The sequence below is a fragment of the Nipponia nippon genome, unplaced genomic scaffold, assembly GCF_047370975.1.
Source record: "Nipponia nippon isolate SJK-2023a ecotype South Korea unplaced genomic scaffold, ASM4737097v1 scaffold_7, whole genome shotgun sequence".
NCBI classification, from domain to species: Eukaryota; Metazoa; Chordata; class Aves; order Pelecaniformes; family Threskiornithidae; genus Nipponia; species Nipponia nippon.
This window is the reverse complement of record NW_028262391.1, coordinates 46920919-47065097: the sequence shown is the minus strand read 5'-3', so window position 1 is coordinate 47065097 and position 144179 is coordinate 46920919. Positions and strand designations below refer to the sequence as shown.

The window sequence follows — 144179 nt, the reverse complement described above, 5'->3', positions numbered from 1 at the left end:
TTAATCTTGATATTTTTCTCATTGCTTTAGCTAGCTTAGACCAATTGCTCAGCTAAATGTATAAGATGATAATTAGTTTAACAGCATGTTAGATTTACAGAGCAGTTCAACAGTAACTCATTATTGGCTACAGTAATCACGTAGCGCACACTAACATAAAGTAATTACTGGAGTAAATATGAAATATAATGTTTATCAATTAAGTGCTTGCCATAGCATTACCTGACCCACGAATCAAAAATAAAGTTAATTTGATATGGGCTTTCTCATAGGAGGGAAATCCAGGGTCTCTGTCAGAGGACAGGATAGTTCTGGCAGGAACAGCCCTTGCCCTCCTCGCTCTCCCAGCTGCCATCCTTGTTATCTGGCACCCAGATCCTTCAGCCTGGTCGGTCCCCGTGCTGCTCCCACACATGCACACTCCGCTGCTGCATGCGGGATGGAGCTATACATTTGTTATAATTCATCACACACCCCAGATCTGACTCTTGGGAAAGAAAGATAACCTAGTGGCTGCGGTACTGGGTCCGGAAGATTTCATTTTCTTTTCCTTGCTCAACAATGCTTTATTTCAATCCTTAGTTTCTTAATGCTTCAGCTTCCCCATTGTAAAATGGGGATACTAATCTCCCCTTTGTCTATCTAGACTCTAAACGTTTTGGAACAGACCCTTTGTTTTACCATATACACAAGAAGGCCCTGAGCATAGGTTGTGCTAATATTTTAAGTTAGAATAAGTAATTCTGATTACGTATAGGGAAAATTTAAACAAATCAGTCATCTTTTCAAAAGGGCTAGTTCTGCAGCTGCAGGGCACTTCTGGTTAAAGCTGATTCTGCCCTAAGAAAACAGCTTGCTTTTTTAACCCTTACCTCTTTTCTTTCTCAAGACTTCCACAACTCCTCTTTCTCCTCCTTCTCATACTCTTTTTGTACAGCATTCCTCCAAAAGCAGACGGCAGGACTAGCAGGGGTACATTTTCCTACCAACATGTTTAATGCATGGTAAATCTCTTTTTTGTCTAGACAGAAACTGTGACCAAAACCACATTTCAACTGATTTTCTAGATGTCTTGAACAACATCTCACAGAAGAGCAGTACCCCTGATATTGCACGCTAACCCCAGCTCAAGAAAACACTGGCAAAAGTGACCCCAAAAACTTAACTTAAAGAAAATGTCCTAAAATCCTACATATTTCAAAGAGTGAGGAACTGTCTTTGCCAGCAGGTGCCGCGCAGGAGGTGCAGCCCTCCCGCAGGAGCAGAGGCTGGAGGGTACAGACTCCAGAGGGAGTCTGGAGGTAGGCGTAGCAGCCATGCTCCCAGCCGGGGCTGGGGACGGAGCTCCACCGAGTCTCGGCCGCGCAGCCGGAGGGAGCGGTCCCCGCTTCGCGGCCCCCTGGGACAGGCAGAGGGGACGGGGCGCTCCCCCGCCGCCCCCCTCCTCCGCCGTGCCCGGCGCTGGGCGGGCGGAGCGGCGCTCCTCGCCTCCGCGGGCAGCTTCAGCACCGGGGCGGCGGACAGCGCCCCGCGCAGCGCCGCCCCAGCGCCGCCTCGCCCGGGGCCGCGGGGCCGGGCCGCTGCCTGGGAGCCCCAGCGCTTCGGCGTGGCCGCGTCCTGATCGCTGCTGGCCTCGGGGGACAAAAACATCATCTCAAAAAAAACCCCAACAAACCCCAAAACCCAAGCCCAGCGAGTAGCGGGCCGGCCATTGCGGAGCTCTGCGTTTCCCGGACCGCCCCGGGATACGGCTCGGTGCTCCGGGAGCCGCCGTCGGGTGGGCGGTGAGTGCTGTCTGCGTGCCCGGGGGAAGCGCGAAAGCAGCGTGGAAACAGCTCCTCCAGCACGCAGCAGCAGCTTCCCCCGAAAATCCCCTTGCTCTCGCCCACCAACAGCTCCTTCTGGGTCCTAGCAGAGCAGGCAGGAGAGCCGCTCTCACAGTGGAGATTTCTGAGCAGGGACCGTCGAGGGACAGGGGTGATGTAACAGATGGCATCGGTATTTAGGGCAGCCAGCACTCACGGGCACTGCTATGCTGGAAGACGAAATCCTTTGCAGCTGAGATACCCCCTTAGCCCACTGAGGATTCACACCTTTATTGGGCTGGGAAATCATAGGAAAAATATCGGGGTTTTCTCTGCTCCTCTCCTTCTTGAGCTGATGTCTGCATTTACTAGTTTAAACATCTCCAGAAATGAAACCAGGGTGATAGCCAGTAAAAATAGAAGAGGAATGTCAAGTTCCTGTTTTGACCCAAAGTTTGTTGAAGTAAATTGAAAAACAGTCCTTTTCCTTCAATAGTTTGCAGATCAGGCCTTTGCACCCTGAATGGACTGAAAGATTTCACTAGTGAGTACATCTTCAAAGCAAACACCACTAAGATCTAGTTCTGCTTCTGTGTTTCCTCCACTGGGAAGGAAAAAATCACTGCTATTGAAGGAGGAATGAGTCTTTTCATTTACAGTTGAATTTTCTGAAAAAGCAGAAGGACCTGGCAACACCATCTTTTGATCAGCCATCTTCTGCAGGAGCCCATGAGAATGCTTGCCTTAAAGCAGACTGTACTTCAACATTTGTGTACTAAGGGTTTGGGATAATCTGGTTGAAACCCCCTTGATTTCAACAGGAGTTTTTCCATTCAGTTTAAAGAACTTTAGGTCATGCCCTAATAATGCAACATTCGGAGGTTTCTGCTCCATTTTCCCTAAGAATGTACATTTTATTTTTACAAAATGATTAGCGTTACATGGGCAAATAATGTAGTACTTTAGTAGAATAAAGAGAAATGCCACTGTGCTCCTAAGGAGGTTGAGTATCCCTGGAAAAGCTATTTTTCGTTATATTTGTTTAAAGAGAGCAAGACTTTAATTTCAAAGGGTTTATTAATTACTAGCAGCTCTCATAGCTGTGATACAGTACAGAGGAAAGACAGCTCATTTAAAAGCACATCATTTACTTTAACAACTAAGCCATCTTCAGAGTCTTGTCCCTGCTGCACTGCTGCTTTTCTTTTTAACTACACCTATATTCATCTTTGGCTATCCTCACAGAAGGGATCTATGTGTGTGGAATTTTCCACATTGCTTCTGCATAAGCATAAAAGAATAAATCGTGGTGCTTTAGTACATGTATCATGTTACCAAGTTTTTGGTCTGAATATATCTATCTTATAGGCAGCCTGTCTAATTAAATGTGCCATCGGCAGGCGCTCAGCCATACTTAATTCACTACCCAAAAAAGTTTTTAAACTTCTTTTCTACTTAGTTGACTGCAAGTATGAGCCAAAGTAATACTCTGAATGTCACAGGGTGATTTTCTCAAGAAAAACCTCAAGTGTTACAAGTTTAGTCAAACTAGATTATTTACATTCAAACCCCTGTACTATAAATTCTCGTTCCTTTCCGCACAGGCAATGCAAAGAAGCAACGCTCTGTGTGCACCCCAGCCTCTGGGCTATTCCTCCCTACAAGTGAGAGTTTGGCCATCTGTACCCTCATCTCGGGTGCTGCTGAAGGAGGAGAAGAGGCCATCTGGCAGAGTGCAATACTGAGCCTATAGACAGCTGCAACCTGAGATCGCAAAGATATCTTTAATGTGCTCTCAAGCCATCCCCTCCTGTCTAAAACTTGGCTGAGGGGAGGAATGTTGTATCAAGACCATCACTCCAGGGAAGTTATCTTTTGTTTAGACAACACTAAGTGAGATTGGTGTTAGTTATATTTATCAGTGCAATAAGCTGTTTCTAAGGTACCCATCATTTAGTTTCCAAGATCTAGTACTGCTTTTATCCTTCTCTAAAGTGATCCACAAGATGGAATTTAACAAGAAAAGAGAAGCTATGGAGGCTTTGTAGGAGAAAGTCTATAAAAAAACTCCTATATAGTAAATAGGAAATCAATAAAGAAGGAAATATTTCCAAACTTTGAGGAGTAATTGCAGGCCACAGAGGGGAAGAAATAAACAGAAAAAGAAGTAGAGTTCCTTTCAAGAACAAAGTATGCATAGTTCAGCCTTACTTTTTTTTTTTTTTTTTCCAGAAAATAGTGCCAGAACTGTTAGAGGTTTAGCTAAGCCTACATGGGCCAAATTCTGCCTCAATTTGTAAGCAGTCATCCAGCTGTTAGGACAAATACAAACAATCTAAGACTGTGCATCACTTTTTTATTTTAAAATGTGATCTTCGATAGCCTATCTGCAAGTGACTCAGTCACCAGTAAGGCTAGCCTGATTCATGGCAGATATTCCTTTTTGATGTGTTGATAGTGATCAGCAAGAGGATTTGTGCCTCCTTGAAGCAGATTGTTTGCCTCTTTCCAAAGGTGGAGGGACAAGGCTTGTACTAATGAGAAAATTCTCATGCAGTTCAAATGAGGCACAGCAAAACCCCTTAGTACTTTTGTTTTGCATAGCACGTTTCTCCTCAGAGAGGTTGCAAGGCAGGAAGCTACATGCCTGTGATGCCAGTAAACAGGCATTTTGTATACAGGTGGTGGCTGTGCATGTAACCCCCATCTGTCTCCTGTGCTCAGTAGCCTCCTGGTCCCAGTGGGCTAATCCAGCTCCTACTGAAGGCTTTGAGCTCTCCTAGGTACACATATGCCTGGTCTGCTGAGCACAGAAAGGTGCTTCCAGCTGGGATGCAGAAATTTTGTCTGGGATTACATCCCCCAACCTGCTGTCTTGGAGTCTGGTACAAGAGGACTTTCTCCTTTTATAAACACCCCTTACAGCGGAAGGAACACAGCTTTCCCAATAACACACATCTGTGTGGTCTATAGAGCTGGCTTAATCCCAGAAGAAGGCTTAAATTGGAGATTAAGACCAAGAAAGCTGAAATTTGAAACCATTTCCCAATATTTTAATGAATTTCCAGTTTCAGTTAGTAAACGTTTGACTATTTTCTATTTAGAGCTTCTGCTGCTGAAATCCACAGCCCACATTAATCCATCAGACAACCAGTGCCTCAAGCACAGCTGAGAACTTTTCACTGCAACCCAAGCATTCAAGTGGGGGTAGGTGCTTGATGTATGCTAACAAGCCTGGGCTGAGCTTAAATATGAGCAGAGCTTCCAGCTGAGGTTCTTTGCCCCTACAGAGGAATCCCCCTCGCTTGTTGCTATTCAAAGGTAAGGCTCTCTGAGGTTGTTTCATGTTGTTCACGGATAAAATTTCTGTCCTTCAGGAATTACTCAGATTTAGGTAGCTGCAGTGTGTGATTCAGACAAATTGTATGCCCCTGTAACATAGCAACAGGTGACTTCATAACTGGTCTGAGCTTAGTGTGACATCAGTGCCTCAGAAACACTGAGTACTCCACAAGGTACTAGGAAGTTGCTGCTGGATGCAAGGAGTTTAACAAGGTTGAATTTTGCACTGGTACTAGGGTGAGTACTCAAGAATAGATCTTTAAAGTCTTTTAAAGTATAGACCTGGCTACAGAATCAAACTTTTGTGCTCCTAGAAAATTTTCCTTCCCAGCATGTTAATGTGTATGTATGAAGACTATGGAAAAGAACATATGGAGAAAAATAAATGGAAGGAGTAAAAGTCAAGAGAGAAAGGTGAAAATACAGTAAATAAAAGTACTGTGCTTACATTCTTGTGTGTAAGGCCAGCTCTGGGCTTGGCTTTGAATTGTAACTTCCTTCCACTCCAAACTGCTCTACTTTGAGCTTTATACTTCCCACTAAGCTCTCTAATGAAAGTCAGGGGCAAATCAGCAACCCTGGGGCTCTGTTGTGCAATTTGAAAAGCTTGGGAGATGCTCCTGAGCACCTCTCAGCTAATATCAGAACTTTCCCTTCAGGAGCAGATCAAGGAGGGTAACTGTGCAGTACAGCTAAGCTCTCAGCTGGACATTGGTGCTGGCAGTCTTCCACGTCAGGCTCTCCCCTTGCTGCAGGCAGTGTCAGCAAGCTCACTAGGATGAAGATCAGCCTGGTTTAACATACACAGGCAGGGCTGAGGTGGTCAAAAAGAGAAAGGAAGGAATGAAGCTGAGTTCTTGAAAATCCTGTGAGTTATAGCACAACTGAAGCCAGGCCAAACGATATTGGGCGTATATCGTGTAATGAACAGGATGAAAGGGTTTCTTCTGACAACCTCTTGTAACTACCAGCTCTTATGCTAGAAACAAATTACTGTTAAAACATGTAGCAAGGCAGAAGCAGAGAGATGTGAACACTGCAAGGGACAACCTCTTGCTCTAATAAGAGATGAGTTGCCTAGGGATGGAGCAGAGAATGGTGACCTAACCCTGTGCCACCGTATGTGGTGACTTGGCTGTGAACATCTTCTGTTATCGAGTCATAAAAGCTGGGGAGGGAACTCTCTCACTTGGGTGCCCACAGCCAGCTTTGCATTCCTTTAGGGCGGGAAGGTGGAAGAATGAATCCTTCCCTGGGGTGAGACAAAGGAGGAGGGAAATCCATGGACACATCAGGTGCAAGGTAGGAGGACAAATATAAGTGTGAAATAAGTGGGGAGAAAAATCACACATTATTTAACCTGTTGTGATGCTGCAATGCAAGGAATAGTTTTAGGGTTTTTTATGTTGTCGTATCACATATTCAGGGCACCACTCCTGAGGTTTTTATCACAATGACTGCTTGGTCTGTTAGGATGGAGTCCATGAAACAGTTTGAGTGAAAAAAAAAAGTCCTTTTTTTTTTTTCTGCCTAAAATGAAAATTTGCTGATATTTGTCATAAAAAAAATAAAAAGAATGTAGGTTTAGCAGCTGAATGTTAAGCACTTTTGAAAATTAGTATAAAGTCTTTAAAAAAAAAACTGTTTTCTATTTTCTTGCAAAGATGATTGAACATGTTACGTTGGTCCTTTTTCCTTTAGCAAGCAACTAGAAGCAGTATTTGTTACAGTAATTGCGTTTAAGTGGCTCTTCACTTTGTAAACTCTGCATTCTCCTGTTATACCACTAGGTGTGAGTGTTGGAGCTTTTTCTGTTGTTGGTTTTGCAGTAATGTGTAGAAAAGTTGCTATCGTGTGTCCTGTTGAATTCCCCGTCACCCAAGGAATTCCCAACTGAATCGTGATGACTATCCAGTGTGCAAATGGGAAATCACTAAGTGACCGCCCACTCCATGATACAGCACCCATCTGCAGAGCAGAATACCCTAGTTGCACGCAAAACTCTGGCTCTTTCATCCCTTTTGCCAGCTGTACATGCACGTACTGGGGAGCAGGGGTCCCTGGTGCACGATTTTGTGTGACTTTTGCAGAGATGAAGAACCCAGAGTTGGAATTTGAAGGGAAAACGTCACTGGGAGACCTCAGAAGATTTCAGAAACTAATTGCAGGAGACTGGTGTAGAGAAGGGAGCCTCATCTGCTTGAATGGAAAAGATGGGCAATACCATGTGTTTATCAGGAGAGAGGAAAGGTAGGGAGCAAAGGTCTGGGGACACGAACTGGTGCAGCAGTGGGTCAAAGCAGGCCCACCAGGCAGCAAATACTTATCTTCACTCTGAGCTCGCTTCTCACAGGCACATTTGGTCACTGAGAGGAAAGATAGAGGCAGTTAATTTGACAGGACAAAGTTTGTCTCCCTGCTGTGTTTCTACTTCATTTTCTGTCTTCCTCCCATTGCAGACATTTCTGGGGGAGTCTTTTATCCTCCCACCATCTCCTCTCCAACCCTAGCCACTTGAGTTTTTCCTCCATCACTTTTCCTGTTTACTTTATGCCCCTTTGTTATTTCTTAACTAAGCATTCTGCTGGGAATCTTCAAACTGATTACTGATTTCTGTATGGTGGCTTTTGCCTTTGTGAAGTAAATCACTACTAAACAAAGTTATTTGTGTCTCTGGTATCTGTATCCACCAATAATATCTATGAATGTTTTCAATTCCTGCGTACAGCTTTAGAAGCTTGGCTGAAATAGATTGAATAGGACATAAATTCATAAACTCCTCAAAAGTAAACACGTTCTGGAATTTGTGGTGAATTTTCAATTTGACTGTAGCTGTAGGGATATGCTGAGATACTGACCTATTTCAGACAAGCCAGAGGTAAAGAAGCCATACAAAATTGCTGCAGACTTTTAATCATGTTTAAATGTAGGTAAAAGGAATATTGATCTCAACCTTAGCAAAGGTTGGTAGATTTTGAAAGAAAATTGGAGATATTTGGGGACTTTTTGCTCCTTTATTTTAACTCAGGAGCTAAGTGAGAGAATTCAGAATCAGGACTATTTTACAAATACATTAAATGTTGGAAAATGAAATTAATTACAACACATTACAGTGGTGCGTTGAACAGTTGCATCTCATACAGCACTTAGGCAAGCAGGGATCCAGATTTTGTCCTGTGGCATGTAGGTGCACTAGTAAAAAAAAAAAAGTACAGTATAATGTGCCCAAAGACAGTACCCCTTTTGAATCATCAAGAAAAGTCCTAGGTAAGAATGGCCTTCACATGGATGCATAAGCCATCAAAAATACTACTACAATTAAATACCAGTAATTGCAAATTTATTGCATAATGTAAGAAAATTTTGCACAACTAAAAGATAAAAAGTAGGAATTAGCTTCCAAGCAGCAATATATTTAAATATTTAAATGAAATTCCTTTACGCAAGAGAGAAACTGCTATTTATAACATGAAGGAAAGTCTCTATTGTGAGGTTAAAAACAGCAAAAAAATAACCAGCGCATTTTACTTCATTTTCAAATGTCAGGTGTTAAATTGGGAAAATTTGCATGTGGCCAAATGAGCCGTGGTTTGGCCCCAGTCTTTTGTGCCAATCAGGTGTGCTGCCTGCCACGTGGAGAGAGGTGAATGAGTGGTGATGGCGTGCCCAGAAAGGGGATCCTTCCTCTCTACTTGTGCTTTCAGGCAGTGTTACTGTCTGAATTACAAAGCCTCTTTCTGATCCTGCAGGAGAGAAGGCTTTTGCACATCTTAAGTCATTACATAGTAGAGGTATGATCTAATCCCAGGTTGGTTTCTTCTATGGGAATGTTCCAAATGACATCTAATATTTAACTATAATTGAGACATTTAGAAGCAAACATGTTTAGATTAACTGATGTTTTAGAACAGCTACCTCCCCCATTTTCTAGCAGTGTATCACTTTTAACTCCCTGTAGTTTAAAAATTAACATCAGATTTTTCTGTTTCATTTGGCTTTCTTAACCCATAGGTAAAACTCTTGGTCACAGATCCATCCTGTTAAACTCTACAAGGATGATGGCCATTTTTCATAGGAGCTCACATAATCTGAAAGTCCCTCTTAAGCACTGGAACGGAAAGGATCCCTACACCTTATATTGGCACATGTCACCATGCAGAAATCTTTTGCAAACTTTCAATAAATTCACTAGAGTTCTGAGTTCAAGTAAATACTATCCTACTATGGAGATACAAAGTACAGAAATAAGAGGTGAATTCCAGCAACCCGAACATCAGGCTGAAACAATATGCCAAAATATGATACAATGTAGGTCAAAACATAATATGTATTCCTGTACATAATGAGAGCACTCACTAAACATAACATTTTTAGCATCTGAATAGAAAATAAATTAATAGAGAAACTTCTGTTTGAGGAAAGAGTGAGTACAATGCAGGAGATGGATATTTTTAACTCACCACTGTCTAAGTGGGAGGGGTTACTAACAAGCAAAACTGCATGTTAAGAACCCAAAACATGGTCATGGTCATTTGTATATGTAATTATGGGATCAGAAATTCACAAATATATCTTTTGGCAGTACGGCAGACTTCATTGACCCACTTGCCTTGTGATGACTGAGAAAAAAAGACACAGTTTTCACGCTTCCCCCCGTTTGGTTGGGCACGATCCCAATTGAAGTACTGTAGAGCCATGCCATTGACATCAACAAATTTCCCTTCATTTATCATGTCATTGACACCCAGCCAAAACTCAGACACTCTAGGCATACTTTTCTTGCCATAATCTCGAAGAGTGTTTGTTTCATCGTTATTCCTTGGGATAGCCAGTGTCCCCCCCTTGGCTATGCAGTCTTCGTTGGCTTCGTGAAAATGTTTGGTGCCTTCTGATATGAGGTAGCACTTCTTATGGGCCTTTGTCCCACGAAGACAGACTGTGAATAGATATTGGTTTGCATGTTCAGTAAAAGCGTGGGCTACAGCTTTGAATAACATTTCCTAAAATGATCATTTTCTAAAGGTATGTTGGGAATTAAGCAGACAAGTCCCTCAGCAAGCGAAAGGCTCTTGCCTCCACAGAGTGGGCCTGAAAGTAGTAGTAAGATCGGACTTTCCTGCTATTCCTCCTCTTCATGTAGGACCTTGTACGCAGCCAGCATGTTAGTGTGCCTTTGGGAACTCTGAACAGACTGCTCACAGGCACCCTCCAAAGCACTTTGGACTACAAGGGATGGCCAAAAGCAGAGCATGGTCTTATAGCTGCTCCAGAGAAGAGGCACTTAAGAGGAAGGACAGACATAGCTGTGAACTTAACACCATAAAGTGCTTTGGAGAATCTTTCCTGTGTTTATGTTGATAAACCTCAGGCATGATCTTGAGCCCCAGATTCCCTGCAGCAATGTAATTCTCTCAAGGATTTTCTTATTTTGCTGTTTCAGAATGCTAAAATATAACCCACACCTGTTGTCAGTGTATCCTATGTCTTCTTTTAGTAAATAGTCCTGCTTTCACACATTTTTACCTTATTTCATCAGTCTTAAAACTGATGGAATGGATGAGGTATGGATGTTTGTATTGTTAGCAGATGCGAGTTGGTCATCAGGAAGTCTATACTTGGCTTTATAGTAAACAGACAGATCTAAAGGTCTTTTCATATTTAAGATATTTAAGTGCTAAAGAAAAGTAAAGTTTTATGCATTAACTAAGCCTAGTTCCTAGCAAACAAAGGCAGGACAAAGTGCTATTTTAAATGTGTCCTGCCCACCAGAAAAATACTGATTTGAAATTCATAATGCAAATCTCTGTCTGGATGATTGATAAAAGTATATTTCCACCTGCAGAAGAATACACATTTGCCTCTTTAGTTCTTAATTTCTGATCTTTCCAGCAAAGTCTATCCCTTCAAACTCTAAATTCAAATGAGGTGAAGTGACTTAAATCTATAAACACTTTTAGAAAGTGTACGCTTATTACTGAGCTTGCATGACAATCTGAACCAAATAATCTAAACATTAGCATTTATAAATCTGGTTGCTTTCAGTTCTACTGGAACATATGAGGGAAGTCTTGATGTAAAGTCCAAATGTACTAGAACATTAATTTGGCATATGCTTTGTAACTGGAATTGCCTTGCAGAACTGCTGTCAAAGTTCTTCCAGCCCAAGGTCTGTGTGGGCAGGCTTGCAGGAGTGAATCCTTAAACTGTGCTTTCCAGCTCTCCTAATGCAGATATGTGAAAAACTGATTGTCCCAAGAAAAATACTTACAAGAAGAGACCCCTCCTCGAAGGAGTGTTTCTTCTGAGCTGAGGAAGGTAGCAAAGGGCTTGAATAAACTCCTGTAACAATTATTTTTAGAATCCTGCATGTGACTACTTCCAGATTATTTCATTTATTCCTTAAACTCATCTTGTACTTATATTAGAAATATGTCATGAAACAACACGAACATCTTCTGTCCTGATGTTTTCTATAATCTGTTTCTAATCCCTGTCATCTGTTCTCGTAAAAAAGTAATTATGTATCTGATCAACAGGATATGGAAATCCACTTTGGACCATATCCTATATGTCTTAGTTTTTTAGTATTTCCAGTTGTAGTACTCATTGCATTCCTTAACTGCATTTTCAGGGTCATCATTTTATATTAGGGCTTATCCTTCAAATTTTATCCTTTCCAACTGCTAATGGCCAAAAAAAAGTAATGAACATATTTGCTAAATGTTGAGTTCTTTAACAAATTTATGTTCATGGGAAAGATCAGAGAGACCTTATATACTTCAGCAATGCTGCAGTAATGATGGAGACTGGCCCTCTTCATGGAGAAAGTATGTGCTGCTAAATGGTATGTGGCAACATTTCGCAGTATGTAGAAAGGAGACCTAGGAAATTCAAGCAAAAGAAGAAATAAGATTGTAATGTGTCTTGGAAATGTCCATAAACTAAAAAAGCAGCTCCTCTTTCAAGTATCATAAGGCCATTAATAAATGCAGTCAGAGCTAGAGGGGTAATAGATATCTTTTTGCCAAATTTGGAATCCAGTTGAACAGTGTGGGTTCTGAATTTAGAATATAGCTCAAAATAATTTTTGAGGATAGAAAATCTCCTGGCTCTGGTTTCATTTCTAAGCCACTGCATGCTTACTCTCAAGCTCCTTCTGGAAGCAATACAAGAATTACTTTTAAACAAGAGTTACTTGTCTAGCACAGGCTCCCTCTTTTTAAGAAAATTCTAAAGTCGTCTTATAAGAAATTCAACATAAAAATATTTTGTAAAGCTCAAAAAGCTCTATGTAACCCAAGATGTAAAACAGGACAACCCAGATATTACCATCCCTAAGGAAAATATGTTCTGTTTCAATATGAATGATGTCATTTCCTCTGTAGTGTCCTCTTGTACGTGTTTAAATGCCAAGTTCTGTGTCAACAGCTGTGAAAAAGCACAACTGTCTAGTAGGTGCATGTGTATTTACCCTTCTTATTTTGTTTGGAAATTTCCATCTGGCTATTTAAATGCTTAAAGGACTCAGCACATTGATACAGGATATTTCTGAACTCACAGTGGTATTACTTTGAAGTTTTATGGCAACATTCCCATTTGAATGTCACAAACTGCACACTTTAAAAAGGCTCAGTCCTTTTAGCTTCCTTTTTAGGGGTGTTTTCAGCCTTTTCTGTGTATATTTTTGACTTGATAGTTAGCCCATGTTCATATCAAAGCTGGGGACCTTACTCATTGACCACCTAAACTCTCAAACCCAGCAACCCTCATTGTGTTGCCTTTACCTGATTATACCTAAAATCACAGCTTGGGGTTGTGCATAGCAAAGACAAAAGTAGTTCTTGCTCCTAGTGAAGAATCGCCTCTTGTACACCATTAGTTCAGACTTGATTTTACTTGAATGCTTCCTTCAATGTTTGTCTCACCATTACAGCTATGGCATACCATGTTTTTAAGGAGTGGTATTTCTCAGTCACAAGTCCCCATTAAAGAGAAGGATGGGAGTAAAGGAGAGAGGAAAGGCAGTGATAACTTTTGGAAGCCATTGACTAGTGCGAGCTGCTTTACCTGTCTGAAGTGCTTGCATTTCTTTCAGAGCATTTACTTCCCGCCACAATTTGTCAATCTGGGTCTTTAGGTCATCTTTTTCTTAAATAAAAGAAATACGGATAAATGAACAGATACGCAAGCAAAAAGAATATTTAAAAAATTAAATGTTAAAAGCTGTTTCAAAATATTATGGGTTTCTGCATTGCTGAGATATGTTTTGATTTCTTTTAAAGATTTTTCCTTAATGAAAGGATTCCCGTATGGTTTCTATAAAAAACAGGAGGAACCTACCTTTACCTTTCACCATCATAGTTTTCAGTTGGACTGTATCCTAGTAACTGTTTGAAAACCATGGATTGTTGCAGCTAATAGTTATTTTGCATGCCGGTATCTAGTTTACAGCAAAATTTGCCTATTTACTTTTGAACCTGTACACCATGGTGTATATATATGACATAGAAATAATAGCAGGACACAAGTTGTGTTTATTCAAAGAAATGTTATTTCTGTGAACATGAAAGTTTCACACAACTCTTGTTTTAACACAGTGAGGAACAACTGAAATAATCCAACTTCACAGTCTGAATGTATGCAGACAAGCTTGCTGAGCTGCAATTTCCCCTCCCCAGGAGGAGCCTTCCTCTCTCCGTCAGTACAGAGAGGACCTGGTGACTTGAGTCACATAAATTCAGTATGAATCACCCTTTTGTAGCGCTTACAAAAGCACCAAGAAGATGGTGGGACAAGAAAAGAATTTAATTTGCACATAACTCCATTTTCATGTCCTCTTTTCCATTCTTTTTTCTTAATTATTATAATATTCCACCACCATCACACAACTAGCAGGCGTTTCCATCGCACAAGATGACAATTTGATTGCGGCAGTAACCAGACCTTCCAGAAGCCACAGTAATGAACATGAGGAATAAATAAGCTCTTTCACACATAGCAGAGCTAACAAAACCACAGTTCCTACAGATGGGTGTTACATCACTAATCCTCCAGCTGCACCCCAGAAAGCTCATCTCTTCTCCATATTCTCTGCTGCCTGTGGGGATAACCCCAGCTGTCCTTCGTGACTCCCTGGTTCCCCAAGGCAGGACTCCCAGTTCCTCAATCCATGTCCTCCCTGTGATTCCCAGTTCACAGTAGCCTCTCCATGTCCCCCGGCTACTTCAAAAGAGGCAAAAAGCAGAACAAGCTGAGCTCCTGGTGCAACCTTTTCATAGTGGGACACTAATGCAGATCTCTCCTTCCCCCCCCCAGTTTCATAAAATATTGGGAAATTTATCCTCAGGAGTGCCATTCTTCTGGCAAATTGTTTCAAGTTCAAAAGCAGTGGAAGGCTGACAGACAAATGTGCTGGTGAAACAAATGTATAAGCAGCCTGTCCTTAGGACACCAAGCTAAAAACTATAGAGATTCAAAAGGAGAAGCACATATAACTGTATAGCTCCAGAGCAGTGTAATCATGTTGTACAATGGCTTTATCAGAGCTGCGTTTTTTTTCATTGACTAGGAGTTTAAATATTTGCCATTAACCTCCATAATACCCTCTTCTATTAGAAATAAGTCTTTAAATTAAATACACAGACATTTCCAAACAACATTCAGTGTTTTTTTATTTGCTCTGTAAGCTTTGCTCTGGGAATTTATGCTTTATCTTTTTCTGCTAATTCTTTTTCATTAGTTTGACTTGCTATTTCACAGTACTTGTCACACAGGTAAAGTAATATTTCCCAAATATTAGACAGACATTCCGTTAAAATTAGGAAAAGGTTCAAAAATCTGAACAACCTTGGAGACTGAATGTTTTATTCTGCTCTTTTCCACCATATGTACATGAATTTCCATTCTTCTGGTCTTAGTCAATGTAACTATGTAACTAAGAATGATTGGCGAGACTCCTCTCTCAGCTGTACCTCCAAGGCCTAAATAATGCCAACAGAGATGAATAGGCATAACAGAGCAATATATTTGCAACTGTTATACAGCTCTATTTCCATAACTCATTCTGCCACCTTATTTTTAGCTTTGCTAACTCACATAAAAATATTTTAAAGACACATATAATATAGACTCAACTGTGCTTTGTTAATAAGCATTTGTATAATGTTAGTTTCTGGTTCATGCAATGTTATTTAAGTACATAGTAAACTTGCATAGTCTGTAAGTTTCTATCCCTCCTCCCAGTTAAAACCCAGTACCTTTCACTCTACGTTTGCTGTGCTTCCTGGCTTTGAATTTGGAAGCCTGGCTGATGGTCTGATCCAGCACTAGTATGCTTATGAGTAGAAAAATCATAAGTCCAGTTTGTGCCATGTCTGTTCTAAAGAACTTAGCAAGAAGCTTCAAGATATTCTCTTCACCAGCTCTGAGAGTGAGTCACATAGACAGATCTAGTAGGGACTGACCGAGGTCAGTTTTATAAAAGTGTAGTGATAGGGTTGGCTGTACTCCTTGCTTACGAAATGTGTTTAATACTTAAGCTGGCTGTAGCATAAGGCATCCCCTTGTTCTCACATCTCATCTGAAATTCCTATTTCCTTTTTGAGTTCAGCTGGGACAGGTTGCTTTTACAGAGGCTGTACCAAGCACTGAACAGTGCACTGATTGCCACTAATGAGCGCTGTATCTCCTCTTTTAACTTTGAAGCCAGAATGTATGGAAAAGCAGACAGATGCTCAAAAACACCTTTTGCAATGCCAGCCTCAAGAAGGGGTAGCCAAAAGATTTCTACAGATATAACAGGCTCACCCAGCACAGCTCTGGCCCAAGCTGGCTAAGTCATGACAACGGTCATGATCTTATTTACATTGAAACAAAAAAAAGAGTTTACTCACTCCTGAGTAAATGCAAACATTGCAGCTACACTCACACACATGCTATATATATATACACTAAGATCACATCATGTGAGGCATGCATTTGTTAATTTATGAAGAGTTAATAAATACCTAATAGATATGACTGCATTTCTGATTAAGAACAGTATGTGCTATCAGCAGGGTCTAGTCAGGGGAACAAAAGAGAGCGATACACTTCCAAAGGTTTCCAAGTCCTGACTATATGGTCAGAGGAAGAGATGCTGCTCTCAGTGCAACACAAGATGCTCAAAGCAGGACAGTCTCTCTCTGGACTCCGGAGACCTCTCTGCATGTGGATCTCTTTCATTTGCCCTTGGGCTCTGAGTTCTGTGGGGCTGCCTTTTAAGTGGGATTGCTCTAAGTAGTAGATCCTCTCCCTGATTTTGGTGAACAAATGAAATTGTCACAACAATGTGCCCATCCATCATACTCTTTTCTTTTTTTTTTTTTTCCCTTCCCCCCCACCCCCCGCAGGAAGAGAGGGTTTGTCTAAGATGTTGACACTGAAGTCATCACTGGGTGATAGGGTGCTGGCAGGCGCAGTTTGTGCCCCTCAGAGCTGTTGTTCCAGATACTTCTCTGCCATCTCTGCCTTGGTTACATCCTGCTCACATTGCCAGATTTTTTCAGAACTGTAACAGCAAGAGACTTATTACTTTATTAAATGAAAGCTGAGATTTAGGGATGTGCTGTTATACTACATGAATGCATACTGGCTTTTTCCAACCACCACGTACTGTCTAAAAGCACTTCAGTACTTACAATGTAAAACACACCTACACCATCTGTTCTGGATACCTTTAAACAACTAGCTGTATTCTAATAATCTATAACTAGTAAGCATCTATTAATCATTAGTTAATAAACTTTTCATAAATGCATCCTGATATGATAAAACTTAGTTTCAGTGGTCCTGCTTCAAAATATTGAAGTATGTTACATTGTGTAGGGAAACCTCTGGATTGAAAATGCTAAGTCCTCAGTGCTATTATGGAGCATAGCACACCAGAGATGGTTATCACAGGGTCCCACCCACCCAGGACTGTCTAACAAATCACTCAGCTGCACATTTCAGTACGCAGTTATATGTGGAAAAGGCTGTCATTCCAACTAGCACACCAGAAACTGAAATGTGAGCTGTCAGAGAGGAAAACAAGGAGCTTTGCAAGGGTCTAGTTCAAGATTTAATCTGTCATTTAGAGCTAACCCTAAGTTCAGGGTTGATCCATATTTTATCCCAGTAATATTGGGGCATCAATATAAGTTAATTAAGGGCAGACAGCTGAATCAATAACTGCCTCCAGTTAGTTTTTCACTTGGTCCCTTCTCAGAGGTTGTGGAATTGCACATGAAGCTGATCCTGACCCATTGCAGCTTGTAGCCTGACATATTAAACTAGTGCTAATTTGGGGTTACCTCAGTAAGGGAGCTGTAAACCCCTGGAGCTGTTTCATGTGGAGCTTAGCTGTCCCACAGGCTCTGAGAGAGGCAAGGACCAGCAGCTGGGGTCAGCAACTATTTTAGTGTGCATGTTTTAGGACTCAGTACCAGAATGTATTTGTTCCTGCTCCTAGGAACTTGAGTTTTCTAACACAGGCTTTCTTTTCTTTCTGTGAAATGAGTCTGACAGAAAAAGATTTGTACTCTACTGAGACAAGTACACAACTCGCTAGAAATGGAGGTACAAAGAAAACACAGATTTGGTATTCTGAGAGTTCTTGGCCAAGAGCCTGAGTAAAAACCTGTGCTTTTTGGAGTATGCCATGTTATGTTCTTTTAAGAACAGACTGAAACTCTGTTTTGAAAGCTTCATCCCCCTCTTTTAGTAGTCTCTTTGAACGTTTTACCAGTCTGCAAGTAGCTTAGCTGGACTTCACTCCTAAAACCTGAATCACAAAGCTGTCCTTGCAGCTGCTGTGAGAGACCACAAGGGTATAGGGGCTTGTTTGTCTAGAATTTGTCTAGAGTACCTGAGAAATAGGTTTCACACTTATGACTAATCTATAGCAACTGAGGAAGCAAGTTTAACTTCTTGTATACAGCGTGTGGGCAGGAGAGTCAGAGAAAAGTCAAAATACGTTGTTGAGAAGATGTAAACTCCCAGTGCTACTGTGAGGAAGCAGGAAATGGAACCACATAGGAGGCCCAGAGCCTCGCTGAAGTGAGTACCTGGTCTGTGTATGGTCTTGAAACCAGCATTACAATGTCATTTAGAGTTGTAATTTTTCTTTTACTAGCATAGTTATAATAATATAATACAGCCCAGAGAGTGATAATACAGCCCTACACCCCTATGTCTAGATGTAATTTTTCCTGAGACAAATTATTTCTCTTTCTATATCAGAATGGTGCTATACAGGAATAAATAGCCTCATACCTTTATAGCTGCATCCAGATTAAGATGGGATTGCACTTTTTTATTGACACCAGTATAACAGAACTTCTGCGTACAGACAAAATCGTAGTTTCTCTTGAAGTGCTTAGTTCACTTCAAAGCACTCTTGAAGTGCTTTGTTTGATAAGAAACATCTTGCAAAAGCCATAGCTGCTGTACTGTGCAGGCACCTGGTTTTATGGCTCCCGTCTCCCCACGTCATTCTGTTTGCTTTCAGACAACTGAACCATTCAGAGCATAAGCATCCTTTGGTAAAAGGTTTATTTCAGTTTCTCCACAGAGGCTCTTCAAGGTAAAAAGTCTATTCCCCTCAGAGACAGTTCTACCTTTGTACGTTCCTGTAAACTGACTCAGAAGAACTCTTCATACAGTTGTTTTTTCCTCTCCATTCTCAGCCATCACTGGGTTTGTGGAATGAACATGCAGTTGGGCACAGAGTATGAGAAGTCAGTGTGAGATGAGGACTGGATGCTGGGCTGAGATCCTGAAATAGGTCTGGCTGCAGAAGCCATCTCCTGTTGTGTGGAGTAAGATCCTATGCAGGGAAATCATGTCCTTTACTTCTCTCCTGAGGTAGCAGAGCTACAAATAAAACACTACATGTAAAAAATATCTTTAAAGAAAATTAATGCATCAGTCTCTTGAAAAGCGAACTGCTCACATATTGCTAGTAGACTGGCTATGTTTTACTGAGATCTACAGTCCCCTCCATGCTTCAGAGCTAATTGTGTTATGGCATGTTTGACCCAGTGGAAAACTGATGGGCTGTATTTGCTACTGAAGTCATAGCAAACTTTTTTTTCAGCATTTCAGTTGTGGAAAATTCAGCCTAGCATAGGATTTGGAAAAAAAGCTTGTATGTGGGTAACTTTGCCCCTTCTCCTCAGAGCATAAAGAGGAAATGAAAACTACCCAGAGCTGTTGCCAGGCTAAAGGAATTTCAAGTGGGGCAATCCGAAGAGCCAGTATAGGCAATGAAAGCAGATAACACAAAGGTTAGTAAAAGGTTTATCGCCTCCCATGCATCAGTTTTTATTACTGTCTTGGGTGGTAAATGGGATCCACTGGTTGATTTTCATTTGTTTCAATTAAATGTAACAAATTTTGCAAATTCTGCTAGTCACGGATTATGTCGTGCTTGGAAAATTACTGCATGCTTGGTTTCTTTGGCCTTGAAAAGTCTTGCAAAGACTTTCTTAAGGATTTGATCTCAGTCCAACCAGGTATGAGGCAGGATTATGGCTGACATCCCAACACCAAAGTTATTTTGGGGAAATTTGTACAAACAAACTGTGTGTTTAGAAAAAGAAAGGGCAACCTTATGGTATGTGAGGTTCTGTGAAACTTATTAATGATATTTGGTGGTTTTGTGATCAGTTCAAGTTTTTTCCTGTCATGCTAATCTGCTCTTTTGAAAGGAAATTTTCTGGCTACAAGTGATCTGTTTTGTCTATTAGAATTAAAGGAGGTTCCAGGTTTATTGCAAAACCAGGCTGCCCACCAGTGACCTGCACTGAAGGTCACTGAGTGTTGAAATGAGGGCATTCATGTCTTCTTTAGATATGTGATGCTGCTATCCCAAATGCATGCCTCACCTTGGCACTGTGGCACTGATAATGGGACTGATCAATATATGGGCCTCTCGAGGTGGTATTTTTCAGTTCGAAACCTAGCTGTTATTTCCTACAGGTCTGGTGCTTCTCACTTCCCATGATCTAAATACAAGCTTCAAAAACTGAAGAAATTTGAGATATAAATAATGTATGTGTGCTGAAAAGATGAATCAGGGCAGTGTTTTGAGCTTCCAGAATGAGTGCTTTTTGTATCTCTTATTTGGGGTCTTTGTCACAAAAGCATCTCACAGCTGGGTCTTAGCAAGCAGAGAGGAGGATAAACAATTTGCAAGAGGCAGCAGAAAGATTTGTCTTACATCTATCACACATATTTAAGGCAAATATCATTTTCTTATCTATGTGACCAAACTCTCTCACCTGTACTCCTTTCATTCTCTTGTAATGGCAGTGAATATAGATTATAGGTTGTAAAGCCGAGAAAATACTGGTTATCAAAGTTAGAAGAGATTCAGAATTCAGAAAATTCACCAAATCTACATGAAGCAATGTTAGCAAAGCCATGGCACTCTTTTTTTGGTTACCTATCCAATGCCATTCTGTACTGATAAAGTTGCCATCTTACAGGGTTCAGACGTCTCAAAGGAATGGCACAGCTACCAAATCCTTTTTACTTCAGACCTTTAGCTGCAAAAATAAGTAGGTGCTGAGTATTTTGCTGACTGTCATTGCCTGTTTCTTTAGGCAGGGAGGACCCCGAAGGAATAGCTATTTATTTAGAGATAAATGTTTTGATGGCTATGTGAAATGTGCAAAGAGAGCAAACCGTAATCCCCCTCAAAACAGAGACTTTTTTACAGATCAGCTGACTACATCGTCTCTAAAGATAAGGGACTTTAGGAGAAAAGTTAAAGCAGTTTTTTTGCAGTCTAGGTGCAAATAGAAGAGTTGAATGGGGTCTATTTAAAATGCTACTCCTGCAGACTTGGCAAAGTTTCCATGTTGGGAATTACTGGCAGTAGCTCAGCTTGTTTAGCCCTCGGGATGTGTGTGAGAATGTCTCTCTCCTTTGTAAACACAAATTACCTGTTGTGCTAATTTTTCTCCTGTAATGTGTACTGCCCTTTTTCCTTCCTGGAAATGATCTGAAAACATCCTGAGCATTTAATTTCTCCCTTTAAATATTTTATTTTTGATCATCACAGTCTCCCTAATATGAGGTTTTCCAGCTTCACGTTAACGTGATCTTAATAGGTTCTGCTCATCCTTACATGTGCCAGACAAAACGATTTGGACAAAGCCTTGATTTAGGCACTGTGAAGCTCTCCAGACAGTCTGAATTGCACATTCACAGGTTCATAGCAGGTTACCAACACTGCAGCTTTGCGTACTGCCAGTAGGGCCGGCCAGAGTGAGGATTACGTTTTGGCTTGTGTAGATGTTTGTTGGATTTTCCTATACCAGATGGAAAATGAGACCTTCTCAGGAGTGTGATCATGTTGCCCTTTGGTGGCTGCACTTCACTGAGGACTTGAAGGTTCTGCTCAAGGGCTGAGGCCTTCTGCTTTGCCAACCCAGAGACTTGAGTTCCCAACTCATGTATGGCTGTAGGACCTTTGAGGTCGGTAACTCCTGCGCCATGGCCCTTCTACAGAGGTGCTCTCAGAGACACTCCCAGTGCTGCTGCTCCCACCCAGCCGATGTGGCTGCCCACTGACAAGGAGATGCTTCAGTTGGGGGCTGCCCGCCTGGCTCGGGGCAAGAAGCCAAACCATGGGTCTGCGGTTCAAGGCTGTCACAGGACCTGTAAACAGCTGACCCTGCTTTACTGTGTCTTAGAAGCAGCACTGCCCCCATGCCCAGGCATAATCAGCTCATGCACCAGGCCCCAGGGTTGGAAAACATGTGATGTGGTCCAAGTAAAACACTGTTCTTTAAAATTTAAAGGAAGTTTTTAGCTGCCTGGTCAGGAAGGAAAAATAGCACCTAAATGTAAATGCTGGGGAGATGTCTGCTTGTCTCTGAAAGCAAACTCAAGCAGTGAGAAGTGGAAGGTGACCTTGCCTTGCTGGAGGCTGGGAGAGGGGCAGTGCCTAGCTCCTACCTAGCAAGCCCTACCACCACACAGCATGCGCATCCCTGACCCCATGATGGGATAAAAGTGCAAATCACACATCACCTACTGGATGCAGAGGGTAGAAAAGGAAAAAATAACCTGTATCAGTGCAATTTTCTTTAACAACCCAATATGTCTTTTGAGAAATTACATTCATTTCTGGGAATGCTGCCCTTTTGTGAAAGGTCAACAGTGTAACATTCCCTCCCATCTTCAGCTCTCCTACCCTTAAGGTTGTGTTTTGATGATATGCAGATGAGTTATATGCTGTTACTGTATTAGATGTCGTTTCAATCACTGTCCCTAAAATTTTCCTGATTACAACACAGAAATCTGTGAGGGCTTTTTCGAAGTCTTTGTTACTTTTCCCTGCTGAATTCTAGCTTGGGCAGAAAGAACCACGATGAGGTAGCACAGCATCTGCCTTTCCTGTTAGCTGCTGTCTTTAAGGATTTGAAATCTTAGTACATGTCTTGGGTGGGTATCGTAGCCAGATTAGCATGGCCTCCAGTGCAAACGAGCAAAACACATATTTACTTATCTTTTCTGATATGTTCTGTATGTATCTAGTATAAAGCCAGCTTGTTAATGTCTATAAAACACACTCACTGCACCGTCTACACTGTCTATGCAGATAGACCCTGGTTGAGATACTGGCAATATTTCATGAGGAGAACTAGTCTGTTTCAGAAACTGTGGGATGTTCCAGCTCCTGCACTACATGTTTGGGAGAACCGCAGAGCTTTTAAGGAAAAGCTGAAGGGATCAGCAAGAAGGTAGCTGCAGTTATACCTGAGAGGGTGCACTCATCTGCAGTTTAGGGAGATTTCAGAAGCAGGGGTTATGTGTCTGGACACGGCATTCTTTGGGATTCAGAACTGAAGGAATTCACGTTATAATATTATAACTAGCTAAATGTGGCTGTTGGTCATGAAAAGGGGGATACAAATCCCCACTTCTCCTCATCTTCTTTTCTTCCTGAAAAATGAGATTCCTTTGGTAGAGTTGGGGGGGGGGGGGGGGATGCTGTAAGACACGTATCTCTCTGTGCACTGCTTGGGCCATGTGTGAACTTCATGTCACATTCCTGGATTACTGTCCATCTCCCATGGATTTCCAGCCCTGCGCCATGACCCCACAAGCCGGCTGCTGCCAGAGAACCTGAGCTGTGGGTTCATGGTGTGGGATTAAGCAGCTGAGGATGTGCAAGTGGCAGGGCCACACACCCTGACAAAATATACAATGTTCTGGTAAGCTCTTTAAAGAGGACTTGGAGTCACATTGTTATTTGCAAGCAAGACATTTGTAAGTAAAGGGGGAAAGAGAGTTTTGTGTGATCCCCTGTATCCAACTACGAAGGCAGCTGATGTTCACATCCATCCAAAGCCTGAAACCTGGCCTGTACTTTAGTGTCAGAGCTTCTTCCCAGCACATGTTGCTACATATTGTGCATATATGTCTGTTGCGTGACCTTACACGTCAGGGAAGAAGGGAGTTCAAAGACTGCATTCAGACTTGAAGTTTTTTGAGACTGAAATTTGATTCCTCCATGGCAACTAGAACAGCAGGAATAAACAGCCTATTTATTCAAATATTTTCAAATAGTACTTTCAAATGGAAAATATTCTGGCATTAATCAAGTAACTTGGACACTGTGTAAATGTAAACTTCACAGAATTTTTCATTATTTCATTATTCATTCTGTCATGTACATTCTTACTGCAGTTTATTCTCATTTCCAGCAGATGTCTTAAGTACCCTAGGAATGATTAGGAGAGCTCTGATTTTACATTGCTTATCCACCAAAGTAAAAGTGAAAAGACCAGGCTCTCCTCTGTCTGCTTAATATTCAGTGTAAATCCATTTTGTTGTATGGCCTTACACCAGTGTTACCCAGTAGAGGATCAGGCTCAGTCTGATTATACAGTTTCTAGATGCTTCATTACTGTAGGAAGAGCAGTTGCAGACAGACCAAACATGTTTGTAGAGTTGGGGTTTCAGAAGAAATGGGAGATTGTTTGGACTGGTTTTGTCAGTATTGTTTCCTAAAACAATGCTGTGAGCTCTGCCGAGATTAAATCAGCTTCTTATAAAAAGGTGACATGATTTCACGAGTTACATGGATATCTGATTAAGTTGGATGATTAATCTTCTAAAGATCTTTGACTCTCAGGATCATATGTGTTTGACACCACTTCATTGCAGTGGGAGAACAACCAGGTTAGGTGTGCCTGGATTTGACATTCACCGCCCAGGTTCATTCTCGGTGCCTCTCCAGACACAGGACAAATCTTTGCAGTTCTCATACTCTTCCTCCCTGCAGGGCCAGGTTCCCGGCTGACATGGAGGCCTGCAGCTGACACGGACCTGCCAAGTCTTATGCTTTACCTTGCTCATTGCCCTGTGCTTCTCCTCTTGCAGCACTGGCAGCTGTACACAGCTCCAGCGCAGTGCTGGCAAGCGCAGGCTCAGGTTGCAGCCACATGCCATGGTTCCTCCCTTCTCACATGCACTAGGCAATCAAATACTGGAGAGAGCTGCTATTTTATAGCTTTATCAAGCCCTGTGCTTTCCCTTGCTCAACAGACTTGCACGTTACTGGAAGGCGCTCAGCCCACAGAAATGGGGAAGGGGAAGTTCCCGTGAGTTAAATTCTCACTAGAGGCAACAGAGTCTTGCCTGCAAGAGGCCACCGGCCTTTGCTCCTTCTCTGATAATTAATGGCAAAACAGTCAGGGACCATCTTCCCATGCAGAGGAAAAGTGGTGCCAGGTCACCAAAGCTGGACATGTACAAGTGAGACCATAATATTTGTGCAGCACTAGATCTGAGCTGGTCCAGCCTGCTGAGATGGCAAGACTGCTTCCAGATATGAGCTGGCAGGTTTGCGCAGAGCTACATGCTGCTATGTAGACTTAACAGCTTGGGTCTCCATTAGTTTCAGGAACTTGGCACTGCACACTGCTGCTTGATGTAGATGCTCCCCAGGTTACAAGCAATGAATGGTCTCTGTCAAGGCAGTCCCTTTGCAAGGGATCCAATGTGACCAGGAAACAAAACAGCTGTTCTAAAGAAAGGCTAGCAAATTCATCTCTCAATGCAGGACCTGCCAGACAAGTGCTCGCTTTATATCTCCAGGCTTCTTAAATAACCTGGCACTTGATGCAGGAGCTTGGCCGGCCTTTGCACGCTGCCTTTGGTAGAGCGGAGGGCCGTGAGTCCCCTGCAGTGTCAGAAGCAGCACAGCTGCAAATGCAGAGGAGCAGCTGCATTCTCTGTGGAAGGATTTTCCATTTTGTACTTTACTTACTTGCTCCAGTGGCTCCATAAAACCAGTATAAACCCATACTGCATCCTCAAGAAAGATAACTGAGTTTGGCAATGCATATAGTGTATTTTAATATGGAGAACTGAGTAAGGATTTAAAAAAAAGAATCCTTCCCCACTCAAAAAAAAAAAAGTTATGACATGGAAATAAATATTACTCCTTGAATTTTTAATACTGCAGCTATGACTAGGTTCATTTAGAGGACCAATCAGCTTGATGCTGTCCCTGTCAAAGCCAGTGGTAAAACTCCTGTGAGATTCCAGTTTGGGTTGAATTTACCATCTTAATGGGAATAAGGAAGGAAGCTTGCAACAATTATCCTTTTATTATCCTGTTTTGCTTGATGATTAGCAAACAGAACACTGTGTAATAACTTTATACATCACTGACATGTTGAACAAAATGCAGATCAAAAACCTCATATGAATCATATTATGTATGCTTTATTAAATTAACCTACAATGCCAGGGAATGTGCTGCAAGAAAGAAAATATTGAAATGAGACTAACATTTAATATGTGAGAACTGGTTAGAGTAAGTGTCACGCAGCACAGCCAATGGCATCTAATACGTTTAGGTGAGCAGTTGCAGATTGATTGTTCAGGTGAGACTTTAAAGACAATTCCTTCTGTAAATCTCCTGTCGCATGCCTATGCTGGGTCTCTAAGCACAGAGCTCAGCTCTCTCTAGCAACACGCTGCATAAACACGCCACTGATGTCTGGGTCCAACATCACTTGGCAATCAGACTTCATTATGGCACTCATTTTTACAGGCCGGTATGCAACACCATTTCCCATCTGACTCTCAGATGGAGCAAGCCAGTTCCACCCATCAGGTGAGGATGAGCCAGACTGGCGGGATCTGCAGTATCACCTGAATCCAGCCACTGCTTGTTGGAAGAGGCTGGGTTCGGGGATTTGGGTTGCTCCTTTCCCTGTGATGCCCTACCAGAGACAATTACTTAGATATACATGGAGAGGATGATCAAGAAAATAGTAGAAAATGTTTATGATGGCCACATTCAGTGTTGGTTCAGGGTCTGAGCTATTGTATTTGATAAGAAAGCAAGGAAAAATTAGACTATTGTCTCTCAGCTGCATATATTTCTATAGGGCCTTTCTCACCTGAGGGTATTCAGCATAAGGTTTTGTGCATCTCCTTTGCTTTGGAGCAGGTATGATTAGAGACACAGCTTTCAGCCACAGAGGCAAAACTTCCAGCTCAGCTGATAAGTTTAATCAGGATTCCTTCAGTAAATGGAGAATTAAATGCCAGAGAACCATAAGTCCTTAAACCAAATGGCAATAATATGGCATTGGGCAAGTCGCTTAATTTCATTTTTCCTGTCTGCAATAGAAATGGTCCAGGAACTCAAAGGGATGCTTTTATAGGACCAATGAGATACTTGGCAAGTCACAGGAGACTTGGTTTGATTTTTGTTTGGGTTTTTTTTTTTTTTTTTACAGTGGGAAAATATTCCTAATATAAAATGCAGGCACTAGAAGGAAAAAACAGCAGCAGAGAAACAGAAAAATAATCTGCCAAAGCAAACTGACTTAGAAAAGAAAAACACTTATCATCTCTCTTCTGTGTTAGCAACAAAAGAAATGTTTTCTCCTAGAAGCCTCTGGAAAACATCACTGATCTGACACGTCCCCCAGGCCACATGATGCCTGTATCACCAGAAGACACCCCAGTCACCATTCAGCTTACTTCACCCACTAGCCTTTACAAATATTGTTTGCTTATTACCTTATCACCTGGCCAGCCCAAGGGCTAGCCATTTCAGGGAAAGTACAGAAATCCTTGTCATAAATAATGCATCTAACATATCTGCCGTCTCACTCTGTTCTAGGGCAGCTAAGATGCTGCATCATTTACTGCTGCACTATGTAGTGAAACACATCTCTCCATGTGGGAAATGTATTTACAAAGATTACCCAGCAGAAGAGCACAAAATGATTTGTACTGGAACCTGCAGCTTATCAGGAAAATGATGTTTGGCAGCTAATGTCTGGCAGAACGTAGCACATTTCCAGCTCTGGCGGCTGCAGAGGCAGCGCTGCTTCCAGCAGAGCTGCTTCCAGCAGGGCTGCAGGTAGCAGGAGGCTGATTGATGGCAGCCGGGCCTTGGACCTGGGGCTAGCGGAGAGCCCCTGCGCCTGGCGGGCACGGCAGCTTGCAGGATGGCGCAAGTACTTCACAGCTGTAGCTCTAACAGCAAACCTGCCCCCAGAGAAGCACCCACCTCCTATTCCCCAACCCCTCAGCCCTCACAGTGGAACAGTTTTTCCTCCACTGTTTTTTCCCTGTTCTTTTGGGCTAAGTGTAGCATCTCAGCATGGTCGCCAAGCAAGGGGAAAAAAAAAAAGCTCTTCCAGAGAGACCAAAGCCCTCCTAATGTCAGAAGCAAAACAAGCAGGCCCCACGCCTGCAGCCCTCCCTCAGTCACAGACCCCATCCACCCAAACCACAACCCTTTTCCCCTTTTTATAGCTGTGGCAGCTGCTGTTACTAAACTAAGAGATGCCACTGGCACCTCTTAGCCCACCCATTTAATCCCTGGCTGCCCACTTTGCAATTTTAATGCTTGGTACAGGCACCAGTAGACAAACATCACATGAGTTCAGAAGCTGCAAGATTAAAAAGCCTTCATTTGTTTTTTTTAGGTTATGTTTTAGTTTAGTCAGTTTTAAAGCTTTTACCATCAACTGTGCATGAAGACTGTTCCGTTCTAAATGAAAGCTGATCTTATATGATGGCAGGTGTTTTGAGTTTTTAAGAGATGTGCCAATCACTATGGAGGTTGGCAATGCTTAATCCTGGCTTTTTTTCCTCATCTTGCCCAAAATGCCTGTGGGAGAGAAGAAAGGTTCCCATATGTGAAGGGTTAACCTACCTGTGTTAAGTTCACTACGAGTTTGCTGGTCACTCTCGGGGGCATGAAAGGGAACGTGACCCAGTACTCTTCAGGAGGTAAAAAAATTAATTTTCTCGAAGTGCTGCCGGAGAGCAATGATCATTACTGAGTATTGCAGGGACTCTAGAAACCCCGCAGAGAAAGGCTGGGACCCCCACGTCAGACCTGGTGAGAGGTGGGGGGCTGAGCAGCTCCAAGGAGGACACTGACTGCAGCAACAGCAGTGTCAGTGTCGGGCGCCCCTTTGTATGGTAAAAAGCTGCATCTTTTGAACCTTCCTTTTTCGGCTTTGCGCAGGCCTGGCTGGCTGGGGTAGGAAGCAGGGGTGCAGCTGCCCTGTTTACCTTTTGGTCTGTGTTGATGGGCTGTTCTTCAGCCTGGTATACATGCATGGTGTCAGAGAGACTGGGGCTAAACTGAGCACTGAACACTTTCCCTGAAGTGAGTCAGGCTTCCAGGGATGTGGTAAAAAAAGAGCAAGACCAGAAAGCCTTAGAAGCTGCCACACTGGAGCGCAGCAGTCTGGGCGGTGACTAAACCTCACGTCCGTAACAAACCACCCCACAGCCTCTCTTTCAAGCATACAAATAAATCAACAGATAACATGCTACAGCTCCTACTCACTTGGTACTCTTGGGCAGAGACATACATGATGATTGATTCATTTCCCTTCATACATTCATCCTCTGACTCTTCATCATCTGCACTGTTCTCACAACACCTTCCTGCTTCAGCACAGCATCCTGGTGGTGAGGTGCCCACCACAGCGTTGTTACGAATGGCAAAGATTGCGGCAATGTTCAGAAAAACACACCATTTGCTGCAGAAGTAGTTGACAGAGATAGCCCAGGTAAACATGAAAGGCATGGAAAAAAGCTGCCTTGATGCAGTGTCGTGGTTTGGGCTGGGATAGAGTTAATTCTCTTCCTAGTAGCTGGTACAGTGCTGTGTTTTGGATTTAGGATGAGAATAATGTTGATAACACACTGATGTTTTAGTTGTTGCTAAATAGTGCTTACACCAGTCAAGGACTTTTCAGCTTCTCATGCGCTACCGACTGACAAGGCTGGAGATGCACGAGAATCTGGGAGGGGGCACAGCCAGGACAGCTGATCCAAACTGGCCAAAGGGCTATTCCATACCATATGATGTATAGAAAAAATAGTATAGAAACGGGGGGAAACCTGGCCGGGGACCCGCTGCTTGGGGACTGACTGGGCATTGATTGGGGGGTGGTGAGCAATTGCATTGTGCATGACTTATTCTGTGTAATTTTATTATTTTCCCTTCCTTTCCTGTCCTGTTAAATGTCTTTATCTCAAAAACAAAAGAAAACAAAAAAACTAGGAGAAGAAGGAGGAAGGGGGGGGACGGACACATTTGGAGTGATGGCATTTGTCTTCCCAAGTAACCATTAGGAGCGATGGAGCCTTGCTTTCCTGGAGATGGCCAATGGGAAGCAGTGAATGAATACCTTCTTTTGCTTTGCTTGCGTGCGTGGCTTATCCTTTACCTATTAAACTGTCCTTATCTCAACCCATGAGTTTTCTCACTTTTACTCTGCCGATTCTCTCCCCCATCCCACTGCAGGTGGGAAGTGAGCGAGCGGCTGCCTGGTGCTTAGCTGCCGGCTGGCGTTAAACCGCGACATGCAGATAGCAATTACAGTGTGTCGATTGTTTTGGCTCTTTCTGCAGTGAAAGAGAACACTAGCTCACACCAAGGGACTTAGGTGCTGCCGGGGGAGAAACTCCTGCACGGTTCTCTAGGAGCTGGAGGTTTTAAGTGTGTTGCGTGCTGGCAATCACGGCCATACTAGAAGACTCTTTTCTGACAAAACCCAACCAGGATTAATCACTAAGCTCACAGAAAATGAGAGGGGAAGCACAAAATGGAGGATGAGGTGAGACCCAGGGATACGCAGTACCCTAGGATGATTTTTGCATTTTATCTGCCCAGATGCCAGGCAAAGGCAGCCTGCTGCATCCCCGCTTGCCTGGTAGCAGCCTCTGCGTGTTAGATCGTATGACAGCTGAGTATAGATGGCCCAGTGGGAAAGCTGGTAAAAGGCAGAGCTTTATTAGTAATCACAGAGAGTTTGCAAAAGGCTATGGCTGTTTGCTTTCAGCCTTCTCTTGACCCTGTGATTAGGGATGCACTGATCATTATTTGCTTATTAAGACTTGAAAACAGAGGGCAGAAATTTGCTCTGCTCCTCTTCACAATCAGCAAGTGTTCATACGAGCTTTTAGATTATAGACCAGATGCAGTAACTACTGAAGTGAGATTTTTCCAGGGACATTACAGGCTTTAGAACATGTCCTGCATGACTGGAATGAGCAAAAGCTAACGCTTCCTCTTTGTTTAGATATTAAACTGAAGTTCATTGAACCATCTCTTCCTTTCATGCAGGGAGACCTTTAAAGCCATGTACTCAAGTGCAGGCTTGAGATGACCTGTAAGGTTTGGTAACCGGCATCAGTTCTTTGAAAGAAAAGGTGTAAGCCTCCGTGCAGCCCTGAGTTAAGACCAAGGCCCGTGGAGAGCGGGATTTTAGATTCAATCACATCCTCCTGCTTTCTATTAGCTAATTTGGTGGTGGCTGTTTTGGATCCTATTCTAAGATTATTCCCTTAGAGTATCTTCATGTCTGAAAGGAACTGTCTCTCTGAGGGTAACTTGGGTGTCAAGCCATCTCCCAGTGCAACCCGAGTGCTGAAATTCTGGAAACTAGTTTCTACCCGTATTGAAATACACTTCCCTGAATACTTCATGAATGGTGCTTATATAATGTTTTGAATTTCTTAGACCGTAACATTCAACATTTTATATCTAAATTGTTAACGCTCTGTAAAGTAGCACACTCAGCCATTTTAATAACCTCGAAGTACTCTGTAATAAAAAAAAAATTCTTTGTATATCCCTCAGTGACCAAAATGGAAAATAAGACCTCAAATTTTCCTCTTAACCAATTCCAAGTCAGTTCCCTAATGTGACCATAATACTAGAATAAAACACATAAACAAAGGATAATGCTATGCTCAATATTTTATTTATATTTTTATGTAAACATAATTTGCTTTGTAGGCACAATATAACAAAAGCTCTAAAGCAACAAATACAATTAAACAGTGTTTCATTTCACTTCAATCAGGCTTAAGTTAGAGAAGCTTTCACAGTTCCTTTAAGGCAAATTGAGAAATAATTTGTTTCACTTGAAGAAACTATCCAATTGTCTTAGAGTTGTTTAAACAACACTGTCAGTAGTAAGCACAAACCTTCATTTCTACTCCAGTAAGACTTGGTCAGTAACAAGTCTCGGCATCGTCATTTTGTATAGCATGCCCTCTACCGCTTCAGACGCGATACTACTGTTTGTGGTATTCTAAAAGGTACTTAGGGCTTGTGGGCCAAATTCTGCTAGCACAAATCCTGCTTCCAGAACGGATACCTGAAAGACTTCCATTCGTTTCAGTAGTAACCTTCATATACACCGTATTAATACCAGTAAAACACAGAGTAGAGTTTAGCTTGCTGATGGTAATGCTCATCTGTGTTGCACTTGGGTAGATCCAGAAGTTTTCCATTGTACTCACTGCAATTACCTGATACTCTGCTGATCAGAAAATGGCCCTAAAATTGGTATGAATTAGTATGAAGAGTATTTTTGCCTTGCTAACAAAACCAGAAAGAACTAGCCAAAATTATTTCATTTGATTGTTGTCCCTATGGTGTCTGTGGCCACGACCAAGATCACCCATCTTCATTTGTCTTGAAGGGTAATTTAACTGTAGAGCCAACCATACTGCGGTTCATAACAGAAGAACGGATTTGCTATTCTGCTTGCCCTACTAATTTAAGGCCTTGAGAATGCCACTTTACTGCCAGCTCGAAGGTCACCAGCAATATTGCTCACTTTGGCGTCAAATCAAAATTCCTAGTTACGTTAAGGTTTGTTGCAGGACAACATTGTTACACTAACTGCAAAACAAAATTGGGCATGTTTCCTACCATTGTCAGCTTATGAGTCGTGAAAACTTAATGGCCTTTCTTAAAAGCCCAATTGGCAAGCCCAATACGTGGAAAACTCTCATGGAACAGATATTTTTTCTGTGGATAAAGTCCCTCTTTGGGCCTGATATGGCACTGGAAGTGTAGGCACGCCCAGCTTGAAAAGAAAATCAACTATAGTGAAGTTCTGCATCAACATCTAGAGAAAACTAATTTCTGGTTCGATTACTATTTCAAAAGCTTTTTTGGCATTTTTCTCCACAGTTATTTCTTCTCATTATCTTTGAATTTGTTTAACCTAAGGGAAACTCCTTCAGAATGAACATTCTGCACTATATTCTGGTATTAGAACAGCAACTTCATGAGTACAGTGTAAAGAGATGAACATTAATACTCGGGTAGCAAGATAAAACAAACAGAAAAAACAAGAGAGAATCTTCTAAAACCACACATAAAAGTCATCCAGACCCACAAGTCCTTTCACATTGAGAAAAGCCTGAGAAGCCCTCCCTCTCTGCTTTTCTATACTAGTTTTTAACTTCCGTCACTACAGGATACTTGTAGATTTAAGTGAACAACTAGCCATGCCTGGGGAAATACTTTCTTTTGGAAAAAAATATTAATTCAAAGATATATGGCATTATACAAGGTCTCTGACATTCCTTTAGCATTTCTACTGTAGGTGATTGCAGTCATTTTAAAACAATTGTTTTAACAAGACAGTTGAGGACCTGAGTAGCTGCTGCTTGGACAGGTGAAAGACATGGAAAAAATGTTTACTTTTGCCATGTTTAGATACAGTTTCCACTAGTGGGAGGTAGATAAGACTAGCTGGTCTCTGAATACTTGATCCTGCAAATAATTACAAACATAACTGTACAGATGGAGCAGAGCTTTTGATAGAACTACTCACCCAGATAAAGTTATCCCTGTGCATAATTTCGGATGGGATTAAGGCCTAAAACAAATTTTTAACAGGGTTAACTTCTGTAGGAGTTCAGCTCCAGCTTGACAGTTGATCAACACATTAGCGATTTCAGAGCAGTAAACTCCGTCCACAAATTTCTTTCCACATACTGATGAGTGATCCTTACCAATACAATTTAAAAATGAAATTTAAAATTGGTTTGGATTTTGGACACAGATGAGTCAATGTGTCCTTAGCAGAAGATGTTGATCTGTCAATAACAATGCTAATTGCTACAGGCAATTAAAGTTCTGGGTCTGAAGAGTGCCTCACTGACCTTTGTCTTTGCCTGTAATGCATGGGGCGATAGCTCAGATCAACAGGAAAGCACGATAGTTTGGCACTCTGAATAAAGTGTTTAATTACTGGTGCTGATGACTAACGTGATTATACAATACTAATCAAAGTCTCTCAATTAATGATTTCTTGCACAATTTTAGATTCTATAATCCTAAATGAGGTATTTTTGAAAATGAAGATAGGATTGCTTATAAAATGATAAAGCATGACTGAGGAAAAAGAAAACTCGTCTTTTTTGCAACTTTTATCTGTGGTTCATAAAAGGAAAACTATTTTAAACACTGAAAATCCACAAACTTAAAATCCTCCCTCCAGTCACTAGAATCTTCCAGACAGCAAGTGGGGAATTTTTTTTGTTACTGTTTCCAACTTGCAAAAAAAGCCCAAACCCCCCAAATAACTTTATGCAAAATGCTGGAATTTGCACGAGAAAGATGCCCATCTAAAATTACACAGGAAGTTAATAAGGCTTTTAAACCGGAACAGAAAAATCCATGGGACTCCTACAGGGAAATTGGCTATTACACAGGAATGTCATAATACTGCACTGGATGACAATGGCACTTGAGTTCAAAACAACAATGATCAACAGCTCATAGCTCAGCTGACTGCAGACAAATACAACACACACTGTACTACAGCATTTGTTCACTGATGCACAGAATAGATTTTCCAGTCTTGTTCCCTTCTACTTCATCAATCTTTCTGCTTCCACCACCTCTGGCTGTTACTGGATGAATGGCATGCGCTCTTTATTCTCATTGTCCCCTTCATGGTCTTCTTCCTCTTCTCCAGCCTCGCTTGTCTCTGTGCTGTCGTTGGCCATCTGCAGGATGAAAGATGAAGGACATCAGAGCACCTTTCACGTTGTTTTATTCGTTCTTATTTCAGTTTGATTCATTTGATAAGGTGACTTTAAAAATGAAAGAAGACATGGTTGCAACATGGAAATAAATGTTCTGTCTGTGCAAAACTTTTGTTGGCACTACACCACTTCCAGCTAAAATTGTAAGCTGTTCCCTCCCAGCTTACAGCTGACTTAGGTAACAGAAAGCTGCTTTGTAGGACACTTGCACAAGCCAACTCTGATCTGTGCACTTGTAGCAAACCAGTATTAAGGCTCTCAGATAGGAAAAACGACTGTGTAAGAAGTTTACAGAACGTATGAGACCTCTGGTTTACAACTCCTGTATCTGCTCTTCCAGAAACAGGTAACGCTATTCTTTAACGCCAGCTAAGGGATGGGATCTGGTCCCCTATGAGCCATAGTGTCATGAAAGCTCAGAGAGCAACTGTTTTATATAAAAAACAATGAAACTTGATAGAGCAGTGGATATGTAGATGCTGGCAGAATATACCCATGACAGAGTGCAAATCTTGGCTCATACAGGAGTGGGGAGAAACTGCATTTTCCTATTTTATTGAAGATGCCTGTACAGGTAGTAGGCAGTTGCAGAAATTTGTAGTTCAGGATAGCATTTAAGGAGCACATCGTGTTTTTTTCACACGAGAATATTTATTACAAGCTGTGTAAAGGTGCAAGACCCTCCTGTACTTCACCTTGTCAGTCTGACTTGTCTCTGGAGGCACAAGAAGAGTCTGGGTAACTGGACAGGTGGTAGTCTTTAACAGCATCGATTAGTATGACTGAATTTTCTTATACACCACCATTACCTCTCTTAGGACACAAGAAGATTCCTGTATTAGCCCATAACTATTTCAAAACCAACTAAGCAAGGGACCCATTTACTTTTGAAAGAGAAATGCAGTGACATTATACCTTCCCTGTTTGATTACTAGCCTTTTATTTAGTTTAAATAACCTTAATGGTTTTAAACTAAAAGAGGGTAGATTCAGACTAGATAGAAGGAAGAAATTTTTCACAATGAGGGTGGTGAAACACTGGAACAGGTTGCCCAGAGAGGTGGTAGATGCCCCATCCTTGGAAACATTCAAGGCCAGGCTGGATGGGGCTCTGAGCAACCTGATCCAGCTGTAGATGTCCCTGCCAATTGCAGGGGGGGATGGACTAGATGGCCTTTAAAGGTCCCTTCCATCCCAAAGCGTTCTATGATTCTATGATTCTTTGCTGGAAATAAAAATAAAAAGCTCAAACACAACCTGATTTTAATGGAGAAAAGCAATGCTCTGAAGTTACCCATATTTTTAAATTAACACCCATTCGTGAAAGTGTATCAGATTCGTTCTCACCTTCTCACAATGGCTATTGTGAACAACAACAGATGGAACAAATGTAATAATGTTGTATTAGGGGTTCTTGTTTACAGTTTTAAGATGCAATTCAGCTAAAAAATAATGCCCAGTTTCCATATGTGAGGTCCCAAAAGCCCTCCTTTTCGTTGCAGTGATTTTATTATTTGGGGCCAATTTCAGAGTAAGAGCAAGTAAGAGCTTAACTGTAATTCCAGGTTCTTTTCTGTTCTTTCAAAACAGGAGATATCTCAGGTCTGAAAGCAAACTTCATACATCAGTATTGATTTGAAATCAATTTTTCGTTATCTTTACTGCTCCTTCCTACATCATCAGTGAATGTTTAGGCAGGAGCCTGACTGTCATTTACTACTGCCCTCTGTAATGTTTCAGTGCCAAGTGCTCCAAATCCAGTGGACCGGAGCTCCATCATAACTATCTTCCTTCAGAACACTTCCAGAAAGAAGTATTTCGATACTATACTTCATATGTTATAATAGAAGTAAAAGAAATTCCTACCGAAGGTACCCTCCAACTTCTGCATAGGAATCAGAAAGCACTTCTACGTTTGTACAATGAAGTAATATTGATTGTGTCTTCTTCTGTTCAATTCACTTACTAACACAGGAATTTTGTATTATGTGAAACATCTATTTTTTTTCCGTCACAGAGTCAGAAACAGATGTGGCACTTTTACCCTGATCTAACACTTGCAGACACATTTTTGGAGAGGCAGATAGCCATTCAGTATAGAAAATTAACCGCTGGGACTCTAGGAATTACAATTGCATTTCACTTTGGGTTAAAAATATAAATTATGATTATTGGTTCTATTTAGGTGCTATGGATTTAGAAGAAAACAGTATTTAAAAAAATCATAAGGGACATTTCTCCAAAGGTCACTACCATGCTTTAACCTGTGTGGCTGTACACCATGTATGTAGTGCTTTGCACTCACCAGGGGAGTGGGTGCTTTCTCCACATCCAGAATTAGTTTTCCTATATTTCCTCGGTCATGGATTCTCTGCATGGCCTCCTTCACCTGAAAGAAAGAAAACCTACTGATAATTTTCAGGCACACGCTAAGAGAAGCCTGAATTCCTTCCTTCCAAACCCAGCAATACGTTTAAGGCCTGCCATGTGCAAGGTCATTCAAACAGCTGCTTGAAACAAAATTAACAGTTAAACATTTTTTAGTGAATTTATAAGGCCTGGTTTTTGCATCGTGTTTGCAAAAATGAGATGTGAGTCTTGATGACAGTCTCTGAACAGCGTAATACATACATAATGTTAACGTAGTACAAAAGTAATAGTTAGTTGAGGTGCAGAGAGAAATATAGGCTCAGGGAGTTAATCCTTACAGGTTGTTCACTAGATTTTCTCTTCGCAGAATATTTATCAAGAAACCCTACTTTCACTGAAAGTATGAAATGTTTTTCTAACTGACCTGTGATATTTTTCAATTAATTTCTTTAGCATTCCTATAGAAGGAATGCCGTACCCAGGCATTGGCTGTGATTAATGCAATACTGTGGGTCTCACTGCATAAGCGAGTATTTCTTTCCTTCTTTTTTTCCACCTTTTTTTTTTTTTTTAATTTTAAATAAGTAGTGTCCTACAGATACCACTAAGACTAGACATTTAACAGCTGGCTGCAATTAGCACATGTGAGAAAGGAAGAAAAACCTCTTCTTACTAGTGCACTAGAGAGGAGCTTATTTTGATGTATGAAGTTTCAGAACTCATGAGAGCTCAGTGTTGATGAATTGAAATTGTGTGTGTGTTGCACTGAAAGTTCAATGTGCAGCATGCAGACCACTATTAAATCACTGAAAATTGGAAGATGTCAAGAGTTTCCTCACTTCCATTGTGGGAAACTTCAGGAACTGAAAATGTACACATAAAGGCTGTTTCATATCCTCATCACACTGTTTTTTGCTGGCATAACAGGATATGTTGAGACAAGAAAGAGTTTCATGTTAATAGGATCTACCATCTGTGACATAGTTTTATGGAATATTTTAAGAATAATGGCATAGAAGTTTGAAACAATATGCTGACTTGGGAACAGGTGGGTCCCACAGTACATTTAAAAGCCTGAACTGGGGTCCAGACACCTAAGATCATTACTGAACATCTAATACAGAAGGAGGTATGAGACTTTTTTAAAGATACTAAGTGAATACAGCTTTCAACTTCCAATTAAATTTAATGGATGCTGGGCACAAAATGTCTTTACCATCTGTCGGCCTCATTTTGAAAGCTGACTGCAGTGAACTCAATATTACAACCTAAATTTTGCCAAGTGGTTCCCTCAATTAGTAAATACCAGACTTAAAAAAAAAGTATCTGTTAGAACAAAAGAAAAATTGCACTGCAAAACACAATGACCTCCTAAGTTGGGGCATAATTGTAAACTAACCTTGGAAAACAATCTTATGAATCCCACTGGATAGAAGGTCGACCTCGAAATGTAATTGACAAAATCACAATAACTTTTATGAAGTTACCTTACAGCACAAACAATACCTAACTAACCTATAAGACTTGTTGTGCCCTATGGGCAATATTCCTTTAAGAATACCCAACGAAGACTCTGAAGAAGCAGCAGCTGTATTATTTTTTTATGACTCTTATTAGCCAAATTGAGCTTTTAGGAGTCTATAGCACAGCATAAATAACCAACATCGATGTGACAGAATTGGAAAAATCAGCAGACTTGCTCGTCCATTGAAACTTATTACCAGCACATCATGTGGAAAGCAGGGCATGCAACATTTATTTTAATTTGTACCATATCATATTTAGCAAGACAAATTTGAGAAAATGTGCTTTCCCTGCATTTTTCACATGCACAGTATCAAATTTAAGACTCTGGAGAAAGGTTCAGGCGTTGTTTCCAGGACACTTGTAAGTAGCCTGCAAATGCAAACAGCAGGCAGAGGCAAAGGGAACAATAAAACTTATAACAATAATAGTGGCTATGAGATCCAGATGGAGCTATTAAAATATATAAAAAACTTGAAAAAAAGTTTGAAGAGCTGATACAACATCGGTATAGTTTAGTGTTATTTGCAACTTACCTACCCGCTTAGTCAAATGCCGTACTAGCGCAATGCCATTCAGTACGCTATATCTGAGTTTAGAGACCATGAGCTATTTTATAAACGAGTAATTTTTATGTTTATGGCTGCTAACAGTCCACTTATTCAACCAAGACTGCAACTACTTGTTTCCCAAGGTGCCTGAATATTAAAACCATTCCCTCTTATACTATAGAGAGCAGAGAGCATTAAAAACCTTCTTTGCTACGCAAGTATGGTTATGGCTTAAGTTGTTCTGTGCAGACTATACAAATGCATTTATTTTTTCGTGTGAACATTTAAGTGCTGCATATAGCCTGTCTTTCGCAGAGCGTGGTATGGAGCTTACGCTAAGTCCGCGCCTGAGTGTTTGCACGTTACCAATAAAGATAGTGAATCACCCTGCACTTGGTTAAAATCAGACCCAGGCTTAACTGGTAGTACAGCGAGGCGTGTCGAAATCCTGGTATTTATTGGAGGTTCTCTGAAGTGGTTGAAGTTTGATTCAAAATAAATATCCCTTCCAGTAGCAAGGATCAAAAGGGTTTCCCTCTTCTTACAGAATTGTGTCCCGAAATTACTTTTCACCAATTATTCTATATCGGTTGCTATCTGCATTTGTCAGCTCAAGTCCAAGTAAATGGATCCGATGTACTTTTGTTTACATGGACGAGTTAATTGAATTTCTTCTTGTGCAGTATCGTCAGCAGAGGGCTCCTGGATTGGAAATAGTGCAAGGGAGTGTTTACTAATATGAAGAGTTTCCATTGGAATAAAGGACGTAAATTCTGCTGGCCTTTGTTTGCTTTTGGTATAGCTCAGCCCTCAGAGGGTTTGTGTCTAAACTAATGCTGAACTACAGATTTTAGCCTTCAGAGGCCCCGAATTGACACAACGTGTATCACAGAGCTCTGCACTAGAATCAGAACTATTTTTACCCATTAGTGGACAATTGGAAATGCTTCCACTTTCCATGTTATTTATGTAAGGGAAGCTGGCAAACCAGTTACTGAAAAACAAGAAGGACCCAGAATGCTGCACAGCCACGCACTGTGTGGTGAATCCAGCACAGGCCCTCCTAGGCAGCAGTAGACGAAAATGATTAATAGCAAAGGAGAAATAAAAGGAATCCCTAGTTTGCCTTTTCCTTCAAGCACACTTGCATTAATTCGTATTTTAGTTTGACGTACTGTTTTCAAGCATACTATAGAGCAGAATTGCCTTCCCCTATCTGTTCAGTCTAGTGGAAAATGATTACAAACACCAGAAAAGGACCTTTCTAACCCAGTTTGAAACAATTTGCATTTGCTTTAGGGAATATGCTTTTATAATTGGAAAAACAATTTTGAACAAGTGTATTTCTCCTATCCCTTTCAGCTCTACAAATGGTAGAGTCATGGATATGTTATCATATATCCTCATTCAAGTGTTTTTCAGCAATGACAGTGAATCTGGAAATTAAGATGACCTATGCAGTAATGAGGTCATCTGTAAACAAAAAACATGGTCTAGAAAGACAAAGCCAATGCACCTCAAGGTCCTTTACAAGTCATGCTTACCATGCCCTGTGAGAAATAGTCAAATTCTCATTTTCCATCATAACTCCCCGAGTGCTGCAGATTTTCTGAGCCTTCTACGAGCTCCTTCCTCCTACCACTCTGCTGGACCCAAGCAGAGAGGCAGGGAATATGAAATACATAGAGCTTAACTGGGAACGTACAGAACCATTGCACTGTGTTAGCATTACAGGCAAAAATTAGCGGCTTTAATGTTTCTTAGAAAATTTTCATCTATCAACACACACTTGCACATTTAAAGAGGTGTTACGCTACCAATGCTATCAACAGAATTCTTCAAAGAAGTCTTGATACAAACACAGGACAAAAAAAATCACAAAGCTGGCAAAGGTGGCCTGTTGTGAAAAAGCCTATTCAAGTATATTTTCCCGAGGGAATGTTATGGTCAGGATCTCGGGGCTTCTCTTGGATCAGAGCCATTTCTGTCCACCTGTATTGTGTATCGTACTGAGAAGAGCAACAGTTACTGTCAACAGACCTTGGCAGGCGAGTAGGGACCAAAATGCCTCCATGTTACCGGTCACAGAATGTTCTGCAAGAGGTTTCGGGACAGCTGGGTTCTCTGGAAGTATGAAGTCCGACAGCTGTACTGAGCCCTCTCCAACACCACCGCAGTCTCTTTCTTGGGGTACTCCTCAAAAGGATCAAGAACTTTGGATGTGGTGTCCTCTTTAAAATTTCTTATTCTGCTTCAAATAGGTTCATCTTCTCCAGCCTCAAATCTTGTCAAAATCAAGCCGAGGCACTTAACGTCTTAATCAACAACAGTAATTTTCAGAATACTGTTTAATACTTTCATCTCCTACCAAACTAGGTTTTCTCTGTCTTCAAAAACAAGCTGTAACAACGAGGCCTCCCTCTTCACATTTTTTTATACAGAGAAGTATTGCAAAAAGTTGGTGTTTTTAAAATTCTGAATAAATAAATAAATCAAAAGAAATAATAACATAAGTAAATATAAATATAATTAAAATAAAATAAATAATAAATAAATAAATAAAATAAATAAAATACAAACTAAAACAGAAAAGCAAGGAACAAGCAAGTTGACCAGGCACACCGGGTTCCAGATTCAAGGGACAGATACCTGCTTTAGCTTTCTACTTTCTAACATCTGAGCACTACAGGCTTTCAAAGACAAAGCAGATAATGATACACACTGAAGAATAAGATTTTGGAAATTTTAATGATGGATAAATCTGGAATTCCATGTGGGTCTAACAGACTTTTCAAACCTGGATTGAGAAAGCTCAATATTTGTTCCTCCCAGTGAGAACTCTGACGGTAACTGGCTGGGCCGATAGTTGTTTGCAGATTCAGAAATGATGCCACACCCGGGGTAATGGCATGCAACACTCTGCTCAACCTTCCTTTGCTGATTAAAAAATTAAAATTATTTAATATTATAATCCTCTGCAGTTCATACAAGAGCAACACAAAGAAATCAGCAGGAAAACCTCAGCACGTCTCAGGACAATGCTCAGACTAGAGAGGGGTATGCATTGTGGGGTACTCCGTTTGTGTGTTTTGGGTAGTGCTTACTTCTGTGCTTTGTGATGGGAAAAGATTAGTCTGGTCTTTACTTTGTGGGGTTTTTTAAAGATATCTTTCCAATGGAGTAGCTAAAATGATTCATTCAGTGTTGCTGATTCTACTTGATTTGGGGAATTTGATATCATTTTAGAAAGACTGATTACGTACCTTGAAATTAGTGATACTTAGGTCTTGATGCTACCTATTACCAAAATAAGCCAAAAAAGAAGACATAAAAATGAAATAATTCTTAAGGTTTCTCTGTCTAATTTTAAAATGGTATTTTTTTGTAAAAAAATTAAGTTGTCACTGCAGCAAAGGGAATGTTTTCAATTAGGCTGTAGTTCACAGTGATGCCTATATGGTCTCAATTTAACAAAACAACTAATTTAGTAGTATCGCATTAGCTCTAGAGATTGTTAAAGAGAAATAGCATGGTATCATAAATACAAAAGATTTCCTGTCCCTTGTTGCAATGATACACTAAATTGATATAGTATCTCTAAAAGAAAGAGATTTCCATATTTCTGTAGCTAATACCTCATGGCAGACCATATGATTTGCAAAGCTTTTATTTCACTAAAAGCAAAAGAGAATACACTACAGTAACAGCCATAAATTATTTTCCCCTACTGAACACAACAGCAGTGTATGCACTGGGAACATGGTATGATTTTATTGTAGCCATTCTGTCATTAGTGAGCTGAGAGCAATTCTAATTTAAAATAAAGTACAAGCTTGTATTTAAAAAAAAGAGAAAAACAAAACCGGTTTTGGTTTCTTACTAGCATTTCTAAAATAGTGAAGTACTAATAATAGCAGAGTACTAATAGCAAAGTAGTCATACTGCAACTAAGAAACCAGCTCTTTTAGGAATCGCATTGTATCCACAAATGATTTACATGAGTTTAATGAAGTGCTCTGTCAGCACTCCTAACTAATTTGCAATACGTTTTGATGTGAGAAATATATGTAAAAAAAGCACAAAATTAAGCATGCTATTATCTGTGACCACTCAGACTGGAAAAAAGATCTTCATACTGAAATTGAAAGTAGCAGCCGCAACACATTTTTTTACTCAAGCAATTTCTGCAAATCTAAAATCAAGAAAAACAAGGTATATTCCAAACAGAGCAAGTTACATAATATGCTATCAGATTATGACATTGTATTTGATATTTGCAGCTAGCTTCTGCTTACAATGCTTTTCTATAGCTTTTGATGGGAGTGTGTAAAAACAGGCCATTTTAAATTGCCTAAAAGACTTTTTTTCCTGAAATGTATCTTGTACACCTGCCTTAGTACTAGTTTTTTTTCCTATGTTCTCCTTGAATTTTTCTTGTTTGTTTTTAGTACTATATTTTCCCTAGGTGGAATTAGGAACTGGGAGAGATTTCTTGTCTGGCTTTTCATCTTAAGTCATTCATTTCAGGTCCCCACCTCTACTGTCCTGGTAGTCACAGCATTGGTCCTTCAGTTTGCTGAAGACTGCAACCCAAGTGAGACAAAGTGAGGACTGCAGCGCCTTACAGGAGACATCTTATGATTTAGCCTTGGATCTCCATTACAGAACAAGCTCGCAAACTGTTCTGAGACCACGATTACTTTGGGAAGTTCCTGAATAGAGATGTTTTCCTGGATGTAAGTATGACCCTTTATAAATAATATATGCCCGAAACAAACCATTATGCTTTGACTTTGTATTGCTATAGTCAAGCCTCCGCTTATTTACCCATTTTACTTCAAACTAATTTGTTGGCTGTTCTGTGTTTGAAATCAAGAGGCAACAGTAATCTCCACTGAGGTACTCATAAATGCTTGCTGACATTCAGTTGTCTCTGGAACTTCGTTTTGTTGTTAGAATATAGCAAAAGCAGCCTACTGCTTCATAAATACAGAAAAAGTTAAATGGAAAATGTATTACTAATTATCTGTTGCACCATTTCACCATGTGAAAGATAAATGCAGCCTGCCTAAGAAACGGATGCTATTTTCATGCCTTTGGATATTATTTTAAACATAATGATCCATTTCTGTATTTGGCTCTTATAAGGAACCAACCTCAGGAGTAAAATAAGAAAGACTGCAAATTTGGAATGCTAAACCGCTTGCTATGCCAGTATAACACACTGGGGGCTTTAGGCCCGTGTTAGTAATATGGACGTTTAGTAGAGAGAAACAATGAAGGCAACATGCCAGGGAAAAACTTCCTAGTGTGAATGTCAAAACATAATGCTTTCATCATCCTACATTAAGCTGTTCAGCTCTGTAATATGATGAATTTTATCAATTTTTTTTTTTTTTTGGTAAAGTTATACATTTACTTCAGGAAAAAAAAAAAATGGAATTGAAAGACACTGGTGCAACAGAGGAGTGCATATTCATTTTACTCCATGATACTCCATGACACTGAATGCCATTTGTTGCACAAACTGCCACCTACAGATGACAGTTTCATTTTTGCAGACTTCCTTACCCCCTCACTCTCAGCTAAGGCAGGTTTATTGGATGGCAGCAGAGGACTGTGTGCTTTCTTTTCTTGGGCCCCTCTGGTTTCCCTGGGGTATATGAAAGGATTTGTGCTTACAACAAAGGAATCCTTCATTCCCCTTTTTGGTAAATTAGGCTGTAGTATGAAAGGCTAAAGAATCTTATGCCAAGGTTACAAATTTAATCCAAGCCAGAAGTGAAATGAGTTCAATCATCTCAGCGTAATCTGTCCAACTCGCCAATCGTTCCAACGCTGTATCATCACGTGTTGTTAAAAAGGTGATCAGCACCCAAATAAAGGGAATGTCCCTCACCTCCAGATGGGTACAGTGGAACAGAGCTTCAATTTACTTTATGATCTACAACTGTAATTTTTTGCTATCATTAGTTCTACACCTTTAGGTTCAATATTGCTGTTTATTTTCACATATCACCTCAAAGAATCACCTTTTGTCCTCTGTTTACACATTGAAAACATGCCCTCCAGCATGTCAAGACGGTTCCCTTCTAGCCCTGAAATAATCCCCTCATCCATTGAAGCCTGTGCTGCAAAGATCACCCCAAAGTCTTACTTTCCCAGCTATATCCCTTCCCTCCTTAATCCTTTAGCTGATTCTTCAGATTAAAAGTGAAGACATAAGTAGCAACATTTACTCTCTGCACCTGGCCATCAACCCAAGTCTCTTCTGCCCACATCACCTCCTAGGAGCACTTTTACCCAGTATTATTTTAAGCACCCACATGATTTTTCCTGTGGTGCATTTACATATAAGAGATAGTTCAAGAAAGACATCTCCAAAGCTGGTGCTTTAGTGATTCTTTACAGTAATCCCCCAAATGGCAATGTCACTACACCCCTCAAATTCTTCCTAAGTCTCTTCTGGTGTGTATATAGGAGGCTGAAACCAGCTGATTATTTGAGAAGTAGCAGCCATAGTCAGGAACAGTTACCCTGTGCTCCCTCACTTACTGGCTCATGCCATGGGATGCTCTTGGACAGTTTTCGAAGCAGGGACTGTGTCTTCTTAGGCGTGTGCATATCATGTCAACAGAACCCCACCTGATCATAGCCAAGCCTGCTAATCACAGCTGTAGCACACAGAAATAGCAGCAGCACCTTTTAAGCATCTGTCATTGTACAGCCAATTTCACACACAAGTAACAGAGGTGGAACAAAGCATTTTGCAACAGCAAAATACCTTTATCCTAAGGCTCTCTTACTTCTGTTCTCCAAACAATATAGAGAGAAAGGAGGGAGCACCCATTTAGCCTGCTTAACCATCAGAAACAGAATCATGTCCTTTCTCGAAAGGTTGGTTTGTTTGTTTTAACCGTATTGCCAATAAAAACTTTCAAGTTCAGGAGAGAAAGAAATAGCAGTAATGTAGAGGCCAAATATAAGAAATGCAGAAACTAGCAAAGGGGTTTAGATAATTGTCTAAACACACAGGCATGTGCTAGAACTTAAAATTAGAAGCCTTGGTTCAGAAATAGGTTTGAAAAGACAAAGAAATCTAGATTATCTCATGGGATCTTTCTAACGCTCAGTGTGATCTTTGGTTTGGTATTGCTGTACAGAACGGGTCCAAAATCGACTTTGTAGTGCTACTGTGAGGTTCAGTAGATGGTGGAACAGAAATTGCACAGCATGACAGTTACTTTTTGAGGAGAATTTGGAACATTCTGTGTACACAAACAAACTTCACTCCCTGTTCCACTGGTGTAATTTCCCTGACATCGCTAGGTTGCCTGTGAATAAGAAGAGCAGGTATTGGGAGAGGATAAAAGTCTCAGTTGATAAAGGAATACTAGTAGTGTTCAATAGGCTCCAATTACTCGAACATACATTCTGTAAACAAATATTATCCTTCAAACATGGTTTTGACACAGGTCAGCACTTTCTGACCACTCCTCCAATCTTGACAGAGCATGAACTTTTCCATTAGGAGAACTCAGTATTTTCCTTATGAAAGCCAAGCGAGCTTCCTCTTACTGCCCTTGCCCCAGTCCTCTACGTGCAGCTAAACAACAAGGAGAAGTTTAGCTTCTGCACTAGTTCTGTGCAGGCTCCCCCGACAGAGAGAAGAGCTGTCTGCGAGAGCCTTCCCTACCAATAATTAATTCCTCTCTTGCTCACTGTGGTCTGTCTGAGAAGCCTGCAACTGCATCATGTCTGCAAAATCACATGGACAGGATCTCCATGGTGACAGTGTCAGGTGGTATGCAAACATCAGCTGGCTAGTCAAGGTTACTTTGGCAACTCAAGTGTCACAGGTAATGATCCAAATCTTGTTCAGATTTATGGAAGAATAATCTGAATCTAAAACTTGCCCATTTTTCATTCTAGGGCTGGTTCTGTTCCGTCGCTGTTCATAACAGATGCTATTTCAATGAGCCCAGAGCTATCTGCATCAGAATTACAAACAGTAATATCAATAATATTTATTCAAGCACCATTTGTATGCAGTAATGAAGAAAAAGATGCATACTGCAGTCTATTCTAGCTGAGATACCACATAAGCAAAGCTTTAATACTACAGCTTTCGTTAGTGCTATAAGGCAACATGATTTTTATTATTAGACTCACTGCTGTGGTCTATTACTAAGCTATGTTGTCTTTAATATGAATTGTGAGCTGCATTATAATTGCAGATGCTCTTCTCAGACTAGGAGAAGAGGTTTTTTTGATGTCTTTGGCATATATGGCTTTTAAAACTGAACACGGCACTACATATGAAGAAAAATCATGCAGTCTGTCTTCTGGATCATGTCTGTTTAGCTTTGGACTGTGGAAGGAAGGAAACTCAAGAAACCACGGGTAACAGTTTCTTAACTTGCTGGCAGCTCTGAGGGAAGTGAACTGGTACGCTACTCCATGCAGATTTTGCCAGGGCGTTACGGCACGGGAAGTATAGAGCAAGAGTAAATCTCCCTTTTAGGCTACATTTGCCACAGCCCTGTCAACGTGGCTTGGGCTAAGAGAAGGGACAGGACACGGGCTCCCTGGCTCTCCTGGGACACACACTGAGCAGTCACGGGGCTCCTTTGCACCAATGACTGCGTCCTACTCTCAAAAGTGACATCCATAAAAATTTAGTCCTATTGCTTTGCTGGTGTATCTCCTCCTTGCTAATCCTGAAATGTCTCTCTCATGTTTATGCAATATGATTTAGTGGAGTAATATTTCATTGGGAAACATGCTGGCACCTTTTTTTTTTTTTTTTTTTTTTTACAGCTTTTGTTTTGTTTTTAAATGAGTTTGCAATACTTTCCTTTCCCAGGCTAAGTCTTCTGTACCAGCTTTTGCAGAAAAGCTGTTTGGCTGGCTGTGATTACTGACAATTACCCTACCACAGACACAGTTATTCGGACAAACCCATCCTTTTGCTGGTAGGGCTTATTTCCCTTGGGAGCAACGGAATAACCTGTATTGACCACAACACACTTCCACGGGAATGATCTGCATCCACGACAGGCATATTTTCCTTGCATTGTGTAGCGGAATAGCTAGCAGAAAAGTGCTTCTAGTATTTAATTGACCTAACTGCTGTGACAAAATCCTCCAATTATCTGGTTGCATGGGAGCCAGGTATATGGGAGGCTGGCAACCCCGCATCTGCAAGTGGCCTGCATTATCCTCTCTTTCCCAGGCTGATTCTCCTCTCTTCCCTACACCATTAATTCTAAAGAGACCTCTCAAACTTCTCTTTGCTCTCCTGGAGGCTGTGGGTATGCAGCATCTTGCAAGACAGATGGAAAAGCAGCATAATATTTACAGGATTTTGAATAGGCTCTATTCCTGCCCATGGTGAATACAGCCAGCTCTTAACATGCAGAAATCAAGCACTGAGCATATGCAACACGACACATCCAACTCAGGATATCTGAGGCCCAATTTTCATAAACACCTGATAAAAAAAAAAAGTGCACGGGGAAAACGTGGATACAATCAAAATCAACTGCAAAAGTGTTAAAAAGCTAGTATCATTAGCAATGATTTTGAGCTGATTAAAGTATTTTAGACACAAGAGTAGGAAAATAACTTGGGTCAGAGTACATTTCCTTGCTGTGAAGCTAACACGTCATGTCATCCTGCTAGTATCCACCTGAAATCAAAAATGATTTTATCCAACTCACCTGTTTATGCTCTGTTATGCTGAACTTTTGCACCAATGGTTTTGCCTGCATACATGCAAAGAGAAAGTACTTTTTAAATCCCTTTCATTTCTCCATTGACTATTCACAGCTGCAAACAGCAGCTCTGGCCTCTATTCCCTTCTGCTGCCTGTCAGCGAGAAGAGACCTTTTCTCTGGAATACCTTTTAGCCTCACTGTATGTTGCCATGGCAGCAAGACTAAAACCAGACCCAAGACGAGAAAAATGTCAAAGGAATAAAAACTGACGCTACAGGCAAATTCTGACTCTGAGTCCTCCCTCGGCTACTGAAGATATCTATTAAGTTATACATCTTTTAGATGGAGAGCTACAGCTGCAGAAGCGTGCTGTTTTCACTCCTTCCTTAGTCCTATAAGCTCCTGCTGACGTCAATGAGTATTTGTTTTGCCTCAGTAAAACTCAAAGAAAAAGAGATTTAAAGCCTTGTAATTACAGAATAACTGAGCCAAATCTTGCCCGCTTTTACTTACGGAGTCAACAGGGATAAAGCAGAAAAAAGGCAGAACCAACATCAAATTAAATATTTAGAAGTACTAAACAGCAGTGCCTAGATTATCAATTTGGTGGGAGCTTTCCTACACGGTAAAAGAGGAGAAAAGACCTTGAAATTTGATCCATCAACACAGAGAATTCCAGCAAGTTAGGACAGCTCAGGGGTATTCAGCACTTTGACAGTTAAAACCTGGCGTTTTGGTTGCAAGCGAAGTGCTATAGAAAGAACATCTCTATAAGACTATGTGTATTATCTTAGAAAACCCGCACAGAGTGAGAAGGAAAGCTATTTTTGATTTAACTGGCACAGCACAGCTTTTCTCATTATCATTTGTTATTAAAATAAACTTGAAGAAAAAGGGAATTTTTTCTGCATTAATATGGGAAATAATTACCTTATTACTTTCAAAGTCAAAGGTTGTTTCTGAAGGGTAGAGATTTGGTGAAGAAATCCCTGGAACTCACTCGAGCGGAAAAGCCACATCTTGTGAATCAGGATGAAGCTTTAAGGATCCTGCGCTGGAATTTCTTTTAGAGCAGCAATAAAGCCAGATCTCCTGGACCCAAATCTCCTGCAGCAGTCTGTCTAGTCGACAGCACAATACAATCATATCGACTCTATACTGAGATTAACCAGTCTGAAGATGAGTGCGGTGTTGTGTGGAAGGGATGTAGAATTATTGTGATAAAGTTAAAAAGTTCCTCAAATCCACGGACCAAAGGGCGATCCCTCCTACATCACACTTCTGGCTGCCACTGTGTGCCTGCGAGCCACTGACTCCCAGCGGCTGTCTGAGTCTTTGGGATTGCTGGTAGAAACTATGATAGCAAGGTCCCAATTTGTACTAGGAAGATGGCTTTAAGCACATCAAAGCCACAAGTAGAGGAGCTCAGAACTGGTCACCTTTATGGTACCCTTCTCTATTCTGAGCAATAACACATCTGATAGTAAGTTGTGTCCAACTGTGCACACAGGCATGCCCCAGACACTCCTGACCCTTGGGGTATGCAAAAGCGTAGTGGCTCAGATTCCACTCTAGTGAGTCCGGTGTGGTTTGCAGCAGCAGCTCTTGCACTGGGAAAAATTCCTTGGGCTGCAAAGGAGTTTTGGCAGTTGCAGGCAAAAGAAAGAGGCCCTCTGTATTTGGTCAAGATGCAGCAGGCTTCTGCCGAAATCGAATTCATATACCATGTTCAGTTTGGTGTATTCCTGTATTCCATCATGATCTGTTGTAACAATTTATGGCAGGAAATAAAGTTTATTATATTCATCACTATGCAATTAAAAAAAAAAAGACAATTTATGTTGCTATTGACTATCAAGCTCCATGACATCAGTTTTTAAACTCTTGCCTCAGCAACACTGCCTTATGATCTCTTTGAAAAACCATTTGGAAAAAAACTGCACCAACCCACAAGTATGTCTCATTTGTTCTCTTTCACATAAGCATGCTCTAATAGTTAGAGTGCCATTAAACTCTCCCCCTCCTCCACCCCCGGAACATGCAGACTTAATTATAAGCATACTGCTTTGCGTAGTGCTGTGTTGCTGCCTTTCTAATTATAATGCCTAGACTGGAGAAGGTGAATGTTGTTGATGTCCTCTGCACAGCCTTACAGCAGCAACCCCGTCTGGTTACTTCTCTGTGGGAATCTGGCAAACAGAGATCCCTCTTCACACACAAGGGAAAGATCAGACAGCCCTTCTGGAACTGTATTGTTTCACAGCCGTACCAGAAGTCAAGTCTGAAATACTTCCAGAACCACAGCTTTTCACACAGACTGTCTAGACACTTCCAGGACACTATTTAAAAGACAGAAGAATCTTTTCTTTGACACCATTTTCTGAATTGCCTCTGAGCTAACTAGCTTCAAGGTGTTCCAAGTCAATCCATGTCTTAACTCTGCCTCTGGGCAAACGGGCACAAATATTGTCAATTGGGGGCGGGGGGAACCCAGCAAATCAGCTTGCAAAATATTAGGGATTCTTGAACATGCATTTATCAAGAATCAATGCCAATTATACCATGTTTTTTTACGTGTATGCAGTTACACAAGAATATAAATGAAATACCAAAGACTAGGCTCTTTCCTGCAGGGACCCCGCTTCATCTGAGCAATACTTGGGACTATGGGGCCCTGATCCCCGAGGTTTCCAGGCACAGCAGGCTCTACATTAATGGCAGCATTAAACCTTCACAGTGACAGCACCTGTGGATATTCTTTGTGGATTTAACACTGCTTCACTGTATGGCTGTGTACAAAACATTTGAATTACATGCCTTGGTTTCTTTGTCTTTGTGACAACACACAGTATTACATAGTCCATAGGGATACTGCTGCATGCTAGTACATCAGTCAGGTGGCCCTTTAAACCATACCACAGCTTTACTATACAGGCTATTACATCTTTAGTGTTCAGAGTCAAATAATATAAGAAAATTATTCCAGAAAGCTCAAAGTGCCTGTTCTACATGCTGTTTCTTTTATTGTCTCTCTAATCAACAGTCCTTGTCATGTTGTGTAGATGAAACCCTGTTCTGACCTCATATGACTGTTCATACGCTCCAAGTGCAATCAAATTAGGGATAACGCAGCCTGAGCTCACCCAGGTACACTGAAGTTTGAGGCATGAATAAAGATGGCCATTTAACTCCTATGTGTTATTAGTACTGGTTACTCTGCTTCAATCCAGGATGCAGACCTACACACGCCATTTGGGTTTGCGTGCGCATGCAAAAGATAATTTGTACCATCACTTTTTTGCTACTATGGTGAGGAAAAAAAAAAGCAATTATTTTTTACAGTTGCACGTTTAGACCAAAAACCCTTCCATGTACCTTCTGGATACGACAAAACCAAAAACCCACACGTGGTTACTTTCTTGCTCTTTCCCAAGCTTTTATCAGTACCTGTTTATTCAAATTTCTGTTTATTGGCAACAAACCAGTTTATTTTGCAGAAAGGAGATATTTGTTCATGTGTACCTCCCTAGAAAGGATTTCCTTTGGTTTAGGAAGTTGCAAAACTACAGAAAACTTTCCAAAAGCATGGTCCTTTTTTATCTCATATTATTTGACCAGAATTCCATGCTGATGGCCTATATTACTCGCACCTCATTTGTCTTTCATGCTTCTTCCAGTTCTCTAATCCACCAGAACTATCATTCAACAACTAGATCTTCACTAAAAACTCAGTTCTACAGTCTCGCTGTTAGAGACTTCTCCATAGCTTACCAGCACCACCAATTTTTTCGGTATTTCTCAACAACATTTCTAAACCCAGACGGAAAGCACTACAACCTGCATGACAGTAGTTCCCTTTCTTTCTCCCTTAACCTTCCCTGTCATGGCTTTTCTTTTGTCTTGCAGTAGTGGGGGTTGCTGCCTGTGCCTTGCTTTCTTCTACTTGAACCTTGTAACAAGACCCTGCCTCGTGAAAAAATGCGCTTCTTCCTCTACCTTTCCCAAATGGCAGGTGATTTTTTTTTTTGGAAGTCAGGCACAAAACCTGTGACCAGCATGACTTCTGCCACTGTAACTTCATCGTATTTTCTAAACAATTCAGGTGAGTCAAATATTTTCACTCCCGAAGACCTTCTATCACATATTCCTCAGACTCTTCCTTGAGCTCTATTTTGAGCTATTTATTTCACAATATGGAATCTTAAAATCAGTAATAAAAAATTAGAAATTCCTGTACTACCTGTCTGCTTATTCCAAGGAACTTCAAGTCTTCCTTTATTACTACTATGGAGAATAAATTATGCTCTATTCCAGAACCACTATTCCAAACCCAGAACCGCTATTCCAAACCACGGGAACTAAGCTTACTGGTTACAAAATATGGTAAACATTCAGTCTTCCAGATAGTAAAGACATACTCACTAAAAAGCCTTGCCACTATAGTTTCTAAAGTCTGAGAAGCCTCATATAGAAATCCACTTACTAGGATCAGATTACAAGAGCACATTAATATTGCGTCTTTGAAAAAAATCTCCATGGTCTTTTGTAACAATGGATTTTCTCCAATAAAATCCATCCCTCATCAGTAAACCAATTATGTAAATTCTTGAAACTCATCAAGGTAAATCCCAAAGGTCTCTAAAGATCCAAATGAGAAAGTATTTCTCCTTTGATTTCTTCTATAATTTTTTTGTTTCAGAAAGTAGTACCATAAGGATTGCAAATCTAATTATTCCTAAGTCATCATCATATTTTTTGATTATTCAAAAAGCTCTCTAAGTCAGATCCTACCACTGGGTGCCACTCTGTAACTTCATTAAAATTATACTTTAAAAAATCCCAAAACCACCAATATATTAAATTATAATACAGTTGTAATGTTAGAGTATGATTCATGCTTATCCTCAGTTTGAGCTACATCAGTTTACAGTAAGATTGAAATCGTTCATCCAGGTAAGATGAAAGGTGTTTGAATTTATCTTGTTTGCTAGTTGACAGTTTTACAACATATTTTGCAGTCCTATTTGCTTTATTACTTAATATTTCTCCTGGCACTGTTAAAAAATATCTCATTCTAAGCCTACATTAAAGATTTTAAATCCACCTAAGTATTGTGCCAATGTGATTGCTATAAAAATTGATTTAGTTTACAAGTTTAATGCTCATCTGTGAATACTCATTCAGCTTAGCATCACATTGTATCGACTGAAATCAAATTGCTATGTGTTTGGTAGCAGGGAGCCAAAGCAGAAGGCTTGATGTGATAGAACATCACTGATTCAGCTGAGACAGTTTCTAATCTAATTCAATTAAACATGCATGTGTAGATGCACCAAAAAAGCAAACGACATGTACACTAGCTACAAAAATTCAGGAAAACAGGCAAGAACTTTAACAACACACATTTTGCTGGCTCTAGGCTAACACAGGCTTAACTGTAGAAACTCTTAGAATTACGCTGGATGTTTCCTTTAAATTGAAGAAAAAGGTAGAGCATTGTGTTACTTCTGCTAAAGAATTCAAAGGTTATGCCCTTTTTCCTCAGGAAGGTTTAAGTTCTTTAAGATATTTTACCCAGGACATAACCATAGCATACAACAGAAAAAACCTCAGGCTCTTCTCAAGGTTGTTGGTATTCGGTGATGGTAGGGAATTCGCTTTTACACAGCCTTTATTCCACTAACGTGAATGCATTTAAACAAAGATTTGGAGCTGTCTGTGATGTGCGAGGCTTTATTTCCTATAGATGTGGCCTACATTTTCAAAAGTGTGCACTTTAAGACCACATTCAAAGCCTGAACTTTGATGTTCAAACTAGCATATTCAGTAAAATCAAAACAGTAGAAAAATCACTTGCTTATTTGAAAGTCTTAAATTAGATTGCTTCCTTGTAGTATTGTTTTCTCTAAGTCGGTGATCGTAACATACAGATTTGCCCTACAAAGTATCTTTGTGTTCAGTCATTCACAGCAGGCTAATATATATTGAAACCTTTTAGTATCGACAATATATCTGCTTTGCTGCCTTGGTGTTAATTTATATCATTATCTGTAACGAGCAGTAATATCATACTAAACTGCAATACCACATAAAACTCTCAATTATCACATTAAATTTGGATTATATTATGCTAAGAGATGTCTTTATGCCCAAGAGTAATTTTGCTTTTAAAACTCATCTGTGTTTAAAGCGATTGAAAAGAATGTATGAGCCATTTTCATTAGGTGAGAACATTTGTCTTGATTAATGATTGTTATGCACTAAAATAAAGTGTTATTTTGGATACAATCATTGCATTTCGTTCAGGGTAAAGTTATGTAAACTAGAAAAGTAAACTTGCTTCCAACTGAAGTTCCCCACTATACTTAGAAAAGGAGAATTTAATCATAGTATGTATTAATCTTGTAAAATGTTATGAAATCTGAAAGCTTTAAGACTTTAAAAATCACATGACAGGGAATTTTGGATAATCGAAAAAAAATCCCAAATCAGAACAGCCTAATCATGAGGTGGCATCAGAGCAGAGTTGTACATAGTGTGTGCTGCTGCTACTACGAAGTGCCTGTGACCAACTTTCACAGCCTTTGGGGAAACTGCACGAGTCCCTTGGTGAACCCCAAGAGCGAGCTTAAAGCACAACCTGGAAGATGTTAGTTTCCACTGACTGGGATAGCCATTCTCTTGCTCTCCAGGGAGCAATGAATTGGTCCATGTTGTGATGATCCAGTAATGAATCTCAAGGCGTGTAAGGTAGGCCTCAAACACTAGAATACGTTGACCCATGAAGTTTAATATTCAACTGTCCTTCCTAATTACAATCAATACCAGCAATGGATCATCTGGTTAATATGTAGAAGATTATCTACAGAAAACTACGAAATTATCTTATCTACAAGTCTTATCTACAAGACAGTGATATTTTTTTGGGTATCAGCAAAAATTTTCTGTATGAAATAGAACACAAAACTTGTATCTTCTTTGCAATAAGAGAATCTAGTAACCTAATTAGACTATTAGTATGAAAAGAAAAAAAAAATGAAAGCAACCACCCAGGAGATTAATTTTGTGCTACTGCTCGTGAGATTTCTAAAAATCTACCAGTCTGCCAAAACTAGTCATCAACATGTTTAGCTGCTGAGAGACAAACTTGGTTTTGCAGATGGAACTAATAATTGACTTTTTCTTTGGCTATTGTTACATAGCTTCACTGATAAGCAGATCCCAGGAGAAGAGCTAGAATGTTCAATTTAGAAAGGCATTTCTAAACACAAAAAGGCCCAATTCATTTCATTTACCAGAGTTCCATGTCTACTAACAACTAAACATCCTTCTGCTATATCTAAAAGCTTATGTCAATGTTATCTCTCTATAGGCCAAGCACCCAAAATCCCCAAAAGCAGAAAAACGTGAGCTAGAATATACAGCAGAAATGCTGAAGGCGTAGTATCTACTGATGTTTCTCACTACAGTAACGTTGCAGTCTCTGAAAGCATCTCATTCCCTTCTGCTCTATTAACCTTTCTGCTCACTGTCAGTCATGGAAGATGGCCACAGGGACCAATGCTGCCAACGCAGCATCATTTAGACAAAATGGCCCTATCACACAAATAGAGAGAGATATTTTCCATATTCTCATCTCCCACTCCCTTTTGGTTCTTTTCAGTGACTTCTTAGGTTGCTTTCTAGGCATTCATTGATTAGTAAAGTATTAGACTCATAGGTTATAGCCAGAAACAAAAACCAAATAACTAGTCTGATTTTTTGCAAATCAGAGGCCAAAACCTCATCCAAAATCATCAGGGATCTCTTCCCAAGCTGAAAATGGGAAGGTTTCAAAGGCAGGAGGAATCTGAATTATTTGTATTCTGTATTGTGCCAGACATATAAGGATGACATCTCTCAGCTCTCTTAACATTACCAAGTAGACTTCGTTATTTCTATCTCAGCTTTTTAAAAATCCTTAGCACTTGGGAAAATAGGTCTTTTTAAATTTGAACCGAGACCAAAAAAAGTTTGAGAGCATGACATCACTAGGAATTGTAACACAAACCTCAGATTTCTCCTTCCTGATACCCCAGGAGAAAAGCTGAATTTCTCACATTAGCAGTCCCTGCCAGTTCAACTTGAACAACCGAGAGCTTTCTTTCTGAACCAGTCAGCTAATTAACAAAGAAGCGTGAGTGGAATTTTTTGACACAGAGGAAAATCCTAGGTTCCATTCCCAGGCTCTGTGGTTTAAACTACACACACTAATAGTGCATAGCACAAGAATGAAATAGCATCTAAATGTGTCTTTGAAAACTTAGTTTCTAATATTTTCCCTTTAGTACTTGCTATCTATCTAGTGTTTTTCATTTATGGCATCCAATAGTTATTTCTCTGAGTGACAGAAAACACTCGCTGTTCCAAATCTTAAGAATTCCTTGCCAGTTAGTGGTACTACCAACTCTGCGGAACAGGAGACGAAGTAAACTTTCTGTTAGAATCCACTTAGAAGTATTTCTGCTGGTGGATGTAATGTATTGGCATATATTTAATCAATCTGCATGCAAGACTGGGAGAAGACAGGCTGATGTTTCATTGCATTGTCAGGTAGAAATAAAAAGGAATGGATTGAAGTACATCTGGATCAAGGGTGTAAAAGCAAGTAGCTTTTGTTCTCTAATACTTTATGAAGAGTCTAGAAGTTGTTTTTGAATAGGGAAATGACTCCATGAAACCCTGTTTTCCCAACTCTTGAGAACAGCTTAAATTCTAGGACATAAACAGTAAAAATGAAGCGTAAAACAAACGTGTTAGAGTCAAACGTTCAAGATAAACATAGAAGAAATATACTCTATCTCCTGGAGTTATGCACACACATTGGTGTTTTTAAAGGTGTCCTTGGTGTCTAAAGTATATCCCCCCTGCTTTGGTAAAGCTTTCCCTAGCTAGGTCTCTAGTTATGTTCTTGCATGGGTACAGTATCACCATATCAGTTCTATAGATAAGGAGTGCGTGCCCATTTATTACTTAAAAGCCAGCTAATATATTTCAGTAAGCGAACTACTCCTGTAAAATACTGCTTCTTCACAGTAATTAATCAGCAGCTTCCTCCATGTAACAGGTTTGTTGTTATTTTTTCTAATAAACGATGAACCAGTTTTTCCCATATACAGTCTTCTGTTGCTAATTTAAGTAACTGGAAGCACGCGACTAGTTTATCTTTAACAGCGCACACTTTTTGAGTGGAATCTATCAATGCTTCCTATATTATTTTCCTGCCTATTTCCCCCCACCCTCACGTTATCCATCAGGAACCAAGTCTACATGCTGTTTTCCTTTGGCCTGCAGTTACAGAAAGCTATTATCTCTGTGGCACACAAGGGCAAACAGAAATGACAATCTGTCGTGACCCAGAAACACGTATCATGACTCACCACTGCACTCTCAACTCCCCGTGTCTCATGCCTTCTAGAAAAGTATTTTCTGCCTGTGTATCTCCATAACTAATTAATTCTTAGCAGAGTGCTTACTAAGTAGATTAGGAGAGTGCTTTAGCTGCGGGCTGTATTTATGTTAATTGAGAGCGCTTTAGTCTCATGCTATTCAGCTTCTAACCTTTGTAACAGCAACGTTTGAACACAGAATCAATGTTCATCAGAAATATTGCCAAAATACTTTTCCATGTCTACTACTTCATTCCAAAACATTAAGATTCCCCTGAAATGAAACAGCTTACTGAAATCTGGTAGAACACACACCGTTCCGAGACCAGAGCCCCAATAAACGCCTCGAATCACAAAGGCCCGCAGAGATGCTGAGACACAGCCCAGGGGCTTGGCTGGGAGAGGCTAGAACTGGAAACGAGAGACTTTAGGCTCATCCATGATCTTTCCTCTAACATGCTGCATGGTACCAGGCAAGTGAAAATATCCACCCTCTCTTGTGTTATTTATCTGTTAAATTAGTATTACAGCATGAATATTCTCAGCGTGCACAAAGGAACATTTTGAAGACTCTAAATGGCAAAATTGTTTAAAGACAGGTATTCAACTGGCAGGCTAGACAAAACAAGCTAAATTTCAGAAGCTGTAAAGAAAACAAAAGAAAACAGAGCTGCAATAAATTACTTGTTTAAATAAATTCCATTAATGTAACTTGAATTTCATGCAGTGTTTATGAATAATATATAGCAATTGAAAATAACTGACTTCTGCTTATATACTTAACAGACTTAACAAGTGAAGTCTGAGTTTCCTAAAACGGCTATGTGGTAATCATAGCTAGCGTCATGTATCTGAGGCCTTATTATGGAGCCCCAGTGCCTATATCTAGGTCTCGTCTTGTTTTTTTTCTATCTCACTCTTTTAATAAAATCATAATCATGTTACATTGCCATCAACAGTGTGTGAAGCCAAAAAGACTACTGGGTTATGCTATCACTTGCTGATACAGGGAGGAAGGGTAGAATGAACTATGAAGTAATATGAAGTCCTATTAAACAGCATTAAATGGGGAAGAAATGTAAATAAAATTATATAGGCATTTAGTAGGAACTTAATTCATCTAAGAGCAGCGAGGATCCTGTAATCAGGTATACACAAATTTTTTAGAGGGGAAAAAATTGCAATACCTAATTAATCTCCAGTACTTTCAAGGTATGTTTCATTCCTCTAAGCAGATAGCACCAAAATTATTTGGAGTTATTAATTAATATTTACTTCCGATGAGCATCTCAGGAAAAAATTTTTTGCAAAGTCTTTATTAAAAAAATCACCTTAATCATGGCTCAGTTTTCATTCATTTAGAACTTGTGTTCATTACATTTAATGTTAGCGGAGTAAAATTCACGTGGAATAGCTTTCCCCTTACTCTTCCCAAAATTTGAAAGATACTTTGGCCTATAACTGTGTCTAATTTGATGGTGAACACAGAAGCAAGCTACCCTGAATTATTCAGGTTTTGCTTCTCAGTCTGCTCTCCTCACATCTCTGTTTTGAAACCTGTTACATCAGTAAGACATCGCTCCTCGCATTTTTGCACACTTTGATATCTGCATGAAGCTTGTATTAAACTTGCGTTAGACTTGTTTGTATACAAAGAAACAAACAGTGATGTACAGATAAGACATTTAAATTTACTTTGAACTACCAATGTTTATTTTATCTAGTCAAAGGGAACAGTCTCACACATAGGAAGAACACAGGGAGTTCTAAGGCGGTATCACAGGACGGTATATATGCAGAGCTAACACCTGCAAATCAGGAAAGCACTTTATGAAGAACCACAAATGAAATACTGTCAAAGAAATATTTGCAGCATCAAAACAAGCAGACTCTGCATTGCAATGCTGGAGGAGCAATCATAGCAAAGGAAACACCGATATGCTCATGGGATTTTTCACAGAATGAGTTACATTTCCCTCTCTACAATATAATACTGTAAAGTAAATTGTTTTATGCTTATGAAAAAATTATTCTTTTCTGTATTTCAGAGTGGGTTATTACTTTGGTTATAAATGAACTTCCACTTCTATCATGTTACTCTAGATTATTTTGCACACCTTGAAGAACAAATACAGGTTCTAAATGCTATAGAAGTCACTTGACTTCAGAAAAGCTGTAGTTTGTTCAGCTGAAGAATCTGTTTTCATCAAGCAGAAAAGAGAAAAACCTGCACATGCCATTATTATATTATCACTAAAAAACAAAAAAAATAGACATGAGATGGCATTTAGTATTCATAACATCGTACCAGCCTGATCCGATATTATTAGATTGCCCTTTTACTATGTTCAGAGTAACTAATGGGTCAATTTTCTCTATGTCTTACTGTCATGATACATGAAAGGCTTTTTGCCCTAAAGCTAAGATCAGTGAGAGACACAAATAGCTTTTGATGAAATTAAAGTCCCTGCTTTAGGGGGTTCACTGTTATTCTGCTATCGTGGGTTTGAGATTTCCTATGCCCCCACCCCGAAAAACACTGATGTCTAAAAGCATGCACCGAGATGGTAATTTATATGAGAGGATGAGTTCAGTGGGAAAAAAACCCCAGGTTTACAGTACCTGAATCCTTTGAAGCCACAGAGCAGTGCTAAAACCAGACATATTGAGATGGCTTTGCCCTCCCCAAAACATGCTATAAATTTTGTATGCACTGTTCCTTCGTCCAGTCCTCATCCCTGGATCACAACTTGATGAGGCTGTGATCTTACATGCAAGGTTTCGACTTTTTTCCTTTGCAGGCTAATAACATTGAAAGCTAATGCAGAGAACAAAGTATGTGAGAACAGCAACATATGAGAAAATGCTTTGTTTGAAGGAAATCGTTGTATCCACAGGTATTCTATGATGCTACTATAATGGGATCAGTTGCACTGCACTCCTTTAGGTTCAGGTTCTTAAACACAGCTTGGTTTTTTTGCAATTTACTACAGAGAAAAGCTCTGGCTTCAAGACAAGGAAATCTCACTTATGTAAAAATTGTACTTACAGCTAGACCTGCAACGTCTCTCATAATTATTCAGCCAAAAAAGCCAGCGACTGATAGCACAGTAACCCTTGCAAACTAAATTAAGGTGCAGGGCTCTTTCCAGCCAAAAATATTCTACACACTGACCACGAGGCACAGTCATTAGAGTCCTCTGATACTCCTATCAAGATCCACAGGGCTTGATCCATAAGTGTATTTAGTGCCTTGATTCCACTGATTTCAATCACAGAAATGACTGAAGTGCCGCAGCTGAGCGCTGAGTGCCACAGTATATTCCTGGATCTGGGCTACAGCTGCTGCATTACTATTTGCTAAGTAAGGAGCTGCTAAAGACATTATTACATTATCACTACAAAATAATGCCATGGGGTGACGTTCAGTGCCTACTATAAGGTACCAGCCTGATCTTGTAATATTATCAGATTATCCTCTTGAGTAAGCAGCAACTCTGTTCCACAGGTTTCAGCATCTTCATCATTCTTGCTGGCCCTAAGGCAGTGCAGGTCTTTGATACCATTATTACTATATAACAGTGCATTCCTTTAAATCATTTGAGAGACAAGAATGCCGTGAATCCTTTGGTACACAACACAGATCTGTAGTTTTTATGAAACAGGATGTTTTTCCATAATCTCACTGCTCACCCGTATGGACCAGAATAGCCCAAGCCTGAAAACTCTCTGACATGCTGAGAGTCCTTTTGAAACAGGTAGTCCAGCCTGAAGGAAAGGGGCCTACAGGTATGCTGATGCCATGGACCATATTTTGCACTGTCACTTTCCTGACTGGCAGTTCACGTGCAAGAATTTGTGAGCTTGTATTACACGCTATCAGTGCTACTTGTAACTGCTGTAAATCACCAAAGAAGGTGCATATAACTTCTATGTCAATAACCCGTTCTACCTTGAGTATGCATTTTCTTTTGCAACTATAAAAACGTGTACATTTTTATTCGACACACTAAATTTTTTGAGAACCTTCAGTTTTCATCCTGCTTAGTAATAATCTAGAATCGTCTACTGTGTAAAGCCAAGGATTCACAGACCCTCAGGAGAACGCTAATGCATAAATGCACATTACAAATTAATCAGAACGAAGAAGAGTGACTAACTGCAAATTAAGGATTAGATAAGTAGTTACTAACAAAGAAACAACCACAAAGCTCAACAAATATTCACTGAATACTAATTCTGTTTTAAACTCTGCTATTTGTAGTGAAACGCAATCTTACCAGACAATCAGCTTTTTACTACGGAACAGTATTTTAAGCTGCACCCTCTACAAATTACCTTGTCTTTTAAACACTCAAACGCATAAAGAAATAACTGCAAAATAGCGAGACATCGCAACAGCAGCTAATTTATTGTATGACTTCACTCATCTCATGATGAATAATTCCCCAGTTAGATTTCCATTTTAAAGTATCTATGGATTTTGTTACTGTTTCTCTTAGTTAAATCTTTCTTACATTAACATCATAAAACGGCTCTAATGGCCTACTTGAGAACAGACTTGACTTGACTAGGATTTATGAGTGTAAAGTTGAGATAAAAATTACCCTTCCCAAGCCAACACCAACAGATAACACAGCAATACAAATAGTTTTGCTCCACAGCAGTAGTCAATAATCTAGATTCTGATCTCCCTTGTATCAGCAATAATCTGATGCACTGAAGAAAACAAAGTCACTTCTAAGTTTCCATCCAGAATAAATTCTGTCCCACTCTCTTCAGCCAATTGGTGAATTTGTTTAAGCAGCCTGTACTGAAGAGGCAGGACAATCCTCATCCTAAAACAAAGGCCAGCAAAACCAGGAGTCCTTCCACTGATTTCCATGGCCTTTGGATGAGGTCCTAAAACAGAGAAATCAGAACACCAGAAGGGATTACGTCCTAATTAGAATGATCTCATTGACACTCAGACAAACCTTCATTGTTCAACAGGAATAGTATCAATCTAAGTCTGTCTAATAATTTCTGACCACTGCCATCTTGGATATTATTCGACAATCAACTAGACATCACTTAACATACACTACGTGACAGACAAATAGGAATCTAATAACTTTCTTTAAACCCTGTATTACTGCCACTTGAAACACTTTCAAATGCAAAATCTCACTGCAATTACACTCTTCTCTAATCAGTATATTCTTTTAAGTTCAAACTGCGTACTCTTGCAGAAAGTATTAAGAAAGAAATGCTGTTCAAGGAACCATGCCAGGCTTTTAGAACAATGAAATCTTTTCCACACAGCTCACGGAGACCTATTAAAACAGACACAAACCCCATCTCTGGCTGTTCTCACAAGCACTAGAACATAAAGCCCTCAATTTTGGGGTTATCATGCAAGGAAGCGGTCCTGGAGCGACCAGCCTTAAGCAGCAAAGGGGAAACACCATTGTAGATACAACTCACTGTCTTCTAAGACTGCAAAGATGCTTTTCAGCTCTGATACACGGATGGCTATTGCAACTGATAGAGGATTGAAAAGCTAAGTATTTGTACTGTAACACAGTTTTGGAAGAAAACCAGATGTCTTCCATGTTGGCTTTAGAGAATCTGCAGTAATTTGTGAACTGATATTTGCACAAAGAAGGAATACATGAAAACAAATGCAGACGCAGAGTGAATAAAGCAAGCTGAAGGGGTATGTTGGGGATATGCCTTCTTATATAGATCAGAACTTTTATGTATGTGATGATACATTCAGGTATTTAACATCGAACATTTGGAAAGGTGCCCCGTGGTTAAGGCTCCTCTGAGATTTTCCCTTGAAATATTTTCATTTTGAATGTCACTTATTGGCTTCAAGCTCATCTCTATTGCAGAATTACTAGTCAGAGGACAAATGGATTCTCCTGTGAGCCTCTGGAGAGGGTGATAAACCTTCATAGAAAACTATTCAATCATTGATTTTCAAATGCCATGCAGGGAGTCCACCTTTCTGCCACTCTCCAGTTAAACGTATTTATTCTCAATGCTCTTATGGGTCAGGAAATTTCCTCAGGAAACATCAACGGTAAAAACTGGTCCTATTGGTTTAGTGTCTAATGAAGACTACTAAGAATGGTCCCATGAAAGTGGACATTTGGAGAAAATCAGGCTTACTCAATAGGAAATGAAAAGCAATCAAATGTCAAACTCTGAAGCGGGAAGATGTTAAAGCTATGGAGTTAAAAAAGAAACCTCCCAAAACAGAACAAAAATACATACCAACCTTTCTTCAGTCTGGTTCCATTTAGTCCTCAGCTATGACACATTTTTCTGTGTATCATATTAACTTGAGAGTCAGCCCTAAGTTATTTTTATACCCACAAAAATATATCCCCCAAATGATAATGCCCTGAATGAGTAATATTTCAGTAATACTTTGCCATCGATGAAGGACAGCTCTAGCACTGTTATACCCCAGAAGATGGTAGCCAGACATTTCCTTTGTAAATTACCAGATAGCTCATGGAAAGTGAGCAGGCGTGATAAATGAGCTGTAGTTTTCTAGACTGCGCTTTTTAACAGATGTATTTACACATTTCACAATCTACCGGTAGGGATGGTGCATGTTACTGCCAAATGTTAGATGAAATGTTATCAAACAGAAGTCTCCCAACAAATTCCCATCATGTTGACTATTAAGATCAGCCCACCATGTGTAATTTTTCATGTTATGTCCTTGATCAAGATTTTTTTAAACTATTGTTACTATTTTAATTATCCTTTTCTTACTCACCAATACATAAAAAGTACATGTTTACATGAACAAAGAAATCATAGAATGCCTATGTAGAGACTTGTGCCACTTAAATTTTTAAAATACTTCGTAAGCTTATTTAATAATTAAATAAATTTAAAAAAACAACATCAAAAACCTAAATGTGATGCCATTTCTATTTGACACTGCTCTTTAAAGGGCTCTCCCTTTGAGACAATAGCAGAGGCTTTTGTCTGGCCTGAGCCAGCTGCTCTTTATCACAACACCATCCGATTGCCCTTAGGCAGTTTGATGGTGAGAGCTCGCCGCTCCCAGGCCACGGGCTGGCAAACCCCCCAGGTGGTAGGAGTTGCTACCAGTGGCAGTGTGGCCTCAGGCAGACATCTTGGAGAAACAGAAGGAGATTCCTGGGGAAGCTGCCATTCCTCTCTGTTTAGCTGGAGAGGAACAAATGGAGCCCATATCATGCTGGACCGTTTGCATCTGCTGTACCACATAAAGCAGTGTGTTGGGGTACGCTGGGGCGGACATAGCGATACCATGAAGAGACAGGTAGTTCCCACATGAGCGCAGCCTACGGCAGTACGCGCCTTGTCATATAACCCGGCCCAGGCAGGCACAGGCCCCAGCAAACAGGCGATACAGCCCGCTCCAAGAACGGTCATAGGCTGCGGAGTCCCACCACCCAACTCAGGACATCTTACCTGTGCCCATGACCATGGTGGTGCTGTAATGCCACTTGAATAACAAACAACATGCTGGCCTCAAAACCCTGGCCACAGGGCATTCAAAATCTTAATAAAATACAATATTATTAATGTATGAAGTCTGGTGGTTACTACTTCCTCACGGATGTGCGGTAATACCAGCGAATGTGTTCAGACACAGACAGAATTTTGTCACGGCACCTTCTGAATAGCAACCGTACAACGATACAACCACAACCCACATTCGGCAGAGCTCTTACAGATCATGCATCTTAAAGTGATGCGTCAGGCTCAGCGCACTTCACAAACATATACAACACAAATGATTAACATTCGTGTGGCAGTGCTACTATAATCATGCTGTTTCTTTATATGTTAATGTCTGTTCACACCTCCAAAAATACTTACGTTCATTTATCAGCATCCTAAGTATAAAGGTCTCAGAAACAGCGCTTCGGTCAAGGGGCTTATAATTGCCCAGGCTATGATCAGGTTAGTTTCTTTACATGTCTTTAAGGAGAGCTGAGCAATTAGAAGGAAAAAAGAACGAAAACCCCCACACTCCGCAAGGGTAACTTACACTAAAAGTGGTTTCTGATTTGACTGCCTGGGATACATTTTCAGTAACTTCCTGAAAACCTCCAAGCTTCCAAGGTTTGCTAGCACAAACGTAACACAAACTAAAGCTTCTGTATTAAAATCTATTCCGAGGAAAAGATCTAACTTTTTTTCAATTATAATGTCTGCATTTCATGCCGCGCTCGTTAGTCACGTTTCATGCACTTAGGAAACAGAAACCATTTTCTAAGATTGAAAAACCGCATTTATTATTACTATTTTCAAGAACTTTGCACAGAGCACTTGAAACTCCAGAAATATTTATTACAGAAATGTGTGGATAGCTCTGGCTCATTAAGTTTCTGAATAGCAGGGGCTTTGCTAACAACTTGTGCACAAACTAAAAAGCAGACTACGTTAATAATCAGAAAACATATTTAAATCTCATTTTAGATCTAAAAGTGCATATATTTCAGAAATTTCAAAGTGGGGAAAGAAATTTTGCTCCTACCTCTTCCAAAGCCCATAATGAATCAACCACAGGCTTGATCTTCTTATTGTTATATAGATTTAGGAGTTTGTCCATCACACCCTTGATCAGGCCACCTCGATTCTGCTTGAAAAGTAGATTCAACAGGGAAAATCCAGCAATGACTTTGTTCTCCTCATACAGCTTGATAGGATTTACTTTCTCAACCTGCCACCACTGGAAAGCAATAAACAACAGCAGCGTTAGAAAAACATTTTTCAAGAAATGTACAGGAAAGTTCACAAGAAAGCTGTCTGGGCAGATGTGATACATGACTCATCTGTCAGATCTGAAGCAACAGCCAAGAGAGGCAGTAAGGACTTTATTTAAAGAAGAGGCAAAAAAGCATGCAGCTGACTGACACGCGGAAATAAAACACAGACTTGTGTTGCATGAGATTAGGGTGTTAGAAGAATGGTGAAGAGATCTGGTTTTAGGATGTGGGTCTAGAAGTAAGGAATTTGGACCTCCCTTCTTACTTCCGCTGTCCTCCTTCGTTATCTCAAGAGAGCCATGCAAGCTTCCCAAACGTTCGCAAGCAACTCTTGACTATTACTCTTCTCTCGAAAACAAGTCAACCATGCACTGCCTACCAGCTTCCACTTACTTTTCGCCCCATTATTATGTTTGTGATATTTGAGCAAGCCTCATAATATCTAATGAAATTATTTTATCTCATTTAGCCCAAGAGCATCCTTGAGACTGCGATCCCGCTTCCTAGCAAGTTTTATTTGAATGGGTCAATTTTTAATTAAAATTTTCATACAATTTTGATGAGTTAATTTTGCAGTATAATTACATAAAGAAACTAGTCATACTTTTATACAAAATTTGATACGCTATTTTTTATTAATTCAATGTATTCATATTTATTCAGTCAATAAATACCAGTACTATCTGAAGAACATTTCAGTTGAAATTGGTTTCATTGGTCCAACCTACCCTACAAGTTATACACATCTGGATAGGTTTATATTAACAGTAAAAAGGCTGCATAGTAAAGACTAGCTTGTTTTAGTTCACAAACGCACGACAATAACAAAGATCGTGCCACTACAACCATTAAGAAAATGTAGGAGGCAAAGACCAGCTTCTTGCTACAGTCTTTGATTTATCTTGTTTTCAACTACATAGAGACTTTTGAAGCTAAATTTCTCCTGGGAAGGGGTTGTTGCTGGAAGCTGTAAATGAGCTCTTGGCAGAAAGATCATATGATAGATCTTCAGTCAAGACTTCTCCCTCTGTTCCTCTTGTCTGAAGGAATCGCTTTCACTCCTGGTTAACTTATTTCTTGCTAGCAGTTTATTTGATATATTTGTCCCTTTTTCGATCTCTAGGATTTCTGAGCAGATTTTTGTTGTACTAAGCTGAAGAAAAAAAATTTAACATTCGAATTTCAGATTTGTTGACGTCATCAATTAGCAAACAAATGCAACATCATCACTTTGACGTCACTTGAAATGAACACAGAGAATTGAAAAACGCATTTCTGTATGGAACTGATTTCTGAAAAAGCTGGAAATGACTGGACACAAGCCCCATCTTAAGATGCATCTCCTTTAATATCTCCTTTAATTCACTGCACTGTCCTGACAGTGTTTTCAGAGATGAGGAAGCTACAGGGTACAGTTATCCATATCCATGGATATGATATTCTGCCATAAGTAAATACATAATGCAGTCTAACTTTAATCTTAGCTGTGTAAGAGATATATGTCTGATAGCTAACAATTTAAATATGCATTGCACACAGATCCAATTCCCGTCTAGCTGTCATATCAGAAGAAAACATATCAGACCAGGTTGCAGTCAGAAAAACGTTCTCTTTAGCAACAGCAGAACTAACAACTTAGTAGAGATAAGTGAGAATGATAAAGATGAAAATACTACAGAAAAGACTGAAGTTTGAGGAAAGAGCAGAATCACAGCACTGGGACACTTACTGATTTTGCAAAACTGAAGAAGCTTTTTGTCTCCCCAGTAACCATGTTAGATGAACCTGTAAAAGATGAGTACATTCACACACACCTTATTACACGCTAACAAGCAGATCATTTATTATACGTAATATCATTTCCATATTTCATATCTAAGGAAAAAAAATAATTTCCCCAGGTTTAATAGGGATTAGTAGACATCCTTATACTCTGGGAATAAATAACGAAGAGGCCAATGTGACCAAGCCCTATAAGTTTATATGACAAACTGTATCAAATCTTCCAAAACCAGGAACACGTTAAGTGCTACTAGGCATCTTGACACCAAAACTCTTCTATAGCTCTCTCCTTCCCTGCAGTAAAATGCCATTTGTCTCTGACACACTATTATTTAGCAGCGATCACCACACAGGTGCCCTTTCTCTGTACCTGTGAAGATACATTTATCTGACCACTACGTGTGTGAACATGCATTGTACACTACGACCTGTTCACAAACATAGTGACAATTTGCTGGCAAGGACTTCATTACAAACAGGCAACCAGGTTGGCTTGTACAGTCCAAGCAGATATCCAGGTGACAAGGTGTTCGTTATTGCCACCCTGCTCGCTAGATGAAAGCCCAAGGAAGCAGGTATGCTTATCCACGATGCCACTGCACCTTCCCCTGCGATACAGATATATTCTGCATTTCAAAAGTTCAGCAATCCCTTCAGCTGTCCTCCTACAGAAGCTTGTCCTGCTTTCTCAACACACAACATGGCAACCTGGCAGAACTGTGGGACAGACATGTTTACTCAGTATGTGGAGCAGTCCATGTACACAAATGGAAATTTGTGAACAGAAGCCTGGGCTTGAATTCCTCAAAGTCATGTGGAATAAAAACGATAGCATTCTTCCCAAAATCTTCCTCCAAGCTTCCCTCCCACAAGAACTACAGTACAGTTTCCTTGGCCACGCTGCCATTCCTACGGTGTGTAGAATAAGAGATCCAAGCTTTCTCCTACACTTCTCCTGTATCACCCAATAATGTTTAACAGTCTGAAACATATGTTCAGCTTCACTTTTGGAATTTTTTTTTTTTTTTTTTAAGAGTTTCTTCGTATTACCTATTGTTTCTCAATAATTTAGTCCACACTCAGCTTCACTAAAATCCTTGATTGGAAATGGTCAAATTGAGAAAGTATAACATGGCGGTCTCCAGTTCTGAAGGAGTGGCATGGGTGATTTTAAGAGATTTTAAGCTTTGCAAAGCTCTAGTTTTGAAATATGTACTTGGCTTTTTCCACTCACCATATAAAATGTAAGTCCCAAGTGGTTTGAGAAGACTGAGGCCTTTCCCAGTATTTTCTCCACAAAGACAGTCCAAAACAATATCTACTCCATCCGTCGAGATTCTAAAAAGCAAGAAAGAAATCTGACTTTGCAATAAGATCCACAGGACTGGTCAGCCAGCATGATACAGGCTGACTGTTAACATAATACTGCTGACTGTTAACATAATACTAACATTTTCCAGGTAGTTTAGAAAGGACTCTAAGGCTGAGGCTTTGACTACGTGAAAACTTTCTCCTCATCAAAAGACAATTCAAACTCATTCAGAGCTGGAACGCGAGTTTGCTGGGCTAGCCAACCCACGTCTTTCAGGCTTAGAAGAGTGGGAAACCGTCCTGTTCCCCCTTTTTGATGGCTTTCAGTATAAATTATAAATCAGTAAATTATATTATCAAAAAACAGGTGATTGATATAAAGTTCTTTTTGAGTGAATGCAAATGTCAGAGAATGTCTTTTTTTTTGGGTCAACGAATGTCATAGAGAAAAAGGACGTTTTTGTTATTCACATCTTCGTAGATTCTTTTTTTGAATTCATAAGGAAACATCATCTTATCCTAGTTCCTCTCAGATAAAATGATGTCCTTGTAAAGGTATTTAAAGTCTTGTTTCAGACTTTGTATCAACTAGATGTCAGCAAAGAGTTAAATCAAGCACAAAGAGAAGTCACCAAGAGCTAGAAACCCAGCTCTAAGGATACAATCAGGCCATACTATAGAAAGCAGATATTATTTATTCTGTTTCAATAAGTAGCTTGCATATTTATAATATTCCAACAAATAGCTTTGTGAATGCAACGTCAATATGATGCTGAAGAAGAAAAAAATACACCCAAATATCCAGATTTAGTTGTTCTTTTCTGGCAAAACACCAGCCTGCAAAATCTTATCACTAGTTCGATCTAAGTCTAATATCCTACCTCCTAACCAAGTAAACAGCCCAAGCAATAGTTCTTGATTAATACTCTTAAACAATTACGCAAATGACTGGTGCAGACACTACAAGAAAATTGCAGGCTGGAGACTATCAAAGGTTTAAGGGGCAGTCAATAGCATCTAATCCCCAGGAACATCAATTAGCTCCTCATGACCATGCCTTCTGCAGTGGTATCACTGCAATTAGAAGTCAGGAAAGAGGTAAAGCTTTATGGCTTGTAATGCATCTTCCTGTTTCCTCACAAAACAAAGGTGATACTCAGACATCCACTGGTTACAGAGAGCAACAAAATCAGACAGCTTTACTCTTTGGTACTGCTGCCGTATGTGGGGTAATAAATTGTTTATATTCAGGCCACTGGATGATGAGCTTTCACTGTAAATGAATAATGACTTGCAAAAGCCTTTCAAACAGCTTTCAGTGGCTTCCACAGCTGAACCAATTCCTCATCCTCTAGGAACATTTCCACATTCGTATCACCTCTGGGGTTTTCTTTGTTTGTTCCTGTGTGTGGTTGTTTTGCTTTTTTTTTTGTTTTGTTTGGTTTGGTTTGGTTTTTTTTGTTTTTTTTTTGACTTTGCTTCCTGATGAAAGCTCTTCCCTGGAATACTCCAGTCACCTGCAATAAAGCAGGTTCCTACCGCTATCCTTTCTCAACCACAGACCTACCCCTTCCTGCTCACAAACCCTCCACAAATGCAGAGCCTTCCCCTTGCCCTAGGGCTCCCCCTGAGCCAGCGTGCGGCAGGCAAATGCAGACTAGCTGCCTTCCCTGCTGGCCAGCCAAACATTTTAAGCAGAACATAATATACAGCTAATATCCAGCAAACCAAACAACTGCACTGCTCCCCCACTGCCTCTTTCAAAGGACAATTTGTCTTTATAGCAATCTCAGAATTACCACTGTATTTTTTTTTCCATTTTTTTTTTCAATGCAAAGTGAAAACAGACAGATCTGAGCAACAAATCAGAGTATTGGCATATTCTACAGGGTGCCAATTCTGACTTTTAATCAGGACTATCAATTGTGCTAATACTACGCACCTCTGTACCAGGGAAGAAGCACGAACTAGCTTGTTGCATCTACCTTTTAGCTATTGTACCCACTGGCTCTCTGCCTCATCGGTCTATTGCGAGGTGAAAAAGTAGGTGAAAATTCAGGGTCACCAAAAGGGATTTTAACAGACTTAAAGAGCAGAATTCCACCCCTTTGTAACCAGGCCTTTTGATTTCAGTAGTTACAGCCTGTTACAGAGTCACGGGTGGTGTCAGGGAACTGTCCCAAGAAGAACTGTCCTGATGAAGGCCAGAAGCAGCCAATGTCATCTGTGATCATAAAGTTATCAGAAGTTAACAGGGCTTTATTCCTTTTTTTTTAAGCACTGATTTCTGTTGTATCTGCTCCCACATCACATACCCACTTAGATCAGGGATCTGCTGCGGCCCTTGCCAACAGTTAGCACTAAGGTTGGTGCTGAACTCTGATTAATGTTTTCAAGCGTTCTTTCTTGCTGAATCCATGTTTGTAAAGTGGGGATTGCTAGAATTCAGTCTTCATCTCACTACAGCAATTTTCCAGAGGCAGCAAAACATTTCGGTACGTATACTTCCCCAAGAGAAAGCCTATCAAAGGGCTGAAGAAATGTGCTGCAATTCTTCTGAGCTGAAAATGGTAGGAGTGTCATCTGCTGGACAAGTCCTATCTTTTTTGGTGAAACTTCCCATACAGAAAAAATTTTCCTTTGATATAAAATGTCCTTTGTGATGGATCGCTTCAAATGTTCTCTTAAGCCCTTGGGAGTGCTCCAGAAACAGCAGCAAGACACCCTGGCTTCTCTTCCAACACCAGTCTGGATTGTTAACGGCTCAGAGAAGAGTCTGCCATACACTGAAGGGCCCCTTTGAGGGCAGGTAACCCTCGTCCGGGGAAACCTGCTGAGACTTTGCACGTCGCTCTGAGGAATGCAGAAGTTTGACGGGAAGCCTGTCAACTGTACTACCTTGGGGTGCCCCTTCCAGAAATTTCTTGGTTTATGCTCAGCTACATAATCTAGTATTTTAACAGATACAAGATGAAGGGAAAATATTATTCTTATCTGACAAGTAAAATCAGAAAGATTTTACTACGATTTTCTTATAAATTCTAAAGTTTTGCCACCCATATCGACATCAATATCTAAAAAGTTAGACAAATTGGAAAACAAAGTACTTGAAAGCATGTAAACAGAAACACACATGATGACTTCAAAAGGCAACAGGATGATTCTAATCAGAATGCAAACAAATAAAATCTAAGGATCTGAAATTAAAACAGACATCATGTGCTCCGATATCAATCCCTGGCAGAGGATAAAAACCCAGGCAGATAGAAACACACCAGAGAACTCCAAAACCTGGGTAACTCAGAGATCCACTGAAAATATCTTACTCAGTGCATTACAGTGAGCTACCACATACACAGACAATAGCAAAGTACAGCCTTCTGTTAAGACCTTTATCCTTTTTCACTTCACTTACTTTGCTTGCAACAGATGTCCAAGTATGAACATGGACTAACAAAGCTTATGATAGCTTATAAAGAAATACAGAGAGACGCTTGCTATCTTGTCGCTTGTAGTAGACAGATGGAATATCTGGAATAAACTACAGTTCCCAAGCTCACACATGTAATCTCTTCCCATAAACATGATGAGCCCAGTGTCTTTCATAGTATTTTGCCAGACAATATACAACCCTTACTCAGAAAAATAAAAGATTACCTTTTTACTTCTTGAACATAGTCTGCATTTCTGTCAAACAGGTGAGTTACCGAGTCTTTGATTGCTTCATGTTTGAAAGATGAAGCTGTTCCAAAAACAGTAACATTGGGAATGGTTGAACAGAGCTGAGCCACAGCTTGACCCTGCAAGCACATTATTATGTTAGTTCACTGACATGGAAATTGGTTGACAGACTTTGCAGCTGCCAACTCACTCATGACACAGAAAAATCCAAGACCAAACATGTACAAGGACTTCCCAAACTAATTTCTTGCCAGTGCAATGCAGTTCTGCCACAGGAAAAAAAATACGTTTAAATCAAAAGGATATTCTGAAGACAAAGCAACTGCAGGGATAAAAGTAATTTAATGTATCGAAAATTGGATTGGAAAAGAGTTGTTCTTGATCTTTTAACAAAGGCAGTGTAATTTAAGGGAAACAGCACTAATTTACAAGGAACACCAACAATGACTGCTCAAAGCACGCTAGAGAAATATTTCTCATTTGCTGCATGCATCGTACGTGCATTTCCCCCAGAGCCCCTGAGTAACGTCAGCAGTCCTCTTTGCACTTCGTCCCTCCCAACAGTGCTGACTGCTCCTGCCCATGATTCAGATCCTCTCTGCTCACAGAGAAGGCCTCGCAGCACCTGATGCCCAAACAGAATTTCTGGCAGATAACGTAAAAGTACTTGGCTCCTCTAGTACTCAGATACAGCTTTTATACTTCAGGTTTTTGCAGTCCTAATACAGAAGGTCTGGTGTAGTCAGTCCCGGGACAGCATGCAGTCTACCACTCCCAAGCAACCACTTCTTCTTATGGTTTCAGTGGGAGACAGCAAATTGGTATAAGAAACACTGCATAGTAAAGGAAATTTGGTTTACCTCTTATTAATAACAATTATTACTGATTATTCAAAATGCAGGAATAGCCTTGAGTCACACTAACAGGCCTGCTTAGGCCAGTGCCCCAACCTCAAAACTGATCAACAGCAAAGGGGATAAAATGGCCTAGAACACGTACAGGAAAATCGTTCTCCTAGTATATCCCCCCTGCATCTGGGCAGCAATCCAGTGGAGTCAATCAGATGCTATGTCAGTGTTTAGGCAGGAGTTGGGGCATTGGAGAATTTGTGCTTTGACTTTCCAGCTTCAGGCCTGAGAAGGCTTTAACTTCTCTAAGTTTTAACTTCAGTTTCATGAGGCTGAGAGAAGGGAAGCACTGCATAAATGCTGAGCCATCTAGATTTCAAAAAAGATCCTAACAGGTCATCTTCTCACAACCCTGGGTTTTGTTCTACTCCTAACACACCAACAAATGGAAGACAGATTTCTGGTAGCCACATCTTGCCTCTTGCTGTAACCACATTATTCCACTGGAGCTAACACGGTTACACGGATATGCCCAGAAGCAAGAAACGGCACTGCCATTCTAAAAATACTGTCTGACGGAATTCAGCAGATTCTTACTTATATTTACAGCCAAAAGATTGTCACCTGTATGCATGAGCAGTAAAATCATCTATGGATAAACACATTCCTGTTCATTCCAACCAGAAACCCTGATTATTAGTATGTAAACACCAATAATCAGTGCTCGGGTTTTGTTTACAGTAGAGTAATTAGGTAACCCTGCATACCCTGGGGGTCTTGGCGTCCTCATAGAACGCTGAATGTAATTGCTAGGGACAATCCTCTGAGCTTAACATCGCAAGAGAGGACACTATTATTACTTATACATGGTGGCATCCAGGAGTTTCAGATTGGTTTCCTACTGGATTAGTCAGTAAACAGCTACACAGCAAGGCACAGTTTCTGTGATCCTTCGGACAGGTACCAATAGAGATAGAGAAGAGAGCAGGAGAAGGGATGCATTCTCATTCCTACTTTACAGATGAGAAACAGAATAGCACAGCAAATTGCACAACCTGTCCAACAGTTCAGAGAAACTCATAGCAGGACCCAGGTATGAATGCTGATTCGTAGCATGGTAATCCAGTATCAAACATAAATGACCTTTTCTTTTTAAAATCATCCACCATTTTCCTGGGTTGGAATCCTTAATCTCTTAGAAATCATAGGAAAATCCATTCCTGAGGGGCATGATCTCACAAGATATAATCTCTTTGGGGAGCAGAAAGCATTTTACTCTTCTCATACTTCATTTCTCTATTACTTACTGTCTCATTCTGAAGCCCAGGTTTTAGCCTCCACAAATATTGTAACATAAAATTACAAGAAAAAAAGTTAATCTGGATTTTGTATCTCTCCTTTTCTTAATCATTTTCACCAGCAATCCTCTCTTCTTACTTTCTGTGTCTCCCAGAAAACCATCATCCATAGTGATTTAGCTAAGTCAGTATTTTATAGTGTATGCCAGTTGAGTGAAATTCTGACATTATTGATCTATTCCCTAGTTCTATGCATTTTCAATCTAACTTGGGAAGACTAGGGATAATGAGCATTTCCTGAATCAAAACCACTGAATGTTTAAAAGGTCAAATATTAGAGCAGAAAACATGTTGATTTTTATCCTGCAGAAGATGATTAACATTTAACAAACTGACAGTCAGATGAATAGAAGAAATGCACAAAAAAACCCCAGGATATGCATAACCTATTTTCCTCCTGACTCAAACTCATTAATACACCCCTCCCTTCCCCCATAGAGATAAGCTTATCTAAAACCCCAGATCAGAATACTTTTCGGCTTTCTGGAGGTATTTAAAGCCTAAAATTGACTCATATGACCAGTACTTTTATAATTGGATGAACAACACTGAAGTATTTTGAGGCAATACTACAAAACATTCTTCTGCAGCTTTCTGAAGATCTTAATTTGATGTTGACTCTTACTTATTTTTGTGCAAAGTATTCTTAGTATTCGTATTTCAGAAATTTTGGAATAAAGGCTGATACTGGACCTTTCATGCTTTTCCCACCAAAATAGGAGAACTGAACTCAAACATTTCACTAATTTCTGTGGAATTCGACCAAGCTCCAAAACAGCACTGTGGCTATGCAAGTCACTCTTAAGTCTCTTTTCTAATCCCTCAAGTCATCTAGCTACCTCTGGATTAGTAGCTAGTGTTTAGAGGGATATACGTTTTAATTGCAAGTACGTGAGGCCTCAGTGTTCAGAACGTCTGTAGTTCACAAACGAAGCATGCACAAAGGGTTTTGCGGCTGGAAGGAAGAGCATCCTCCTCTCAGGGCCGTGGAGGGGCAGCGAGGTATCCACGCGGCTCCTGTCCCCCGCACACTCTCACCGGGAGGCACCCTTCGATCACGGGGGCACACGAGCCCTGCCCCGTCTTTTGGATTCCAAAGCCATTCGCCTCCTGAAAACTGCTTTGTGGCAGGCAGAGACAAGAGGGCTTTCTGTCTCCTCCCTGCCCAGACAAAACCACATCATCTCTGCTACCAGCTTTCACTGGGGAGACCACATGGGTAGGGAAGCAGGCACCACGTTATCAGAAATAGTGTATGAACTTTAAAACCTTCTGAGAGGGTGTCTGACTAGATAAGCATGATTTGAAAAGCGAAAATAAAACTCTCCACACATCTAATTTTTCACATACGATGCAAATCTCTACATATAAGTACAGACGAGATTCTTGCTACCTGAACCTAGGAAAATTAATAAGTGGCAAAAAATAATTCTCACTTGGACAATTAATTTTACCTTTAACAGGATTTATCAGTCTTTGAAAAAACTGATCAATTGCTTCACGGAAGGGATAGACATGGTTAGAAAACATTCCCTTAAAATGGAATTAAATCTCCTTTAAGATATATATGTATTTTATATACTACTTGTTGTGCAGAACTCCACACAGTGAGTCCTCAAAGAAATTAATAACCTGGATTAAAGCATTCTGTGGAAATGAAGCATGTCTCCTAATACTGGATTTGGCATAGGAGTCTTGTGTTTCTTTAGCTTCAAAGTCTGTTAGATGGATTCCTTTTCAAGGCATCCTGACAATTTGTAAAACCAGTATGTTGAACCTAATCTACACATATGATTATTACCAAATTTATTATAAATGGATATGCTTGTAGTGGTTTTAGATCCGCTAAAAAGATTGAGATTTCTTTACATTCCTCTGCTTTAAAACCCAACTTTAAACCTGCAGGACTGGCAACTTCTCCTACTGAGATAATCACAGAACAGAACAGAAAAGTAGATTTTTAGGAAGTAAAAATGAAATAGACTGTTCTGTGTATTTAAACAATTTCAAAGTAAAAAAAAAAAAAGTCATTGACATTTGAAAGTCAATATAGAAAGCGTGAACAGAAGAAAACTTACTAATCTAATTAGCTTATTAATACTAACTTAACACTGGGTGAAATATAAATAAGGCGTATAAGTCAGTGGATTTCTGAAAGGGTCTGACCTAATGGCACAAGCCAGACCTCGGTCTGATGGGTATACTTTCATGGAAGTATCTTTTTTGCTATTACGTAAACTGAGCCCAGCTTTATAGCAGGGGAGAACAAACCATCTGGGAGATACCACCCCACGAAATTGCATCTATTGGAACCAACAGCATCAGTAAGAAATTATCATTTCTAGGACATGATTTGCAGCCCAAAGGTACTACAGCAGTTTAAAAAAAAAAAATCATTCAGACTTCACCTTGCACAAGAAACCTGTCTGGAACCAAACGTGAGGAGAATCCACATTTCCAACATGCTTTGATGCCACATAACCGTATCTGAAGGTGGTACGAAGTACACAAACATAGTAAGAAAATGGCTAGAGAAGACATCTACTAATCTCCTGGCATCAAGGAAGACTTTTCTCTGGTGTTCGAAGTCAGATACACAATGCCACCTCCTGAAGGTGTAGTTTTTCAATTACAACAGAGGAAATTGGAAACCAAACACTAAGGTGAACATTGCAGCGTGGACAAACTACAGCGTGATTCTTGAACAAGCACAAGGCAGCATCTGCTACGCTCAGTGCACCACAAATAAGTTTTGGAGTAGAGGGAGGGGACGGAAGAGTCACCATGAGATAATGATCTCTTTTACCCTCAAAATCTCTTATTTTCTGTGACAATTAGCAGAGCGTGGTTTTTCCTACCCCCTTACAAAACTGCGCAGCTGAGGTGCATCCAAAACTCAGGGCTAAATCTCCATCTGGTATAAATCCTCTTCAGTTTAATGGAGCTACGACAACATAGCCCAGCCGAGATCCTTGCCCAGAGGTTACAAGCTCTCTCTGAAAAGGTAGAACAGCCAAGGAAGAGTTAAGCACTGCCCATCTGTGACATGACTCAGCAGGGGATTCAGGGAAAGGACTCGTCCTCTGGGGAGTGCAGGGCTGCCAGAGGGAAAAAGAAAGGCCTTCAGAGACTGCAGCCTGCTTTGGTCAGGGAAATTGCTTTTTGTGTATGACTCGCCAGGCTTTTGTGTTTGATTAACAGATTATGCTCTGAGGCAGCGTCTGGAAATAGACTCAGGCATGGCACCGGGACTCTCTGGAGCTGCTGAGGGAGCACATCCATTGCTTTGGAGGCATTCAGCGACACAGGGCAGCTCAGCCTCGAGATACCCCGTCTAGTTTTAAGTGAGAGAGCTTGGGTACTTAAAGCAGCCTAGACTTGGTTACATAGAGCTCTGTGTGAGCTGATTCATTCCCTTCCTTGGCTGCTGGAGACGAAATAAGAGGAAAGCACTTCATCAAATGCAGAACGGCTATGAACTGCTAATATGAAAATAGCAAGTGCAGTCCTGGGAGGTATCAGGTAAAGACTTCAGCAAAGTGGGAAGTATTAATGCCACTGTACAGTATGCTGGCCAGGACCATCAGAAGAGCAGAGAAAATTCTGATTATTCACATTCAAGAAGGACTGACTCAAACACGAGCGCTATTTAATGTGCTCCTACCTGCTAGGTGCAGACAGACCTAAATTCAGTCTACCCATACAATGTTTAAAAGGATCAGGGATGCTGCGAGACCTATTTTAAAAGGCTCTGGCTTTCATACCAGCTTACTGCTGCTTTGCTGCCAACCAGCTCAGAGCTCAGGAAACGTGTATGTGTCTGCCTGGACCAGTGTCTGTAGGATGACCAAGGCAAGAGACATCTAACCTTACAAAAAAAGGGGTATGAACAAACAAACCTGCTTTCAGCCTGAAAAATACAGGCCACAGAGATTTGATTCTGAGCTTGTTCTAGCCATAAACACATATACATACTACCAAAAAGATCTGAAAGAAGTGCTCCAAGGGGAGAGAACAGCTAATTTTAATTAATGGACAACATCAGCAGAAGAAGAAAGATACATTAACTGGCCACAAATAAAGCCTGGAAACTGAGAAAGATTTCTGACCGAGCAAGACAGAGCAGAGAGAATTTGAAGGGATAAACACATAGGTTGTTTTTTTTTTGAAGGAGAAATCTGATCATTCTCTTGAAAGGGTTCCTATATGCTGCCAGCGATAGCGGGTGAATAGATTTACTAAGGAGTGCCAGTTCTTTGTCAAATAAAATATCACCACTTCAGTGATTCAGTTTGGAACACATCCTCAAATATTTGCAATTTATGCAGGGGAGACACAATAAAAAAGAGGGTTCCTGCCAAGCAGTAACCAATGCTGCCAGGATGACCTAAATCTGTTGCCAAGTCAGATTTACCCTTCAAATTCAAACATGAGAGCTGCATCTGTAGCTTACTCTGCTTGCACTTCCTCTGCTGCTGAGCCTGAAAGGGAAGGTCAGCTCACAGCTTCAGGATAGCAATTGATGCTCCTGCGTGAAAGGCGGCTTAATTTTAACATCTGTAAGATCGAAATGTAAAGAACTGGGTAATAATTCTGCCCTGTGTCTGAGGGGTTAACTGATGCAATTGAAGTGTTTACACAATCTTGGTAAATAACCAAAGTTTTGTGCTCTAAATATTCAGAATAGGAAGTATATAAAGAGCAAACAAATAAGCAAATGGGCGTAATGGCTGTCTCTCACAAATCTAAATCCCTGAAAGAATTCATTTTCCAGGTAGATATCACAGAGATAGAGACTAGATTCATTAAACCTCGAAAAGCAGAGTCTAAGTTTTCTTGCTTTGTTTTTTTTTCGTTTGGTTGGGTTTTTTTAAAATACAACAGTCCTGTATTTATACTAATTCAGCTAATCCAGGATAGAGTTTACAAGTTTACATTAAGAGTTTTAAAAGCTATTTTATCATCTCATACAAGCCTGTGCTGTGACGCGCACTGCATGCACTGACTTAAACAGTCTTCATTTTAAAGAACTAATTGCTTCACACAGCAGATCAGTCCCAGCGGGGTACATGCTACCGCTCAGTGTTCTCAGTGTATTTTCTTCAGTTGCCACTTTGCTTCACTTGAAAAGACAGACGTGGGAGTGTATTTGTGAAGGGAGCTACTCTACAATTGTCTTACAGTCATTTCAAACATTAATTACAGCGTTTTACAGTTCAGATAGGCCAATATACATCCTACAGTAAGCCATATGTTCTTGCAAACTCATATTTCCGAGCATTAATTTCTATGTATGGATAATAGGAAGTTTCTGAAGTTCAGTGTTAGCTTTCTCCTTATTTCAGCAATCAGTTCAGAAGGACACTTAAATATTTCTGTAGCTTTAAGCATTTAAACTCTATTTGTATTACACAATTTTATCTTTTGTTCTGGCAGTTTGAACTGCCCTGCTACTCAATATAATTGAATATAATATTTAGGGACATGGCTTAGTGGTGGACTTAGCAGGTTAGCAGTTGGACTTGATGATCTTAAGGGTCTTTTCCAACCTTAACGATTCTACGATTCTGTAATGGTTTAAGCCGAAGTGTTAAGCGTCCTGCCAAGCAGAGGCCTGAAAGGGAGTGCATGACAACCGTTGTCCTTGTTAGATCTTGGGCAGCAGCAGCTCGAGCAATGATAACAGAATGCTTTGCACGGTATTAATTTCTCGTCGAAGTCTGATTGAAGCACGCAATGCAACTGTGAGCCTGTACCCGTGCTTTCCTACAAGGCCCCTAAAATTTCTCCGGCCTATTTCACTGTCCAGGTTGAGAGCTGAGAGTCAGTCTCTCTTAACTGCCCCTATCTCAAGAGGGAAAGAGACAGGAAAACCAAACCAACCCCCAAAGCAGCCCCCTTTCCAAACAGTCAAAAATCAACAAGCTGGCCCTAGGAAACAAAAGCAAATACAATCTCTCCTTTCAAACTCCCTTTCTAAGCACTACAGCAGGTCCTCCTCTTCAGACGGAAGGCTACAATATACCAACAGCGTCAGCAGCAGAGTTTGCGAGTGTCCACCTCTCTCCTCCTGGTTCAGAGAGACAAGGTGCTTCCCTACAACTAGCCACGTTTCCCACCTTGACCAGCGAAGATCGCATGATGCCCTGACCTTTCAGCTGAGTGGGTGGCAGGGAGGCTACTCGTTTAGTATATGGAACAGGATTCAAGTCTCTGTAACAGAGAGACAGGTACGCGAGACTTTTTTTCAAGAGAAGTTATCTTGGTACATTTCCTTTTTCTCTACATCATCTTCTGATGTCCCCTGGAACTTCTGGGAATAAGTAATCTGGACTTATCTAAAGCATCCTGTCAGACGTTAAAAGGATATCGTCACACACTAATCATACCCCAGGCACAGATGGGAAGACAATTGCTATAGTTACCTCACTACCAAAAATACCTGTAAACAAAAGTAAGGCCACATAAACAAACTGAGGCAATACATAAATAAAGGTCCTAGAGAATTTTCCCTGACTCCGTTTATTGAAAAAGCTGCAGGATCCTCCTAAAGGGGACTGAGGAGCCAGAACAAAGAACCTCACAAACGTTATTCAAGTAACAAGTTCTTTTTCATAAACTGCCTGAAGCAGCTAAAATAATGATCCTGCATAATGAGAAAGGAACAATTACAAACTTCTAGTCCCACAGGGAGCCTATTGTCTCATTAAAGTGTTCTGGAATTTCTATGACATTTAGAAACAAACTGGACAGGTTTCCCACTTGCTGAAAGTGGGAACGGGCCTTCTATCTATTAAAGCAACAGCACAAAAAAATACCTCTTCCCGTAGCAATTTCAGTGCCAGTTTTCCATTTTATTAACTAAGAACTTTGTGAGAATGATTTGTTTGATTGAGGCTGTTAAATTTTTCAAAGGATTAACAGACAGATTATTAGAACGGTTTAAAGAGTAACACAGATCCCTCTGAAATCTTTATTCCATGCATCTCCAGAGTGATATTTTGCCTGTAAGACCTATCAAGCAAAGTGAAGCAAAGTCTTTCCTTTCCAGGTCTAGCTAGACATGCTCTTCCCTTACAAGGAACAACAGGCTGCAGGAGGCATTCTCCCCAGTGACACAGCGACCAGCACCCTGCCTTGCAGGCCAGCCAGCCCCGTCTCCCTCTTACACACAGTCCCCCCTGGATCACACACAGACCTGTATCAGTTACTGGCCAGCTTGGCTGTTCTCCCTGCATCTCTGGTCTTTCCCTTGGAAACTGTTCTATTTAACTACTTAGGAGGTGATGGATCTGGTTTCTCCTTCTTCTCCTGGCAGCCAACCAGGACCCATCATTCCTTTAGATGCTCTCAGAGAAGGTCCACAAGCAGCCACAGCAGAGGACCAGTCAAAAGCTGCTCATTGAGCATCTGTGATAAGAGAGGAAGCCAGCAGCTCCTTACAGGAACAGCCCAGCAGAGAGGTTGGACACTAGTGAAGAAGACTACGTGAGAGTTGGTAGAGCATTAACAGTGCTTCAGGAAGAGAAGGAAGAAATAACAGAGGTGAGTGAGGTTAGAAAAAGGAAGAGAGAAAGAAATAAAAGAAATCTAGCAAGGACGCTTTATCTAATGAGAAGGAGTTCATTTTCTCTAGATACATGCATACGCACAGGGATTGCTTTTGGGTGTTTTGCTAATTCTGTATGCTCGGCCTGGGTCTGTACAGTGTGAGCTGGGCAAACGGCCCTATGGCTAAAGCTGAGCCTTCAATTCCTGTAGAATATACAGTCCCCCCGAATGCGTGGCCTCATGTTGCTTTAACAGTCCTAAATTCCACATGAAAAGATTTAATATTAAAGAACAATAAAGCCAGCCATAACGCTCTAGGTTGTACTGTGCCGAAGCATAATAAGATTATAAATTCCATTCATTTACAGAAGTATTCCAACAGGACCATTTACTGCAAGTAGGATTATCGTTAGCTAAAAATACTTTGTACAGGGAACTCATGAATTTATTCCTTTGATTACAGCCTTCTTTTATATGAGAACCTGAAAGAAGGTCTAAGGGCATAGAATTAGGGAGAAGGTGTTTGGGGCTGCCCACCAGACCTCAGTCGACAGCAGAATATTAATTTAGCATAAACAAAGCATAACAGGAAAACAGAAAAGGTACTCCAGTTTGAAAGGCTGAGGTCTGCTAATGTTCTCAGGTCATAAAATCTGTTTTATGGAAAAGGACTGCATAATTTCAAATGTAAACAAACTCCCCTGTCAGTATCTTAATATTTTGTACGAGCTCAAATATTCTCCAAAGTAGAGAGATTTTCCTAAAACATAGTTCAAGGAACTGGTAACACAAAATGCTGACTTCTAATTTCATTGTGTGGCCTGGTATTCCACCAAATTCATCCTACTGTTGCTTTGCCCATGCAATGCAACTCCTCCTTACCAATGATCCAAACTATGACATGCAGCAGCCACCACTGACTCAAATTCAGCATTTGTGTATTTTCCTCAGGGCTGGCATAATAATAATGCTTTCCATTGCTTTCAATCCCTCCACAATGAAGGGGAAAAAAAAAAAAAAAAAAAAAAAAAAAAGTCTTTCACAAAGAAAGCATCACACATGCTTGCACGTGGTATTTGCAGGAGTATTCCAAGAGGGCCACTTACTGCAAGGAGGATTATGTTACCTACAAATACCTTGTGCAGGGAGTTGATTTATTTATTCCTTTCATTACAGCCTTCTTTTACATAGAAGTAGTACAAGGTACATAAGTTCAGGAATGCAATGTTTGGGACAACACTTGCTCCTTGATCTCTGACAACCTATCAAAGGTTTTTGGAGGGGTTTTTTTGGGTAGAGCTTATTGTCAGAACATTTTTGTTTCACCAAAAGCTCCTGCCAACCATTCACATCAGTGTTTTGATGGGAAAACATGCAGTTCCTCCCACTGCAATCCCTCACATAGGGAAGTCTGATACAGAATCAAACTGCAGGGTCTGGCCCGTTTCAGAAATGGAGATGCATCAGACTGCTTCAGTTACTTGATGACCAGAAAGTAAGAAAAGTTCCAACTTACCACCCCACCTCCTGCCGAGTGGACCAGCACAGACATGCCTTCTCTTAGGTTAGCAACTTCAAAGAGCATCATGTAGGCAGTTACAAAGTTCATGGGAAACGCAGCAGCTTCAGAAAAACTCATGTCATCTGGGATCTTGTACACAAATTCTACTGGGGTACATGCTACTTCAGCCCATGCGTTGTAGTTTACAAAAGCCATGACTCTGTCTCCAATCTACAAACAAGGAAGAAAACAATGGCTGCAATTGAGACTGTAGAGAGCAACGTGTAAGACCTGCAGCTCTCCCTGTTCGAGCTGTGGGTCACTGAATCACTGTGAAGATAATGGCGCTCCACATCTTCAGCAAAGTAACAGTGAAGCTGCTCAGCTTTGGGCTTTTACCATTTTTTAATTGTATTTATTTAAAAAGTTGAATTTAACAAAAATATTCAAAGTTAAAGCCACATCTTCTTTTTTGCTACACTGCTTCTCTGATGGAGCGGTCTTCCACCATCACCACTACAGATCATCTTTTGCTAGCGGAGCTCCTAAATAACAAATGGGGTTGTAAACAATGAAAACAGCATTCTTACTAATAACCAGGAAATTGGCTTAGAGAAAACAGGAAAAAAAAAAGGAAAAAAGATTATAATTATATTGATGAGATGCACGGAATAAACAAAATTACACTTAAGTTTCACTTTGCTTTCTCAGTCTTCACACTAATTTAGAGCTACTTTTCCTCTCTGCAGATTGAGAAGGGGAGGCCTTTTACTCTGGTAGATAGAGCACATGAAAGGGTTCAGAAACCACTCATTCAGAAGATAACACCAACTGTATCCATTCTCTATTTTTATTATCTTAATAACTGGTTCTACCAAAACATTTCCATGATTGGAATTTCTACAGCCACGTGTCAGAGCAGAATTTGATCCTGCAACTTCAAATAAGCCACCTTAAACATCAAAAATATACCTCTGGATTCTGAGGCACTACTAAGCCTACAAAGTGAATGTGACAGGATTTAAAGGAGCAATGAAATATTCTCTTCGAATGCAATATTTCTCTACTCAGTTTCTTCGGAATATATATAGTAGTGAAAGGGTATTTCACTATGGAGAAATAAAGATTTTTATGTTAATACTAGATACAGTCAGTTGCTCCTAGGAGCCTTTCAGAGGTCCAGGCACATCAAATTCATATGTTTGTATAATGACCTTCATTGCAACTTCAAGTTTTTAAAATGGAGATAGTGACTCCACACAGACAGACAAGAATAATAACAAGGCAACTGGAGCTCTGAGGCTCCTGCAGGGGTACAACCAGACTTGGAAAGCAATACTCGTGTCAAAGTAGAAATTGGTCTGCTGGGGCTACTAGGGAGAGCCACAGTAAGCAAACATTTGGGCAATATACATTAAAACCTTAATAGGCACAACTCAAACTCTCAATAACGGCTTGTCCCCAGCAGCCCCTATGCATCTTTTACCTTGTCTTAGACCTCTCTGCCTTTCTATAATACACAAACAAAAATAGCATCCTTAACCATGAAAGGAGCTCTTCAATGGAGCCACAGTATAACTAATAAGGCAGGAATAGCATCAAACTTCAGGACTTCATGTTTTAACTGAAACTAACAACAGCTGTCCCTCTAAAATACCTTTGCTTATCTGCCTGATACTCTCTATCTTACATTCTGCCAATACCCACTAATGCTTTAGAAATGCTACAGGTTGCTCTTGCACTATTTCAACTATATTCCACAGGAATGGAGTAAAGCACAACATTTACCTTCAGGCAAATGTGTATAGCACAAGCACATTTTGGTCTCCCAAGTACCTGTCATCAGTTTGGCTTTGGGATATTGCAAGTTTGCTAAAAGCTAAGGTGCTGCCGACAGTTCTGAAGGGTCTCTTTCAGAATGAGGATGCTGAAACAGAACTGTCATTCCAATTTCACTGAAATGCCTCCTCCTTTTGAAAAGCACATTCAAATTATCAGTGCCTCACTGGTAACCACTCTGCGGTTCCCTTTTGCTGTTAGAGAAGCATCTAAAATCTAAAGTCTGCTAGGATTAATGAGTGAAGATGTTAATATGTCCTATATCCTTGCAAACAAACACAAATGATTACCAAAAAGAATGCAGAGAAGTCCCTCTTGGTGATTCCCAAGGGATTTCTTAGCAATAATAAATACCATATTTTATCACAAACACTATACAGAGCCTAGTCATCATATCATATTAGGCCATAGTTCCTGAGAACCATCATCCCCACAACTAGAGAGAGATCAGGCCTGATACATTTGAGCTCAGCAGAAATCAGCTTTTTCTTTAAATAGGAGAAGGAATAGGCATTACACCATTATTCCATAAAAAAGGCTTTCTTTCAATATAAAGTATGTTCTTACACATTGCTGTCAAAATGGACTGCCATTCAATGCTGTCATTTGTCATACGATAATGCAATCACAACAAATGAAGACAATATATGGCTGGCAATATCTCAGGTGTAGTATCTCAGGTAGTACAGACTAAGGGCCAGTAAGACACACTTTTCCAGAGCATGAAATGCCCACGACTTTAATGTGACTTGAACCAGAAGAGGTCTGAAAGAAGGTCAGAAGACGTAGGGTGCAATCTTTGCCATTCCTGCCATCACTGTGGACAGTGGTACCAGCGTATGCCAAGGAGACAAGCATCTGGCGTGCTCCTGTTCCGTGCAAGAAATCCATACAGAAACCAACAGAATGTTCTTGCACCTTCCTCATGGTACGTTCTCCTGTTGGTGGGTTCATACCCGTGCACAGCAGTTACTCCGAGTGTCGACCCTTCTTCTAGATCACTCAAACACTACCATAGCTATGCACGTTATATGCAAAAAATAAAATACCATGGCTTGTTTCAATTTCAGGGAGTACACCAGAGTACAAACATGTTCTATAGTCAGAACAAAGACAGAACTTTCAGAGAGACCCCGTATATTCAGGTGCAATGTTTTTCAAACAAGCACCATATGCTGTAGCCTCATAATGCCCTTTAAAAATAGCAAGAACTTTTAAACTGAGAATGCTGATCTAGAGCAGAGACTTTCTCTACACCTTTCATAGAATATTCTTTGGCATGGAGCGTGACTACAAAACACAGATACTGGAGCGGAACAACTGAAGCAATAGTTTTTCAAACAGCAAAGTTATTGTTTGTCACAAAAAGCTCTGGAAGATTATGACTTGTTTCAAGGCAGAGATGGGGCAGGAGGGGGAAGGTAGAGAAGTGTCCTAAGAAGAGCTCATCACTGAAGCCCTGCAAGAAACTAAATTGGCCATTATCTTTACTCAACTGAGAAATTTTACAGCTCTTTTAGCAGAGCAAAAATGTTACCTTTAAATAAAAATATTTTAGGTAATTGCCTTCTTAAGATCAAGATACAATAAGAATTCAGAAAATACAATTACTTGATGACATGACTGACTCAGCAAATAGCTAAGATAGGATTGACGTGTATTAACTCAGAAAAATTTTGAAACAAAAACTATCTACTTATGAAATAAAGTGCAAGATTGGAGGGAATATAGATGTTTAACATCAATAATGGAATAGAAGATAGGACAGAATGCTGTTTATATGTAATAAGAGATACCAAAGAGTACACAATACCAACCAGTTATGAAAGCTTTATTATATACATTATTTGTCATTTATCACTATTCTGTTAGGTGAATTAGATCCTTTTGCTGAGTGATCAGAGTAAGTCATCCCAGAAACAGGGTCGCAATTTTATCTGTCTCATGAATGCACATGGTTGTAAGAAGCAACGCTTATTGTAGATGGGGGTCTCATTAACTCAAGATCAAAAGTTGGAACTAGAATCAGCAGCGCATGGGCTTTGAGAAATAGAGCAATGAAGATAGCAAACATGGCCAAGAAACTTAACAAGCTAACTTAATTTCTTTTACTTTCTTAAAGCACATCTGTCATGCTTTCCAGTTCCCACTTAGCCATTGGGATATGCACATGGCACAAGTGACTTTTCAGGAAGGATTTCAAGGAGATGACCGTGGTGGCTTTAGAAAAAATTCAAGAGGTCATTCTCATGCTTGGGAAGCAGCAAGGAAAAATTGCCCTTTCAAATCTCAGTGTGGTGAACGCTGCTGTCGCTGGCAGGCCAGAAGGGATTAGGGACAACATACTCAGTGAACTGGTCATTATTCAGTCTTGCTCTAAAAGTAAAGAAAATATTACCTCAAATCCTTTCACACTATCTCCAAGAGCTTCTACAATTCCAGAGCATTCAAACCCAGGAACAAGCGGCGTTTTAGGAGGGTTGTCGATATTCCCCTGTCGCACCATCAAATCAATAAAGTTCAAACCACTGTAAAACACAGGAAAAAGATAAAATCAAGACTATTACCATAGATCAAAGCAGAGGAGGAAAACTTGACCTGAGTGATGGGAAAGCCAGAAAACTTCAGGGTAGCATTAAAAACCTCGGCTCCACAGCATAAGAGGGACCCAGCAGACACTGACATTCTTCATGCATGGAACAGACTGACTTTACACCGTGCTGTACAGGCCTTGAGCAGAAGAGTACACGTGCAAGGCAACCACATCTGTCATTAGCCCCAAAGCTTACAAGACTGTTTAGGAGTCACACGTAGAAATTCAAAGGGCATTTAAAAATTCAATACAGTGAAACATTATGATTTCTAGGAATGCATTACTAGCTGACAAATAAACCCAGTTCAATTTAAGAAGAAAACCCCAAGCCTCACACATTATAGATGTTTTGGGCCAAGAGCAACCTGATGTAACTGTCCTAACCTCTGATGTGACTCCAGGAATGAATCTGGTGTTCATCCCAGGCAGGAGTCCAAACTTTGACGTGAACTTATTAAGTACAAGATAGGCTGTTGTTTTAAAACTGTTCCTCCTGGATCACTTTTGTACACTTTTGCAAAGGTTGTTTAGGTCTTTGGAGCCCTCAGAGTTGCTGCTCAGAAAAAAATACAGGTTTTCCCCTGTAGTCTCAGTTTTGCAAAAACCTTGAAGCATCTTTTCTTTGTCTTTTATATGCTATCCAATTTTATTAAGTAAAATACTGTGGTTTTTTAGGCAGTCACAAAAAAAAAAAAAGGGGACCGTTTATCTACTATGTGCATATACTGATTATTGGCACAAATGCCACACATAGTTAAAACTTCTAAAACTCCTAACTAGCTAAAATATGCCTCAGCATTAATCCATTGTTCCAAAACACAGCCCTGTATTTATTGTTAGCTGAAATTGCTGCATACTAACTCCCTCGACTCTATGAAGCTATGCACGCAGCCAGTCCTACTCATCTACTCATGCATATGATACCAGCAACTGCTTGGATACATAAAATTACTGACGTGCACAAGTATTTATAAGATGGAGCTTTAGTCAGATGCTAATCAAGACACAAACAAATTGAACAGACCCAACAAACAAAAAGACAGAGTAGACACACAGCAGAAGCACCAAGACAAGACAGCATTCATGAGATGTAGGTCACTGGGGGGGCGGGAATTCCACCAAATGTAAGTATTTGTAACTGTGGTGGAGGGTTTAAGAGCAACCTGAACCCACAACTTTTAACTCTGTAAAAGCAAGATTATAGATTTTTTTTTTTTTTAAAACGTGACTGACAGTCTAGCTTGACAAACTCAGGAGAAAAATTAAAAATAAAAAAACTAAACCAAAATATAACCCCAACATGCTCATACACAAAGCTCATAACATTAACCATATGGACAGTTAGGAGGGGTTTGGCACAATTAAGTTGGGAGCTTTGAAATGATTTTGGAAAGGCCACTTCTTATCCAGTGGCTATGACCACCTCCTACATTGCCACTGTAAGGCTGGTAATGAAAGAGAAATTCCAAATAACAAAATGCTTGCAAGGCAGCCATCATTTGGGGGGGAAAAAAAACCAAAACAACAGAAAACCACAAAACCAAAAACCCCAGAACATACATGGTGGCACCCATTGTCTGTGTACATTAGCTTCAGTCATGATCTTTTGAATACATCTTTCCACACTGTAAGCATTTTACAAAAAGTTAACTTTTTCTACTTTCCTGCAAGAAAGGGCAGCTGGAGACAGAACTGTGATGCGGAAACCTGTGTAGGAACAACGCACCGTGACGTCATAACAAGCAGGCAACAAGCAGACAGATGGATATGGCAAAGACCATAGCTATTTGATGATGACATATGATTACAAATACATTACTGCAGCTCTTTCTAGAAACATTTATTCTTACGAAATAACTTGTCAGACAATTTTTGAAAGGGCACATATTCAGTTTTGCATCTAATGACATAATACTAGCAATTCAGTTCTGTTCTAGTCCCATTTCTCTTTCGTCTGCCTTTATCCTCAATAAAAGGCAGCAATATTAAATAAAATAGAGAGCTCATCTCTATTACAGTGAGCTTACAAGACTTGATACTAGAACAGGTGTGATAAGGAGAGAAAAAACACTACACAAGGTACGTAATACCTAAGTCACATGTTTTTATCATTTTAATTACTAGCTGGAACAGAGAGTGTTGATCAGCATTTCTAATCATTTCTAGTCACTTTCCAGAGAGTTTCCTCTTCAGTCACTTCATCTTTAATCTCCTATACATCTACATGTTGTCACATCCCTGTTACTGTCACGTACATGCATTTGTTTCCATTCTTCTCCACTTTCAAATAAGGTCAGAAATAAGTTGTTTTATTTTACTTGCCAAATTTGAACAAGCCTTATGAACACCAATAGACCTGAAAGCACAACTACATTGTATGGCAAAACCAGCAATTTATATTTTTTTTCCCCTTTGAATAACCTGGAGGGCCCAAAGATATTTACTAACTACCTCCGAGACACCCGACCTCACCACATCCTTCATTGAGATTCAACCTACAGCAGGCACAGGAAAAGGGAAGTTTGGCTGCACAGAATATCACGAGAAAATACGTCTCATGAAGAATGATGGGTTTAGAGAATAAGCACAATTTATTTCTTGTATCAGTACAAACCAGCACAGCCTCTTCTGGTGTGTAGCCAGAGAAAGTCACTCCTGAACTTGAAGTAACGGCATATGCAGAGGGAGAAGTGTAAATGCGAAGTCACCCAGTGACAAGAAGTGCACAATTTCTTGCAGTCGTGTGTTTTTAATCCTAAATCAAGAGCTGGATGCAAGTGAAGATAGGGAAGGATACGAATGACCAAGATCAATACATTCACGGGGGGGTTCTGCAAGAACCTTTCCATGAAAGCGCAGGGATATTGGTGTGAACTGCATAGACTGAATTACCTGTGCATCTCTGGAGGCAGATTTTATCAACCATGGAAGTATCTTTGAATCTGACTTTCTAAGTCTGCAATGCTCTGCCTTAACACCAATTTTGAGCATCTTGAATATTATTTGCTATGCTTGTGGTTAAGCTTTGCTGCATTTTCATTTTCTTTTTTTTAAGTGTGGAAAGTCCTGCAGATAGAAAGCTGTATTCTAGACTTCTTTCACCATCAGACCAGCAACAGTCAACTTGGTTCTCCTTGCTCTGTCCCACACACTCCAGGATGCCAAATACCAAATCATGCAGACCATCCTTCACGCTGCGGTTTGGAGAGGTGCTGCTTTTGATCTGTCTTTCTTATTCAACTTCAGTATTAATTAATTTCAGTGGAGTCTTAATGAAATACAACAGAGCACATAAGAGGACCACCGAGTTTTACATTCTTAAAATCCTTCCTCTTACTCCTGGCCAGCAAATTGCCTGACAATCTTAAAAAAAGAAAGAAAGAAAAAAATACTGTCCACTGCTCTGCTATACTTACGATGTCTATTATTTGCTACCAGTTTTTTAAAGTGCTGTTATCTCAGAGTCAGAAGGGTCACTTCTGCCTCATTCCTCACGACAGACATGTATAGCAGCACAAAGAAGAAATAATTATAACGGAGGAAAGAAAAATAAAGGGAGGTAATTACAGGACACCATTCCTTATTCACACACCCTATCTGAAATACTGCTTCGGTTTGTTCTAGCTACTTGTCTGATCTTTTGAGCAGTATGTATACTAGTGTTCTGCTGACTGCAAATTACAATACAAACAAACACAGCAATTTCAGCTGCTCCATCATTATCAATCAAAAATTATTTCAGGGAATATGCAGAAGCTGTGACTCAGCTTGGACATCGATGGCTGTTCCATTTCTTAGTCACTGAATGAGGCTAACACATGACTCATCTCAGCTGACACATTTTCAATTGGATCATTGATATTCCAGACCTTCAAAAGAATTATTCATCTCGCTTAGTGCTAATAGCAACATATCCTCCATCTCTTCCATTTATAGTACCATACTACAAAATGTATATGTATGATTTAACGGTGTATACATATGATTCAACTGGTTTCATCCCCCAGTGAATGCAGAGACCACATAGAACTTACACTTTTTACTGATATATACTATTTATCATGCGTGCACACATTCTTAAAATAAAGATTATTTTTCTCCACAAATTGATGGAGAAAAATAAATCATCATCTATAGCGACGGTCACCTGCAAAACTGATTCAACTAAAAACATTATTTGTCATCAATACGGCTTACGAGAGCAGCCCATCTTTGGCGTGTTCAGCACTGCATGCATTAACATGTGCATACTACACCGGGCAGGGCCAACAGACATTTTTCTCACTCAGTCTCCCAGACTAGACCGCAAGTCCATCATCATCCTGATCAATCTTCTGTATTTACAGACTCGGGTCAAGAAGATTGGCAAATTGATTTTGCCTTGTTTGGAAGCACACTTTGGTGACCTGCTCACATTTCAGCCCTATGGCCATCTCCAGCCAGGAATGACAAGCAGATGCTATACAGCCTACAGGCTCCTCTGGCACAAAGGGAAGCCTCCAAAACACACGTGGTATTGTGCAACCTGGCTGTAACTATGAAGCAGTTGAGCGGGTCTGCTGATGTCAAACAGCAAGCGTGCAACAGCTCGCTAGTGATAATGCAACCCTGGAAAGCCACTGGAGATGTAGCAGAGCTGAATATTTCTATTTTACCGCCAAGTGTTCTTTTGCAGGTAACTTGCTATTTGTGATACACACATATCTACTGCTTTGATGAAAGTGGAATTCATACAGGTACTAGAGAGTGCTGTAAACCCCTCAGGCATTTAAATGACTATGTCCATGTGCTCAGAACATTTTAAGTTTTGCGTGATAACTTTTGTTAACTCAATGGCTGGGGGCGGGGGGGAATCACTTCAAAAACAACACAGCCTATTCTCAAATGGAATTACAGCTCTGCTTGATAGCAAAATGACCTACCCAGCAGCTACTATGCTACCATTACTTCTTATGTTCACCTAGCATGGAATTTCTTGCATTTCCCATTATGACTAGTAGAGAACAAAATAAACAAATGAAAATGCAAAAAATCTCAGCCCTTCATTTATTAGTTCTCATTCAGGTTGATGGATGTCACCATTTTTCATGGGCAACACTTTGGGGTGGGGGGCACGAAATACTCACATAGCTCACAAACCTTACGATCCCCATTAAGTACAGGATGGAAAGCCCAGTGTCCGAACAAGCCAAGACATTCAGCTACATTAACCTACCAGGATGCTCCAAGATCTGAGGCACATCCACCAGATACATGATTCAAAACAAGCGCACTGCCCCATACCAGTATAATTTTTAACGCGAGTTACTTCTAAAATAAACAACTTGGCCTTCGCCTTGGAGTTTATCTTCCGGAAGCACTGTGTTTTCACATAGCAGAAGAGGAAAACAAAAGATAAATCCCTGCCTAGGCGAAATTAATTTGGTCTTTGGTACGCATCAAGTTGTGGAACAAGATCCTAATGTTGCTTCTGTCACTTAAAAAAATAATCCTGTTTTCATGAGGGAACATGTGCACTGAGAACCAGCTATCTAGGAAGAACAGTCTGCTCCAATTGCCTGGGAAAAAAAATTAGCCTTCTAGGAAAGCTCGTTTCAGGATGCTACCAGATTGCTAGCCACTTGTCGACTGGGCAGAGGAATTAAACACTGGTAAGTTATCCTCAGCTCCAGCTACGCTGTCACACCGGCTCCCAAGGAAAACGAGGACGACTGAAGTAAGTGGTTCCCAGGAGAAAAATAACAGCTAGTATCAGAAGGGAAAGGGACAAGTGCTGAGCAACACACACAAGCTGGCATCCACATTTCTCAGAAAGAAAACAACAAAACCCTGAACACAGTCGGCCGGTTTTTTTCCCCCATTTCTCCCTGCTGGTACCGTGAAAATCAATGACCATTTTTTTTCCTCCACAGCTGCCGCTGGCAGCACGCAGACCCCCGCCTTTCCTCCCTGCCCGCCCTGTACCAAGTGCCTCAGGGCTCAGCCCCGGCCCCGGGGTGGCTTCCCCAGGTGCCGCCGCGGGGAACCGCCGGTACCCGCGCAGCCGGGGCAGGGCGCGGCGGAGGCCGCTGGGAGCGGGGCTCCCCACCCAGGGGGAAGCCGCAAGCGAGGGAAGTTAGTGCAACAGCCGCCCGCCCGCCCCGGGCAGCGGCAGGGGAGGCTGCGGGGCTCGCACCGCACCCCGGCCCGTCGGCAGCCTCCGCGCCCTCCCAGGCCCGGGCAAAGCCGCCAGCGCGGGGAGCGGCGGCCGGCGCGACGCGGCTGTGCGTGGGGGAGCCCCCCGGCCTCCCGCCCGCCGCCCCTGAGGGAAGGAGAGGCCGAGAGGCGATACTGGACCAGGCTTTGACGCGGATCTTCAGCTCCCCCTCCTGCGGCTCCGGCATGGCTTTCTTGGACACGCGGAGCTTGTTGAGCCCTCCGAAGGCGGACAGCACCACGGCTCTCATCTCCTTCGCGTCCCCAGCCCGCAGGCTGCCGGCGGCGCTGCCCTCGGCGGCTTCCTTGCCGCCCTCCTTCTCGATCATCTGCTCCGTCTCCTCCGCTCGCTGCGCTCCCTCCTTGGCCATGGCGGGGCTGCGGCGGCGCGGCTCCCGCCGGCTGCTCCTGTGCGAGGCGCGGTGCCGCCGTGTGGAATGGCCGCGGGCGCGGCGCGGAGCGGCACGCCGGTCCGCCCGCCCGCCCGCCGCCGCAATGCACCGACTAGCTGCGCAGCGCCATCCGCCGCCCCGCCGCGGCGGGAGCGGCCCCGCGGCGCCCCCCGCGGGTCCCCTCTCCGTGCCCGGCCGCCGGAGCGGGAGCGGGGCCCCGCCGGCGTCGGGAGGGCAGCGCCCGGGGCCGCCGCCCTGCCGAAAATCGCACCTGGCGGCCGGGCGGGGCGGGCGCTCCCCTGAGGCGGCCGCGGGCGGGCCCCGCGCTCGCTCCCGTGTGAGGAGCTGGCGGCGGCCGCCCGCCCTCCGGGACAGCCGGGCTCCTCGCCTCAGGGGCTGCCCCGCCAACGGGAGCGCAGCGCCCGGAGCCGCAGGTAGGAGCCTGCGGCCGCGGCCCTACCTCTCGCCCCCCTCCCCAGCGAGCAGGGGTCCGGTGCCGGAGGCGCGGCCACAGCCCTGCGAGGCAAAGCCGAAAAATCCCCACCCGATGCTTCCATCTTAGGCCTGGGCACTGCCCGAAGCCCCCGGGGAGCTGGGTGAAAGGCTGTCTCATCGGGGCGGCCACCCTCAGACACCCGCATCCCCTCTGTGCCCCACACCTAATGGCATCGTGGCTTAAATCTCCACTGAAGGTGTCCAGGTCTTGATCATTGCTGGGGAACCGGGTGTGCCAATCGCTCCTTACCCATTCCTTGTCCTGAAGCTGTTCTCGGGGCCAACTCAGTGAACGCTCTTAGCATCAGGAAAATCATACAGGTGGGCAGTTGCCTCACGACTGATACATGCACTTGCAAGCAAGAGACCCAGGCTTGAAACTCTGCTGTGATGAACATTGAAGCCTTTATACAACAGGTCTTTGCTGATGATCGATGCTGGTGTTCGCTGGTTTCTGCAGGGAGCTTAATCCTTTAATGCAAGCGCAGGGTGTGCTGCGAGACATCCACCAGCTGGGGCTTCCTGGGACTGGCCTGGGTCGGGGCCCTGAGGAGGCTCAGGCATCGGCCCCTGAGCTCGGTTTTCATGAGGGTGGGTGCCTGCAGCTTCGCCTGTGGCAGCTGAACCTGGATTCTGGGGGATCACTCGTTGTGGTTCCATGGGCGTCTAAATGTTCTCTATTGAGTTCGAACTGCCTGCATCAGTTTGTTGATGGTCCCTCGCTCTGAATAAATCCACTTCTTACATGCCTAAAATCATGCATGTATTTATGGAGTTTCAAAATTCATTGCAGCATTCTGCGTCTATAGCGAGCGTTCCTGCAGACCTCTCTGTGGACACAGTTCTTCCATCCACCCCCCTCCAGCAACTGAGTTGTTCTTAAGAAGTTCCAGGACCTTTCTGACTCGTGGTAGGGATCATCACCACCATATCTTTGGGCTGTGGATTTGTTAAGGTCTGAGTTCATCAATATTCTTACTTTTACAATATGCATTTATTTCATCTTGGATTATGTATTCAGTTTATTGCATTTAGAGGAAGCAAAAAAACTTGGAAAAGTCTTAGCTATAACGAGTAATGGGGTAAAACATTTTCATTCACATTAACAAACAAAGTGAGATAGTGGAGGAGTGGATAGAGTTTTTGTATTTCTTTGTACTTAGTATGTCACACTTTTGGTTTTTTTTTGTCTAATCTGTAAAAAGTTTGCAGACACAGTATTTTTAAAGCCCATTGCTGAGAGTTTGTCATCTAAGCCTGTCATAAATGAAGCAGTAAACAAATACATGTTAGGAGCAAAGGGGAAGGAGTACTAGCCACAGGGAAGCTTCACTAGCTTCATTATCTCAAGAAGTTCAAACAGATTTTATCAAAAGTGAAGCCTGATGCCTCAGACACCTCTGACGTTGTTCTTAAGATATGTTTTGGACAAAGATTCAAACCCAGCTCATTAACACCATCGAGAATTTTCTATGCGACGTATTAAAGTGATGCCATCCGCTTCATTCTAAGTAACAGCTCGTGGAGGGATCTAATCGTTTTAAAGGTCAGGAAGCTTTTTCTCCTCCCCTGGTAATACCATTAATACCATGAATATTCCCTTCCCTGTTCCCTATACTTGGCTAATTCAGCGCTGTAATAGGGAATACAAAGTTCTGTCACTTTAGATCTGGCCATCTGAATGCATGACCAGGCAGGCAGCAGCTGAATAAAGAATAACGTCCATTTGACTCCAAATGATTCACTCCGCTGGCATCTTATTACAGTTCTAACTCAAATGAATGGTAAAGTGCAGAAGGACTGGGGAAGGTAAAGCAGATAGCATATGTCAACTAAGTGACATCCAGAATAACGAAGAGGCCGTGGGGCAGCTTACTTGTCTCACTCCAGTGGTCTGAAACATCCAAAGAAGTGAATCTGGACCTTTAGACTGCATTTGTTTCGCATTGGTTTGTCTGCTACTGTAGTCCTGCTTTATGCTGATGACTTGGGAGTTTTCTGATTGACCCTACCCATAATGACTTAAAGCTATTTAAAGCTATTCCTCCTTGATCCTGCCTGAACCAAAAGTAATTTATCCTAAGTGATTTAACCATGTACTGTTTGCAAGTCAAAATGATTGAAGGATGGCCATTTTGTAGAAACATAATGTCTTTCTCATGGTAGAACCAGTACTTGCACACATCAGTTAAGGCAATGGAGGTAACATGTAGCAGATATTTTTGCATAATCCTGATTCCATTATTTTGATTTAATTCATAACCACTTCTTTAAGAATATTAGATGATGCAGTACAGAAGCTTACACTAAGATGTAAAAGCAGGATTTATTCTGACAGTTGACTGTAAATTTAACCACTCTAGAAGCAGGCTGTGGGATGGCCATTCGTATCACTTAAGACTTCAATAAAAAAGTTCTAACGGTGGCTTTCCATTGACTTCAGTAGCTGGTGGATTAGACCTGTGAAAGTGAAAAGATAGGACTCTGATGGGTGTAGTTGAGTAGTGACAATATTAATGAACATGCTGTGAGAACCTGAACAAAAGGGAGCTAAGAGTTCTTTGATCACCGTCTTTATCTGCTGGTGAAGTTGGTGCGATCTAGTCTTTGCAATAGTGATTTTTAAAAATGCTATGTAGAAAAGAAGGGAAATGGAACAGTGTGCTTGTGGATAAATGCTGGCAGTTACAGTCAACATCTCTTCCTGATTCAGATCCTTTATTTTCAGAACATAATCATTTATTCGGCAAAAGAACCTATGTCAGGGACAAAACAGTTGTCTTCACATATATTGTTCTGAGGGCTCGTGCCTGAATTTCATGGAGGGGAGCAGCCATTCAGGATAAATCTAACTGTAGTATTACCATACTTTGGGAGTAAGATAGCTGAAGAAATAGAAGTTGTTACTGGAAACACGGACCACGTGGAAGGTCAATCAAAAACTAAAGTAGATGAGTTAAATGCAAGGTTTGATTCTGTGTGGAGATGAAAAAAACCAAACCAAACCAAACCAAACAACCCTTGGACCTTTGTAGAACAGAACTATCCTATGTTAGACACCTATTATGTACTTTGGGTCAGTTTGTTTTGGAAGAACAATGAGGTTTGTGTTCAAGAAGGACTTGATGTCATTATATCAGTTTCCCTTCTTAGAAGGAACAGCATTTAAGACCCTGAATAATGGCTAGTCACTTTGCTTAAAGGAAGTAACACATAGATGGCAAAACCAAACCCTCCGTTAGAATGGATAATGCTGCATTTTTTGTCTCAGTAGTTTTCTCTGGGGCATAACTCACATTTTGTCTTAAAGAATAAAGTATTAAAAATATTTTTAAGCTAAATGATGCATTTTTCTAATAGCTATAAATAACATCAGTAAAATCGTATTTATTTATATTCTGGCTGCTTTAATGCATAAACAGGGCAGCTTTTAATACGTTGTGTTCCAAAACATTGTTTTCTTTACAGTCTACTGTTATAAAATTCTCTTTAGTGCAGGGACAGGAAACAAATCCTCAGGACTCTCTTAACTTTTCAGTCTTATTCAACATCTTCTCCCTACAGCTTTTTGTGCTATAAAATATCCATATTGCTTGACAGAAGATGCATCTTATGTATTATGTTTCGAGAGCATGTTCTGAATACCTATTTCAGCTGTTGTTACAAACGCTAGTCCACAACATCTCTTATCAATAAGAAAATGGTTTTAGTGACTTTTCCGCCCTGTATCCGTGCATAGAATGTATTAACAAAGAAAGAAATTTCCAAAGGAATCTCTAAGAGTATAGGATGCTAGATTTATTTGTTTGGGTTTTTTAAAAACAAAGGAGACCTCTATTTCCTAAGGTTAATTCACATTGAGATAATTGGTTTATTTTATTTTACCTTAGCCAGGGGCTTTCTCTTACTGGTGGAGCTAGGTATGAATCATAGAAGCAATGAAGCAATTCTCTGTTTATAGTCACTGAAAAGAACTGTACATTTCCCTACAGTAGAGAGAAGTAGTTTAAAGCTCCTCAGAATCCTCAGGAGCGATGAAAATGTGTTGTGTTTTAAATTAAAGAGGAAAAGAAATCAAAGCATTCACACAGGATTTGGCAAGGCCAATATATGCCAATATGACTTATCCGGTTGACTGCTCAGTTATTGTATTCCTTCATTATTTTACCATTTGTCTTGTATGGAAATGGTGCTCAGATAATTCAGTGGTGGGTATAATAGAAATTAATTAAAGGGATCACATTATTGATGATCAAGAAATAATACAATTTAAGAAAATTTAAATAGGTTGTGAAATCTTTACATCACGGTGATGATAGTCATCAATAAACACGGACAGACCAAGATAACACCTTTTAACAAAGCTTCACTTATATATTTTATTTTTAGAGCCATACTATCCATATGTTTGACTAACCGAATCCATGGTGTAATGAAAAAAATACTGTTCAGTATCTTCACCTGCTGTCCGTACATTCTAATGCTTCTGTTGTGTTTTCTGAAAGATCCAAGTATTTTTTACACTGAAAAAATACTATTATATTATTTTTTATAGTAAAATTGAAGCTGTATGTTTCCTTTTTGGACTCAACTCTGAGAAATTAAGATTAAAAAAAGGGCAGGAAACAATTACAGAGAGGGATAGTAAATCACAACGAGCAAAGTTACAGGAGATGAGTGCATTAGTACTGTCATTGCTGAAAAGCGTCACTCAAGACATAAGCAGAGCGGCTATACTGTCCCTACTCCATCATTTCAACTCTTTATGACTTGTTTCCCTCTTTGTAAAGCAGAGGTCAATCGTGTTTACCCCATATGCAAAATGACTAGTAATAAACACTTACAGTTCACTTGTAGTACTGTGCAAGCACTAAGTACCCTTAGACTTTTTTAGGATATTACAATGCCATCCCTCAATTCCAGCAGGTTCATGACATTATTCGTACCCTGTTCTTCAAGGTAATTCATAGCAAAGGTAAAAAATATTGCACGTTAAATCTCCTGTTGAAAGTACTGTGGTCAGTAACTGGACTGTTATATATCTGGGGATGCACACGATGGTTTATGTACTTATTCATTCTGTGTGACTCCAGGCGTTGAGAAAGAGTAATCCCGCCTGGCATTTGGACTCCATTTGGTCTCGGTCATTATGGATCCAGAGTAACTTGTTCAAAGCTTGGGAAAAAATGTCTCTGAACTTTACAACAGAGCTGAAGTGTACAGAAGAATGAGAATTCAACAAATACTGAGAATAAGTTTGAAAAGCATATCCAGTTGTTATACTGGATATATCCAGTTATTATACTGGTTACACTCAGTTGTTATCCACTGGTACAATACAGTGCACAATATCATCAGGAACATCTGAACATCTGTCTGTGACTGTTATCTTCCAGACTGATTACATCGAGTAATGCATTGTATTTTTGATCAAAGTTACCTTCTACAAATTACCAAGCTGTTTTACCTTTTTGTGGCTCTTGTATTTGTTTTTTTTTCTCGTTAAGTATTGACATGTATAATACAGGTAGCTCCTGAATCTGCTCAAGTAGATGAAAGTGAGCTTTTAGGTTTACTAAGCGGAGCTCTGTTTTGCGTATTTCTGAAGCTGCAGTCCAAGACCATGAGACATAAAGGTTGCTGCTCTGGAAGCAGTGATGTTTCTAGCTTGAATTTAAACTTGAAGGCATTATACTAATTTACAGCTCTTGTGAGAGCTCTGTCACAGCACAGCATTTCTGTAGGGTTTACAATACAAAGAACTCTCCTTTTCCCCCACAAACTCTTGATGCAGCTTTTGGTACCGCTCTGGTTGTGCCCTCTGTGATGGGCCTGTTGAAGAAAGGAACAGGATGCTCTTTAGCATAATTGTGTATTCTGTGGAGTGTTTTATCATGGTCTATTAATGGTCTCTTTTCCTCAGTTCCATAGCTAGTTACTGCTTTCTAACTCATTGATTTTAATAAACCAACTTAGCGCGCTGCTGTATTCTCTTCTACTCACCCTCCGGAGAAAAAAAATACCCATAACAAAAAACATAAACGCCAGCTTATTAGGAGACTGGTTTACTCTGAGCGCTCTTAAGATGCTAATGGAACTGTTCATTACAAAGCTGCTAGGTTAGATCTCACTTGGGCTGGCAGAAACAGGGATTTTCACTGAATAAAAGCATATGAGTTTGCAGGCAAGGTTTAGAACCTGAATTCTTTTTTGCTGGGATGGAGTTAATTTTTTTTCACAGCAGCTCATATGATGCTATGTTTTGGATTTGTGACCACAACAGTGCTGATAACACACCAATGTTTTATCTATTGCCGAGGAGTGTCAAGGCCTCCTCTGTTTCTCACGCTGGCCCAGCAGCAAGTAGGCTGGGGGTGCACAAGCAGTTGGGAGGGGACACAGCTGGGACAGCTGCCCCCAACTGATGGAAGGGGTATCCTATAGCGTATGACATTGTGCTGAGCAATAAAAGCTGGGGGGAAGAAGGAGGGAGGGGGGACATTTGGGGTTACGGCTGAGGCCCTGCTTTCCTGGCAATGGCTAAACATCTGCCTGCCTGGGAAGTAGTGAAAAAACTCCTTATTTTGCTTTGCTTGCACAGGAAGCTTTGCTTCACTTATTAATCTGCCTTTATCACAATGCACGAGTTTTCTCAATTTTGCCCTTCTGATTCTCTTCCCCCATCCCACTGCAGGGGAGAGAGCGAGCAGCTGTGTGGGGCTTATCTGCCTGTCGGAGTTAACCTACAACACAACCAAAAAGACACCTGTCTTCTTTTTATAGCAATTTTAACAGGTAAACTGATACATTAGGAAACAGGCCTGAAAAATCTTAATGCCTTTTCCACCTAGAAAAGTAGTTCCTTAGGCTACAGTTAAGCGTATTAGTGAAGTACTTTAGTTAAGCTTATACTATTGATAACAGCACTGTACCCGATATTTATAATAGCACTAGAATAAGTGTTCTAGCTTTATGACTTATTTATTGCGTCTGTAGCTGTATTTCACAGTACTGGAAGATAACTGAAAAACGAGTATTGTAGTCTGAAATGGGGCCTATTTGCTAACACCAGTGTTACTGCAGAAGAGCACTGACTGTGCTATTCTGTTTCTTAGGGGCTTTGAAGAAGTATTGGCTTAATTTCCAATGTGCTTTTCAATAATAATCAGCTAAATGTTAGATAAAGGTGATTTCTGGAGACAAAATTAACGTAAACCTTGCATAGCAAGCCTTCATAGTTGCAACCGAGACAAATGATTCTTCAGTGCTCCAGTCTTTTGAGAAATCAGATGTGGTCCAATAGACTCCACGGTTTGTAAATCCGTTTGGAACTTCCTGGGGGAAAAAAGTCAGGACTTGAGAACCCATACAGCTTTCTCACATTTCTTTCACTGATACAAAGTCTGTATGGTAAGAGACATCTTAGTAGCAGGGTAGGACGTGGTTGTAGACTCAAGGGAGACAACATATCCTGTTGCATAAGGGAAGCATTCATATTTTTCTCCCTCTGGAAACTGTGCAGATGGATTCTAATTTTAATAACTTGTGAACAATCAGGAATAACTATTCAGAGAAAGTATTTAGACATGAATTGTAGAACTTGGCCACAGTGGACATTAGACCTTGAAGTTCCAACTAAGGGGTCAAAGTGGGGACTGCTTACTACCATGATGTAATCACACTGCATGATTTTGATCGCTGTGCATTTCAAAAATTTCGGTCTTTTTCAGACATTGTTAAAGGGCTTTGAAGTCCTGATGAAATGATCTTTTATGTGGAAGCTTTAGATCATACCAGCTATCTCCCTATGTGACCTAACACAATTAGATATCCATGTAAACAATTATTTCCTTCATCTTTTGTCCAGTCTAAGAAAAACTGCAAGAAACTTTGGGCAGTCTGGATAAATCTTTTTCTGTCAGGGTAAAATGGAAGGGCCACAGCTACTTCCTGAGCATGCAGTTTGATTTCCCCTCACTTTGAGATAATTTTATATCTAAAGTCTAGCTGGTCGATATATCAGATTATTTAAATTAAAATTGGAAATCATTTTAGGTGAGATTTTGGAATGCAGCCAAGAGTCACTTTGTGAACTCACAGTACAAGGTGGACTACACAAGTGCTGGCATTTGCCTTACTCTTTAAAGAAATAATTCAAAATGCAGTCTACATCTATGGTTAAAAATAAAAGTCGGGAAGGGCTAACATGGAGAGTGAAGTCAGGACAAAGGAAATTGAGATTTCTAGGGAAGTGGGTATTTTGCACTATACAAATAGAAAATCTCTTCCTTTTTTTTGCTGCAAAGAAAAATAAACAAACTTTTCTGCTCGATATTTTAATCATGAGCTAAGCAATGTCCTTTCATGGTAGGTAACCAGCCAGCATCTGTCTTTAAATGTGGAGATGCTGACTAGTATCTGGAATCTCAGGTAGAAGAGAAGGGGGATTGTGTTACTAAATCAGATCCAAATACCAATACTGTCTTGGTTAAGCTGCAGCATCAGAATTATTTCTGCTGAATGTCACCCAAGTTTCCTCAGAGACCTTGAAATCAGTGCGATTGTCAGGCATGTGTAGTCCCAAAAGACTACGAAAAAAGGAACTTTTCCAATAAGAGGCCAGACCTCTAGTCACCTTGAAGTCACCTCCTTAGTAGAAAGATGGAAGAGGCCTAAACTACTTTCAGATCTTTAACTGAAGTGTTTAATTTCTCCAGTTTAGAAAAGATAAAGCTACTGTTGAGTTAATCAAGTGAAAAGAGGAGCAAGAACCTGTCCACAATTATTAGCTAGGTTCAGAAAATACGAACGGTGCTCCAAAAAGTCAACCTTTTAGGATTTCTCTCTTATTGCAATAGATTTTAACAAGGTGGTGGTGGTGGGGAGTGTTGAACTTGCTATATTTTGAGAGAGAAGTGTGGGTAGGAACATGAAGGAATGAAGAGAGAAAGCAGTGCCCTACAGGCACACCTAAGCAAAAGAATCTGGTATCATTTCATGGGAAGCAAGCACATCAAAAGAGAAATCCATGTGAAGCTGTTCAAAAAAGGTTCATGAGTTACTTTTGAAAATGCATGCCCTATCCAAATAAACATTCCTTTAAGACAGGCAAGAAATCTTTTAAATAGCAGGATGAGCGTTCAGTGGTCTGAGGTATTGCGGCGAGAGCCATCAGGGACACAACAATACTTCCTTTAGTGATGCTCCAGCTTCACGGCTACCGAGACTGACCTCTGCAGGAGACTTCAAACGGTATACAGAAAGAATTGCACAGAATACCTACCAGTAAGCTTCCTGGATGACCAGGCAGCCGTGAATTTTGTGACCAAAGCACTCCTCAAATAAAAATACAGAGCCAAGTCTTGTAAAATTTTGGAGAGAACTGCCAAGCATTTTAGCAAAGATTCTGAAGGACAGTTACAGTCATCACAGCCCATGCTGCTGGTGAGCAACATCAGAAATGGAACAACTGAAGTTAAGAGATCGTTTTAAACATTAAAATAAGAGGAAATTAAGAGGCCTTTATTTGGGAAACTGTGGCATAGACACATCAGTGTCAAAAACAGTGACAGTACATTAGCTCCATCATACAGTATTGCTGTGCAAGAGACAGAATGGCCCCAGAAGGAATAGGTTCCTGCCAGGTTCTGATTTTTCTGCTCGAGCACCTCAGCCAGGAGCTGGGTTTCTTTGCCGGAATGGAGAACAGGAGATTCCTTCATCAGGAAAAAGCCATTCTGAGAGGATTAGTCCAGCCTAATAGCAGCATATCCTTATCCTGAACATAAGTGCTCCTTGACAGAATTACAGGATACGCTTAATGATACTGACAGTAACTGCCCCTTATCATTGCTCTTTCCTTTGAATTGTGCCACCTAAGAAGGAAGTGCTTGTGCACTAGATCTTGTAATACACCATCCAGTGTGTTCACGACGCCTGTATCACAACCTACACAACATGCATCTGCTGCTAATCAGTGACGGAGCTTAAAACACCACCTAAGTCACAACTTCCAGTCCTCCTCTTGTTGATTTATGCCTGTGATTGATACCATGCCTTGCTGAGTTACTTCCTATCATCTGAGCTGCTGTAACGGATTTTGCACATCCACAGATCACCCAGTCTGTGAGGTAAACCTCTTTTTCAACCAGCCTAACACGTTGTATCTCACAGCTGGGTAGGAAAAGAGCACATTATTAGTCCACAAAGAGTTACGGAAGACTAGCTGTGAGGAACGAACTAACTAACTATAAATCAAGCTGCAACTCATGACGACAAAGTTTCCGGTAGTTTAGGGTATTCTCACTTACCCCTTGTTCAGCTGCTCACTGCTCATTCTCACAACCTGCCGCAAGGTGTTGCCTTCTCAGCTGGGCTGGCCCAGCTGCTTAGGCGGCCACGCTCTGAGACACACCAGGGAATTGCTGGGGTTTGAAATGCCCCGGAGTGTCAACTATGGGAAAATAAACATCCGTGCAACAAGAACTTAGAGGAACAGTTTCCATACTTTTTCACTCAATGATCTCTTTCCCAGACCTTTTCATTTCCCATGCAGTACCACGGGCCCTCTTCCATAAAATATGTCACCTTATGTGTCAAGCTGAGGACAAGCAAAGGTATGGGATTCCTGCTGCTCAATATTTTCTCCCTCTCTGCAGTTACAAAGGTAGCTTTCAGCCAGGACTGGGCCTGATGTTGCAGCTCCTCCTCTACCTTCCAGACAATTTCCAATCAATCAATACTGAGATTTCAAACTCAAGAGACGCCTCAGTAAGGTGCACTCCCAAAGGCAAGGATACTCTAAAGTGAAAATCACTGCAATAAACTTGTGCCACTTTTGCTTCTGAGCTTAACAAGAGGAGCATCCCCACGAGCACCCATTTTTGTGTGCTTTCTAGCTCCTGACTGTAGCTGCAGACATGCCAGTTGTGCCAAGGCACGTGGATTTCTAGCTGTGAACACTTGCCAGATTGTGCTAGGACAGGGATATTCCAGTTGCACTTTGTTCAGTGGTAAGCATTGTCATAACGAAGCCTAGCTCCCTGTAAATGAAACAACATTCACTTCATGTGAAAAATGATAGCATTTTATTTCTTGACTCAAATTTAAACTGCTCTATCTTTTCTTCAGGTTACAGTGTATTTAACATTGAGCAGTCAGTCAGCTACATTATATACTCAGAGGCTCTTCTGAGCACCATCAGTCTCTTACGATTCTTTATTGGCTTATTTTGTAGGTTCTGAACAACTCTCCATTGTTTCATATTTTGTGGGTTACAAGATGAAATGCCAGCTCTTCTGGATAAGTCAGAAGAGTGCTTCCAGCCTGAAGCTGAACTTGCTAAAATTAAGCTGCAGTGACCTACTATTAGCAAGTAAGTCCTTTTTTTTTTTTTTTTTCCATTAAAACAACATTCTTTAACACTAGTTCTAAGTAGACCGAACAGAGTTTGCCGATTTTGTTGGAAAGTATGGTGGTTTGCGTAGAGTCATCAGGTGCCAATGACAACCTATACACTGTAGCAGTTTAGATGAAGTAGTTGTCATGACAACTCAATTAACTAAATAAACCTGTCTGTATGCAGCAGCAGCTCATGTCCTCTGCATCATCTTTACCTCAGCACAAAGCATTTTGAGTATATGTGCAAATGAATCTGTCCCCCACTCCTTTGCCTCTCCTCCTTCCCTCCCAACCAGGCAATGATGAAAATGATGTACCACGCAGTACTGCTCACTTCTGAGCACCTCAGCTGGGATTGTTACAGGAGTTTAGCTGCTTCTGACAGTGCAGAAATCCAGGTCAAGTCGTTTTCATCTTCCTCTTCATCCCACTCCTCCCAATTCTCCCCTTGAGGGTGGCTGATTAGGTCACCTTTCCAGAATTGGCTTCTAGTTCTACTATAGTTAAAGGAAAAAAGGGCAGTTTGTGGATAGATACACAGTAAACTGCCTGCTTGCCAATAAAATCCTTTTTTACATAAAGAACCAGCACAATCAAATATGACCGCCAGCCTGAGGTTGTCTTTAAATCAGCAGGTTTTGGTAATGCACGCTCTTTTAGAAATATGTAGCATAGCAGCTTAAGTTACTCAGATAGCTCCACTCACCAAAGATCTATGGGCTCTGGAATAATTGACGTATCTAATTGAATGCTCAGGTCACAGCTAAGTTTTAATCGCCTTCATTACAAAAGGAATGTAATGTTGCTTCATAAAGGAATAACTATTCCAATATCTCCCTTAAAATGCAAAGCACCAAGGAAAGATGAAAAAGAAAGGTTCCTTATTAGAAAGTTGTTGAGGTTACTGCAGGTTGAGGCCTTAAATGCAATATAAAGAACAGATAACATCCACCTGCAATCATCTAGCACCAATGGCTTTTTTATGTTTGAGCGCATCTATTTTCATGTTCCATCTTTTACCTACTGTATATTTATCTGTCAGAAAATATTATTGTGAGGGACTTAACAATAGCAATAAATAGAGCCCAGGTAAGTAAGGCATAAACCAGAAGGAAGATGGACAAGAAATAACAAAACAAAGCACAAATGTACATGCCATAGTCTTAACAGAGCACCTGATAGACTTTAACTGTTAGCACCATCATCATTATTTTCATCCCCGTCACATCCTGATAGTGCCCAGACTGATTTTTAATCCTAAAAGAAGCATCAGATCTATGACAAAGTCCTATTTAGCCCAGGGAAATGTTCAGTGAAACCACATTTGAATTTTAAGAAGAGACTAAAGTGGCCTTTGCCTGGTTTGCATTATTCTGTGCAGAACAGTTTACACTGAGGTGAATTTTATCCAATATTGAGGCTGATAGGATAGTGGAAATTTTAAAGAATATAATATAGGATCTCATTCAGGAAAGTGTTTAAGCCACTTACTTTTCTCCTTCTTGGCTTTGGTGTTTTTCTAATGGGATGTAAGTTCATGCCTACAATTAAACACTAAGTCTTTTTAATAGAGATTCTCTTCTGACTCAAGTCCCTAGTGATTCAACTAGTAAAGTTTTAAACAGGCTGGCTCTGTGAGTTTAGCTGGCATCGCTTTAATTGTAATTTTTAAAAAATTAGAAAAAAGGAAATAATTCTACCTTTAATATTTATCCTGCTTTAAAAACACATAGACAAAGAATAAGTGCCACTCCTTCCTCAAAACCCCAGCAACAATCATCCCCAAAATGCCACATAAAGCTTAAATAGTGTATTCTCAAATGATAACATTTCAGTATCACATTTCTGGGCTGTCAGATTCAAGCAGAGAAAGATGGATGAACTAAGTCAGCATTTACTTAAGATACAACCCTCACTTTAGGAGAACAGACATACGCTATGACTGTTTTTGAGGTGCATCATCCCATTGTACTACTGTGAAAGCTTGAAGCGTAAGGATTCAGAGTCTGTTGTTCTCAGGCACATATACCTGAAAGTCAATAGAAAGTGCCAAATTGAAGGAATTCAGTCCAGAGAAGGTTTAATTATATAGAGTGGAAATAAAAGACCGATGATTATTCTGAAGAATTTCAGAAATGTTATGAGAAATTGTGAAAAGGATTAGTTTTGCTGCCCAGGCTGGTGTGAGGGGATTGGGTGTTCCTCTGCTTTGTCTGCCTCTGCAAGGTAGCGCAGCACTGAGTCCCTGATGGCTGAAAAACACTGACTTCTGTGCAAGTGGAAAAGGACTCATGCTGACAGGCAACTGGGAGAGAATTTGGATTACCAATTCAGTAAGAGCTCTGGTCCTATTTATCTGATCAGTCTCATTGAAAGCAAGGAAAACTTCTTTTGAACGAAACACATTTTTTGTACTTAAATAAAGCTAGAATTTACCATGCCTGCTTTTCTAACGGACAACTCCACACAGTAGACAAATCATCAATATCTCTGGAACTGCACTAATTTCCACCAGCTGCAGATCTGACTCACAGTGCTTAAATGTGACCGAAATGTCTTTATATCCTGAGCTCCGCAATACATCTCCAAGAACCATATGACTGCCCACCACACAAAATTGTGAACCATCTGTCTGTCCTGCTTAATAAGCCTTAGTGTTTAATAAGTAAAAGAAATATTTAATATTTACAGAAATCAGGCTGCAGGCTGTGCAGTTGCCAAGTGCAAAATGGCCAACAGAACGTACACAGCTGCATTTCTGCCTCAGTGGATGTAGCTGAGGAACTCTTCTGATGCCAGACACTTTCTGAAATTAACATCTCTTAATGAGCAAGCTTCAAGAGCAGAAAGTTTTCCTATGTTCTTGCTTAGAGGAATGCTTATATCTTAAGCAGGGCATCTGGACAGAAATGTAGGTATTAATAAATAGGATCAATAGTTCAAGCAACTAAGAAACTTTTCTCCCCTCTTTTTGTTCCCATTCACCATCCTCCATCCTTCCCTGCTTCTCTCTTTGAATTCTAAATTCACTTTTTTTTTTTCCTTCATGTAATACTGACAACATAAACTGGTAAAAATGCTCACCTAAAACTTCTAAGCTTGGACATCTGTGAATAACCAGTTCAGGATGTCAAAAGAGCTTCCTTACTGACAGTTAAGACCAAAGGATGTATGTAAATGTGGCATATTGGCAATAGTAGGAACCAGCCTCCATCTGGGCTATCTAGGAAGAATCTAACTAACAACGCTATTCAATAAAGTTTTACTGGAGCATTTATTTTGACTGATGCTCTTAAATTCAGAGCAATGTGTTATATAGTATGTAAATTAGTGTGGTAATCAGTTATCTTTAGTCAAAGCTAGAGCAAATACCACAGCAAATTCTAATAATTAAAATCAGTGTTATAGTTTTAAATAACAGGAATATATTTGGAAGACTGTTCTCAGACCAAAGAGATTTTTTCCTTCTACTTCAGAGAGATATTTTTCCTAGCAGAGCGCTCTTTTCTATTAATTTGTAGGGCTTAAGAAAACCAGTTACCAATTTGCATGGCTTCACTAAACAGCCATATAATGGACTAGTAAGACAGAGTGAAGAAGGCAGGCTAGGGATATTTGAGATCTGCTATTCACTCAGGCTTGAAGAAAAGCATGAATCCAGAGTTATAGCATACCTTCATGTTGCTCAGCCACTGATGTACAGTCAGTCTGAATGAATGGGAAGAATATCATTATTTCTAGCACGTTAGAACAAATTCCAGAATTATTCAGTAAACCCATCATTCCAGATGCCATAATGTGAGCAAACCAGAAAGTTACATATGGTCAATCGTGTGATGCGGAGGAGATATACGAATATAGTCCCATTCTAAATAGCTATAAATCATGATGTTTGGACAGCCCTGCACCTAGCTGCCCCACAGAACACACCAGCCAGTCTAAGGTAGCTCTAACCAGCTGCTGCCTGGGGTGGCCCGTGCTGGCCCGGAGGCTGAACCGGGCTTGCTCTGCAGCACCTGGGAGGTGGCACCCTCTCGTGGCGGTACCCTGAGGTGCTGGCTGCTCAGCCCTTTTTTCCTCCACACACACATCACTTGGCATTAGGCACCCTTCTAATTCTGTGGTCTTTTCCCCTTATGGGAAGGGAGATCTAACCATAGCCCCCGCTAGAGCAACTCCTTGCTATTTCCCCTCACCAGACAGATTCTGTTTCTTAATCGCAGAACTCTTGTGCTCTTACATCCAAATCATCTCATTTTTTCTCAGTCTTTTTTTCAGCCTTCTAGAGCTCTGTCCAGGTTAACAGGCTCTCACAGATACAAAGCCCTCAATTAGATCAGCAGCCCTTATAGCCCTTGTCAGCCTAATGATTGTAGAGAACGTGCTCCATCCACTGCACACACCTTTTTCTTTTCCTCAAGTAAGGAACAATTTGATGCCAGGTGTATAACATCGGCGTCCTTTCTGTTAACAGTATTCCCAGTTTTCCAAGCATTGGTGGACTTTCGTTTACATCTGTTATTAATTCATCAGTTACTGCATTTCTAATTGAATAGTTAATAGCTGAAATCCACAAATAATGCATTCTGTATGACTTCCATTTTTAGCAATGAAACCTGGCAATGAACTATAGCACTCCCATTTGCTTCCCATAAATATCTGTGAATCAGTACTGTAGATGATCTAAAAAGATGTTGCTCTTAGATTTAGAATTACACCCTAATATTTTAAAAACAATACATTCTAAACAAACTTAAGCTTCTTTAAAAGTACTGATTTATTAAGTAGAACCATTGATTGCACCTGTTATGCAAATGTTAAGAAATAAAATAATGAAAGATACAAGATAAAATGTAATTGAGATAATATACGTTATCAGTTAAAGTAGGTATGCAGTATAAACTAAAGCCTCAGAGCATGTACTTTGGCACAACTGTGCTAAGGTCAATGAAATTATTGTGCTATATGCCAACTACAGATGTGCAGGAATTAAATTATTAGAAAAATAAAATAGTTTCATTAATTTTCTCTAAACCAGAGAATAAAATAAACACTATTTAAATGTCCTGTTTGTCAACCCCTTTTCTACAGGTATTCGTTTCCATATAGAAATCCATCTGAATACATATTTACATCACTACGTCCTTAATCCGTCAAACATATATAGAGCTCTTTGCCTGTAATTATTCATATTCGTTTCAACAACTGGATATCTGACTCTTACCAGGGCTCTGGAGGAGCATTATGATCTACCACAGGGCTCGAAGACAAATTTAGCTTTCCTCTGAAGAACAGTTCCTGTTTGTTGCCAGTAGTTCTGGATTTTACTATAGGCATAAACGGGGATGCCAGCACTTCATTAAGAACAGCTATGCAAATATTTTAAAGCAGCTGTGCTAGCGATCAAGCACTGCAGCAGCTGCAGGATGAATTGTAGGGGTATATCTTTAATACAATGTATGTCCAAATGTAGTTTGTAATAGAGTGGAGATCAAGGCAGACACAGGTCAATAAATGGTCATGACTGGACAGTCTAAAGGATTACAGAATTCAGGATGAGAAGAGATAAATGTGCCCAAAATAATGAGTCTATTGCTAGCCAGTGAACAGTCTTTCCCCTGCAGCACGTTCTGACAAACAGGATGATTATTCTTCATTAATGTTTCATTATTACTTGGATGTTTTCCTTCCTAGCACATGTACTTTCATTTTGAAAAACAAACAAAACTCACCCTAAATCTGAAGTACTAAGTAACAGGCAACCATGCAGTATAGTAAATTTAATTAACATCATAAAGCATAAAGAAATTTATGTTGAAACTCAGAATCCCATACACTAAGTAAGCATTCTGGCTACAGAATTGTAGCTTCTGCAAGGAATCAGAAACAAGTGTGATTCCTTTTTCTGTCTTCCTTATTTCTTAAATTACATTTTGGGAAGAGGTAAGGTTAGAGGGACAGAGGGATTACCTAATGACCCTTTCTACTCTAACTATTATTTTTAACTGGAGATGGTTTAACACGTACTGTTGTGAAAACTGCATTGCTATGGCAACCTGCTAAAAAAAGGAATCACTGTAGGTACATCACATACATATTGACATGTAAGCACTCACATGAGGTTTTTCTTGAAAGACAAAAACACCTCCAGATTTTCTATTTTATGTATATGATTTAGGCATCGGCTGAATATAAATAATCTCCTCTCTTGAATATTTACATTTTCATCTAACTATAACTGCCTTAACCCTGCATGAACTCCAGCTATGCAAGCGAGATACATTTTAATTGAGCAGCATACACTGAACTTCTTGAAATTAAATGAACATTTAATGTTTTTTCCCCACACAGAAGTGCTGTAAACTAGTATATATACTATATCCTTTTAAAAGTAATTTTCATTTTTTCACGTGATTATAATTGTTAAATACCAATTTGCATATAAAATATATATAAATATTAAATGTTCACATAAACGCTAAATACCAAAAGCCTGGTTATTCAAGCACTCAAAAATATAGAAATGTTAAATGCTGAATCACTGCACATTAACTAAAAGAATGAGTAACACCTCACATTAAACTGTATGCCACTTATTTTTAGTTAATTTTATATCATATCAGTAATTTTCGTGTTCTGATACAAGCCCTTGCACTCATTTTACTGTCATGCTAGCATTACTTATCCCATAGCTAGACAATGTAAACTGGAATATATATTTTAATACCCTTTTTCAACTGAGCAATGGCCTTGGTGATTTGTTTGTAAGAAAAAGTGCAGAGAGTAAATATGTGTGTATAAAACACTTTTTTCAGATTGGAAGCTATATTAACATAGCATACTTAAACAAAGCATAAATGAATTTGAATCAATAATTCAAGGTAAAGGAGTCCTTTAAAATCACCACATTCAAAATAAAAGTAGCTACAAATCTATTTTAATAATATTCAGGTATAATACAGGACCAGTAAGAGAGAACACTGGGACACTCAGGTCTTGATAAGTGCTTTGTTACATGACTTTAAAGACAAATCTGAAAAGGCACTGAGGGACTATAACACCGCAGTGTCAAACTGCAAAGCACCCGGTCCATTGAACAAAAAACAGGCCTTTTTTAGATGCTTAAACTTTTGCATACGATACAAGGGAGAGCTAATTGTCCTAGGCCGTGATCCAGGTTAAGGGCAGAATACAGCATTTTCCAGTAGGAAATTCTCAGAACAGCACATTTGCTAGATCTTTTCCCTTTTAAGTTTACACAGCTTCCCTGGAGCCCCATGCCCAGGGAAAGATCCATCTCCCTGGAGTATCCAGCTTTTCAGGAGTTTGTTCTCACACAAACAAGGCACAGTCACACTCTCCTTTAAAAACATGAGGTGCAGAGCAGCTGCAACTTTCCTTTAATACACTATTTAACTACACAGGGGGCTTACTTACCCAGGAGGAGTGAGGCTTACACGCTTCTAGTTCTCTCATACTTCAGAGGTAGTATGCTGAAAAATGGCTATATCACCAGACTTGATGATACTCTCCTTGGGGCACTCTCCACTCCTTACCCCTTGAAGGAAAGAGACTACAAACATGACATGGATTGGTTAGGAAGGCCACCTAGGCCGGAGGGAGTCATGTTCTACTTTCTGCCTCAAGAAATTTCTTCGTGGAAAGAGTGGTCAGGCATTGGAACAGGCTGCCCAGGGAGGTGGGGCAATCACAGTCCCTGGAAGTATTCAAAGAACGTATGGATGTGGTGCTTAGGGACATGGTTTAGAGATGGACCAGGCAGTTAGGTTAACAGGTTGGACTCAATGATCTCAGAGGTCCTTTCCAACCTTAATGATTTTATCATTCTATGAGCTGTGGAAGAATTTTATCTGAAGATTGCCCAAGGAAACAGTTTCCCATTAGTAAACGTGGGACTTGCAGAACTGCAGTTTTAGTAATGAGCACTTAAATTTCCTTCTGTTCTTTTTGGGCTCAAAGGAGTTTTTTGGGCACTCAAATCCCAGATGGATATAAATAAAGGATAAGTCTTTTGAGTTAAGAAAGTACTTCCCAAATTTCAAAACTAATGCCAGTAAAATTATGTAGGATGCATAATGTGAAGCATGAAGCCCCAGTGGTTTTACTGCAGATCACTCAAGGATTTTTGGTTGGACCTCTCTAAGTTTTGTTTTTCAACTAGTTCAAATGGTTCATTTGATTCAAAAATCAACAAGATTTGCATTTGCTAAAAAGAGCAACAGCTGTAATTGTTGTTGCTGTCCTTACAATTCCACATAACAGCGTTTAAAAAAAGAGAAATAAAAACAAACTAAGGTTTGAATTTGTACACTTTGTACAATTTCTGTGCCAGATCTGGTTGAGAGATGAAGAAGAAAAAAGTCTGCTGGGAATAGAGGAGGATGATAAGTTATTATGTCTCTTGGTACCTGTTTTGTTTACTAATCAAAGGTCTAATTGCTTTGCTCTATTTTAATTAACAATGTTCTTATTTTAATTAGTTACTTTTCCTGCATACATTAGCATTGAGAGAAACCACTGAGGATATGAATAATATGATGAAGAGTTTAAAGTTAAGCTTTTAAAAATGTTTTAACAATTTCACAAGTGTTTAATAATGAAAAATAAAGCTGTTCATCATAAATGTGGCTACTGCTTCTCCAAGGATTTTACCCTAGCAAAAAAGTCTTTTTTTCTTTTAACTTAAAAAGTCAACTGATATCAAATATAATTAACACAAGCACCAAAAGACCTAATGTAGGAATATGAAAGATTTGATAGTATTTAGATATGCTAAAATGTTCAAGCTGGCTGTATCTTTTGAAACGTCCCAATGGGACAGCCATTCTCTTAAGAACCAATCTCAACGTTATTAGCAATTATCTTTGAAACTTAGGGAACTTTATCTTCTTCCCTAACAGGGGCTGGGAGAAGGCAAACGGTGCCCTATGAAAGAACTGGAGAACTCATTCAAATTGTTCCAATTCCTGGGAAGACACCAGAACAAATAAGCTTCACGTAAGTACTTTAATTAAGGACATATGTAGCAACTGTTGTCTTTTTCCTATGAACTGTTTTTGAAAAATGTGTTTACTTCCTCTGTGGGGCAGATAAGAGGCTTGGTGTATAGGGAGAACTATAAATCCTCAAGCTTTGGATATAGCCCTGCCTAATGTTCCTGTGTGCAACCTAAGAAGGGTTGGTCTATATGGAACTAATAGTAGTATGTTACACAGCTAGTTAGAAAACCACACACAGTAGTTAGTAGTTCATTGTCAAAGTGGCAATTGGGATTCTGCAGAGGCCTGTTCTGAGTGTGCTTACTCTAAGTTGTAACTGAAACAAAAAATATATTCATTAAACTTGAGGATAACAGCAAAATGGAAATGTCTGGAAAACACGGTAGTAGATCATTACAATTTGTTTTGAAAAAATCAGGATGTAATTCAATAAGGACAAATGCAAAGTGCTACATTTGGTAGGAATAATCAACAGTTCAAATACAGAATGCAATAAATACAAATATAGCAACAGTTGGCAGCTTGTTCAGAAAAGGATGAGGCAACTTTAGTGGAAGAAGTGGAATATGAGTCAATATTACCATGCTGCTTCACAAACAGCCATCACAATGGGATATATAAAAAGGAGCTGTGAAGTAACCCTGTCCTATCCAACCCAAATCGTTAATGAGAATACTACGACCAGGTTTGATTATCACATGGCGGGGGGGGGGAAGGTTCACTGAAGATTCTGGAAAGCAAGAAAAATGACAAGAGATGTACAAAATGTGATGAAAATGTGACTGATGAAAAAAACCCTGAAGGAATCTGATCATTAAGTCTAAAGATGCCTTAGGAAGACACAGCGATGTAGTTTTCAGGAGTGCAGAAAGAAACTAAGGAAATGAGCTACTCACCATTCTTCTCTGTACAGGACAAGAACTAAGTGTTCCTTGGTACAACTAGCATCTGTTAATTTACACAAACTTTGTAAAGCATGGCTAAATGTATGCATGACAATGTATTGTCCAGGGAAGCTTAAGAAAAAATTAGGTATTTATCAGAATATCATGTATCTGGTTCCATCTTGAGGTAGCAAGAAATTAGGCTGATTCTTGAGGCCTCTTCCAACCCAGTATTCTGATTGCCACTCTTGTGCTTCTTTAATGCTACTGCATAAAGAATATTTCAGGCAGAATACTGTAGTAGAATACCTACCACTGAATTACCTCTGGGGAGAGACAAATAGTAAGTGTTGCACAGTTGTAGCAGGGAGAGGAGGCAAAGGGAAACTCAGTCCTTGCAAGATTTGCATTGATTTTAGCCTTGATTTGTTTTGGTACGCTTCTGTCAGCTGAGTGCAACTCCAGCATCTTTGTCTTCTTCAGTAAAAGGTCATGCTGCAGTTACCAGCCTAAATGCTACTGTCCTAGCACAGCAGCCAAAGAATGTTATGGATGCAATTATCAGAAGCTAAAAAAAAAAAATAATAATCTTAGAATTGGGTTTTCTAGCAGATCATAATTAGCTATTCAAGCCATACTTGGGAAACATTTATTTGTAAAAAGGATGCATTTTGCTAAAGTCACAGCCTACTTCAAGTATACTACAAAAGTTGCTTAATGTAAAAATCTGACTTCTGCTCAATTACAGTACAGTTCATAGGAACTGCCAGCAACTTTTTTATCACACTTGCATCCATTAGTGAAACTGGGGGGGGGGAGCACAAAGTGTAAACACCCAGAAGAACAACTGAGTGTTTTTCTTCATCTTATTCAAGACTAGCACTAGGGCACGTGATTCTGAGGTACGCTGAATGCTTTCAACTCACACTTGTTACTCAGAGAAGATCAGCTTGTTTACTTGTAAAGTACATCTCAAATCCAGCTTAAATTGATTATGCTTTTAAAAACTTAACCATTTGGCAATAAGATCACGACCACTATGAATAAGCTTCTACCTCACCAGCAATGAGGAAACAAAGATTCACAGCACAAAGAACACCGTGTATCTGACATTGCCAGGGTGACTGGTAAAGGTTCAACTACAGATCAGCATTTTAGCCCTCACGAATACTCAACTCCACTTTTCTTTCCTTAAGATGACTCCCTCTAGGAGCTGAGCGAGTGACACTAACAAGATGCTGAGGCGCAAAGTTCAGTACTGTTGCCTGTATACTAAGTTTTCCGTAGCCTACAGAATTTCCTTGTGAGAAATGTTAAATTGAGCAAGAGTAATAAAACTCATTAAACCTTCCTCTTCCCTCCACAAGCCCAACCAAAACAAGATTGTGAAAGGACTTGCCACCTTCTATATTTTTATTGTGCATTTCATAAGTGCTTAAAGATACCACACAAGACTTTATGCATTATGTTGTCCGTATGTAGTATGCCACACAGTGAGACAGACAGATCCCCCAAAGTTTTCTTATTCTAATTCAAACAGACAAAAAATAGATAAAAGAGTATTATCTCATTATACAGAAGACAAACCACAGAAAGTATCTTAGATCACACCAAATAAAGGCAGAAACTGAACATACAGATTTGGAAGATCTGCTTAAGTCCATCAAAAATACCATGTGCTTTTAGCAACTCTAAAACAGATTAAAAATTATATTAATCTAGTTAGGGCTTGTCAACTTAAAAAGCTGATTTAAAAATAAATTTTAATAAGTTCCCAATTCAGAAGAAATTCAAATGTGAAATTCAATCAATAAAATAATAGGTACAAAGGGAATAAACAAAAACCTTTTGCCTCCTTCAATATAAATTAATTGCCAGACCAGCTTGTCACAGATTACTCTTCTTTCTTTCATATAAGGATGCATATAAATCCATGAATTTATTCTCAGAGGATGACAATAAGTTGTCAAGATCATAATCAACTTCAAAGGTAGGTCTCTTTCCAAAAATTACAAGAGCAAGAAGTACAGCAAAGTGTGCAGTAAGTCCCCATATCTTGAATGACATTTTATGTTCGTGGTCATCATATGTAAAGCAGTGCATCCAACTTAAGTAACCAGATGAGGTTTTATAAGGCAAGGTCTTGTAATTTAAGGGCTTGACAAAGTACTCCAATGGCATGACAAAAACATTGCTCACTTCATCTGGATTAGGAATGGCCTGGAATGTATCCTCTATAAATCCTACAACTGGTGTTACCAAGTGATTCATCTAAAAGAAAAAAAACAAAAACCAAAAAAACAACAAAAAACCCAAACACTAAGTTTGTACCAAGTAAAAGAATGTTGTTTATTTTAAAATTTTATCTCATCAAAATTTCATTTGTTGCTACTTGTGTCCATTGTCTCAAGAAGAGTCTGGTATCACCTTCTCTATAACCACCCTGGAGGTACTTGAAGAGAGCAACTAGATCCCCTGCTAGCTTTCTCTTCTTCAGGCTGAGCAAACCCCACTCCTCTCAGTCTCTCCTCGTACTCCATGTGCTCCAGCCCCCTTACGATCTTTGTGGCTCTCCGCTAGGCTCCCGCCAGTTTACCATTGTCTTTCTGGTACTCCAGTGTGTCCATAACTGGACATGGTACACCAAAATGTGGTCTCACAAATACCAAATACAGAGCAAGGATCTTCGCTCTGCTGGCAACACAGGTTGCGCACTTTGAGAAACGGTGGTTATTTACAGTAACAGGTCTGAAAAGGTCATTATCAACCTTAAAAAAGAACATAACCCAAGCTTATTTTCTAAATGATATGCTGACTTACTCAGTTTATTGCTTACTTTATCAATTCCAGGCACAAGCCTACAGATAACTTCCACCTTGTCTGGCTGGAGTCCCACTTCTTCTTTAGCTTCTCGGAGAGCAGTATCAATTTCATCTTTATCAGTTGCTTCACATTTACCTCCTGGAAAACACACTTCCCCCGGTGATCTTCTCAGCTAGAATTTAAAGCAGTACTACTGTTAAATATAAGTTTCACATTTCTTCTTGGATCCACACAGACACTTGTTCATATTGCAGAATCACTTCATGTTTGATATATCTTTCCAGTCAAAGAAGTTGGAAATGGTGGTAAGAGGTTTCTGCAGATCAGAAGAAATGTGCCTTATCAAGGGCTACACAAGAAAAAGTTGGGCCTACACCCAACTAATCCATAAACCCTCACTATCAGAAATACACATATCACTTGTACAGTATTGTGTAATTCATACTATACATTCTGCTTGCTTGCATAAGAGATGAATCTAGACAGACAACTTGAATAGTGAGACTAAAATACTCACGGTAACTTGAACTTCTAAAATACACATGTAAATAATGTACCGTGAAGTACGTTATAGTAATAGGCTTGCGCATCAAAGATCAGCAAAAAGCCCATTTACAATCGGTTTATCAGCTAAGTAACTGTAGTTATTAGGGTCTTAAAATTTCTAAGACCCCCAAAAAACTTCCGTTTTTCAGCAACAGAAAAACAGACCAGTAAATAATCTCTGAATACAGGCAGTTGATCGGGGTGGGGAGGGGGATGGAAAACAAGAGTTGCAAAAGAAAACAAAATGCTGTCAGGAGAGTTCTGGGAGACGTAGGTTGTTGCCTTTCTTTTCATATATGAAAGGGAGAGAAAAGTAATACTAACTGCAGATTGAAAAATCACATTAATAAAAGCTGCACTGCATTGTCAGTTTTGTCATTTAAGTCATAGTAAACAATCGAAATTTCCTTTTCTGATCTGGAAATCGTCTATTACTGTCATGGGTTTCTGGGTATCCGACATTGTTCTGGCATGTAAATACTAGACTTGTCGGTGTATAAAAATACGTGCTTGTAACCTCGGGCATGCTGCCTGGGCTGAAGTTTGCAAAGCAGGCCCTAGCTGCGGTGCGGCTGGGACTTGTGCAAGCAGCCGAGCGGGAACAGGACGAGCGTCTCCCTGTAGGCCGCCTCGCCGATGCTGCACTCGCGTCCCCGGGAGAGCTCGGCTCTGCGGGCCCCGGCCCCGGCTCACCTACCTGCATCGACCTGACAGTGAGCAGCAAGTGCAGCTGCCCCTCCCTCACCATCAGCGGCAGGAGGACGGAGGCTTTGGGCAGCGGCAAGTGGGAGAACTTGTCTCCAACATCGAACTCCCTCAAGCGGAGCCTGGCTTTCTCTTTTATACTCTTTCTGGAAGCAAACAGAACGGAGCGCCGTGACACCCCGAGGCCGCACCCCGGCTCCCAACACCCCGCAGGCAACGCGAGAGGTGTTTTTCCTCAGAGCTGAACCTGCCGGGTGCCGGCGGCCGCCCCGGACGCTGGCGCTCCGCTCGCCGCCCCTCCCTCCGCCCGGGCCTGCTGCCGGCGGGCAGGGGGCGCTGCACGGACGGCCTTCCCCTCCCGCACGGTCCCTCCTCCCCGCTGCCTTCCTTCCGGGCCTTCCTCGCAGCTGGCGGAGGCTGCGGGCTGGGCAGCACCCGCGGGCAGCGGAGGAAGGGCCGGGGACGACCGCTACCTTTCCAGCTCATCCTCTCGCTCCGCAGCCGCCATCTTTGGTGCCCCCGACCCGAGGGCGGACTTGGCCCTTCCCCGTCGCCTCCCGTTCCCCCCTGTGAGCGACGGCCACTCCCTCCAATCAACACGCGAGGTCGCCGGGCTCCGCCTTCTGATTGGCGGCGGGCAGGCCACGCGAGGGGGCTCGCAGGGGGCGGCGGCGCGCGGCGTTGCCGCTCCCAGGCGGGCGGGACGCGCTCCCGAGGCGAGCGCTGAGGGGAGGGGAGGGCTGGGCCGGGCGCCGCCGCGGCCAGGGTCCCTCCCGGGGCCAGAGGGCAGCCGACGACAGCTTTCCCGGGCTGCGTTTACCTGGAAAAGGGCGCCGTTAGCTGCCAGCAGTCCTCGCTCCAGCTGGGAAAAACAGAAACCCGCCGAGCGGTTGGGCGTCGCGCCCTGCCGAGCGTCGCCTGTGGCCCGCCCTCAGAGGGGCAAGGGCGGCGGCAGCGAGTGGGTGTCCCTGGGCTCCGGGGTAAGCCGTTCCCGTTGCTTTAAGTAAGGGGTCTGTTCGTGCAGGCACTAGCATTCCTCCTCTCTCACGCTGTAAGGGGCGGATGACAGGAGAGATGGCCGCCTCCAGCTCTCGGGGGGCTCTGCTAAGCACCACAGCGCACCCGCCAAAGCCTTGGTCACCTGTAGCTCAGGACTCTTAAAAGCTAAAGGACATCACCAGACCTTCTTGAAAACAGACACCTAGCTCGGTACTCTTAATTCACAAGGGGGAAAAACACCAAGGTCTTAGAGCTTATTTTAATAATTTCGTGCAGGTAGGAAACAGTGAGGTGTCAGAGACTGCCTCAGGCTTGATCCTGTTTCTGGGCAGTAAAATTCAGCTTCCAGTTTGCATTAGGAACACACAACTAGCAGAAGTAATTTCCTGCTCTAATGGTTTATCATCCAGTCTTAACAGCTAGTAATCAGTGTTACCTGCGTTTCAAATAACACTACAATGGTACAATCAACACGTCATCCCTTCCCTCAAAAAACACGACACAACACCCGAAGTTACATGGAATATATAAGAACTAATCTCAGTGTAGCTACTTTAATGTTTACTTTTTTTCATTGCATTAAACTAAAGAACGAAATGTGTTTTCCATGTGGTATGCACCTTATACAGTTGATTTAATTACCCTCAAGTCCTTAAATGCTTATTCAGCCTATTCGTTACATAAAGTACATGTGTATATATTCACACGCACAAGCTCACATGTAAAAATAATTGCAGTTTATATACAATCACACAATCTGTTACTTCATATAGTAAATTAAACCCCAAACATAATTACACACACATGTACATGTCCGCTGTGTCCCCTGTGATTCCACCAGAATATAATATCCATTTTCTGGCCAGTGTTCTGTGCAGGTTTCACTGAAACTTGAACAGAACTCATTCACCTTTGAGCTGTTTTCCATAATAATTATAAGAAAAATATATAGAATAGTATCTTTAGAAAATGTTGTCATTCTTCAATGAAGAGCACAATTAGTAGATTACTACTTGTTATTCATCCACACAGCTGTACATGCAACTGAACTGTTGTTCCACAAGACTGATGTTATCAGACTCTATATTTCTCTTTGGCTTTCTCTTTCAGAATGCAGATGTGCTAAGAAAAAAAAAAAAGAAAAAAAAATGTAGTACAACTTTAGTCATTCTTTACGTTCAAAGAAAACGCAAGAAAGATTTTCAGTTGTATTCCTAGCATTGTAAGGAAAACACACCAGAACAGTAATTTTTGTGAGTTTGGTTGCAAGTTTACTACTTGCAGTAAAATTGAGATGTTAATATTGTTCCAAGCTCATCTGTAATTTATAGATTTATATATTCTGAAGAGGTCAGGTTTGTTCAATTATTGTATCCTTCTTCATATTGCTTTGCAATAGCATAGATCCATTATGTGTCTTTAACAGAACAGGTTTGTCTTTTTGATAAGACTTTCAAGGGAAAAGGTTTTCCACTTAACCATATTTAAGAAAGTGCTTTTGAAAACTAAAGAGGGAAAAAAAGATCAGCTCTTTCTCTCAGTTATGTTATTTCCAAGTCTACTACGCAGTGCAGCCTAAGGAAACCATAATGGAATAAAGCAAAAAAAATCTTGGTGGACATGTTATACAGTGTAGGAAAAGCCTTCACAGAGTCCACACACAGCCATCTGAAAGACTTGGCTAGGAAAAAGCAACATAGGATTTCACTAAGACAGACAAACATCAAATGGAAGCCAAATTGCATGTTACTTTCTCTTCAGATGGGGCCAGCAGATTGTGTGCTGCCAGCCATCCTGGAGGATTCAGAATACTGTACAGCACGGCTGGGCCACAAAGCTTGTGAAGTAGATTCCTAAAAAGGTAATGCGATTTCTTATGCATTTACATTGAATTATCAGCTTGGCATGTTAATAAGGTTGTTGCCCTTTTAGTGGAAGTTTCTAGTCAGATTTGAAGTTTTGTTAATTGTTGAGAAGCTCCTGGCATAAGCTAATATTCTTGCTGGTTACCTGTGGTAACAGTCATATATGTAACAGTCGAGGCAAACATGTATGTACTTACGTTTAGATCTCTGAAGTATTCGTTATAATCAAGAGCATATCCAACCACAAATTTATCTGGAATTTCAAAGCCTATGTCTGTAACAAAATACAATACTTTTTATACTTGGGTGGTTTAAATAGCTTTTAAGTATACAGTTTGTATTCAACACATGCTTCAGCTATTTAAGAGTAATACCTAACAAATACATCCTCTTGCTTTCAAGGTACTTAGCATGCTTTTTTAAGAATCAGAGCCATAAATTGATGACAAAGGTTAGAATCTATACCATACCCATCAGTTAGTAATACAATTAAAATGTTAAGAGAATGCATTTTAAGAACACAATAATTATTTAAAACCTACTTATAAGGTAGTCCTGGGAGAGGGAGACAAGGAGTGAGATTTTACTGGTGTAAAAGTAGATGCACTGCAACTCAGTAGGGATTTTCAGTTTGAAAACAAGGCAAGCTTAATGCAGAGTCAAAACAAATGCCTTTCAGGGTCAGAGCCAAGCAATACAAAGTTAAGGTTTGATTCTGTTTCTGCTACCTGGTAACAAATAGCCAAACCTGCACTCAGACCAACCGGGGAACAAAAAGGTGGTGGTCATGAGGTTTCAGCATGGGATAGCTGGTCGTCAGTTTACAGATTTTTATGTATTTCCTCCCCATTTTTCTTGGCCTTCCTGAAACTTACATGCCAGTTTTCAGACTTACTGCATAAAATGACATTATGAGATCGTATTTTGGACAACCAGAAAAATGCAATACTTACAGTCTGGTCTGTAACCTGGACTCTGATGTGTCCTTTTAACGAGCAGGCTGTGAGGCAGAGAAGAGAAGGTTATGTTTTTTAAAATATGTCTTGCTCTAAGCTGTATGCTTCACTTCTCCCACCCCTCCCCATAAGCTGCTACAATCATGCAGTTAAATTAAAACAGTGAGATTATTGTAGCAGAAAGAAGTAGTGTTCAGCCTTAGAATTGAGGAAGAACCAAAGGCTCTGATCTAGGTTCATTCTAAAGGTCCAAATGACTCTATTGTTTTACATTTAGTTCTCTTCAATTCTATATCCCAAATCATTATCTTTTCATGTAGCAATGTATCAGCAAACTAGAACAGCACAGACAGGTAAGCAAGTTCAAGTGGCATGTAAAGACTGGAGTGGGGAGGGAGGGAGAAGAGGACAAGCTGTGCAAGGCCACTACAATTTCATCCACAAAGTCATATCCATTCTTGCTTTTCCTGTGCACTTCTGAAGAAACTGAGAACCTCCTGGACAGTCACTAGGAGGAGCATAACTGATACATAAAACACAAAATGTTTTTTCAAAGCATTGTGATGACTTGACAGAGACAGGGATATTCCCCCAAAAATTCCTTTTATAGATCATCTAAAAGCAGGTCTAGAATGCCACTTGAAGTCATCTTGCAAGTGCTGACAAACTCTTAGATTCTGAAAACCTGTATGACTGAGGATATGTATGGGCTACACAAAAAGAGCCAGGAAACCTTTTTTAGTCATTTTAACAATGAAGGTGGTAGTGCGTATGTAAATTTCCCAGTTTAATAAATATTTAGTTTTTTATCAGGTGGATAAGGACTACTTCCTGCTTTTAATTCCTCTTCTCCCAAACTTCAAACCAAACAAAAACAAACAAACAGCCACCAGCATACACTGACTATTCACCTAAATGATTTTGCTATATCTTCTCATTACAATACCTTACAACTTTTACCATTTTTGGTTTGTTGTCTTTTAGTTTTGAAAGTAGTGCTTTCATTGTTCTACCAGTCTCAATAATGTCCTTAAAGAGATAAAAAAAATAAATTATTGTCTGAGTCTGAAAGGAAAAACAGACTGTCAGTGGATTAATTTAAAGCATAAAAAACATTCAGCAACCCTGGCAGCACAGTAGCATTATTAATTGTTGGCTTGTATGCAATAGGTATTAACTTGCAAAAAGGGGAGGAAAAGGTCTGCGTCGTTCCCTCCCCCCCACTCCAATCTTTACTTACCTCTACTACTAACACATTCTGGAAAAGGTCATGTAGGAAGAGAAAGAAAAGAAAATATTTACATGGCAACATGCAGTGAATTATACAGCCTGGAGAAGTCTGCACTAAAAACTTCAGTTACAATGAAGTTGCAATTGATTTTCAAAGGAGCTTTTCACTTTAACTACTTGCATTATTTTAGTGCTTTCTAAAGAGTCTTTCTGTAAGTATTTATGGAAGCATAAAATATTGTGAGAAAGCCACCTATGTCAGGTTTTATATATTATTCTGTGTGTAGCAATAGCATTCTAAAACCATACTGCATGAGTCAGTTTAAGATGTTTCATTTCTAGGGGCTGTGGGATAAAACGTGGAATAGGATCTTTAGAAGCATTCAGTACCGATGGTGTTAAGTTTCCACTGAGATCAGTGGGAATGACTGACTGTTTCAAAGCATAGCATTTTAAACCAATGATGTTAAGTGGCTGTAAATATGTAGTATCAAAAGATGGACTTCCTGGAAGATACACAAAAACTCTTCTTTCCTCTTAAAAGCTGAAGATGCTAATTCGTACCTTCCCATTTAGTTTAGACAGTTCCTCGCCAACAATACTGATTTTTTCTGTAGGTGAATCATTCTAGAAGGAGAAAGAAGAGAGGGAAGTCACATAAAACATGCTCAAAAGTGTTATCTTGTGTGTGCATGAATGGTGTGCTGCTCTTGCTTTTTGCCTATCAAAAGACACTTGCAACTTTACACAGCACTCCAGTAAAATGGCTTTTAAGTTGCTGAGAGCAAAAGGAGAGAGTGAAGTATCAGTACAGGCAGATGTTTGCATGGAACAAGAATACATCCATATTCATGGAGTAGACACCATTGTTTTCAGCTATTTTTGTTACCACAGATTTGTTTTAGAATTCTATGAAAAATTTATGGGATATTGTAAACTGTTGTATTTAGCATGGGGTAAATTTTGATCAGTGCACAGAACTCTAGCCTTCAAAGAGGGGAGAAGATAAACCAGATAAAATAGCATAAGTCATTGCTTTAGAGTAGCTGGCTCAGGCAAAAGATACCTGTTCCCCAACATACAGATGATGAAAACAAGTCTCTCCAATATTATCTATAGGAATTAAAAAAAAAAAAATGCAGAGAGAGACAATAGCAAGTCTCTGATGCTGAGCTCCTCTCCATACTCCCTCCCACCAAAGGGTGCCATGGTAAAGACAGAGTGGAACCTGTATGGAAGCTTTGGGCTGGAGAGAAAGACATTGGAGACCTGAGCCTGGCTTTGTCATTTTAAGCGTTCTGCTATATGTTCATTCCAGTGAATATACAATATCCATCTGATCATTGGGGCAGATCGGTAAATCAGTTGCTCTTCAGTATGTAATAAATTAAGTTTCTTTGATATATGCATAAACAAAAGTTTTGTGGAGTTTTCATATAAACTACCAGTATTCAGAATGTCAATTTGTGAGGACAGTCAATTTTCCAAGGAAAAGAAAGTTGCTTACACAGTAGCTTTTTATTCTAACAAAATCCACAGTAATAGGCACAGATTTATCATCGTTTTGATTTAGTGCTTTTATATGGTCCAGCAAATCAGCAAAGAATTTATAGCCTCCTTTAAGGACACAGAGCGCAACAATGTGATTGCTTCCCATATCTTGCATGATATCTCTAGCCAAACGTTCTGTCCTGGAAGGAAAAAAACCAAATTCTTTAATGTGTTTTGCATATCATATTTGTTTGTCCATATATTAAGCAATGTCCAAGTTAAAATTCTGATCTTGCTGTTAAGTTTTTATAACCAGAAAGCTGTGACTACATTAAGACATAGAAAGTTAGTTATATATTTGCAGTTCACAAGATGATGCCTACTCCACTTGACATACTGTTGATTTAACCCATTATCTAAACAACGCAGAATAGAAAATCTTAAAGATATTTGAGATAACATGGAAACTTAACGGGGGTTGTAGAGGAATCCTTTCCATAAGACTCCTCTTGTATTAAACTCCAGAACACAAGTGTTATAGGTGCAGTGTTTCCATGTTTCTCATGGGCTATGCTGGGTAGGGCATCAGTCTCTTCATTTGGAGGGAAATGGATCATTGGCATCACTATCACTACTCTTTATTGATTACCCTCATACCTGTCCAGGATGAGTCCATGAGGAATGAAGACTCTTTCTAAATCTTCTTCATAATGCTTAGGAATGCAAAATAGATTTTTATTATAGCCACTTTCTTCATCTCTTATCTGCAAGTGAAAGGGAAATAGCTCTAAGAGTAAAGACAGAGCTACACAGGAAAAAACCTTCCAGTCTCTGATAATGTGGAGGAAGACTCCTCCCCCCGTGCCCCCCCCCCCCCCCATAATGTGTCAAAATAAAAATGTATCTGAGAGTTTTTGAACCTTCTGATAGAACAGTTCGCAATCTGTCTGATAATGCCAACTGGTATGCTTGTCTGAGATGTGAATGGATAGATAACTATTTCGCCCTAGTCATTATAAGAGAAATTCTCAACCATCATCAACTCATAAGAAAAACCAAAACAACAACAACAAAAACCCCTTGTATTCTCCATTTCCCCTTCTGCAGAGCATAGGAGCTTGCTCGTGTGGTAGACAAACAAAAATTAAAATTGAAGGCAAGTAGATTGGGATTACAGCTTGATCTCCAGTCAGCAGGTGACTTTAGGATGCTGCACTACCTTGACCATCATTCTCCATTGTGCAAAAGAGAAAACTCTGTCTCCTAAGTGTGAATTCACAACTGAACTTTTAACAGAGGCAAGCACATACCAACCATCAGCTGTCTCAGAGGACAGGGGAGATAACTTAACCCAAAGGAGAAGCTTTGAGATGGTAGTGGGAAGAGAAGCTGTGGAGGGTGCCCATAGATGGCAACCAGAGACCTGCTGAGCTGCAGTTCAGCTCGTTGTGCTGTTTGCCCTGCTAGAAGATTGCTTCTCAGCATGGCTGGGGAGAGGCCATAGCTACTTCCCACAGATCAGGGCTTTAACCTTTTTGCCATCAGGCTTTAGAATTACAGTTCTTTTTTCAACATGCTGGCTCCAGGCTGTTGCACCCAGAGGCATCTGGATGTCTAGAAGTTGCGTATTCTTCATTTGGACTTCTCTTCTGACTAGTCTTTTGACCACAAACAGATCTGTGTCTTTGGATTCTACCACCCTTCAAGACCATAATGGATGCTTTGGTCTTTGTTCATTTATGAAGTGGAAGTACAAAAGCAGGCAAGAAAAAAATATAATGAGGTAGAAACAATTGTGAATAAGAGGGCTAATATGTAAGTATTAGAAATAAGAAAAAACTCAAATTAGTGAGATTTTGTCACATCTAATATTGCCCTGTTACTGTTTAAAAATACAGAACTAATTGAAAGAAAAGTTCAAAGCTGGCTCAAAGCTTCACTAGTGCAAAATAGGTTAACTGCATACCAGTTGCATTCAACAGAACTCAATACAGTATAATTAAAAATATGAGTGCTTGACTGTGCAGATTTCATTGGTGAAGCATATGTTCCTAATAGCACATAGTCTGTTTATTGAGCAACGAAGTAGACAACTACTTCAGTAGAAGGCAAAGCTTTAAAGGAGTGGTCTTACTCAGTGTTCTCGCTGAGACTGTCAATCTTTTTCCCCTCAGACTTGGCATGTGTAACACCCCTGTACCAACTGTGAAACATCCTTTGATTTTGCTGAACAGGCCTCAAAACCAAGGATTTGGCAGCTTGCTAACGGACAGCATAGAACTATGAGCTAGTAATGCTTTATGCTATTATTGCCTAACAAACGAGTTAACACCTGCAAACTCTTTAGACAGATGAATTGTTTTTAATTCTCCTTTTTTGGCATAGAAGAGATGAGTGCTTAGGAAGAAAGTAAAAACAGACTGTAGGGAGCAGGAGTAGATTATTACTTGCAAAACTCACAGCAGCCACAAAAACAAGATAACCAATTAGTGCCATTTATTTTAAATTGGCCACAAATAGCCCACTTCATTTAAAGATAAAACTAGAGAGACAGGTGTTAACAAGGATTTCAAAGAACAGATTATCGTAGTACAAGGCAATGCATATAGAATCTCATCCTGGCTGAACTAACTGTATTCTGCAAGTACTCAAAATTGATAGGCCTTGATGTTCCAAGTTAGACTTACAGAATAGCCTTGCAGTTGAGCACTGTTTAGAGTGTCAGCAGTACTATTTTGCCTGGTTTAGTTACTATTTTCTTCGTGGCTGAAGTCAGTGAAGTGAAAGCTTAGGTGAAGGATTGTTTTCAAATTAAGTTTGTTTGTGGTTTATTAATCTTGGAAGAGATACTGGCAGTTACACTGGTATCAGCTGTAGATGAGGCTAGACAGTAGCATCTATGAGCAGACTTTAATGCAGTGCAGAACTGCTTATTGTTGTTTCAGTGTTATATTAACCCAGTTGGCCAGTTTGAAGTGGGCTAATTTCTGCCTGTGCGAGGTTGCTAGTGGTGACAGACAGAATACACATACAGGAGATGGGATTCTGTCGACAAGAAGCAGTGATGATAGAACATAATTAGATGCATCGGTCAAAGGTAAAAGACAGTGTTTATTTGAGAATACTGGAACACATAAGCATCATTTTCATTTGGAGTACAGAAAAAGCACATTTAAGGATAGTCACTGACATGATAAACAGTTTAAAAAGTGCTGTAGGGTGGGTTGTTTGTTTTGTTGTTTGAGTTCTTTTTTTTCCCAAGATTCCCATCTCTATTGCATTCTACATAACTTTAACTTAAGTGTAATGACTATGCTCCCTGCAACTTCAGCAGTTTTTCTTTTAAACAGTAATAGAATCATAGAATGGTTTGGGCTGGAAGGGACCTTGAAGATCATCTGGTTCCAACCCCCCTGCTGTGGGCAGGGACGCCTTCCACTACACCAGGTTGCTCAAAGCCCCATCCAACCTGGCCTTGAACAGTTCCAGGGTTGGGGCATCCACAGCTTCTCTGAGCAACCTGTTCCAGTGTCCCACTACCCTCATAGTGAAGAATTTCTGCCTTATATCTAATCTAAATCTACCTTCTTCCAGTTTAAACCCATTACCCCTTGTCCTATCACTGTGTGCCCTTGTAAAAAGTCCTTCTCCAGCTTTCTTGTAGGCCTCCTTCGGGTACTGGAAGGTTGCTGTAAGGTATCCCCAGAGCCTGCTCTTCTCAAAGTTGAGCAACCCCAACTCTCTCAGCCTGTCCTCATAGGAGAGGTGCTCCAGCCCTCATCACCTTCACGGCCCTCCTCTGGACTGGCTCCAACAGGTCATGTCCTTCTTATGTTGGGGGCCCCAGAGCTGAATGCAGCACTCCAGGTGGGGTCTCACCAGAGCAGAGTAGATGGGGAGAATCACCTCCCTCGACCTGTTGGTCCCGCTTCTTTTGATGCGGCCCAGGATACGGTTGGCTTTCTGGGCTGCAAGTGCACATTGCTGGGTCACGTTGAGCTTCTTATCAACCAGCATCCCCAAGTCCTTCTCCTCAGGGCTGCTCTCAATCCATTCTCCGCCCAGCCACATTTAATGGACTTGAGCCTTACAATTTGCTTTTGCAGTTATAATTTGGGTTTTCTTCTGCACAGCAAGTTAAAGTTCAGCCTTGTTGCCAATGGATTTAGCTTCCTGCTGCATTTGATGAAAGGTATCACAACTGGTTCAGCTCAAGTGAGGGATGATCTTTGTCCATGTTGATGTAACTACTGAATAAAGCTAATCTTGAAGCATACAGGTGTGCATAGTGACTACTGCTTATAGCTACTCCAACAGTGCAGTTTACTATCTTTTATTTGGTTAACAGCTACGGTCATTGAGGCTATTTCATGCAAACAATGTCTGCTACATTAATATCCTATTTATTGCTATGTGTGAAGCATTTTTTAAGGTCTGATGAAAGGTTCGTGAACAGAACCTTAAGGATTGCATCAGCTTGAGCACCACATCACCATAGCAACATGCTGCATATACCTTACAGGCTCATAAAAGCGTTTGTATTGTGGCACTTACTAAATAATACAGCAGCATCTCATTATAATAAAGCAATCTACTAAACTATCACACAAAGTCATTAAATTTTTAAATCACGAGCTTGTAACTTGAGGAATTAGTTGTTTAATTTAGATTCAGTCTCATCTATTGTTCATTTACTGATGGCAGTTTCTGAGTTTAAGGGGGAAAAAACAATAAAATGAACTACAGCAATTATGTACAATAAAGAGATTCATAAATAAGTATTGTTTCATCAGCACAGAATGAAAGAATATGACTATAGTTATATTAAAGTCAAATCAATAATGTCATAAGTTTGTAAAAAAACTGAGTCTATTAAGATGCCTCTGTTCTGAAAGCCAATTTTTCTCCTGAGTAAAGGTAAGAAACAAGGCCTTTCATTAGTCAGTATTTTTAATGTTCTACTGGTTTTGCTGAAGCTAACCTCTCCCCCACACCCAAAGCTCCCTTCAATCAAGTAACCAAATATAAGTACATTACGCTTTCTTACCTGCAGTCCATGAGCCATAATCTTACTTTGAACTGTGCTATCAGAGAAGGAGTTGGTATTATTACTGCAGTTTGTCTTGCTCTATTTTCATCTTGCAGTCAGATCATAACCTGCTTCTAAAAGGTCAAAACTGCCATGCTTCCTACAGGAAGCGTTACTTGCTTCTACTGATGCACTGACATCACGATCCCAGATTCTTACTTAATCAGATTAACCAGAAATAAAATAGGCATTAGCTCTGCTGCTAATCAGGGTAAAGATATGGGGAACGAGGGAGATGCAAAAAGGAAGCACATGAATCAAATTAGTGGGAAGGACTAGCTAAGGTAGTGGGTTTTTTTATTGAAAACACAAATCAGGTATTTGGTTGTAGCAGGTGGTAATTCAGTGGCATATGTGTAGAAGGTAATTGTATATACCAGTTTCTTACACAATATTGGCACACCCATTGTTGTAATAAAGTCCACATCTTTTTAAAATTCTTATGCTAACTTGCTGTCAAAAATCAGTATTTAAATAAACAAAGCTATATTTTGGAAAATGACTTGAAGCAGAGGTCTGCAGCTGTTGAGATGTGGTGAACCCTGTCTGACATTCTTCCAGGTCATCCTTTCATAAAATGAGGGGGTGATGGTTCCAGTAACATGCTCCGCATCATTTAAAATCAAATTGTGTTGATATTCAGTGTAATCTGATTACTTTAGTGTACCAAACTGCACTATTATCTGGGATTAACATGAAAGTCTCAGCTTTCTAAAAATTAATCCTACTAACAAAATGCGCTAAAGCCAGCTTGCATACAACATGTTACAGAATGTTCTTACCAGATTGGGTACATTTTATTAATTCAACTAGTTTAGTGTTTTCTTGGGGAGAGGGCACATTAGTGAAAGATTTTTATCATTTCTTTGTAATCTTACAGATCCTCTTCAGACCGTGGCTGATAACACTTGGGATAATGCGGAAATTCTCTTCCAAGTGTATTAATGGGCATATCCACACCTTTCAGTGATAGGTTAAATAGTAGTACTATTTGGGAACTATTAATGGCTTGAGGCTACTTGGCCCCTATTTTATGCAATTAGCAATATCTTCCTTCTATGAATTCCCTGTCATATTCCCTACCTTACATATGTGAGCTCCCTATCTTGTGAAAGGCTTTGCTTTTCTAATTCCTAGTGTAAGGAAGGCACTCCTTTCTTGTTGGTAGTAACAAGTGTTCAAAAACCTGCAGAATTTCCTCAACAAAATCCTCGTTTGAAAGGAAACATTAACAAAAACCATACGTGTAAACAGTGACGGCTATTGTTTCAGCGGAGGTACTCTCCCTTCCTTGTTCTCAGGTGCCAAAATGAAGGTGAACAGCAGTGCTGCTGAGGAACTCATGCAAACATACATTGCCTTTGTAAGCGCTTGTGGATAAAGCGAGAGAAAGAAAAGGGGGGGACTCCCAGACTAGTTTGTATGTCTCCCCTCTCCTGAGCTTTTCAACCCAGTGTAATTTAGCTGTCCTGAAGGGATGTTGGTGCTCTAGAGAGCCCTGAGAGGATGATGCCATGACAGAATACTAAGTGCTGCAATATCGCTCATATTGATTGCCCGTGTATCACTCCTACAACTTTATATGACTGGTTCTAGGATTTAAATAATTTATTTTTTTACTAATTACTTATAGAAAAAAAAAAGACATGTATAGGTTTCATATTTGTTGATTCTCTCGTAGTTTTCCACATTTAAACAGAATTTAGTGTAGTTTTGCTAAAATCAACAGTACGGGTGAGACTACTTGTTTTAAACCTCGTTCAAATGAAGGGGGTAATTATTGGCGCTGTCTCAGTTTGCAACTTCCAGCAGTCTAACTGAGCACAGTTACTCAAATTACAGTGAAGAAATAAATATTGTGTGCATATCTGATATGATTTGTAGCACCCGACTTAGCTCTGTCCTTTTTTAAAATGCTCTTTTCTTCTCTATATTATGTCAATTTTTGCATGCTTAATCTCTGTATGGGGAAACCTTGACTGCAGATCCCACATACTAGGCAGCCTTCTCTCTGAAAAGGCCACCTAAAAATATTCTCAAGTGTAATATGTGTGCTTTGGTTCTGTCTATTAGAAGACCACCTCTGTTATGTAAATTACTTGTATAAATCCCTGAAGTCATTACTTGAGGCAAGTTTGATTCCACATTACTCACATTTTTATAAATTATACACTGGACCTTGCAAATCTTTGTTTCTCCTTTAGGCACCATGCTGTTTGATCTGATTTGAACTGAGCCCAGTTCTAATGTCCCGTTTAATTCTGTTTCAGAAAAGGATTGCAGAAAATCCCTCTCACTGACTTTATTTCTGAGTTTTTACTGCATTGGGAGTATTGTCTGAGCTGCAAATGAGCAGTGACTTTTTGACTAGAGTCCATGTTTAGAAAGAGCAGAAAAATTTAATTCACAAGGGGTGTATGCATATATATGCATGTATTATATAGTTATATTGTTATTAAATTTTCTTAGAAGTACTGGTTTCTCTTTAGAGAAAATCACAACAAAAGAGACTGTTGTGACATTGCTTCGTGATGTGGAAATCTGTTCAGCTGGAATGAGATTCCTCTAATTCAACTGGGAAAATAGGTGTATTCTGCTAAAATTCCCAGAGGCAGAAAATGTCAGACAGGCTACCGTGTGGCCTCCAAAATTTAATGAAAGGATTCATGAGAAATAGTCATGTCAACAGCCCATGTGGGGAAAAAAAGTAGATTTTGGTACTCTGGGAGACTTAGAATAGAAAAGTTTAGTGTTGGGAAAAACATACACTTTGATTAAACTTCAAGCTGGTTCAAGAAACCTCTGCTTACTCTATCTGAAACTCAGAAAACTACTTCCCAGATCATATTTGTTTGAATTAATTTAGGATTCTCAGTAAATTCCATAGAACCGTAGTAGTAACCACATATCACTATCACCTGGCAAGTATTTGAAAATCCAGTTAATGTGTTAGTGGTCTCAGTTACTAGTGGACTGAGATTTGCATTATGAAAGTTACTGCTACAATGAATGTTTTTATTGTTACATCCTGAAGAAAGAAAAATTCACAGGTGAGAGGTTCATGCTAAGACAGTCCTTTGCATTGCTGAATAATGAAAATACAATGTAGCCAGTTGGCATCCTTAGATGGTTTCTCAGTTGTAAATTATGTGATCATACTCCCATAGGAAAGAACAAAAACGTTTAAGTGTGTATGTATTTATTCCGTATAGGAGCCCCAACTGCATCTTTTTAAAGTTAAATGTTTTGAGGAAACCAGAGCACCAGGCTACTCAGGTATCCATCTATTGCCCTCCTCTAAATAACAGGATACCAAAAGAGCCAGTAAGTGTAGCCTATACAAACAGACTGGAGATTAATTAGGTCAGCACTGATAGCTGAGTAGAACAGCAGCCAGTCAGTACAGAACAACACTGCTCCTGTCCTTGTATCTCTTCCCTGAACTACTAAATCAATAATTAGTTTTTTCAGGACATGATTTTGCTGTTTACGTACCTGTTTACATACCTAAGTCTGTTAAACAGTTTTACATTGTATTACAGTTTGAAGTAACTGGTATTGAGACTGCTGCAATAGTTTTAAAGGTCCTCTAGAAACATTGTATAGGCACTAAGGAAGTCCTGTCAGGCATTTCCTTTTAATTATTTTAAATCAGAAAGCAAATACATGATATTGGATGTGTTGTACAACTGCTCCATTAAATTACTAAAACCTTACAAATAAAACATCAGAGAAAGTGTCCGCTAGAGGGAAGCCTCTACCATGGAAGACAATACTTGCCAAAGGGGAAGAAAAACCTACATTTTATGAAGCAAACTTTCTAGCCTAAGAAACTCTGTGTTCAATTAATAACTATACAGATATCTCCCCGAAATACAAATACAATGAGATAATTTAAAACAGGCATCTTAAATATTTAGACTAGTTCTGAACTTGTCTAATTGTGGATTACAGGAAAACTGCTCTGATTTGCACCACTAAAGACCTGACCCATGGACTCCGTGTTCCAAGTGACTGATAAAGCCTTAAATTAAAACTGAGCACTTGTATTCAGTGACTGATGTGTTATTAGGAAACCTGATTAATACACTTCAAAATGGCTCAACTTCAGTAATTTGGAGCCCATCCTAAATCTGTTTTTTGTTTGGCACTTTTAGGTCTTAAATGATAAGACCAGATGCTTAATTGGTCTGATAAAAAGCTGTTCGGAAAAACCGCACTGCACATCCCGTGGTACGCAGTGCATGTTTACAACTAGAAATTAGAAACAATTTCACAATTTTAAATATTTATCATGTCTACTCCTGTAGATTATGTAGCTCTTCTACATAGAAAATTTCATGAGTAAGAACCTTCATACTTTCCTTGGCTATTTTCTCCCTGGTCTGAATATGAGATTTTTATTATTTTACTGAAACAGAGAAGTGATCTAAGTCTTGACCGGTATTGGATATTTATAAATGTTGTGCTTGAAAAGGTCTTCTGATTTTACAGCTCCTCTTATACCCCCAACATCTAGCAAACACAGACTGACTGATGGCAGAACTTGAAGGAAACACCCCTGTAAAAGGTGACTCAGATTTAAGTTTGAATAATTCTTGAAAATACCCTGGCACCAGTTCTTAAATAGACGAATGACAAATTCTGCAGACTCTGACATTCTGATTGCTGACCTGGAGGAAATGTACAATATTTATTAACAAACTCTTTCCAGCCATGACATAAATGGTGGAGTGACTGTGTGAAAAAAACCTTTATATACTTTTTGCTACATTTGCTTTGTAGGTAGGAAAAATGTTGCAGTCTCTTGGACTGTCTATATTAGAAAGTAATTTTGAGAGAGGATCTGGTGAGGACTGGGGCAATAGAGCAGAGAGACAAGGAATCAGGACTTCTGGATTGTATTCCCAGCTCTGACACGCAGTTTATTTGCTGTACGACCGTGGCCAATTTATTTTCCTGACTGCTCCTGTTGTACCTCTGACCTTCCTATGTGCCTGCTTTTCCCCCATTGCCTGCTTTAATCAGCTGACCTTAGTTTTCTGAGACTTCTCTCCTGTGGGCTACACAGGGCATTGTTGTTTTTGGGAAGGTGCCATGTAAGAAACGCTGTTGCTGTCATTAGCTCGTGGTCAAATTAATGATTTGAAAAAAGATTGTGGTCTATTTGCTTGAATGTTAAAATACTGTTGTTATAGTTTAATATGTCAGTGAGCAAATATGAGTTTCTCCATAGCTGCCATAGTGTCCAGTGTGTCTGATCAAGTTCCCCCCCACCCCCCAACAGCTGGATGAATTGTTTTACCTAGGGAGCAATGGGTGGTCCAGGAAATGGTCTACTCTGTTCTTGGGGAGCTGGACTCATCTTCACTACAGAGATGTTTAATAAAAATATTTGTTGAACAATGGCTTTATCTGAGTGTGTGATCACAGCTGTTTTATTTTAGCAATGTAACAGCAATAACAATTAAATCCATATTCCGCCTTGGATATTTATTTTCCTGAATTCATTCTTAGTGCAGTGAAAGAATTTCGTGTGAATTGCTGAGTTAAAATAGAAGTGCATGTAGTGGATTTCAGATTACTTGCCTTACCTTTCTATGATTTTTCTATTACTTGAGACCTTAAAACATAGTATAAAAATACATACCACAGAGAGGCCACATTTTAAAATATTCTAAAATTCTTCCCTCTATTTTTTTCTAATCACCATTTTTAATTTTTAACAATGATCTGTTCTGCAAAGCCATGTTTGACTATTAGAAGAGCTAAGTGTCATCTTCCCATAACAGCATGTAAGAAAAATGTGGACTATGCATTTTGGTAAAATAAAAAAAAATGCTCTTTTAAAATACCATGCAATTACTGCATTCAAATAAATATAGCTCATCTCTAAATCTCAGTTTTATAAAACCAGCTATTTCAGTGTTGCCAGTGCCAGTTGCCTTTTGTTGAGATGTTGAATGATGAAGATGACACTTTTGTATGAGATTGCTTAGAAAGATTTTACTGCCGCTACTTGTGTTTACTTATAGGCGATTCCAGTGGTTGGCAGCTTGCAGTGAAAACCACTGCTAGTGTGCATTAGCTGTGCAGGCTTGCCCACAGTCTAAAAAGGAAATTCAGTGCTGGTCAGTACAGTTTCATAAGACAATGGAGGGAACCAAGAGAAAGCTTCTGTTACTGATTCTCATGTTTTCAATTCCTTCCTCAGATCTCCATCAAAGTACTCCAGTTACTGCCTGTTGAATCTGATGGCATAGGTGACGCTTCAGAATCTGTTTACACAGTTGAGCATCTGAATTCCATAGGGGGCCTGCACCATTGTAAAGTCAGTAAATCCTAGTAAAGCTGTTCATAGAATCATAGAACAGCCCAGGTTGGAAGGGACCTCGAAAGATCATCTGGTCCAACATTTCATGGGATAGGAAGACTAGATGAGATTATCTAGCACCCCGTCCAATTGCATCTTGAAAACCTCCAGTAATGGGAATTCTACCATGTCCCTAGGGAGGTTGTTCCAGTGAATGATTGCTCTCAATGTAAAAAGTTTCTTTCTGATATCAAGATGAAACCTCTCCCAGTGCAACTTGTATCTCTTGCCCCTTGTCTTCTCCATGTGGCACCTTGTGAAGAGAGAGCCTCTGTCCTCTGTGTAGCCGCTCTTTAAGTACTGGAATACCGTGATGAGGTCCCCCCTGAGCCTTCTCTTCTCCAGGGAGAAAAGACCTTAACTCCTTAAGTCTTTCCTCATAGAGCAGGTTCTCCAGCCCTTTGATCATCTTCCTGGCCCTCCTTTGGACCCTCTCCAGTATGTTATAACATGCCTTTTTCGTACTGCTGAAAACTTTGTTTTTCCATTTCCAGCACGCAAGTTTCATGCCTTCACTCTCCTTGCAAATTTCCTCTTATTCTAGTAATAAGAGAAGGACTTCCCTTGTCCTAATATTCTGTCACCTTATTCACTTACCTCATTTCCACCTGGTTCTTGCATCTTACAAGTAGGATTACAGCTTTTCCTGTGTAAAAGCATAATCTCATTCTCTTAATCAGGTACCATCTTTTTATTCTCCCATCACACATCACCTTTATTTCTCTCCGTTCACTGGGTTATCTTCATGGGCAAATGTTAGGGCTCTCATTTATTAATTCTGCACTCGTGGTCGCTTTTGACCTGGTTAATGTCTTCCTCCTTGAACACTCGTCCTTGTTTTGCTTTTGATTTCGTTATCTCCTTCCACTCAACAATTTCCAATTTCCTCTAACGTCTTTTTTTTTCTCACATTTTCTTTTATGAGGGAAAGCTATAACACAAAAATAAGCAAGATCTACTTTTAACATAATTCACTTTTATCCCCATTAGAGATAATAAAATGTCCTTCCTTAATTGAAATGAATGGATTATGCCCTCAATGCACATCATGCTATGTTTATATAATTTGATATATTACTTTTAAATTTTTTATTTGGTGCTGCGATGGATGGTGTGAATTATTGTATTGTTGTAATTATTGTATTCAGTTATTTCTACTAGAGTCCTCTGCAAGCAAAAGCCTCCAGAGACTCAGAGTAGTTCACCACATTTCTATCCTGCACATACACCCTAATTCAGGTAACTGTTTTTTCTTCAGTCTTATACAACCTATATCCCAGACTGGCAGATTTTGTATATATTTAATACATATATTTTGCCAGCCTAACAACTAAACATGGCTTGTGTATGGCACTTGACAGCCATTACTGAAACAGACAGGAAGTTGGAAAGATGTTATGCTGGAGGCTTCTTATGTTTAGTTTTGGATTACTCTCAAGTAAATGCTTAATTAATTAATAAAATAATTTAGATTTCTCATGAAGCCTCCTTAGGCAAATTTTTTAAAAGCAGTAATTCTGAAAAAGCGTAAGTTGTCAGCACTGATGTTTCTGAAACTGATTTATTTGCCCTTTCAAAGATCTTTTGCTAGTGTTTAGAAAGGGTGCAAGAAAACTGTCATCATTGTAACAAGTGTCTTCATCTCTGCTTTCCTTTTGAAGTCATCATTCTGACCCAGTGCAAGGCCAAGTCTTGTTTATGTAAAATGTATAAAGTGTTACAGGTTAAGTCTCCTGTCATACAAAGTCATATGTGAAATATTGATTTATTCTATGCAAAACCGTACATTTTACATAGGACTAAATCTGGAATATTTGCTAGAAGCCATCTCATTGAAATCAGATAGGTTTTTAAAGGGTTTAAGCAAATTAGATATACAACTCTTAGCATTTCTGACCATACTAACCATCCACTGACAGCCAGCTTCTACTCCCAATTCATTACGCCTCAGGTTTTCAGGCCTAGGTATTTGAATTACTTGTATGTCATCTTTACTCTGACCAGAATTTGGAAAATGAGTGTGTAGTTTTGTGACTACGCAGAAATTAGTGGGATATAGAAAACATTTTTAATGAAACACATTGTTTCACAGTTCCATTATACTATTATAATGGCTTTGATCTGTGAGAAAAAGAATAAAACCAGAATCTGAGTTATTGAAAATTAATGCAGTTCTCCTGTAGTTAATTTACATCTGCTTTAAGTTGTGTATTCACCAGTAGTTAAACCCTTGTCACACTCTGTTTAAAGAGTGGAATTAATGTTATCTAAATTTTAACCTTCAAATAATACTAATATTTAAAACATAATAGTTAAGGCTTGTGCCTGTTTATATCAAATTGTTTTGTTTGAAACAGATTGACAAAATCAAAATTTTTCATTTATATACAGTCTTGTTTCATCTAAAACTGTTTATCCAGTTTTGACATATTGCCGGATTGGCACTGCTCTTATATATCCCAAACTCAGTGAAATTAATCTCCTATTCATTCTCGTAATGACAACAAGTGTGTTAAGTACACAGGTGTACTCAGTAAGAACAACTTAGGTTTGTTTTCAACTCTCCTAGAAGCACCTCGGCTCAGAGTGGAAAGCTTGTATGTCATCAAAAGGATCTTCCAAGCCTGTTAATAAGGAAGAGCCATGCAAGTTTTATGGCACAGTGGACAGAGCAACTGGTTTTCCCTCTGTTCAGCCATTCACAAGAGTATGTCATAATGAAGCTGAAAACCACGTCTGAATATTAATGAAGGCAAACAGCATGCATTCTTCACTCCTTAACTAGTCTTTTCCACATTTCCTTTGAGTGTATACCAAAACTGACATAACACAAATAACTAGGAGGGAGCCATCTTATGTAACATTATGTGATGCCATCCGGCACTGACTGAAAAAAAAGAAAAAAAAGAAAAAAAGATTACTTTGTAGAAGATACGATGCAGTGGTAACCAACAGAAACCAGAACGTAAGACTGTGGGCTCAGATGCTGGCTGAAGATCACTCAGTCTAGCCACAAGTCTAAAAATGCACCACTGTATGGTAAAGCTGGAAAATCTCTAACATCTTGGCTTTTACTAGCAAAAAAGAAGAAAGTTAAACTCATGGAAGACAGCTGTGATAGTTTTGGTCATTTCCAGACATGTTAAATTTTCCTTATAGCAATTATTCTTTTAATTATCTTCTTAAAGAGATTTAAAACATCATCCACCATGATTGGCTTTTCAAAAACTCATTTTAATCAGTAGGAGTCCAATTTAGGAAAGCACAAAAGTATGCATTAAGGACTATCCCTATTGAACACAATAGCTAAAACCATTCTTAACTTCAGGCATGTATTAAGGCTTCAGTCTGGCTTCAGCCATGGAACTAAAGAAGTTAGAATGATTCAGGCATAGAGTAAACTGGAACTGAAAAAATCTCAAATGTAGCTTTGCAGCCTCTCATCTTCCAAGAGAACATCTGTGATAGCTGCATTGCGGAGGGACATAGATAGAAACTGAGAAATTAAGATCTTCACATTTTCAGTTCAAAAAATTCCACAAAGACACTGTCAGTAAGGGGCTGTAATAGCAAAGTTTTTGTATGGATAATATGGTGCATATAGTGAGTCTACCCAGGAAAAACAAGACAAGCTATTAAAAGAAAAGTAAGTTTTGGACAGCTAGGGGGTATAATAGTACTCTCACTCAGCTGTGTCAATGGCCTCAAAGCAAAGGCTTCTGCGTTGAGTTAAAACACACAGTATGTTGTTATGCTTAAGTGTATTTTTAAAAAAATCCACGATCTCAAGCTGTTTTCTATCTGGAAGCTAGAGAGGGTTGAGGAATAGGCTGCCAGAGAGCAGCAAGGGACAACTGCTGCCTAAAGGACAAGGAGCCAAGCATGGTAACGTAGCAGGCAGGGCAGGGGCCTCACCAGCCAGGGCTTAGTCCTACAGAACGTGACTGAGGTGAACAAGACAGGCCTGGGGATGCAACTGAGGTCAACCAGGAGTCTAGATCACCAGAAAAGGTCGTGGTGATGCAGCAGGTCCAAAGTCAAGCTGGGAAGTCAATCTGCAGCTTAGGTCCAGTGATCACCAGGCAAGTCCACAGCAACAAAATAGATCCAGCTGAGCTGGAGGTGGGTACACATATGATGTAGCTCAGACAAGGACTGAAAGCCCCGTCCTGCCCTTAAATGGAGCCACTGGGCCCATGGCCAGAGGTGTTGGTGGAGGCCCCAGGTGAGACTGGCCATGGCCAGTAAGGCCTGTTGGTGCACATGGGGCCCTGACACAGGCCACGTGTCAGGGGTACCCGAACTGCAGGAGTTTTTCTCTTTAAAGAAGCCCAGAAAAGTCATGCTTAGAGTTA

At 40.3% G+C, this 144179-nt stretch overlaps 4 protein-coding genes and 2 long non-coding RNA genes across 7 annotated transcripts; 1 reads left to right on the top strand and 5 right to left on the bottom strand.

Moving 5' to 3' along the window:
• Positions 1-8423: 8423 nt before the first annotated feature.
• Positions 8424-15570, bottom strand: CLEC3A (C-type lectin domain family 3 member A). The gene is made up of 3 exons (XM_009467165.2): positions 15404-15570; positions 13215-13295; positions 8424-10083 (listed from the first exon to the last, which is right to left on the bottom strand). Exons 1-3 carry the CDS (start codon positions 15516-15518, stop codon positions 9692-9694), a joined length of 588 nt encoding a protein of 195 aa, XP_009465440.1. The 5' UTR covers positions 15519-15570; the 3' UTR covers positions 8424-9691.
• Positions 15571-31425: 15855 nt separating this feature from the next.
• On the bottom strand, positions 31426-96045 carry VAT1L (vesicle amine transport 1 like). Its single transcript, XM_087739768.1, has 9 exons — positions 95698-96045; positions 89167-89296; positions 84945-85160; positions 73648-73790; positions 69914-70017; positions 68627-68682; positions 66666-66860; positions 36843-36926; positions 31426-34499 (listed from the first exon to the last, which is right to left on the bottom strand). Exons 1-9 carry the CDS (start codon positions 95925-95927, stop codon positions 34401-34403), a joined length of 1257 nt encoding a protein of 418 aa, XP_087595894.1. The 5' UTR covers positions 95928-96045; the 3' UTR covers positions 31426-34400.
• A 4744-nt stretch (positions 96046-100789) lies between these two features.
• LOC148051056 (uncharacterized) lies at positions 100790-112332 on the bottom strand. The gene is made up of 4 exons (XR_015700521.1): positions 112247-112332; positions 111518-111551; positions 103660-103778; positions 100790-102275 (listed from the first exon to the last, which is right to left on the bottom strand). It is a non-coding gene; the product is annotated as an uncharacterized LOC148051056 (long non-coding RNA).
• LOC148051055 (uncharacterized) lies at positions 102191-118986 on the top strand. Its single transcript, XR_015700522.1, has 3 exons — positions 102191-103238; positions 107680-107817; positions 116765-118986. It is a non-coding gene; the product is annotated as an uncharacterized LOC148051055 (long non-coding RNA).
• Positions 118987-119160: 174 nt separating this feature from the next.
• NUDT7 (nudix hydrolase 7) lies at positions 119161-122399 on the bottom strand. Its single transcript, XM_087739769.1, has 4 exons — positions 122295-122399; positions 121814-121967; positions 120584-120742; positions 119161-120018 (listed from the first exon to the last, which is right to left on the bottom strand). Exons 1-4 carry the CDS (start codon positions 122327-122329, stop codon positions 119635-119637), a joined length of 732 nt encoding a protein of 243 aa, XP_087595895.1. The 5' UTR covers positions 122330-122399; the 3' UTR covers positions 119161-119634.
• A 1480-nt stretch (positions 122400-123879) lies between these two features.
• On the bottom strand, positions 123880-133457 carry LOC104014500 (hypoxanthine-guanine phosphoribosyltransferase). 2 transcript variants are annotated; one of them, XM_009467154.2, is made up of 9 exons: positions 133410-133457; positions 129020-129126; positions 128379-128562; positions 127436-127498; positions 126882-126899; positions 126588-126670; positions 125639-125685; positions 124883-124959; positions 123880-123942 (listed from the first exon to the last, which is right to left on the bottom strand). In XM_009467154.2, the coding sequence occupies exons 1-9, from the start codon at positions 133425-133427 to the stop codon at positions 123895-123897; spliced, it is 645 nt and encodes a 214-aa protein (XP_009465429.1). In that variant the 5' UTR covers positions 133428-133457; the 3' UTR covers positions 123880-123894. The 2 variants fall into 2 exon arrangements, with proteins under 2 accessions (XP_009465429.1, XP_087595203.1); XM_087739077.1 differs by lacking the exon at positions 126882-126899.
• Between the last annotated feature and the right edge of the window lie 10722 nt (positions 133458-144179).

Excerpts from the sequence above, each read along its gene's own strand:
- CLEC3A (XM_009467165.2), bottom strand. The coding sequence starts at position 15,518 with ATGGCACAAACTGGACTTATGATTTTTCTACTCATAAGCATACTAGTG. Across the intron at positions 13,296-15,403 it reads CAGCAAACGTAGAGTGAAAG|AAAAAGATGACCTAAAGACC; the intron begins GTACTGGGTTTT and ends CTTTTATTTAAG. Across the intron at positions 10,084-13,214 it reads AATGCAAGCACTTCAGACAG|TCTGTCTTCGTGGGACAAAG; the intron begins GTAAAGCAGCTC and ends ATCTATTCACAG.
- NUDT7 (XM_087739769.1), bottom strand. The coding sequence starts at position 122,329 with ATGGCGGCTGCGGAGCGAGAGGATGAGCTGGAAAG. Across the intron at positions 121,968-122,294 it reads CGAGAGGATGAGCTGGAAAG|AAAGAGTATAAAAGAGAAAG; the intron begins GTAGCGGTCGTC and ends GTTTGCTTCCAG. Across the intron at positions 120,019-120,583 it reads TTGTGCCTGGAATTGATAAA|ATGAATCACTTGGTAACACC; the intron begins GTAAGCAATAAA and ends TTTTTCTTTTAG.
- VAT1L (XM_087739768.1), bottom strand. The coding sequence starts at position 95,927 with ATGGCCAAGGAGGGAGCGCAGCGAGCGGAGGAGACGGAGCAGATGATC. Across the intron at positions 85,161-89,166 it reads ATAGTGTGAAAGGATTTGAG|ATTGGAGACAGAGTCATGGC; the intron begins GTAATATTTTCT and ends CCTTGTTTGTAG. Across the intron at positions 68,683-69,913 it reads TGGGACTTACATTTTATATG|GTTCATCTAACATGGTTACT; the intron begins GTGAGTGGAAAA and ends CATCTTTTACAG.
- LOC104014500 (XM_009467154.2), bottom strand. Across the intron at positions 127,499-128,378 it reads TTAGAATAAAAAGCTACTGT|AATGATTCACCTACAGAAAA; the intron begins GTAAGCAACTTT and ends TTCTCCTTCTAG. Across the intron at positions 125,686-126,587 it reads AAAATGGTAAAAGTTGTAAG|CCTGCTCGTTAAAAGGACAC; the intron begins GTATTGTAATGA and ends TCTGCCTCACAG.